This window comes from Hippoglossus stenolepis, chromosome 13 (genome assembly GCF_022539355.2).
Source record: "Hippoglossus stenolepis isolate QCI-W04-F060 chromosome 13, HSTE1.2, whole genome shotgun sequence".
In the NCBI taxonomy this organism is placed as follows: domain Eukaryota; kingdom Metazoa; phylum Chordata; class Actinopteri; order Pleuronectiformes; family Pleuronectidae; genus Hippoglossus; species Hippoglossus stenolepis.
This window is the reverse complement of record NC_061495.1, coordinates 6181120-6325298: the sequence shown is the minus strand read 5'-3', so window position 1 is coordinate 6325298 and position 144179 is coordinate 6181120. Positions and strand designations below refer to the sequence as shown.

General features: G+C 43.1%; 2 protein-coding genes across 8 annotated transcripts in view; both read left to right on the top strand.

Annotated features, from left to right (window-relative positions):
- The window catches only part of pard3bb (par-3 family cell polarity regulator beta b), a 198518-nt gene extending 191170 nt beyond the window's left edge, over positions 1-7348 (top strand). For 3 of the 4 annotated variants that reach the window (XM_035174412.2, XM_035174410.2, XM_035174411.2), the window contains exons 25-27: positions 2286-2504; positions 2616-2726; positions 2923-7348. In XM_035174412.2, coding sequence (XP_035030303.2) covers positions 2286-2504; positions 2616-2726; positions 2923-3043 — 451 coding nt within the window. In that variant the 3' untranslated portion in view covers positions 3044-7348. Of the gene's footprint in view, positions 1-2285; positions 2505-2615; positions 2744-2922 lie in introns of all 4 variants that reach the window. The other variant, XM_035174413.2, reaches the window with a different exon arrangement.
- A 39131-nt stretch (positions 7349-46479) lies between these two features.
- On the top strand, positions 46480-138013 carry LOC118120307 (neuropilin-2). 4 transcript variants are annotated; one of them, XM_035175106.2, is made up of 18 exons: positions 46480-47584; positions 60727-60907; positions 73716-73897; positions 84162-84389; positions 86863-87018; positions 87098-87267; positions 90807-90962; positions 99149-99293; positions 102967-103142; positions 103424-103597; positions 104929-105073; positions 115821-115895; positions 116676-116840; positions 121327-121595; positions 121724-121820; positions 123821-123853; positions 133467-133529; positions 134827-138013. In XM_035175106.2, exons 1-18 carry the CDS (start codon positions 47497-47499, stop codon positions 135153-135155), a joined length of 2832 nt encoding a protein of 943 aa, XP_035030997.1. In that variant the 5' UTR covers positions 46480-47496; the 3' UTR covers positions 135156-138013. The 4 variants fall into 4 exon arrangements, with proteins under 4 accessions (XP_035030997.1, XP_035030999.1, XP_035030998.1 ...); XM_035175108.2 differs by lacking the exon at positions 123821-123853; XM_035175107.2 differs by lacking the exons at positions 133467-133529; positions 134827-138013 and adding an exon at positions 127000-130919 and having other exon boundaries at positions 46481-47584.
- Positions 138014-144179: the final 6166 nt, after the last annotated feature.

Here is a 144179-nt window from a genome sequence, read left to right as displayed (position 1 = left end):
CAAATACACGTTAGGTGCAGTTTCATTAAAAAAAAGGAAAAAGTGAAATCTTGTAGCCTATTTTGGTGAAGTGATTGCAAATATCAATAAATCATGATGTGTTCTAACAGCTCTTATAAAAGCTAATACGTTTATACTTTAATTTATGCGTCCATTTCGCTCCTTTTTGTGTCTTCTTTGCCTCTTTACCTCTTTTCTTATGGTTTGTTTATCTGCATCTCTCCTTGAAACGTCCCCCGACACTCTTCCTCTCCTCTGCCTCTCATCTCTTCCTCTCTGCTCTGCCTTCTTCTCCTCCCCATCACCTCTCCGCCACTCTTATCTCTGCCCTAGTGAAACTGTCGTAGCGACGGGACCAAATGCTGAGTGACAGATAGACCGATATGGGCATTCAGGTATACACAGGCTCCGGGGGGGACGGCAAGTCAGCGAGGCAGATTGTCTGGCAGGCAGGCGGGAGGGCTTGCAGCCATAAAACGCCTAAAAAGGGAGAGAGAGGCAGACGGACACATGGACAGACGGGACAGCTGGCTGACTGACGTGTTGGTGAGGCTCTGTAGCAGAAGAGACGCAGACAAGACGGCTGTGGCTATCAAGACGAGGGACATTTGAGACATGTAGCTGATTCGCTCTGCCCACAATGAGCGCGGCAGAATAAGTCAAAAAGCAGGAGACAGTTGACAGATAGGTTAACGGACGAGTTGACGAGTTACAGACATGTAACGTGCTCACAAACACGCACACACACACACACACACACACTCGCTCTCGTGGCGGACACAGAGACAGGAGGGGCAGAGGCAGACATCCCAAACACGATGGGCATGTAGTTAGTTAGACACTTTCCATTGCTGACCACCCAAACTGCCACACACAGGCGTCAGCCCGGGGGACCACCAGCACACTGTGTGTCTGTGTGTGTCTGTGTGTGTGCAAGTATTTATGTACAAATCAGTGTTAGTGTCAGTCGGCCTGTCTCCATGGTTGCATGAATGTTCAAGTTATGTCCCGGCAACAGGTTAAATGTGTGACTGGTTGGAGGTTGATTGAGCTCCACCTGCTCCACCATGTATATCCATCATAAGTGTCCTGACACTCGCTGAGAGGGACGTGATTCTGCTTCAGCAGCTTAACACACATTTGACTAAATATACTCTGAAAAAAGAAAAGTGTTGTATTAAACTTAAAATACTTCATTTGGAAACATGATGCCAAATGAGAAATGTTTGTTCAAATTGAAAAAACACTGATAATATCAATTTGAAAACGCTTCATTTGTTTGTTACCAATTGAAGCATTATTTTTTTTAGTTGTTTATTTTCAGTGTAGACAGAAATATTTGCGTTACATTTTTTAACACACATTCACAGTAATCTCAGAGATGGACGTGTATAAAGAAGCATAAATAGACTTTTTAAATATTTTAAAAGAAGAGAGTGAAGATGAGGCAGATGGGTAGATAGAGACAGAGTGAGAAACGAATGTCGACCAATGAGAAGAGGCAGAAAGGCCGAGAGATAAAATATAATACCTCGTAATGTTAGCTATGTGGACGACACGTGTTTGTGTACTTGCTTTCCACTGGGCACAAGACATCAATATCTATTAACAGGACTGGACTGGATTACCACAGCTGTGTGTGTGTGTGTGTGTGTGTGTGTGTGTGTGTGTGTGTGTGTGTGTGTGTGTGTGTGTGTGTGTGCGTTGTGTGCATGTTAACTGAGCCCTAGCCTACTTAAAACTGCCACATGTCACTTACGTTCTGTTGCTATGTGATCTTTGGCTGGGATAGGCTGTTGGCTCTGTGTGTGTGTGTGTGTGTGTGTGTGTGTGTGTGTGTGTGTGTGTGTGTGTGTGTGTGTGTGTGTGTGTGTGTGTGTGTGTGTGTGTGTGACAGTCCCTCACTCACTCTTCTCCAGTCTGAAGCAAATAGTTTGTGGCAGATTTTCATGAATATTTCAGCCATTTCTTTGACAGTACTAAATGGGGTATTAAAATTTACTGATATTTGCCTTATTAAAAAACATGGTGTTTGCAGTGGCAGCAGTTGGTTGATGATTTGTTTTGTTGTGAGTGATTTCAGGCGGAGCGAGAGGTAAACACCACATCAGTTCTGTGGTGACATGCGGCGAATGGAGCTCGACTGACACACACAACGTTTTATGTATTTTTTCAAAGCAAAGTCTGAATAAAAGTTTTATTTTCCTAAGTTTAAATATGTTCAGTTCTGTTCAACTTTTCTTCCATTGTAATTCATTTAATATTTGTTCTGCTCTCTTCCTCAGACGGGGTCCGTTGGATCCGGCTGAATACCCCATGCAGCCCTGGTCAGGTCACTACCCCGGACCTCCCCAGCCCCCACAGGGTTACCCTCAGCCCATGTCCTACCCTAACCCCAACTCCCAGCCTGCTCCATCTTACTCCGGCTACCCACCTCCGGGCCAGCCGTACCCACGTCCAGGGGACCCACGGGGCGTTGACCCTGGCTACTACCCCCACCCAAGGTAAGTGAATGCAGAGATGTTAGTATGCATGTATACAACAGGATATTAGAGCTCTGATTTATGTTGTAGTCTAAAATAAAAATTTGACCAGACTCTGTTTTATTCTGCTAGCTCTCAGCAGAGAGGGCCCCTGCGGCAGGACGTGCCACCGTCCCCCACCCCTCCACTTCGCGGACTACGGTACGACACGATGATGCGTGGAACTGGGGGTGGAGGCTACAGGTAGGGGCACTTCCAAGGTAAATTCTGAGATCTTACATTTTCTATTTAACTCAGTTATTAAACTTTCAAACAACTGAAGTTCTGTGATTATTAAAGCAGTACGGTTCCAATATGGAAAATAAAGCTTGAAAGCATGTTTCTCTCTTTGATAAAAAAAGCATTTTAACAAACCTGCGAACACGTCTGATTGGTGCAGGCACCTGGTGGATCCTGGTCCGGACCAATATAGCTACACTGGGGAGGTAGGAAGACAGCAACAGCAACAGCAACAGCAAACCAACCCAAGACAGAAGAATGCCATGACTGCAGCTGTGTAGACCAATCACGTCCAGAGATGGAAAAATGAACAGAATGCTGATCGCTCTCGATTGTGCGGCTCCTCTGCTTCCACTGCTCTAATGAAACAGAGTCCAAACCCCTAATGGTGCGAATCACCATCATTATCAGACATTGTCTAGTCTGTTGAAAAGTATATGGTTCTACACAGACGAGCGAAGGTAAAGGAGGTTAATTATAGAGGAGCTGGCGTGATGCATAATGTCTTGTTTGAAGTCATTTAAATTGCTTGGAGTCTTCCCGGAGTGTAAAATTAGCGGGGCTTTTTTGCTTTTCACTATACTGTGATTAATTTGTCTCTTTCGAGAAGCAGTCAGAGGCTCAGGTAATTGGATCCATTTAAATTAAGCCACCAAAGGCATAAATACAGCTCTGCACTCTCATATTGTAGCTGTCACTTTCACTACCGCCCGCTCCAACAACAAGGCAAAAGATAAAATACCCTTAAAACGAGCAGGCAGTAACACACTAACCTCAGTTTCGTGGCCGTTCACATGCTTAAGCGACAACTTCCAGTGATAAACCCAAATTTATCATCAGGACTAAAGCAGTTCATGTTTACAAAAAAAACGTGAATGTGGGTCTTTTAGTCTTTTCCCCCTGAGGCCAAGTTGAGATGAGGACGAGAGTCGAAATGACCCCGTGTTCCCAAACAGTGTGGGCAGCCACAAATTAGTGTGAAGATGTCATTCTTTACTGTGTTGGTAATAGCTGCTGAAACAGAAGCGTTGTGCAGAAAGTCGGTTTATCCCTCCGAGCCAAATCACTAACAGAAGCTCTACAGAGCATCAAGAGACGATGGTTCCTCTGCTGAATGAAGTGCTGCTTTTGACGCCGTTTTTTTAATTGTTGAAGTGCACCATAGCACAGTAGAGCACTTGTATGAATGATTATTTCTGTGTAATTTCGTGCTTTTAATAATGATATGATTGCATTTTATTCTTATCCAACGTATTTCTCTTAGATATGAGTTTAAATACATTCACAACCTAGTCCCGAGTCTGAAACCATTCCGGCTCACAGCACTAATGAACCATCCCAGAATATTACTATTTCAGACCACATTACATTTCATTGATGAATCTCATCTGTATGTTTTTTTTATTCCAGGAATTATATGACTGAAGGTTTTTTTATGGACAATTAACTTTATTTAAAAATGAGCCCTACTTGAATGTATGAAAACAAAAGGTGTAATTTCCATCTAGTTCACGTAGTCAACCACAGACTGTAGATAAAGATGGACGACGCGTCTCCACTTCCTCCCACTCTCCAGAAATGAAGCTAAAGCATCCAGGATACGAGCGCTGCCATCTTGAGCTGATGACGTGTCAGCTGTCAATCATCACGTTTCACCCCAATTTTTATAGCTTCAAATTAAACTTTCTGGAAAATATGAGCACTTGAACAAACATTGTGTGATAAGAACTACTCTAATTTACAGAAACAGCCTTTGAGAAAATGTTATTTGACGTGTAGGCTACTCTGAGATTTTATTTTGGTCTATGACCCATTAACTATCATGTAGGAGGTGGGATTCATGCCCTATACTGCAGCCAGCCACCAGAGGGCGATCAAGATGCTTTGGCTTTACTTTCGGGGAGCCGCCATGTCGTCCATCTTTATTTACATTGTAAACTTCTGTGTATTGAATCATTTCACAATGATCTGCCGAATTTTGGGTTTTCTATCCGACATATGATTGACAAAGTTTGATCTGAATAATAATATCAACCTATAACCTTTGACGTAACAGAAGAAGCTCTGCTCAGAGCAAGATGATATGTCAATGGAGACGATACACAAACCAAAGTTTTGTAATGCTGCCTTGTCCTTCACTTGGATTAACAGTTCACAATTCATTTATTAGTGACAACAGTGCTAGAACTTACTAGACAGCAATTTAGGAGAAGCAGGCGAATGAAGCACGTGAGAAAAATGATTGTCGAAGCGTTTTATTCTGTGTAAACCAGGCTTTTGGGGCAGGTGTTAAACTGACCAGCTGTCCAGCTCACTTTCACTCAGCGTTACTCAACAGCCTCTTCCTCCCGGTGTTTTCCGTGTATGACATGTACAGCTCGCCCCAGTTGGGCTGTGAAGGATGCTCATTGCACATCTCTATGACCCGGTGGTGTAGGCGTCACCGTGCGCTGAAGTGCACGCAAGTCTCGTTGAAACACGAATTGGGCATCGGAGTGCTCATCTCACCGCTGCACCGTGGAGTATATCCATTTAGCCACTTACTGAACCATCAGTTAAGTGTAACGGAGATTTAACATTTCTGTTTGTTCCATTCCACAAAGCCCCGCAGTATTAACTTCAATGTTTTAAATGTCATTTCCAGATTTGATGAATTGCGTCTATGTTATTAAGAATGAGGATGAAATACCACTAAAGGATGAATGTTGAGAGTAATTTGACTGAAACCCACGTGAAAGAATGTGAAGTAGAGGACTGAAAACGCTGCTGTTTGCTTGTTTGTTAGAGAAACATGGATGATTGAGTAGAACGAAGGATGTAGATTGAAATAATTAGTAGGGAAAATAGGGAACGGTGGAAAGAAAGAAACAGAAGTGAGGATAGGTCGAGAGGTGACGAAGGAAAAATGAAACTAATGGTCTCAGAAAGAAAAGAGGGATGGTGGTGAAGAGGAAATAGAGAAATAGATTGAAGGCGTTGATGGAGGCAGGGGAGAGAAATGGTAAAAACAGATGCTGTGCAAGACCCCAATGACGAAGAGGAGAGGAAATGAACAGAGGAAAGAGTGAAAGATCGTAAATTTATCGGCGGTGCTAGCTCTTCAGTTGAAGGGTGGGGGGGCCTATGTGCTCGTATTGACTGAATGTAGTGACTTTGGAATTTACTTAAAAATATTTGTCTTTTTCACGCTATTGTCACTTTTGAATTCTTCCTCAGTAAGTCCAAGTGTCCAGGTATTTACTGAACGTACAATAATGAAACACATTTGAAAGAGACTGGGGGTCAACTCATCCGTCAAGTATAGAAAACTGACACCAAAATAATTCACATGCCCGTCATGATGCTGACGTAGCATAAAGAAGGTTTGTAATCCAACCTCCACATCGCTGAGTGGTAGAGTCCGGGGGTGAACCATGACCTCAAAGTTTAAATGTGTGACTCTGACGCCATTATACCAAAAAGGTTAGTGTTGTTACTTCTTTAGATATTAATAGTCTCGTATGTGTTACAGTATGTTAAAGGGATGGTTCACTGAAAAATTATCATTATCCACTCACCACTATACCGATGGAGGGGAGGTGAAGTGTTTGAGTCCACAAAAACACTTCTGGAGTTTCAGGCTTAAACTTTGTTGCAGGAGAATCCAATACAATTGAAGTAACTGGTAAATCCTCCTTCAGACGTGATGAAACAGGGTTAGGGTTAGACGTGGTGCTCGGGTGGAGCAGTGGAGGTTATTCCAAAACACGAGCTCGACCAATCGTGAGTCAGTCTCAGCTGAACATGCTCCAGTGTGAGTAGAACTACCTGAAATGACAGAAACCATCTTTGAGAATAATGTATTTGACTTTTCAGTTTTGGTCCATGTCACAGTCAGTCATGTCGTTCATCTTGATTCACATTCTACGGTTTGAAACAGAATGAAGAGAAAGCTTTTGTAACTGCGTCTGAATGCTGGGTGAACAGTCCACTGTGAACATTGCATGAAGGTGTTTTACTGTTACTCCTCTAATATTACTACACATTTCACATATATGTCATATATAACATATTCTTTTTTAATGACAGTTGGTGTTGTTGGTTGCGTTTACCGGAGCCACGTGATGTTTGGTTGCTGTAACCATGCTACTGTAAGAAAGATCCAATCTCTCCTCTTCACAGATTCATGTTAGGTTTTTCCTGTTTGAAAATTACCTGGAAATGTAAATCTTAATATTTCAAAATTGGGTAAAACAAACAAGACATTGTGGTGTAGCATGGTTAAAGGTACTGAGCATCTGGAGTGTGTCGCTCTCTGGTTTTTGTCAGTACGGGATGAGTTGCACAAGATGAAGGTACGAACCAGAACCCTCTTTTTACAGAGTGCTGGTACTCCTGGTTCTCCTTGTACAGAGACCAGGGACTGAAGGAACCGACTAAATAACCTCTCTGTCCTACAAGTATAACATTTTTATTACACTGATTGTATCCCAAAAAAATGCTTTTTATAATGTTGTAACAATAGCAATGATTTCTATTCCTGTTTTCCTGCATTTTATATTTATGTATATAACATCCTCTTTTGCATTAAAATATTCATTTTAAAACACGGTTTCCCAAAGATGTCGTACTTTAAGTGTTAAAACATGTCCTTCACTTCTTTACGCTGCAACGCGTCCCCAGCACATCTGCTAAGGTTAATTAAATACGAGTCAGGAGAAATTATTTCCCTCATGTCCCCCGTACCCTGCAAGGTGAATCATTAACATTGCCAACTCAATTTAGTCCATCATTTAAGCAGCTGATAAATGGTACCTTTTGTGATAAGAGATAGATGTTGGCCCCAAATTAATGCAAGACTAATTATCAATTAGAAACAGGAGATAAGGTACTCTGATTGCTGCGCAAACTTTTTTGAGTTTTTCTGGCACAGTGCCATCACACTGCCGGGTCATATCCCTCCGATTAATAAGCGTTTAGTCACAGTCTGTGGCTGAAAGGTGCTTTTTTTTAATTTAGCAGACACGGTGGGTGCCGGACTTGGGCTGCAATCAGAGAAGTTGGAAGTAATGAGACGCTGAGGCCAAGGGAATGTTTTATCAGTCAAGGCTTAATTAGCATATCCCCGACCTGCAGCCAATGGGGAGCGGGAGAGGGAAGTAATTAAATTCTCCTGAGTCACTGCCAAGGTTCATTTTGTGCACAGTGTTCAGTATGGATTGACTGTGTGTGTGTGTGTGTGTGTGTGTGTGTGTGTGTGTGTGTGTCATCAACATTCAATGCACTGATTGTAACATTTATTTAAGTCCTGCTGTTTGTGCGACTGCATGTCAGACATTAGTTACAGAGATTAATTGCAGTGTACTTCAGGACCCTTCACACAGTCGGAATCAAACATGTTGCAGAAATGGAGCAAATGAAAGTAGTGAGGAAGAACTGGTCTGTTTACCTGACTGATAAACTTTTGACATTTCGTTTTTTTTTCTCCTGTAGATGTTAGCTCACTAACTCACTGTGAAATGAAAGCTTTGGGTTTCGCCATCACTCTGAAAGACCCGTGAGGATAAAAGGTGGCTGCTCCTGTTGATCTCATCGAGAATCCTCTTCACACTTTGCAGATCTCAGCAGCGTTGAGCTTAATGTACAGTATCAGTTGGCTTCACCCTCTTGCAGGGGGATGGGTAGCATCTGGTCCCTGGGCTGTACCTGACCCACCAGACTTTGATATGATCAGAAATACTGTAGTTGTTACATGTCATCAGGGATAAGCATCACAGCAATCCTCAAGAAAAGAGATGTAATAGCAGAATGTTGCACTTTCCAAGAGAAACGTCCTTCACTTGAGTTTTCCTCTATGTCCTGCAGGAAAACAACAGACATAACAGATTCAAGGGGAATCAGCCATTATTTATGTGGGAAATGTTCCATTTTGAGGGAGGACTCACAGTTCTTGAAAGCCATGTATTGGGATTTGTTTGACCAAGTTGTTTTGGCTAACATCTGTATGTAGCATCACTACCATCTGACATCAGATGCTTCACCAACGAGAAGCTGTGACAGCCATTGCTAATTGAAATGGCCCGAAAGAAAAGTTTCCTAAAATGTCATCTTTTAAAAAAAGAGAAAGTGCAAGTAAACAAGTGACAGATGAAGGAAGTCGAGCATCCAGCAGTCTAAAACTGTTAACATGATTATGTCGTTCCATTGCAGTGGTTCATTAGCTGCTCCCGGCTTAATGAAACGGCTACAATTAGCTGACCCATGGGCTTTTCCCCCAAACTAAAGAATTGCTGCAGACGACCGCATTCCCGTGGCCTGCGTTCATTCCAGACCATCTTGGCTGAACGCTCCTGTGATGAGTGTGAGCATCAGCACTGGATGGAGGTCTGGCACAAGACCAAGAAGAAGGCTCTCACCAAATGGTGAAAGTTGTATTTGAGCCTGGGGATAAAACTTTATCAGCCAAAAGGGAAATAGCCTGAGAAGGAAGAAGAGCATATTTTTCAGAATTCTTTAATCAAGTTCTCTCTCAAGTGTCCCCTAACTTTCAGAATTTGCCATTTTCATTATGGGAAGAACTTCATGAGAACGTGAATCAGGGTTTCTGTGAAACTTCTCATGGTCACAATCACTTAACACTTTGACATGTAATCTGTTCAGACTATGAGTAACTCTACACACACTCCCTGATTTACTGGCTGAAATAGTTGACTGATGCTGTGTTAAACTGGCTGGTGGGTTCACTGACTGACTGTATGAGCCAGTCACTGACTGACTGGCTGTGTAATTGCTTTGACCTCCCCCCCACAGCAGGTTTGGCATGCTGTAATTATTAGCAGTTATTATTAGTAGTTTTAATAAGCATGGGAAGCCATTGTAATTAGAATTTCCTATATGAGCGGCTGCCAGTGTGTGGACGTGTGAGTGATTGTTTGTGTGTGTCTACTTGGCAAAGTATTGTTCAGTCGGAGCTATTATTGGCAGCCGGCTTTCTGTTCCCATGACTTCTGATTGTTTTTCATGTACACACTGTGTTTGAAGGCCGTCCTTGGAACTGCCAGGCCTCCCGAAAATCCTCATTAATTATTGTCAATTTATGATCTTGTTTGCTCTCTTTTTTTTTATCTTTGGTTTTTTTTTTTTATTATTATTTTTTTTAGAGACAGTCACACACACATCTCACTCATCTTAATATAAATGTACCACAGTGTTGGTGTTTGCTGCCGCTGCCTCATTAAATCATCACCGACTGAAAGTGACGGTGCGGCTCAGCGCTGCATGAATCATCGTTGATATGCAGAAGTGATAGACAAGGCCAAATGTCAGTTTTCCATTAAGTCATCACATTGGAGCGTCCCACTCAGCACTTTGTGGACACTTCAGGTGAATATTAAAAATACTATACATGCACTGGGGGAGGTTGTTTGCAGACCAGATCCAGAGCTCTGCTGTTCCATCTGGACCTGGACCTGTATCAGATAAACTGTTGAGCCTTCACATCACTGGTTTAGCAGGAAACTCTCAGACCAGTTGCTTGTGTTGTAAATAATCTCACGTGATGAGATGAGAGAACCAAGAATAGACAATGAGAAGTCAGAGAAATGAAAGAAAAGTAACTTTACATTGTGCACTTTAAAATTGGGAAAAGTAGAGAGAGAAAAATGTTTTTTAAATCAGGACTAGACGGACTTTAAAATCCTTTAGCTCACTTCTCAAGAAAAGTGATGGTGGGATAAGAGAGGGAAAGAAAGAAAGAGAAAAGCAGTTAAAGCGGTCTAGTCGTTAAGATTGGTTGAAATTGTTAGAATTCAGTTGAGACTGTTAAACTCGATCCACACGCTTTATTGATCTTTTCTCTTAAAGTCAAGCACTTTATTTTAAAAGCATTTTTTTTCAAATCCCTCCAGTACATTGTGAAAACTGACGATAAATATTGTTGAAATATTATTGCATTACTCTTAATTTGAGTGCCACTTGTTGACAACATACAGTCGTTGATACATTTAGTATTTAGATGGACACTTTGATGCTCTGAACCTTTGCTGGAGGAAATGATCTCTATCTGGACCTCTCTTCATTTTAATTGAATTCCCCTGTTTTAAAGGTTTTTCTGATCTTGCCAGAAAAGCTAATTCGAGTCTCTATCGTGGCCTGAATAGGAAAAGATGTTCCTGTTGTGCAAACAAAAAAAACAATGAAATGAAATATGTAGCCTACATTACAAGTGTTTTCCACTTTCTAGTTGTTTGGACATCTCACAGTTCTCCCGGGGTCACGACACCCAGGAACCACTGTTCTCATGCAAATGAACCCTTTGAAATGTAGATGCAGCTTCACCCCAACAGTGGGAACATCTGACCAATGCTGGGACCACAGGCTACAAGTAGAGAGCAGAAGTGGAAGTGTTCATTACAGCGAATTCTGCTTGTGTGTGTGTGAGACTTTCAGTTGTAAGATTCACATCCTGACAGGGTCATGGACAGTGAGTGTGTCCTATGAAGTGTTTGTGTGTAAAACTTACATTTCCTCTGTCCCATGTGCACAGTGATGACTTCCATGAGTCCACTGGCAGCTGTTTCCTTCCCTTCTTCCCATCACACACACACACACACACAGACACACACACACACAGTGGTAACCTTGAGGCATCTTGCTGGATCCTCCAGGCCTGTCCACATCACTTTAGCCATTTTCAGACATGACCTGCAGATAAAGATCCAGAGAATTGGATCCGGACTTTACCTGCATTTTGCCTTTCACACATACCAGAGCACCTGGTGAATCCAGCGCCGGACCCCCTGCTGTGTTCTCATATAGACTTCTCCTGGATGTCTACTGACATTATACAAGAGGCCAGGAGGAGAGAATACGGAGGAAGTGCGGAGTTCAGTGCATCTCTGAAAGCAGCTCGAGTGAGGAAACAGCAAAGTTACCAACTATCAAATAAAATGTAATCTTTTTAATAATGAATTAATATAATTCTTGAAAAAAATGATTCTCTTGTCTCTTTAATTTATATTTTTCCATCGCCCTGTTTTCACTCAAGCATCTTTGTACGTTTTTTAAGTTACGTAATGAAGATTAAACAGAAAATGTGTGATTATCTTTTCCTTTTGCTTCTGTAATCATTTCAAGAAATGTAGAAGGGGGGGGGGCCCTAAGTTTACATGAAGGCTAATAACTCAAATAAGTTTCCAGTGCAGTGTGAGTCGATGGTCAGGACACAATCAGGAAATGTCTATTAGAGAGAGAAAGTGAGAGGCTGTCACTCAGCAGCTGTCACAGCACTGGCTTTGTTTCATCACTTCACTCTCTTCTTTGTGAGTAATATTTAGTTTTCTATTAATATCCACAACCCAATAAGCTGGAAAGAAAAGTAATTAATAGAGAAACAACCGACCTCGCTAATTACACAAGTGACCTGTCAAGTCAATTTATTTATAGAGCAAATAAAAAAAAAGAAAGAAGAAGAATGTCTTATTACAGAGAGACGATTATTACAGTCACATTAAAACACAAGAATTAAGGAAGTGATAATGAAACACAACAGAAATGTGGAGGAGTAAAAAGAACCTGAAGCCTCGATGTTTAGATTTTACATGTTTCTGTTTTTGACTTAAAGGGATAGTTCACAGAGTTCATAGTTTGCCTTAATAAGAGGCCATGGTTACAATTATAAAGGTTGTGAACTGGACATTGGTTTGACACTGGAAACCAACAACCAGTCTCCTGTGTGAGTGTCCTGTTTGGTCAAACTATCCCTCCACCCCAGCCTCCTCCTAGTGTAAGTCAATTCAGGGACCGCGTACTTTGGAGGACGCAGTCTGTGTGTTTGGCCTTCGCAGTCTGTGGCCTGAGAAGGTTGCCTCCTTCGTGGGCCTCAGACCGTGAAGGCCAAACACAGACTGAGATGGTCTGGTCTATGGAGGAGTTCCTCTTTGCACCACCAGCTCTGATTTCTAATTTCCAACAGGACAGTCTCCATTTGTTTGTTTGAATCTCCAAACAAGGTTTTCGGAACATGTGGCCCTAAACTTACCTTCTACGGTGACGCTTACTACGAAACAGGAAACAGACGCAAAGAAGGTGAGACGCAAAGTAAAACTTTTCAGATCCTGCTGGAAAATATCAAACCCGAGAGTTTTAATCCATTGACATGTTAACAGACTCTTACTTTGAAACCATGTGGACGAATAAGAAGAAAAACATGAAGTGGTAAAAACATGTTTATATACTTTTTTAAAGTTTACAGCTCCACTGTTCCTCTATCTCACACACTTCACAAACACACACTCTTCCATACAGCCATGGGGCGCTATATATACACACACACACACACACACACTCAGTTCGAGTCAGTCACAGGGATGGGACCAGCATGACATGAGCAATTATAATCTTCCAAAAATACATCTCCCTCTTTACACAGTCCCTGTCCAGCCTAATAGACTCTGTGGTTGAGGATTTGTGTTCAAATCGCTGGAGGGAAGGAAGCAGGAGGAGGGACAGTGAAAGAGAGAGTGTAAACTTACATGCACAAAATATACTGTACGCCTGTTTAGCTTCTAATCCTGAGCTGGTGATTTGCAGCGAACACGAAATAGTCACAGAGTCTCGGTTCCTCAGCTGTTTATCTCTCCCTCTTTCTGTGTCAAGTGGAAATTGTTGAGTTAATTTCTGTGCAGGGAGGTTAGAAAAACAACGACACCAGCAGCCATGTTGTCACGGTGCGTTTTCACCACAAGACAAAAATACTGGAGAGTAGAAAAAATAACCGAAGCGGAGAAATGTGCGTGAAACTGGCAAAAAAATATTATTTCCAAACGTTTCACCACAAAACACCCAAGAGAGGCAGAGGGGAGACTTCGGGGGGGAAAGAAGGGATGAGGGCTGAAAGAGGACGATAGAGAGAGGGATATTTATCCCAGCGGAGGGGCACTCAAGGACAGAGAGCATGACAGGAGAATGAAAGATGAAGATAAGTGGCGAGAAAGGGATATTGCACATTTGTTTATGTTCCTGTGTCGTGTGCAGTTCCACCGACGATCTATCATCTCCTCCGCTCTTATTACTTTGATTTAAAAATTCATGCAACAAGAAGTAATTAATCACAACAGATTTCATTTGATGCCGATTCTGAAATTAGGAGCTATGAGTGGCTCTTAATCTCAATCCAGAAAGGATTTTACTTTCGTTGCACAGTTTTTTCATTTATGAACAAACAACATTAGCTGTACTGAGAATATGTTGTTGTTATTTTATCCTTTTTTAGCTTCTAGTGTGTATTCTATTCTATAGTCAATCAAATCAATATAAGTTATAAATAATTAAGCGTAAACTTTCAAGAGGAGTTTATAGTTAGAACTCGGTGCTGTAATCAGACAGAGAAATGAATGTTGCTCAACAAAGGTGCCCAGTGGGACACCAACCAGGGACATTGTGGTTCATGGTTGGTGCGTTGGCGCAGAAGCAGGCAAAGACGTGTGGAATTGACACTCGAATCGTTTTTTGGTTGGAGAAGTTTGAAATATATCCATCCATCCACCTATTGTCCTTCGCTTATTCAGGCTTGGGTCATGGAAGTTGGCCAAGCAGGGTATCCTGTACGTCCCTCTCCCCAGCCATGCTTCCCTGCTCTTCCCTGCTCTTCCCTGCTCTTCCTGGGAGATGTCTAGGTGATCCAAGACCAGGTGTGATATGAAGCCCCTCCAGCAGGTTGTAGATCCCCTGACATCTCCTCCAGGTTGAGGATGCCCGGTAAACCTCCAGCGCTTAAACTCCGATCTCCTTCAGGACTTCAGAACTCCGAGCCCTATCCTTGAGGCTGAGCTCAGCCTCCTGGTGGAGAAAAACTATTTTGACCACTTATATGTTTGATCTCATTCTTTCAGTCACTACCCAGAAGATCAGGGTCAGAACACACTGCACATCGACCTGTCATTTAAAAGCTACGTCTCAGTTCCTTCTTCACCACAACTGTCCAGTATCTGCATTACTACTGCAGCACTGGACAGTTGTGGTGAGAGTTTGAAATATAGTTCTGCCAGCCCTTTCTTTAAATAAGCTTTAATATCAATGCAGATGCACATAGAGGACATTTGCACACAATATTTCAATCTCCATCCTTTGCCCCCTATATAGCCACAATATTATTATTCCATTGATGGTGGTTTTACAGAACTCATGGTGGATGTGTAAAGGAAAAGACACAACTCTCACTTCCTGCCCTGGAACCAAACCCGGTTCAGCACAGAGTTTGTTAAACCTGCATTCTTGAACAGGCCCTCATACCATCACCCCCCCCCCCGCTTCCCGTACTCCAGATGGCCAGTCCGGCTGTACTTACAACACTCACTTGATACCAGTTTGTTGCCAGTGCCATAAGTTGATCTCTTCAGGACTGAGCGCCATGTGCTGGCATGGAGGACCGGTGCACTGAGTCTTTCCTAAAGTCTGTTTTATCCTCTGGAAGGCAGCGACGGAGCAGGAGAGGCAAAGAGGAGGAGGAGAGAGGATGGAGACGATGAGAGAGAGAGAGAAAGAGAGAGAGGGGTTTAGCAGGTCAGGACCGTCCAAATGTCCCCCGCTGTCCTCTCTCCATCTGTGTCACTCTTCTCTCTTCTCAACTCTTCTGTCTCTCAGCCTCAGTTCAGTTCGCTCCAAACAGAACAGAAGAGTTTCTGCAAAACGCATTTGAAGAGTAGATCCAAGCAAACAAGTAGCAGTTGAGGCAGTTTTGGAGGCACTCGGCTAATCCGCTGTGTATCCAGCTTTACTGAGGGTCACATGATCAGTGTATCTGGATTGTTGTCCGGGGGAGTGTTTGCAGAGCGAGCGAGGGATGAGAGGAAGAGTTAAACATGGATAAAGGAGTTAAAAAGGATGAGGATTGCAACAGGATGAGGATTAGCAGTCGTCTTCTCCACGGACGATTTGGTTTGTTCCCGGACTTTGTGTTTGTTGGTTTGTTTGTTTGTTTGTTGGCCTTTAGGAGACTGGATGTTTTTTCCGGAAAGCCGTAAAATGATTCATCCGTGGAAGTACAAGTCACGGCAAGAATGTTTCGTACGGTTTTGTTTTAAAATTTCCACGATGAGTAACTAACAGTGGTCACAATAACCAGACGTGGGCTTATTCTTACCTCTGCTGCCTTCCTTAGCTCTGCTGTCAGACCTTTGTGCTGACTCACGCACACACACTCACACAGACACACACACACACCGCTGTACTCTTGGCAGCCTCAATTTCCTCCTTTTGTGTTTTTTTTTTGTATTACAGCGTTTTCTCAGAAACATGGAAACACCTTGATGACTCTTAGGACCTCATGAAACCTCTTTATTTGATGTAGTTTGTTTTACTAAAGCTGTTATTTTTCCATTTGTAATGACCACGGAGAAAATCTGAGGAATGTTCATCTAATGCTTAACAGCTAAACACCAAACACAAAGCAAATTGTCACATCACGTTACACATGAACAAGTACCAGTGGCCGGACTGATGGATCGGTACCAGGACCTGAGTCTCGTGGGTTTAATTCTCGACTCTGATTGGCTTTCACAACGTTGCATCTTGAGAATTTTTCGCTTAAAAAATATTTAAACTGAAGCGAATCTCGCAAAGTTTGCTTCTATCGCATCACGTCATTTGCGCTGTTTACAAAATTCTCATTCCTGTCTTTGCATTGAAATTTACTTCACGTTTAATGTGAACGCACCAACAGACCATTCCACTTCCGTCTTCAGTCTGACGTGTGTGCCTGTCGTTGTCTGTTGTTTGTCTGTATTGAGACTCAAAGTAGGACAAGGTGAATCTCGTGTGATGTCAGTACTCCCATTACAGAGCGGCTCATAGATGTTCAATTAAGAAGGAAATTAGAGCATGCAGGCTCCTTGTGTTCCTTTGTGAAACTCTGTGAAGGACATGTTCTGTAAACAGGACTTGAAATATCTTCACCTGAAAACCAGAGCTTTCAGTTTTTTGAGCCTTTCTTCCAGTTGATATCATTTTTAAAGTAGACTGGCGCCCGGTAGAGCACATACCTCCACCAAGGCCCAACAGTTCCCCCTCAAATCAACCGGGCTGCACCAAATTTCACACAACAAATGTAAATATCAGCCACATACATTTTTTTCCATCAAGATCAATAAATTATTTCTCTGAGAAATTGAGGAAAATGTTATAAAACGTCCTATCTCACAATTTTACATTGAACGTGAAAAAACTATTCTTGAACAGCACCATGATCCACATCTGCTCCTACATACCTCCACATCCTTCTACCAAGTTTAGAGGAAATACTTTTTCTGTGTAATCTTGCTTAAAAACTAAGAACATTAACTATTTAGTGGAGGTGATAAAAAGTATAAAAGAGGAAAGTTTCCCAATGTTCACACTAAAACTTCCATATCAATAGTTTTCATTTAAAGTTGTCAGTAGATGAATTTTGAATCCATCTTTTTTTCATGAGTAGAAACAATGAAATATTTTTACACTTTGTCGAGCTGGAGAAAGTTGGTGTGTACATTTAACTTGTGATTTAAACCATCACTGAAGCTTCTGCTCCACTGAGGAGACGACACCCATCCGGTCTGTGGGGAGTTGAAGAAACTGTTCATCAGTTCTTTGATTTGAGGTTTGACAGCTGATCTCCTGACTGAATCTTGTTGTTGTTGCAGCCTCCTCCTCTGCCTGCTTCGCTTCACAAACCAACTCCTAATATTTGATGGAAACATGTGATAATTTGTATTTTCTTGTGCAGAATTTCTTGAAATTCTCTTAAAGGTTGTGTCCGACTTGGATGGAAACCCGCAAAATGCTCATCGAGTTCATACTGATGGCGTGAAATCCCAATTTTGTTCTCCTGTAACCCACGAGACAGACGGGATGACTGTGGTGAAATACTCCCAGGAATTGAGAGAAGTAGCAAACTGGATTAGTTTGCTGTTGAAGATCAAGAGAGACTGATGCACGTGCTGGAACATTGAAGTACGACAGAGACAGAAAGAAACAAGAAGAACAACTCGATTGTAGGCTGATGATCAGAGTGTTGTTTGAGGTTAGGATCTCTTCTTTCTTCCTCGTGGATCAACTCTAAGCTCTGAGTGTGTGCTTTGGTATGAAAAGATGATGTGATGGGGGGGGGGTTGGGTAAATTTTGGTAAGACCGGTGACAAAGCCTCTTGGTTTGTGCCAAACCACGTATTTTGGTGTGTGCTACGATGAAAGGCCAGTGACGGTGCCCGCAACTCATGGAAACTGATATGAAACTAATCCACGGAGCCTAAAAACATTTGGAACTCAAGAAAGCATTTTGAGTAATAACCAACAGGATTCAGACAACACACACACACACACACACACACACACACACACACACACACACACACACACACACACACACACACACACACACACACACACACACACACACACACAATGGAAAACATTTCAGTCATGAGAGAATAGGGCTACATTTGAAACAAGCTTTTAAGAGCTCGGACAATACTGAGAAACATTGTTTTGGTCGACAGGGAATTGTTCTTTTTGTGGCGTCCTTCTGTGAGCGTACTGTGCAATGCATGAAGGCCAATGAGCAACATGTGACAATATTCCCTGTGTCACTTCAGTTCTGTACGCTCTGTAGCAGTTATGATTCGTTCATTATTAATTTGAATGAATGTTGTAAATGGATAAAGGTCAAACTGACAGATACTCAATGAGTAGTTCATTTTAATTGTCTTGTCAAGTATTATATTCGGACTATAACGTGTGAAAACTTCCTATATGTCTCATACATGAACTCTGGATGTGTATGTCCACATTTGTACACGTGTCTTGGTTTTGTCTTGTCTTCATATTTTGCTGCCTCGAGCAAAAATTGTTTATGGATCGTGCAAACAGAAAAATTACAGTGTGTGTTAGATGTCTGAAATCTGGGATTTTGGAGTTAGTGGAAGTTAGATGTCGTTGACACACAACGAAATTAAATATTAACTATCCAATAACTTTTACCATCTGTCTCTATAACATGACTTTGTACAGAAGAATTCCGTGTTCACTCTGACATTTTGCTGATGTACATTTAATGGATGATTTCAACAGGGGGCTCTGCTCTGTGTTAAACCATAAAACAAACCAGAATCAGTTTCTATCCACACACCTCCACACAGGCCAGTTAGACACGAACACACATAAACAGAACATGGGCGTGTATATATTCATACGCAGGTAGAAAATACACATGTGAGGAGACAGACACTCACACACACACCCAGAGATCCGTCTGCGTTCTCTCACATCTAAACACCAAAGCGTGAGAAGTGGTTTTCACCTGGCGTGGATACAGTTTCATCCTCTCAGCCATGGGAGTTTATTAGCTGCTTAAAACATTAGAGCGGAGGGAGTTTCCCTGTTCTCAGAAGTGCTGCATTCCTCACAGCACACACACACACACACACACACACACACACACACACACACACACACACACACACACACACTCAGGGGAAACCAGACCTTCACTCTCCAACTCTCTATATCTCCATCAAGCCATCTCTCTCTTTCCCTCTATTACACCAGCGTACGCACTCACCGCCTCTTCCTCTCTTCTCTCCCCCTTTTCCGCCTCTCTCACTCATCCCCTCTCTCGCACTTTGCAGACACCCACACACTCCTGTAGGTGTAACGTTACGACGACGCGGCCTGTTAACATTCCCGGGGCCGGCCACTTGAAGCTTTCCAGATTGTTCTGTTTAGACAAACGCCGCCACAGACGAGCGGCAGGGACGCAGGAGCTGAGGGATGGAGGGCCGAGGCAGGACGGCAGGAATATGAATAAACACATGTGCGAGTGTGCACGAGCTGACATGTAAAAGAAAGACACGTACATCCTTTGAAGCAAATTGAGTAACACACATAAGTCTTTGTGTTTTCATGAAAACGCACGCACACACACACACTGACCCCCGGTTTACGTGCATCCTGCAGAAGGACCCTGAGATTTCCGTATCTCATTATGCTGTTGAAATGTCAGCCTCGTTAAAGTGGCCAATTTGACTTAATTGAGAAGCAGAGTGTAAATAAAGGCTTTAGTCCAGCTCGTTTTCACTTCTTTCTCCAGCACTCCGCTCTCATTCCAAACCAATTCATCAAATAACCCGTCGCTCTCTAAGGCTTTCTTCACTTCTCTCCCCCTCTCTTTCTCTCCATCTTTGGCCTTCACTCTTTATTTCCATTTTCACCTTTTCCTCTTCACTCTCAATCTGCTACGTCTTCTCTATTCCTGAGGACAAAAGTCAGAATATTAAAGCACCAGTCAAAATGCATTCTGCCCTGAATATTTCACTGGTAAATGGTTCTAATGTGGAAATGTCTCAGCGCCCTTAATTTTCATTTTAATAACCGTCTTCTCAAACTTTACATTTTGACTTTGACGCCGACGCGAATCATCCATAAAATGTCAAAAGGGCAAAGTTGCACGAGACCTGAAATAGCTATGAAAGCAACCCACTCACAACCTCTTAGCAGAGGAGAATCAGGCGAAGCGTTTAGCTGCTTCTCAGAGCTGTCTTTGTTTGGTTAAATGACCTGATTTATACCATTCAACAATAGTTTACTATGCAGGAGACATTATATATATATATATTGTGTTTCTTCTAAAACTGAAGTAATGACCTGCTGTGTGTGAGCAGAATAGTCAACTCATGTGGTTTGGGTTGGGGTTAGTGGTGAAGGCTGAGAACATATGATTGAAAAACGAATGCAGTGAGAAGCTCTCGTTGTTACTGATAGAAAAAGACTCGTTTATTCACCTCTTTACTTGTCGTGCTGCAGAAAAACAGGAGGTAATAAAATCCTTTGAATCAAAGTCATTTTTCATACTTTAAGAACAACAATGTCGCAGCAAAATCATAGATTTTCATCGGGCCTTTACTTAATTGTTAAAATGGATTATTATTAGAAGGAAATGTTACGTTAATTCCCTACTTAACCTAATCTTGTTCAATTTCAGCTCATTTCAACTGATCGCTGATCCATTAAAATCCCATTTCATTAACTCCCAATCCAGTTTCAGTCTTGAGTAATTCTTTCTGATTAAAGAGATGGTGACGGTTCAAGTCCCAACCATGAACCACAGCATCCTAGTTCAAGTCCTGTCGTCCATCCATCCATTATCCATACAGCTAATTCTTTTGAGGGTCGTGGGGTGAGGGGGGGCTGGAGCCAATCCCAGCTGACATTAGGCAACAACCGAAACCTCGGACTGGTCACCAGCGTATCGCAGGGCCAGTAGAGATAAACAACTATTCACTCTCACCTTCACACTACGGCCAATTTACAGTCTCCAGTTAACAGAACTCCAATCTGCATGTCTTTGGACTGTGGAAGGAAATCAGAATACTCTACTCCACACTGAAAGACGCTGGCCAAATGGGGATTTGAACCATAAACCTTCTTGCTGCGAACATTCTTCTTTCTTTTTACTTCATGTGATCTGTCATCTCTACTGTCAGCCATCTGACTAAAGCCCCTTTTATCCCAAAATGATAACAAAAAAGTATATCGATTTTTTACTGTGAAATTGGTGAAAATGTCAAAAAAATAAAATAAAAAAAAATAAAGATCTGAAGCTGCATCAAAATTGAATTGGTTCTTTCTCGACCCGTTAAACATCCTTCCACCAAGTTCTGTGTTACCTTTCTAGTGGTTTTTGTTTAATCCTGAGGAATATCCAACAAACAAACAAACGCAGATAAAAACATAACCTCCTTGGTAGAGCTGCCTTCACCTTGTTTGGGTCCAGCTCCCCTCCTTCTCTTTCTAACTCCATCTACGTTTCCTCCCTCTTCCTCCCTCTCATCCTTCCCTTTCATCCACCCTCGTACCTCAGCCTCCTCCACCTACTAGAGTTACTCCCTCTGACCCACACTGAACCTCCTCTGTCCGACACAAACACTCGCAGTGAAGCAAAGAGGCAGCAGTGAATGCTCCATTACTCGCTCATGCTACACACACACACAGACCAACCCGTTGACCCACACAACCTCACAGACTGACAGGGAAGCACACACACAAACCGCGGAGCCGCACACACTCTTAGATGCAGGCGCACATGTCACACTCCAAATCCTCTCATTTCCTCTTTCCTGTAGCTGGTCAGTCAGGCGTGTGTGACACTCGGAGAGTATCAATAGCAGGGGCAGGTTTTGCTGGCCCTCTGAGACACACACACACACACACACACACACACACACACACACACACACACACACACACTCACTCAGTCACACACACACGATTAAGGCCACAAAGCACATATACATTAGTGAGCTTGAAAAAATATGCACATAAGCCCACACACTTTACACCCTTGAGGTCACTAGAGATGTGGTTCAAGTCCTGCCCAGTAACCCTTAACTTACACCAGTACCTGGAAAAAACTGTGTGTGTGTGTCTGTGTGTGTGTCTGTGTGTCTACTTGGGTGGTTAAGAGCATATATCAGAGCCAGGTGATAATGAGGTCCTAGTTGACTGCACTACCTTGTCTCTCTATGTGTGTGTGTGCTCGCATGGGTGTGTGTGTGTCTGTGTGTGTGTGTGTGTGTGTGTCCAGACAGGTCATGGACTGCTGCTCTCCACTGAACCCTGTGCTGCTCCTCAGGCAGTCCTCACCTGTGGAGGCTCTGTCTCCCTCTGTTGTTTTGCCCTCGCTCAGCTCAGTGTGTCCGTGTCTGAACATGTGTTTGTACTCTTTAGCAGTACTTGTATTTATAACCTGTTGTGTATTATTATGATACTGTGAGATACTTTGAAAGCAGAGTACAAAGTTGTAATATGGGTGATGTGAAAGTCGGTGTGATAGAAACATCCGACACAGTATAATCTGCAGACAGCAGGACAAACAACAGTTACATCACTAAACCAATAATCATGTGTATACTAAAGTGACTAATGTGTCTCCAAACTGTCGCACTACAATGACCTACTTCCTGCTCGCTGCCTCCTGTCATGAACACACACATGTAAAACAAACAACACACAGTAAGACACAGAATGCATATGTACATCTTGAAACTGGATTGTTTTTTGTCTATAAAAGAAATGAGGGTATGTTGTTGATTTATTTATTATGCCTTGAAAGTTGTGTTTATGTTCATACCAAACTCTTCACTGACAACGTATCTGCTGTCCAGTATTCTTGCATTGTGACCACAGGATTATGAACTTTTAACTTTTAAGTTTAAAGTCTCGCAGCACTTGATTAAGGTCAGGAAAAGATTGTGATCACAGTGACCTCAGACACAACCTGCTGATTTACATTTAATTTTAATAAAGCCATGATCTTTCCCCCTTCTTAACCAAAGAGCTTTTGTTGCCGGCACCATGCGACCGACTGTCATGTGGATGTGACCTCTGCCCTCTGGAGTAACAGTCCTTGCTCCAACTCGTCCATTAATCCACGTTAATGCATTTCCAACAAAGCATATTCGCCGTAGCAGTTTAGGAGCAAACGTTTCCAAAGACTGATTTGTGTATTTACACCTACGTTGTGGCTCATGTGAGTTTGTGGATGAGTACATTTAAAAAACACGTGCACAGTATCGATTGCTTTATCAACATATTGACCAGAATAACCTTGTTGTCTTTGCCACACATGCACACACAGTGTAGATGCATGTTGCTTTCAAACACAAACACCTACACTTGGCTGCAGGCGAACACACACGAGCACGGACGTAGAGTAGGAACATCTTTATTTTCACACTCACAAATACTCATACATATATATATAGAAATCTTTAATGCATAATTTAAATGACTTTCCATCTTTACAATATTCAGATAAGAAGCTTGTTGTTAAAGACACACTGGATATGAAACTAAACACATCCACAGACATATCTCTTCTAAAAACGTATCTATAGAGGCAGCTCCAGACACAGTCACATGGGCCATTTGAGAGGGAACTGTCTAACAACCTTATTTTTACCATCTCTGTATTAGGACTTTTTTTTCTTGCAGTGTCTTTATGTCTTTACATAAACCTAATGTTCCTTTTTCCACAGGATGGATTTTAAATATCTTCAGTGGTAAAGTATATTTCCCCTTCATTCCAGGGAAGGTTTACATTTAGGAGACACATGGTTCTCACTGAACTGTGATGTTACGCAGAAGCAAACAGACGGACATTAACCAAACAGCACGTCTAATTTATTACAGAGGTACAGCTCAGAACTGTGAGAGAGTGTGTGTGTGTGTGTGTGTGTGTGTGTGTGTGTGTGTGTGTGTTTCCTTCTTTGTGTGATGTGAACATCCAAATCTTTCAAAAGTAACCATACCTGTTTGTTGCTTTTTCAATTTTTTTGATATTGACATCGGAAAATGTCCAGAAAATTTGGTACCTTGGTGTCTTTCCAATTGACAACTTCTTTGGCGCATTCTACGTGTACAACTCCTCTTTTTCATCCTGAGACATTTGTATTTTTTTTCAGTTCTACATGCATCGTGTGTTAGAAACATCATCAACTCATCAACTCGCTCGCTGTAAATTTTCCGCACATTTTCCCACTGTGGGCTCACTCTTGATATTTTACTAGGGGGGTCTGGCAGGAAAAGATGCGGAGAATGTCCACAACAACTGACTCAGACAATTGCGTTCTCCTTTGTAGCCCCATACAGAAAATGTTGGGGAAAATGTGCGGAGTTCAGTGCAGGTGTGAAAGCAGCTTATCTTTTTCTCTGAGTATCTCTTCAGTCTTTGTTTGAGAAAATCAATAATGCATCATCGCTAGATTGAACTCAGTTTACCTATATGACCTTTACTGTATGTTATAACAGTACCCAGCCCACTCTGAGCACCAGCTCTCACCTGCTGGTGGCTCTGTCAGCGAGCTCTGCCTCGTTTGACCTGCTGCCGCGGCACCCTGACTCTGGATAAGTGGGCAGACAGTGGATGGATGGATGCTCTGTTTTGATTGGTGGCGCAAACACCTGCAGGTCAGTAAAGGAAGGTGCTGTATTAAACGAATCATCACGTGTGCGTCTCTCTCCTGTGGCGGCATCACTCTCCGTTGTTTACCAGTGTTTTAGATGCTTTCGGCCTCGCTGAGCTGTGTAGGCGGAGAGGAAGCCACTTACTGAGCCTGCTACTACAAACTGAATGTTAACATGAGCGAGGGTACGAGGGGTTGTGTGTTTGTGTTCATGCGGCTCGGGGTAGATTACTTATTTGTCTGATTTGCGAGTGTTTGTGTGTTTCGGGTCTCGCTTGCATGCATTTCTGTGTGTGTTTAATAAATGAGGAAGGGCAACAAAGGTTGAGCGCAGCGCTTGCTCCCCAGCTGGCTTGATTGTATCATAGCAACTCCACATGAATAATAATCACAAACACACACACAAACACAGTAATGAGCCATTCTTCTCCAGCTACTCTGGTTAATCCCTGTCAGCTGTTTCTACTCTGCACTCAGATCCAGTTTACAGTACGCATCCATTCACTCTGGATAAATCCTAATGATGATTTAGGTCTGAAATCATTTCTGGCATTTTAGTCCTAACAAGCCGGGTAACAGAGAGATGCTTGGGCTGTCAATACACACACACACACACACAGACACACACACACACAGTCATATACTGCAGATATACTCCTGACATTCTCTGGAGGGGCTGTATGTGAGAATGCCAATATTCAGGTCTGTTCCTGCAGGTATTTTCCAAAGTTTTTCCTGCCCGCTAGTTAAAACTCTGTTGTCCGAGTGAGAGTACAGCAGGATAGTGATGATGTGAGTGACTGGGAGCCTTGATGGCATTTCTAGCAAGCATCTGACAAAGAACCTTAAAACATAAAGAGAATACAAATATCGCAGGATGAAAAAAAGTGCCCCAAACCTAGAAGATGTCAACTTGGAAAGACAATGAGATTTGAGAGTCTATGGTGATAAGGGCCAACGTGGGGGTTAATGTCCTGTAGCACAATTCATCGATACATGCCACTCCTCACCCCGAACGCTCCGGAGAGATTTCTCTCTTGTTGTGAACACGTCTGACTGGAGAATCTCCAGCTGTCTTGTCCGCATGTTAAAGTCAAACTCCAGAAAAAGTCCATTCCCAGATCTACTCTAACCTTAACAATAGCGACAACGTAACCCTAAGTTAAACTAACCTTCAAGCATGTGTTCACAGTGGAACAATAATTCAGGTTTGACTCCATCCCACACTCTTCGTTTTGGAGGCAAACCCACCTAACCCAGCCTCAGCCTCCAGCTCCCCCTTCCTATGCCATCGTTTTATTAAACCACCTCCAACTTGCTCACCTTGTCTCTGTCAGTGCATCAGCGCCTAAGCAACAACAAATTGTGTCCGCCTGCAGACTACAAATCGAAAATGAAATTCTAAGTTACAGACAGCATCTACAAGCAGAGTCTGAGGAAAGGATCATGCACTCGTGCTATTTAGTATTTTTTAGTATTTAGTATTTTAGACCTTGCACTGTAAAAGTGCCTGAAAGTCTTTTACAAACTTTTTTTTGTGTGTAACTTTTAGTTCCTCATTTTATTAAGTCTGTGTTTGTGTTTGAAGAAATGAAAAAAACAATGCAAAGGAGATTAGTTCAAAACAAAGCTCTCTATGTTTGGTTGGGTTTTGTTTTAATTTTAGAGTTGTGTATTTATCTGTAAAATGTCTGAATGACATTTCTTTTGCCAAGATTAGAAAAAAACTTTTCAATTTATATACTGGCAAAGATTTGCTGCAAAACATCAAACTGCCTCAAAGATCTCTACTGTCAACCTAGTATTATGAACCATCATTTCAAATGTGTCTCCCTGCCTGTGTGTTGAAAATGTTTGAGTTTACCTTGTTTTCCCTAATTCCCCTTCACTTGCAGTTTGTACTTATGCTCCAGCATGTGATTCCCTGCATTTACCACAACGTCATATGACAAATGCCCGATAGCATCTTTGATCCCTTTACAGTTCACTGTGGTCGTACGGGTTTAATGCACAAACGAATTCACACACCCTTAAAAATACTGTATATGTTTTCTCACTACTCTGCACTCTGGTCTACAAATACCTAGTCAAGAAATCCTTCTGGCCTTTTCCCTGGATAAAAGGCCCGGCATCAAAATGGAGCCAGACATGTGAGGTACATTACAGGCTTTATAAAATGGAAGTCTGACAAAAGCCAGTGCAGCTGCACTCACACTGTTTACAAATTCAGTCGGTCCAACTCTGGTGAAAATAGCAATTTCACTGTGCTCTTAAAAGTGTGTGTGTGTGTGTGTGTGTGTGTGTGTGTGTGTGTGTGTGTGTGTGTGTGTGTGTGTGTGTGTGTGTGTGTGTGTTGGAAGGAACATGGTATTTGAGTGAAAAGGTTTCTTTTATTGACCCCGCTGCCTATCTGTTTGGTTTTCTGCCAGCGCCTGTAAACACACTTTAAAGAAGCCAAAATGTGAAAGAATTAGCTATTCCAGAAGTTCAGCCCAGCAGCTGCAGTTGTAAACCTCAGCTATCGTCCTGTTGCTGCCAGAACAAATACAACCAAAAAACTGTGGATGATTCTTATCGTTTAATGTTTTTAAATGGGAAGATTGTTACTGGTAATTTTCTGTAAAAATATGTTGAATACCACAAATTGCAAATTGTGTTTTGGCTGGATTGTTTTTTTTCGATCCTCCCGTTCCCCACTTCCCCAGTGACGACTCTCTGCCTCCTTGTTAATTTGTTTATTCTCAATGTGAAGCTCAGTAATATGTCATTTTGATTGGGTTCGTGTCGTACCTTCCTAAGGCAACATCCAAACATACGATTTCGTTTGAAGACACATTAACCCTGCAACGGTAACTCCAACAGTTTATTTATTGTAAACTTATGCAGTTTACAATATTATGATGATGCTGACATGCAAAGGAGATAAGCTATTATTCACATGCTCGGTGTATGTGAGTGGTCGTATGTGTTTTCAGGCGTGTTAGAATGGACGGGGATTAGAACTGATATAGAAAAAAAGGTTGTGTGAACAAGGCCCTTTTTTCAAAGTAAACATGTGGACGTCGCTTTGGCCTTATGTTCAACTGGTTGTGTTTGTGTGTGTTAGTCAGACAAGAGCTGCTGCACCAGTCAGCATGACAGAGGAAAGAAAACAAACTGTTTCTTAGGGAAGTTAGGAAATAAAGGGAGAGAACAGCGATTGCTTTTCTCTCACACACACACACACACACACACACACACACACACACACACACACACACACACACACACACACACACACACACACACACACACACTTCCTTCTGCTTTTAAATACTTGACCTCTGCTCGTCCATCTTTTCATCTGCTGCTCCTTCCGACAGTCTTCTCTTCCTCCCCTCTGTCATTTTGACACCCAACTGACTTTCCACACCTCCGCTCTCCATCACTCTTTTCCTTTCCTCCCACTCTGCATCAGGATGCCATACACTCACACAAGCATGCGCACAGAGTCTGACCCTGTTTAATAAACAAGCAACAGAGGGTGTGAGAATAAGGAAGCTTTTAGTGGCGCCTCTTATCTTGCTTCCTCTCAAAACACACACACACACACACACACACACACACACACACACACACACACACACACACACACACACACACACAAAAGAACACTGAACTGTCTGAAAAGTCTGAATGGAGTCTTTCACCCTCTTGACACCACACACACACACACAACCACACACACACACACACACACACACACACACACACACACACACACACACACACACACACACACACAGCCGTATTCTTTCCCTCTCAGTTACTCTCTCCATCCACCAACGTGGACCGGCTGTTCTGTGAAGTGTCTTAATGAAAGAACACTCACAGTCTTGTTGGCTCCGTCAACACACACACACACATACATGCACACAATCTGTCTTTACATCAAGGTGTGTAGTGGAATTGTGTGTTATTATTACATTAATGAGTCAGTGTGTTTCAAGTTGAAAAGTTGAAGGGCTGATCAGCCCAGACCTGAGTTAGGTCAGATCCAAGTTATATTCAGTCTCACTGGGTCTGTGTTGGACCCTGTTCTGTATTCCTGGGGGTCTTGGGACTAGGTGTCAATAACTCAAACATTTAGATGGAGCTTTGATTTGTGTTTTGCTATTCTGCTGCCATCGGTTTTCTCTCTGTCGGCACATTTACATGAATTTTAAAATGCATCTGTTTTTTTTTTTTAGCCTTCCATCATCACTTACATTGTTTGATCCTTGTTTGGTTGGTCCGGACCCTCTGACTTTTCATTTCACTTGAAACCAAACTAACAGGTGTGAAATGTGCCTCAGACAACGGACCGGACCAATGGACCAAAAGAGGTCCGACCAAAAGAGGTCTTCTCAGTCTGGATCGAACTGAACCATGGTTTAGATCATTTGCAGTGTTTTAGATAGTTCAGAAGTTGGGACCAATTCCAGGCTGTTGAGACAACATTAAACAATAGAAGAAAAAGTAGTGGAATTGCTTGTGATCTGCGAGTTTGTAATGTTTGAATGACGAGGACGTTCATTTCTGTTCACGAGGACCAAGTTATGTTGGTTTTGAGATGTATTCAGGGCACATCTGGGTGCGTTCATACCTGTAGGCTGTCCACCAGACAACTGGGTCTTTTGTTGTTGTGTATTTCCCAGTATGAGGACACAGTGAAAGTGATCTCACAGAGCAGGAGGGGACAGAGCAGAGTATTAAGAGGCTGACGCTCAGCAGAGCGACCAGGCTGTGTCTCTCCCACCCCCTCCCAGATGTTGCATATTGAAACATCAGTTTGAAAATGAATAAGGCTTTGTGTGGAGAAGGTTTCATGTAGATGTAACCGGTGACGTCTGTGCAGAAGGTAACACTTGGAAGTGGTTATCTGTCTGTGCAGATTCAGATGCAGCTAAACAATGATGTGTTGTCATGGAAATTGCTCCTGTCTCCTGTGGTTGTGTGTGTGTGTCTGTTTGTTCATCGAGCTAATTTTAGGTGAATCCGTTGCTTTGAATTCAGACGTGGACACTGAGAGAGAAGGTCGGTCACAGAAAACCAAACCAGAGAGAAGATATGAGGATCACTGAAATCAAAAGCAAATACAAAGAGAGAAAAGATGCTTTATTACTGTCGTTCTCATCATTACCTACGACAAGGAGGTTGTGTTTTCATCTCTGTTTGTTTGTTTGTTAGCAGGATTATGCTAAAACTACTGGATGAATAAACAGGCATGTTTAGTGTTATATTTTGTATTCATGAGTCTGTGCAACTTGGTGAAAATCATAAAAAAAACTCTGTGACTAGTGAATTTAAATGTGGTTTCATGAGGGGACAGCTGGGCCCTGGCAGAGGTGCATGTTCGATTAGTGCCATAGTGTCAATTGCGTTTGTTTGTTTGTTTGTTTGTTTGTTAGTTTGTTTGTTAGTTAGCAGAATTACTAAGCTACTGGACTGATTACCAGGAGTAAGGATGTGATATAAGTCAGGAAAGAACCCACTGAATTTTTGTGCAAATCCAGATCACGGATTTCACTTTCTTTAACATTTCGTACATTTTCTATAATTTCCCAGAGAATCATTCATAAATCAGATGAAACTAAAATCAGACACATTTTGGGTATAGATATTTATGAGTGTGTGAGATTTTGTGCGTCTTACATTTAAGGGGATTGCTTTAACGTCGGTGGGGGTATATGCTCTTTACTATGTGCCATATTCTAGTTCTAATGGTTTTCTCATGATTACTTCTTGCTTGTTGAATTGGCTGACATCAGCACCGAGAGGGTCCAGGATAATGCTTGATGTTTGCAGCTGCAACATTTTATCAAGAGACTTTATTATATCCAAAATGTTGCGTCATTCTCTTGTTGAGTAGCTGCAGATAGTGATCAACTCTCTCAGTGAACACTGGTCATCTGAGTTTCGTATTGAGACAAACCTGAAAAAGTCTGATGTCCTACCACTTGTTTCATCCTCCTGCTTTTCTCTGTACTTTAGTTTTGTTTCTGCTGCTTTGTGTGTGTTTCTGTTTCTCTAATTCAGTTTCCTCTTTCTCTTTTCTATCATTAACTCTCTTTCTCTCCTTGCCAATTCCCCCTCTCGGGACAAAAGTTAGATAAATCCCTCAGTTCATGAGCAAAGATCTCAGCTGCTTTTATAATACATTCATTTATTGGGCTGTAAACTATCAGTGCCGCCCAGTCATCTCTCTCCTGCTGCCTGGGTCCGTGTGCATGCATGTGGACGTATGTGAAGACGGATTCTCTGAGGGAGAGAACAATGATCTTTGAAACTGAGCTAAAAACTTCTTCTTTTGTCTTGTGCTCTTTTGAACTGACTCTGATTGCTCCTGCTTTCCTTTCCGCTTCCTTCCCTCGGCCTCTGCTGCCTGTCTTTATACACACCACACACACACATACACACTCATTTGTAAGAAGAGATAAGATAAACCTTTATTCGTCCCACTATGGGGAAAATTGCAGTGTTACAGCAGCAAAGGGGAGAGAGATAATAGACACATCAGTAAAAGTAATGAATAAGTAAATATGCAATATAAACACAAGGAAATAAAATAATATATACAATCTAAAGGCAATATGTATAGTGTAACTGGATTGCATATATATATGAAACTGAAATTGCACACATATATGATTGCACAGTTGAATACTTTACAACCCGAGTAAGATATATAAGGTGCATGTGTTCTACTGGGAGCAGAGCTGGTTGCACAGTCTAAGCTGGAAGAAGGAACTACATGTATACCTCTCGTCCCCAATGCTGTGATGGTGTCCTGCAGCGGGTGGGACTGGTTTTCCAACAGAGGTGACAGCTTCACTCTCATTCTCCTCTGTCCCACCACCTCCTCTGTTAAGATGTGGTTTTTGTGATCAGATCCCAAGTGGACAGCTCAGGGTGTGTTCGTTCACACCTGGCAATAAAAAGTGTCCCCACATGTCCCGTGAATGTCCTCTGATATCTTCCTACGAGGTGTATTCATCTAGAATATGTTCATGAGGAATATATCAAAGAAATTATCAAAAGATTGACATACACACAGTTGTCTGTTTATTAGGTACACCTCGCTAACACAGATGCTTCTTATTATAACAAATCCTCCCTCTGTGGAGGTAATAATGTTCAGGTTTTACATTTCAGCAGCTGAATCAGCAGCTCTTTAACACAGCTTCAACAAAAACTGAGGACTGAAACTGTCATGAGGGTTCGATTTACTGCAGGACTGTTGTATTCGACAGCATTAGTTTCAACAAGAGTTCTTTATAAACTGACAACTGTATCATAGATTCAAATATTCTGCATGAACTTGTTTTAGGACGTCTAGATTGACAGAAATCAAACCCGTGCCTCATTGTGCATCATGCCATGAACACAAACTATCTAGAGTGTAATTTGAGTGTTTCAGTTCACGTTTTTCTCTTAATGACTCATACACCCCCACTCACACACACACACACACAAGTACGTCCACCGCTGGTTTACTCAACTGCAGTATATATCATATGGTCGCCCATGTTGCCGCAGCCCTGTAGTTGCCTGGCAATGCCCGAGCTGTGTTCCAGAAATAAACACAATGACCAGAGAGTAGATGTGGAAAAGTACGTATTTGTTCTAATTCTCATCCATATACAGAACATGTTGACTTAATATTAAAACGTTAAGGATAGGAAATAAATGGTAGGGATATTTAGGAATAAATCCAATTGGATGTTTTTTTACAGTGTAATACTGATAAATTACTAGTGTCTTTATGAATATTGACTTTTTGCTTATTTACTTACATTGCATATATTATGGTCTGCATGGGCTGTTTGTTTTGTGTGCACAGAAACAGAAAAACTAAGATTTATTCATAAACACATTAAAGTTGCATGTGACAGTTTTAATTGATGCGTCATGTACATACAGCCTATGCTCTGCCTGTTTGTGCGTCTGATTCAAACACATCAAATCTTACCCATCTATAAATGTGTGTGGGTGTGTGTGTGTGTGTGTGTGTGTGTGTGTGTGTGTGTTGTTGGTAAGTGGGTGTTAATTGATGCAGTCTCTCCTTTTGTCTGTTTAATGGAAAAGCACTTCTCATTAAACTGTCACTCACAAATCTGTGTTCATGTGTGTGTGTGTGTGTGTGTGTGTGTGTGTGTGTGTGTGTGTGTGTGTGTGTGCAACAAGAGAAAGAAAGAGAAAGATTGGAGCAGGTCATTATAATACAGTGTGAAAGGAGGAGAGTGAGGGAGAGAGAGAGCAGAGGTGCAGAAGAACAGGCCATTACAACAATTAGTGTGCCATTTGAAAAGCTTCCCTTCACAGCCGTTTGATATTGAAATGAAACAATGCGTCTCTGCAGGAGGCTATTGTGGAAATTAGCCTAACAGTACATTAAATTACACACACACACACACACACACACACACACACACACGCTCCTCATCACCTGTGGGGGGCTTATTTCACCCCCCTCTCACCCGATTCAGTCATTTCATTTAAATTAATGCAAATTCAATTCAAATTCGGTTATGTTAAATACCTTTCTCCTCACCTCAGGTAAATGTGGTCTAGTCAGTGCAGTCAACACTCCTGACAAAACACAAACACTTTCATTTTAGATTTAACCATTCTGCCTTAATTTGTGTGTATTGAAGTTTTCTTGAGGAAGAGACATTTCTTGCCAGCAACGCTCCGCAGTGGATCCTCTCTCCACCTGATCTCCTAGTATGATGTCCTTAGAAATCCAGGAAATGTCTGAACACAGCAGGGGATCCTCAGTGAGTGATTGGGGGGTTGATGACATTTTTAATGCTCTTTTAGCAAAAAGAAGACAAATATCTCGTGGTTGACAAGCGTCGAAGACACAGACGAAGATGTCAAGATAGTTTCTGAAGATAAGAGCTGATGACAGTGTCTGGGTGCTGTAGACAAAATCACGTGATCTACGCAGGCTGAGTTGAAACCTCACTTCCCGTCTGAGGATTTGATGCTGATGTGAACGCGTCTGTGCAGAGAACCTCCCGCTGTGTTGTGCATGTGTGAAAGGAAAACTCTGGGTCAACTCTGTAGCCAATTCTCCGGATTTTAGCCGCAGGTCATGTCTGAAACTGGCTAAATATTCCTGAGACAGACAGATAGGCTGAGTGTGTTAGTGTTTTCTCGCCGTAATCGCATGCTTGTGTGTACTTAAGAGCCACAACCCATTAGTGTTGATGCAGTGAGGCAGCAGCAGGGGGTCACACCGATCGACCCATTAGGTTTAACAGGAGTGTAGTCATTGTTTTACCAGGAGAAGAATGGCTCTTTGTGTGACTTTGTTGTGTTGTTAAAACTCCTCCACAGACTAAAAAGTTTGAAAAGGTGTTTCTGAAGGTGCAGTCGTGTTTATCTGCACTAGACCTTCTATCCACAGTCACTGGACTGAGTTACGACACTGACCCTCTGGCCACCTGGTTCAGACACTGACTGTATGCTCATCTTATTGACCGACTAACTGACCAGCTGAATGACTAAGTGACTACTAAACGCTCCTCACAAGGGCACTTCTTCACTGACCATTTGTCTTTTGTCTGTTTTATTACGGCACCATAAAACTCCTGGGTGAGAGAAGAACCCTAAAAAGATGGAGCTGTAAATAGAGAAGCTTTCCGTGTGAGTGTGTGTGTGTGTGAGTGTGTCTGAGGGAGACGGGGAGATGCTTCATTAATTCCTTTGTATTTCACCCTGTGCCTTGTTCAGCACTATAAAGATGAGAGAGGCAGATGGAAAAGAAGAAAACATAAAAGACTGAGTTACAGTGGTCTGTTCCATTCTCATACTCTTCCATCTTCGCCTTCCCATCTCCACCCCCTTTTGTCTCGTCAATAAATCTGCAAAATGTACCCTTATCTCAGACAGGGAAAAAAAAGAGCTGAGGATTGAAAGTGGGAGAAAGAACCTCAGAGAATTAACGACGAGGGCTAAGTTTGGTCTTACAATGAAACTGTGTGCACAGTTTCTCTGGTTAACTTCTCTCCAATAATGAGTATGAGCCTTGGTACATTTCACACAGCCCCAAACAGGAAAGCAGGATAACTCATGGCAGGAATCAGAATGTAATATATGTAGGAAATGAAGTAGTCATGTTCTGCAGGAGTTTGCCATTCACACAACAGTGAAATGTCTGATTAGAGCGCGCAGGAGGTGGCGTAAAAGGTACAAATTCTCCTGCGGAATTTGTTTTGTTTTCCAGCACATTAACTCCACTGTCGGCCCGTGTCACCAAAAGTTCTCCAATCTCGCCGTCTTTCCAGGTTTACACATCTTCATCTGCATCTTCTTCATACACGGCTCCTCTTTTTCATCCTGAGATATAGTGTTGTTCCTCACACATAAAACAAACATTCAGAAATGACAACATACAACAACAAATGTGCATTTATTATAATTTTCTATTTCCCCTTTTCCAGCCTCTGGCCTCTGCTCCTTAATTTTAAAAATAAACCAGATTTTTCAACAACATTAGTGTTGATTTCACGTATGTTCTCATTGCTCAGTCACGGTCCCTCTGGCACTCAGCAATATTTCATGATCTTTGAGTCTTTGACCCAGATCTCAGCTTGATGGATTGATGATCTGACACGATTACTCATGTTCCCAGTTAGCAACGCAAAGGTGACCTGACACAGCGCATGTTACACTCCCACGGTCCGCTATGTGTGTGTGTGTGTGTGTGTGTGTGTGTGTGTGTGTGCGTGTGCCTGTGTGTCTGTGTGTCTGTGTTAATTTGCACATGCATGATTTTCTTTTTCTATGCATTCAGAGACAGCCCGCGTGTCCTCCTTCATTTGCTCAGTCAAGCTTGAGTGATAGCATTATGAGAGTTTGTGTGCGTCGTGTACATACGTGTGTGTGTGTGTGTGTGTGTGTGTGTGTGTGTGTGTGTGTGTGTGTGTGTGTGAGTGAGTGTTCTGGTTGTATCTATCTACTTCCTTCCGTGTCATCAAGCCATTTAGAGCCACATGACACCATTATATGCACTTTTATATTTGTGTGTGAGTTTGCGTGCATCCCTATATGCTTGTGTGTGTGTGTGGGGCCTGTTAACACACTTTGTAGGTCTGGGAAATGAAACAGCTGTTGCCCCCCCTTATCTCTTTCCCCATCTCAGACGCTGTCTATCAGCCAACGCTCCTCAATCAATTAGTGTCTACTAATATCTCTGCGTGTGTGTGTGCGTGTGCGTGTGCGTGTGTGTGTGTGTGTGTGTGTGTGTGTGTGTGTGTGTGTGTGTGTGTGTGTGTGTGTGTTGGGGAGGGGAGGGGGGTGAGGGTGGATGCGGTCAACCAATTCATTGAAGCGGCAGCTCCAAATCAAATTTGTGGTCCAGACTCGGAACCCCTGGCTTCCTGTTCTCATCTTTCCTTGCTCAGCATGCGCGAACACACACACACACACACACACACACACACACACACACACACACACACACAACTGTCACAAAAACACAGGAAACATGCTGGATGACGACATAAATAGACATGTACATACACACTTGTGCACTGCAGACTCACAAAGGTGCGCACACACACACACACACACAGTCCCCAGAATCTGGTTATTTCCTCATGGTAGATTATTATGGTAATCTGAAGACTCCAGGTGCTAAACCTACCAGCTGCAGGAAATAGGATTTTACTGGAAGCAATTCCATCCCTCCATCCATCTGCTCATCCATCTGCTCATCCATCCATCCATCCATCCATCCATCCATCCATCCATCCACGTAAAGTCTATTCATCCACCCATCCATACCCAGCACATGATTTCTGTTTCTGGATATTAGTTGACTCTTGCTACACCTTCCATTCATTCCCTTTATCAACATTCATCACTTATTGCTTCATCCATCCATCCATACCCAGTCAATGATTTCTGTCTTTGGATATTAATTTACTTCCAAAACTCCTGCATTCCATTCATTCCCTTTATCTGCATTCATCAATTATTAATCCATCCATCAATCCAACCATTCCGCTGCACAGAAAATAGGATTTTCTCCAGAAAGCAGCTGTGTATTCCTTCCTTTCCCTTACTCCTCCTCTATCTCTGCCTGACTGCCAAAGTAGGATTTTTTTTACTGGAAGTAACTCCACTTATTAAATCACTCCCTTGCCCCTGGTTCCCAATCCTTGTTTCCTATGAATAGATCCGTAACTACAACTATACATTTGTTCGTTGGTAACTCTTAATTCACGTCATCTTTAATCCACAACCTTATTTTTTAAATTTTGCTTTCTGTAGGCAGATTTGTTTTGGTGCCTTACTCCTTTGCTTACTTCCAAATTCATTTCAGACCAAACTCACAACTTCATGTATATTACTTGGACATTCTCACTTACAGCCCTTCTGAAAAGATTTCAGGCAAATGTACGGAGTTCAGTGTATGTTTAAAAGAAGCTTCAGTCAAATGCACGTAAAGACATGTCCCTGGTAAATAACTTTGTTACATACACTGCATTTGATTATTGACCTTTCTGATTATTGGCAAACTGAGTAAAATGATTGTGGCCCAGTTTTATAAAATGCTCATAATATAATAAACAATGCTGCAGGAATCTCAACTCAAACTCATCTTACCAGTTTGTCATTCATTTTCTGCTTGTAGCAACGTGCCACCATCACCATCACCAGCCCCTCGTGTACGGTGGACTTGACACTGCCTCATCCTGCCTGCGCTGCCTGCTTTACCCTTCTAAAATGTCTGTGTTGAGATGCGACGGCCGAGCCTTTTCTTCATCCCTCTGTTCTGCCGCCCTTCCAACCCCTGTCTCACTCCTCCCGCCGTCAATCCGTCCCTCCAATCCCCCTCCAATCCAATAAGTATGGTTACATAAAGGTCAGAATATTTTCCATTTCAGTCCCCTATAGGAGACGGAAATGTCACCAGCGCTGTTCACGAGCTTTAGAAAAGCTCTGATGCAACTAATAGACCCCAGGTAAATGAAACAGCCCCAAAACTATTGGGATGAATTATCTTTGTCAAGTTGTGTGTGTGTGTGTGTGTGTGTGTGTGTGTGTGTGTGTGTGTGTGTGTGTGTGTGTGTGTGTGTGTGTGTGTGTGTGCGTGTGTCTAATTGAGTATTGTTTCCCTTAATTATGAGCTAAGAAACAGCGAGATCACCTCAAGATGTTTACAGTCAACATTAGCATACAGAGGGCATTGAGGAGGGGGAAGGAAGGAAGGGAGGAAGGAAGGAAGGAAGAAACAAAGGCCCAGGGTCTAAGAGGTCACTTTTCCTCCTGTAAGAAGATAGGGTAAGTTGGAAAGGAGGATTTTCGAGGAAAAGAAAGCAAAGCGGAGATGAATGGAGGAAGGAAAAAAAGAAGAAAGGGGAGCGAGGCCGCAAATGTTTTTGTAACATGACACACCCGCTCTGATACAATCCACGTAATCAGCCGTTAAGGGGTTAGGGGCCACGTTATCAGTGTTGGTTTCCTGACCCACCGTCTTATCACGATCAGGGGCCGCTCCGTCTCTGCATGTGTGTGAGTTGTGTGTGTCGGTGTCGTCTGTGTTCATGATTAAGCCGTTACTGATAATCCTATCAGCTTGTGTCATCTAAGACAACAAGGGATTCTTCCCACTGCAAAGAAAAAACACTGTTACTGTGCTTTTCTGCAGCCCGAGGGATCCACTCCTGGAAAAACACTCACTCACACTCCTCCCCCAAGGCTGTTGTTATTGATAATGTCATTAGATAGAGAAGGATGTGAAGATGTTCTGCCGCCTGTTGTTGAAATCACTAGTGCGGGGGCCCATTCGAAAGCTGCCTGTTCGGCCTGTGGTCCGTCAGAATTATTCCTTGTCCTTAGTGAGTCGTCCTCAAACAGCTACTGTCACTTCTTATAGTTTGTGTGCTCGACGTTGTGTTTAGAGCTTTTTTATAATTGGATTTGCTTTATTACTGTACACGTGTGTGGCTTATATATAATTTTCAATGATTTACTTAACTGGTGTTATTTTTTTTTTATACATTGCAATGCCGGCTACTTCCGAGGTTTGTTAATCAACCGACACAATCTTTAGACCCAAAAATCTTCCAAATAAAAGCTCTTTAATTCAGCTCGATAGAAAGTATGAGAGCAACAGAACGAATGTTGTGCTTTTACTTTGAAGACAAATTGCAAAAGAGAAAGTGATTCTGTGAATGTTGTTACCATGATCAGCACGAGGACGTCGAGGAAGACTTGTTCAACTCGGTCTTCTACTGGCTGTTAGCAAGCTGCCCCCCCACTGACTGCTACAGCCTGTTTATTCAGTTTTCAGTTTTTATATTTCAATTAAACATATCACGTGTCCAAATCGCAACAATCTTGGAAATGCACTTCCTCTGGCAGTTTACAATACACAAGCCAAGTCTGAAGCCGATTAGATGAACGGACACATACAGACAGACAGATGTTTGTGAAATTAGTAGGTAGTGTGTGTGTGTGTGTGTGTGTGTGTGTGTGTGTGTGTGTGCGTGCGTGTGCGTGTGTGTGTGTGCGTGCGTGGTGACCAGTCTGTATTCACAGTGTTACAGTTGAGTAACTTGCCTATAAACGGGTCGGCCTTTTGTTTTTCTTCAACAATACCACCACACATGTCTGTACTGTCTGTAATTGGAAGGTAGTGAATTGTGAAACTCTGTGTGCGTGTGTGTGTGTGTGTGTGCACGTGTGCGGCGTGAAAGTACAGTTAGTTCCAGTTACTGATTTTCTATTGGCGGCGCCTTAAATAGAGTAGAATGGGGCGACCGATGAACTGATGTGAAGTTAGAATAATAAAAGAGTGAAGAAAACAATAGGGGCAGATGAAAGGGGGCAGAGAGCTGGATGGGTTGTGTGAAAGGAGGGGTGGAGAGGGGGGTTCCTCTCCTCTCCCCAGTTTTCGCGGCACTGTAGCTGCCTTGCCACACACTGACTGATTGATGGTGCTAAACGCGGTACCTCCGCTGTCACACCCAAACCACGTCACTGTCAGATGTCAGCTTGAGACCAACGAGGAGGAATAAATCTTAGTGATCACACCGATGCCCTGGCTGACTTGTCTTGTACTTGTGTGTTGTATTTTTGCTCTGCTAGGATCATAAAACCCATAAATAATTAAAGCTGTGCCCAGTTCCTGAAAGCTCTGTGTTTGTTTGCTGCTCGCCATCTTACGCTAAGCACCCTCTGTTCAGTTAAGGAGGTCACACCCCCGGAAAATAAACTGCATCTCCCAGCGTGTAAAAACAACCAGCTGGATCAGTTCAGTTCAAGAAACCTGGAGTGGTGAAGTGGAGAGAATCCATCTATCTGTTTATACGGTAGCTTTTATCCAGAACTTGAATTTGACTCCCATCTCCCCTTTGAATGCACCACATCTCGGCTCGCCACCTACACGGAGGTGATGAGTGCGGCTCAGCAGTCGCTTGACAATCTTTTCATTGCTTTCACGCAGTCTGAAAATATTGTGTCAATGAGGCCTGACATGGTCACAGATACTGAAAAAGATCTTTATGGAAGGGAAGTGCCAAAACAACCTTAGTGGCAGCTTATATGTTAAAAAATAAAAACACAGTCATGTTCATTTGTAGCTCAACATCTATCTTATCTTAAAGATAACTTACACTTAAATGATGAGCCCCAAATCCTTGCAGTCCATATTCTCACATGGGCTCACTCTGACATTCTCCAGAGTTTTTACAAGGGAACTGCAGGAGAAACTCTGCAGATTGTCTGGCCCAACGGACTCGGACAGTTGCAGCCCCTCCGGATGATTTCAGGAGAATACCCGGAGTTCAGTGCATGTCTGAAAGCAGCCTAAATCATTTGACGTCTTTGCAGCCATGTATCATTTCAACACTCAGTAACACAAAGCTATGCCTGCTGCAGCTTTTTGATCGTCCAGAGAGGACATCCTCATTTATAACCACAGAGAACAACAGGGAAGCAACAGAGGCAGGGAAAGGGAAGTATATAGAAGAGAGAGCAGGAAATGACAGAGTCAGACATAAGGGAGGTATGCCAATGGTGAGCAGAGAGAGAGAGAGAGAGAACACAGGAGGGGAACACACACACGCAGAGTTAAAGGTTTGGAAACAGTCTAGAAAAGATAGTTCAAATCAATGGTGGAGAGAATAATCAAGTTATTAGAAAGGCAGCAGACATTTTCTCACTGACTCCGCTCGGCTCTGACAACCCACTGTGATCCCTGGACACTGCCCCTGTGTGTTTGTGTGTGTGTCTGTGTTGTCAGTGAACGTCTGTGCTCGTGTGTGTGGGTGCAGTTGTGTATATATTTGTCTCCCTCTATCACCTCCGTGTCCTTGCTAATAGCTGAGTGGACTCCCTGCAGTCTCCACAGGCTGTACTGTGATTATCACCACTTAGCTGTGCGCCCACACAGAGACACACACAGGCACACATGGACAACGCACTATGCAGACACCAAATCATGCACACATTTGTATACATGCAACACACACACACACGAGGACACACATGCAGTTCCCCACAGAGAAGTGTAAATATGATATAGAGAACCAAATAATCTGTGAATGTGAACACGCGTGTGCACGTTCATATTGTCAACTCCATGTGTGCATGTTCGCCTCTCTTTACACGTCCGTCTACATGGGTGTGTGTCTGTGTAAGTGTCCATCTCTGCATGTGTGTAAATCTTCACATGTTCTCTGTCTCTATATCTGTACTCCACAATGTGTGTGTGTGTGTGTGTGTGTGTGTGTGTGTGTGTGTGTGTGTGTGTGTGCTCCATGTCAGTGCAGCCCGTGTTAACTGTTGACACACTAATTTACTGTGACTTCCCGTAAGACCTGCCCAGTAATATGGCTTATTGACGAGGCCACGGGGAGCGTGTACGCGTACGTGCATTGTGTGTTGTTTGTGTTTGCACCACTGAGTGTTTTCTGTGCTGGAGATTACATATCTGCTGCATTACAGATAAATATGGTCAGGCCATGGATGATGTATGCACACATAAATGTTTACTCTCTGTGAGTGAGTGTGTGTGTGTGTGTGTGTTTGTGAGACACTTTGATAGTTTTATGGGTCATTTTTGTTTGTGTCGAATCTGCATTTTTCTAATGATCCAACGTTTCTGCCTCTGCATGTGCACAAGATTTATGTTTCCTGGAGAGAAGGAGAGGAGAGGAGAGGAGAGGAGAGGAGAGGAGAGGAGAGAAGCAGAGAGGAGTAACGTGATCCATGGGAGAGAGCGCCAACAGGAAATTTCATTTTGGACAGTGGTGAAAAACTGGACAAAATGCAGCCACTGCAGCGTCCCCGGAGTCCGAGAGGTGCCAACAGGTTGACACTACACACACTCACACACAGATTTAAAAAAAACACGACTCATACACTGAAGAGAGTTTCCAACTATGCACTCAGAGCAACATCTTTTAACTCTCTGACATGCAGGCACACACACACACACACACACACACACACACACACACACACACACACACACACACACACACACACACACACACACCCACACACATATGCACAGAAGTGAGGAGAGGTTGATGGACACGGAGCTTCTGGTCCCTCTGAGATCACCACATTCTCCATGTGCCATTAACCTCAAAGATGGATGGGGGGAGGGAGGCGGTGGCAGAGTGGTGATCAGGAAGATCGAGAGAAATCTCAGCGGGCCGGTAACATTTTGGGGTGATTACTCTGGATGTACTAACGTTACTGAGACTCACGACCGACTAAACCAAAACAGTATAAATGGTAAATATGACTGTTTTAAAAAAAATATAAAGATAAAGCATCTTCACGTGTCAAAGCAACAAGGAAGTCTGTCAATTGCTTTTCAACTCCTGGGCAACATTTGTATCCCACTTTGATTCAGAGGAGAAGAAAGGAGTAAAATAGAATGGACATGTTTTTTCGGAAAAAGGGAAGGAACAGGTTGAACGAAGAATACAAAGAAAGAAAGACCAATAAATCAAGTCAATAAATCAAGCTGCACCAAATATATATCACTTTCAACGATATGTCTTTGTGAAAATGTTGAAAAATGCCCAATCATACAATCTTAAAGAAAGTGACACAAACATTTGAAATTGAATGGGTTCTTCCCTGACCCATAATGCATCCTTCCACCAAGTTCCATGCAAATCCATTCAGTTAATTTTGTGTAATCTTGCCTCCTAACAAACAAGAAAACAGAGAAAAACATAACTTCCTTGTTGGAGTTAAACAAGGACAGAAAACTTTACAAATGTGCAGGTGGCAAAAACGACATATAAACCGAGAAACAGCTCCAGAATCCCAAACTTAGAACGTAGTGAGGTGAAATGAATAAATTCGATCATATATAATCAATCAACTCAAGCGGACGAGAACGAGCGGCGGTGGACGTGTTGGCGAGGTGAGGACAGGGCCAGTAGAGCTTGTCGACAGGCCAGCAGACAAGTTCTTCCCCTGACGCAGAGCAAGGATCAGTTTACCCTCTACTGGTTTCACAGCTCTGTTGCAACACACACACACACCAGAATGTTTTGTTTTTTTTAAATAAATTGCCTTGGTGTTTTTACTTAGTCTCCATACAGTGACTGAACTCAGTAGTGTCAGGTTATTAAAATCCACTCTGGCACACACACACACACACACACACACACACACACACACACACACACAGCGGCTTCATGCACCACGTCAACGTACTTTCAGATTGCAAATGTTGCCCCCACAGCCTGCACTGTTTCCAAGGTAAATACAAGGCTGCAAGAAGAGTAGCAACGACGAGGAGGGAGGGGGTGAGAGCGTGTTGCAGCAATGCAACAACTATATATGGTAAGTTCAAGGTAAATAGGTAATACTATAACTATTTGTTATAATAACTAAACTGAGCAACGTGTGCTCTATCAGGAACTAGAATGGCACTTGGAGCACAAACCTCCGCCGAGGCCCAACAGTTTAAAAAACAACTTTAAATTCAGAAGATTTATATTTGGATCTGCATCACATCTCACACACTGATAAATATCTGTCCCATTTTCATCAAGATCCATGAATTATTCTCTAAGAAATAAACAAAAGTGTTGAAAGACTCCCTGTCTTGCAATGCTAATGAAAGTGCCAAAAAACCTGGATCTGGATCCACAACAAATTTTGTATTTCTTCTTCCTAGTGTCAGACCCAACCCCTCCACAGAATTTCATGGAAATTATTTTTTTGCGTAATCTGCTAACAAACAAACAAGAAGAAGAACTTATGCCCTATATCGCCATGTTCAAGAAAGTGAAAAGACAATCCTGAATCTGTCCACTTCAGAATCGTATGGGCTCTTCCATGGGTCCTGCGCCACCCCTCCACAAAAGTTCATGGAAATTGGTTTGGTAGTTCTCACAAACAAATGCCTATGAAAGTAAATCCTTCCTGATGTAGTTATAGTTGTAACTATTGATGACATTATAACACACGATGAAAAGTTTTTGCTTTTTGACAAGACTGACAAGCCGACCGTTGCGTTGATATAAGATCTCTTCAGCGTTTCCCATCCATTGGCCTAAAACGGATTCCCTCCCTGTGATGTCGGCGGTGACTTCTGGGAAACCCGGTCCACTGCTTGGCAAGCAGAAAAGGTGTCATGATGGCATATCCTCGTTTCACAACATACTGTTGAGACTTATACCAAAGAATGCGTGAAGGGAAAGTCCAGCAGGCTCGGGTCCATGTGGTGCGTTGGTGTGAGTTTAGAACGATTCGCAGAGGTTAGTGCGTAATTTCCCCGTCCATAGTCTCCCTGTGGACTCGTGCCAACAAAGATATAGGATACTTTTTTTTATTCACACTCAGCGAACTCTGCTGCCATGTGAAACAAAAAGTTGAACTACTGTTTCACACTACGTTTCAACTGAAGAAGAGGAAGAAGAAGAACGCAACTCCCTGCTGTGAAATGCAAAAAAAAAAAGTAGAAATTGTCATATTTGAGCACAGCTGGAAGAGACACAAGTTGGAGTTAACAAGTTTTCCATCGCCTCTAATAAAAAAAAAATCCCAAAGTGTGGCTCTGACAGCTCGGAGGAACGTTAGAGCGATATTAGCATGTGATTGCTCGCTGCTCTCATCACTTGACAGATTCCAGTGGGCCGGGGCGGCTTCAGTTACAGCAGAGAGAGACAGGATGAGGGAGGCAGGAGGGGAGAGAGAGAGAGAGCGACAGGTTACAGAGGTCGTACCACTAGAGGGACACACGGAATGAGAGGGGTGACAGTTAGTACCTCTCTCTCTCTCTCTCTCTTGTCACACACACACACACACACACACACACACACACACACACACACACACACACACTCACAAACCTGTCATGGAAAATGAACTTAATACCTTCAGACCTCCCGAGATGTGAGGAAACTGAGTTGAAACGGAGATCAGTGATTCACCTGTTTACCAGTAATGGCGAGGTATAAATCCTGAAACCTGCCATGATTGGTGAAAATATGTAACCAAATATCGCTGTGTATGTTTGCATCTTCTAAGAAAATTCTCACGTCAGAAAAGTCCAAGAGGCTATAAATATTTGTCACAAAAACATCTGCCCCTGTGTGATTTTCTTCTCAACCATTAAAGGAATAGAGGTTTAAAGGGGTTTCAGTCCCCGCAAGATAACTGAGTTGTGTCATTATGGCCAGTTTGTGTGTGTATCTGTGTGTCAGCGTGCGATGGGTGTGTCCTGGGAAGACGACATGAGAGCCAACATTTGGTTAGGTTTTCAGACCACGAGCTTTGGTGTCACTGCGGGCCCTAAAACACACCTCCCACTGCAGGGAGGGAGTGGGCCAGCAAAAAGGAAAGTGAGTGCTTGTGTGTGTGTGTGTGTCTGTGAGTGTGTGTGTGTATCCAGAAGCTCACTGCCTTGATGGCTGCTCTGCATCACATGTAAATCTGTTCCTTTAGCATAGAACTTCATTTTCATAGTATAGGCTCTATAGGCTCTATTTGGGTAGGAATGTTAGTGACATGGCAATGTATTTTTGTTAATTGATTCTAATTGATTATTGCTTATCATCCTTTCCATTTTGATGAACACACGCACACACACACACACTCATTCACACACACACACACACACACACACACACACACACACACACACACACACACACACACACACACACACACACACACACACACACACACACACACACACACACACACAGAGTTCCAGTTGTAAATCTGCACCAGGTCCCTTTTAAAGCTCCCAGCACAGCTACAAAGCTCATGGAGCTGTGCTGTGGGCTCTCTCTCTCTCTCTCTCTCTCTCTCTCTCTCTCTCTCTCTCTCTCTCTCTCTCTCGCTCTCTCTTACTCTGTTTTGTGCTTTTCCTTTTTCCACCTCCCTCTGTTCTCTCCACTACCAGAGAGAGGACAGGATAAATGCATGAATAAAAGGAGAGAGAGTTGGTAAGGGAATAAATGTGGGAGGGAGAGACAGGCAGGGAGAAATTTGGTAAAAATCAAAGAGAGGGAGTGAGTGGGGAAAGAGATGTAGATGTGGTAGGAGAGGGTGAGGCAAAATAAAGAGAGAGAGAGAGAGAAAGAGGGTGAGTGAAACCGCTCTCTAATCAGTGAGGGGCTATATGGAGGCGGGCAGAGGTGCCTACTGTAATCCGATACACGTGCGCGCGCGGCGTGCATGCGCTCCGAGACAGGGGACTGAGTGAGCAGTCCAACACGCTGCCACTAACCCGGCGGAGATCGGAGAGGAAGGAGCGGAGCGCACTGCCGGAGCTGCTGGGAGAGAGGGGGAGAGAGGGAGAGAGAGAGAAGAGAAAGAGAGAGAGAGAGAGGGAGAGAGAGAGACATTCGTTCAGCACAGAGAGAGAAAGAGAGAGAGAGAGAGGGGGGAGACAGAGACGCGTGTTGGAGCAGAGAAAAGCTCAGTTTGGATGAGGAGCAGAGCGGAGAGGCTGCACGTTCATTTCCTCCCGATCAGCTTTTACGCACGCACACCGGTGCTGCTGCCGCCGCCTCCTCCGAGACACCTCAGCCTGCGTCCCTGGCGCAAGAAACGGAACCGTTCCCCATCCGGACAGTGTCCTCACAGGACAATCGATGGGACGACATTTGGTGTTTATTTTAATCACAGGTGCTTTTACCAAGTAGACGCGCCACTTGGAGATTGAGCCACAGGAGAAGATCTGGGAATATTTACATCGAAACAAACAGGGAAAGACGCGTGGGACTTTTCTCCCCCCCCCTTATTTGCCAAACTTATTTTTTTTTTGCCGGTAGATTCTTCTGATGGTTCCCGGTGAATCCAACAAGTGATTTTTTTTTTTTTACTTTGTTTGAATTTTGTAATTTCCCTCTCAGCCGTGTCAGGTCTGTATCCCCACGCGCGTCTTGCCTGACACACGGACCCGGTGCTGTCGACCCTGAGCACCGACATGGATTTCGCGACTTTAAAAACGTGTTTACCGGACGAACTGCGCTGATTTCAGGCCAGTTTCCTCGACAGAAGACGTGGTGCCACACACACTGACACAGCCTAAACGAACATTACAGTTTTTTCCACTTTGATATTGTTGGAGAGGAGAGCACACGCATTTGTGGAGGAGTTTGGGCACCGGTCGTGTTGCGCACTAGAGAAATAGAAAACTGTGGAAAAGGAGACTGTGGGAAAGGAGACTGTTGGATCACAAACTTCTCACATATTAAAACCACAGAAGAAGATAAGAAGTGACTTTTCCCCCACACATGAGAGGAGAGAAGATGGATTTACTCATATGGCTCTGTGGATGTTTACTGGCTTTTCTTTCGCCTCCAGTCAGAGCAGAAGAAGGAGGTAGGTTTTGACACTTTCCCTGCATGCCCGCTTTAATCCGTGTCACTTGTAGGTGCTAAATGGAAGTTAAACCGCTTCTTTTTCCCCAAAGAGAGACACCTCTCACACCCACAGCACCACTACGAGCATGTAAGACTCAGCAGAGACGTTTGTTTCTGAGAAGAAAATATATTTCCCCTTCAAACCAAAATGCGTAATGAGCGTAAAAAATAACATCCTGGAGAAATAACCATTACGAATTTTCTTATTACATGCACCCCCCCTTACATATATTTCCCTTTTAAATAAAATAATGATACATAAAGTGCGGAGGGACACTAATAATGAAGCTTTAGGACATTCGGGAGGGAGACCCCGGCTATAAAGGGCCATTCTCAGAATTTACCCATCTCGCTCGATTGGCGTTAACACCAGAGGTGACGAAGTAAAAATAGAAAAAGTAATAAACTTCTAATGATCGAACTAAATCCTTTAATTGTCCCACAACACCGAGTTTTTATGTATTTGGTGCCACATGTTTCTTTACGCAGCAAACTTTCAAACAGTGCGATCTTTACAAATCAAGTATCAGTGTCCCACCCTGCTGCTGCTGCTGCTGCTGGCGTCAGGAAACATCTTTATCATAATCTGTGGATTTTAATCTGCTGCTTGATCAACGACTGGTCTCCGGAGAGCTATTCAATAATGAAAAATCACTATAATGCTCCTGTTATATTCCTACCGAGGGACTAACTACCGCTGTCAGCTGGTGCGTAAGGTTCAGACTCGGGAGTTCATATGTGACCTTATCGCGCTTGTTCAATCTCAATATGTGTCACTGTATGATTTACTCCTACTTCAGAGTTTTTATTGAAAAGCCTGGCAGCTACTTGAATTTGGTCACGCGGGGCTTGTGGGGTTAGTGCGCAGAGCTGGTGGCGGGGAATCGGACCGAGTCCCCGGCTACCGGAGGCTTGCAGCGGCGGCGGCGGCGCTCCAGTCTCACGGAGGTCCGGTTCCAGCGGCTGCATGCGGAGGTCTGTCACTCCGCGAGTCCGCGTGAGCGATGCGGGGCAGGCTGTCCGGTGCATTAACACCTATCAGCAGGTCCACCTCCGCGCACATGACGTGAGAAACGATCCGCGCTTTGCACTCTATTAAATGTGGCACGACAGAAAACGGCAAACGCTCGTCGCTCACCGGTCCAATGCGTCTTCGTGCGTATCCAAACAATCTTTACGCACAGGGAGGAAACTGCTCGAGCTTCTCCGCGCAGCACAGACGCGTTTTTAGCTCGCTCGGTTAAACACTCATGTCTGTGGTGGTCGAGGCGTCCGTACTTAAATCCACTGTTATGTTACAGGTGGGTATTTATAGGGAACTTGTCTCAGCCAATCCGATCTGAGAACGTGGACTAGTTTTAACCGAATTGTTGTTAATAAAATACAAATTATAACTCATTTTACAGTGGAAATCCCTTTTATGCATTTTCAAAGAGACTGGCTGACATCCGGGTTCATTATAAGTAGTAATAATCTGCACAGTCTCACTGCTGCTGTTGGTTTATCATAGAAAAGAGACTGAAGACTTGGCTAAACCCTTTTTTATTACTCCTCAAGAGCCACATTCTGCTCTGAGATACATGTGTGTGTGTGTGTGCTAAGGTGCAAAAAGAGGCGACTGAAAAAGTGCATGTGTGGAGAAGCTGTTTTTTTGTTTTGATTTAAGGCTTATTCTGGAGGTGAGCCGTGGGGCTTTTTGTAGATCTCATGACTTGGATTGAGTGGCCCGTCTGCCAAATGTTGTTTTGGAGAAACACAGCGTGCAGCGAGAGAGAGAGAGAGAGAGAGAGAGAGAGAGAGAGAGAGAGAGAGAGAGAGAGAGAGAGAGAGAGCACAGTGGAGGCATATACTCTGCATCACATTTCACCTTGAATGTGAGAAGATATGTACCATGGAGCAGATTGGTCTGTGTGGATATTTCCATGTCAACCCGAGACCTGGCAGTCAGAGCAGGCCTGTGTGAATAAAACCCGCTGGAGCCATGTACCACCTCTGAATGTGGAGGTTTTTCTCTACTAACTGATAACTGCTGCCACTGTATATAAAATGTGCAGCCACTCCTGAGCCTGGTATCTTGTCATTTGATCAACAGTGTAAAGTGACCCATGTTAACAGCCAGTGTCAAAGCTGAGATTCTTACAATGCAGTGAAATTCACATTGGAAACTGGTTTTCAGGGTGAAATGACAAAGTGTTTAAATGTGGTTTCTGTTCCGTCTCCATTAGTCACCATTGTTTTTCGAGCACAATCTTAATTTAACCTAAACCAAGTAGTTCTTCTTCTAATCATGACATCACCAGTTCCATAAAATAATCTAGTAAAGCCATTGAATAATGTGTTCAGGTATGACAACCTGTTGCTATGTTTTGTTTTTTACTTGACAAAAAAAAAGGTTAACCATAGATTAACCTTAACTTTACCGGGGGGCCTCGATCAAGCTCTCCTCGACATCTCCCCCTGCTACACTGAGATCTACTGGAACACACACACACACACACACACACACACACACACACACACACACACACACACACACACACACATGCAGACACACACATGCTCAGCAGCAGGCTATGCACAGGATTGAAGCTTCCTCAGCAGTAAACTTTTAGCAGATGCCTCCGCTCGGGTTGTCTCCGGAGAGATGAGCAAGGAAAGCATCGTCAGACTTAAAAAAAAAAAGTGTATATATATATAGCAAGAGACAGGAGGGAGGGATGGAAGCACAGTGGGGAGGAAGTGGAGGGGACAGGCGGAGGGAGAGCTGCGAAGAAGAAGAAGAAGAAGAAGTGAAGCAAACGGAAGACCGATTTTTTAGCCTCGCTGTTTGATCCTGTTTCTTCATTCTGTTTGATCACAGCTGTGCCTGGAAGGGAGATAAACGGACGTAATTGGCCACTCAAGACCAGCTGTCGGCCTCCATAGTGTCTCCTCTGAAATATGCAGCTTGATGAAACAGGCTCGCTGCGATGCTTGCTGAAGTAGGAAGCCAGCAGTAGGATAAATTGCCCCACAGGTATACACGAGGGCTGCTTTATGAGACTGTTTTTTATTCATGGCTCCCACCAGCCTGGTTTAGAAAGTCTGAAACTGAAGGGGAGGGAATTTCTTTCCCGCATTTTGGGGTGAGAAAGTCACCACCCACTTATGATACAGGTTTCATCAATTCTGAATGTGATTGCACTTCAGTTATTTGTGCTTCAGGCTGCAGCGTTTTTTTTAATCGTCGGGTCATTGTTGTGCAGAATTTAAAGACATTTTACGAACTTACCAGTGTGAGCGTGATTGGGTTTCTAATGAATTTGTTATTTTTCTAGCCTCCAGCTTTTCTAGTCTCACAGAACCAGGTGCTGTGATGCCCCGTGGGGGGTCAGCGCCTTGTAATAATTAAATGTTGCATTGGACCAGGTCATGATGGCATCAATAAAGCAAACCATCCATGTCCTTTGTTCAGAAAAAGAAGAATATATTCACACCCAGATTCAGCTCACTACATAATAAACCGACTCTGACACAATTGCACAACGTAATCACTTTGTGTCGGGAAAAGAAAATCAATTATGAGCGTGAAATATTACAGACATTAAATCCTATAAAACATGCATTTAGCTGCATTTCTTTCCGCCACTGTAATTTGGGGTTTCCATGTGTAATTACTCAGTGCATATGGAGAAAGAAAAAGGGTAAAAATACAGCAGTATATTATGGCAAGTCAAATAAACTGTAAAAAAAGAGTGAGTGAGTGAATGTTCAATATTAGCAGCAAAGTATATGAGCGGCCTATAAAAAGAAAGGACAATTAGTGAGTCTGGAATCAGCTTAGTCTTGTATGTTTTTCTCTGCATTTCCCCATCATTTCATTCTAATTGTTTCAATTCCCATTTTCCCTTCGCTCTTTCTTCTGCGTTCGGATAATGACGGCAGGAAATTATAATCTAAAGTCTGTTTGTGATGCTTCCACGCGACCTGTGAACTCCCGTCCCGGCGGCAAAAGCACCTCGAGAAACAACAAAGCAATAAACAGAGAAAAAAATGGAGCAGAGGCGGAGGACGGAGGGCGAGAGAAGAAGAAACAATAAAAGATGGAGGGAGTAAAGAATCTTAAATGAGTTTTGGAGCACAGAGGAAAGAAAGGAAAGAAACAGAGAGAGCAGGAGAGAGGGCAATAGTGAAGTAAGAGGAGAGCAGCAGAGTGTGAAGCAGTTGAGTGGAGCCACCTGCAGTAAAGCAACCCAGACGTATTCCTCTGCTCTATCAGGCACAGGAGGTCTTCTGGCTTAAATGTAGTATATTATCAAGACACACACTGGTTTTATACGTCACCATTTTGGAAACATGGATGGCAACAGTTTTCCACAAAGTGTCCATAAATATCCTCTCCATCTCAAACGAAAACAGTCTTTTTACTGTCCTGATTAGACTGAAATGTCTGTGCGCGAGACAGCCGAGCGAGTGTGAGTCTGACAGGTGACACGCTGCCGCCACACACTTTCTACAAAACTGATTTCTTTTTAATCATCTCGCAGGCAGCAGGTGTTTTCCGGCAGGTTCTCATGATTAAGGCTCATTCTTTTTTTCAATCTCGTGATTCAGATGGCTGACATCTTTTTTCTTTTTTACCTTTTCCTTTTCTTTAAAGCACATCTGAGTAGAAGGAAAATCCATGAAAATCCAGATTTAATTAGCCATGCAACCTAAAAAAATCAACGGAATAAATAAATAAATAAATTTGGGCATCAAATGAGAGGACATTGTTGTTTTCTTTTCAATTATAACAGTAATGGAGGCCTAACAGCGGGGCCGGTCCACTGATATCAACAACCTACATTAGACAATTAACCCTCTGCGCACTCTCTTCCTTCTCTTTATGTCTCTTTCTCGTCTGTAAAAGCGAAAGGACAATTACTGGGTCCAGCAGGATGTTCTAATTACAGTTATCATGTCATTAGTAAACTGCTAGTATTCTAGTGTCTTCACTGGCCATTGGTAATGACTGGAGTAATTAGGGAGGATGGGGAGATGTGAGGTGTGTGTGTGTGTGTGTGTGTGTGTGTGTGTGTGTGTGTGTGTGTGTGTGTGTGTGTGTGTGTGTGGTGTGTGTGTGTGTGTGTGTGTGTGTGTGTGTGTGTGTGTGAGAGCAGAACAAAGGTCCTCAGAGGAAAAGGGGAGATCGTGGAAATCCTTCGAATGAGACTATTTGCCTGTCCACACTTCTCTTAAAACCTGTGTGTGTGTGTGTGTGTGTGTGTACCAGCTAAGCCTTCTGTGTCCTCTGTAGTCCCTCCAGAGCAGTGCCGTGCGAGGCCACACGTTGTTTTCCCTTTCTCTCTCTCTCCCTTCACGCTGAATCACCCTGTTGTTCCTCTCTTTTCATGGCGCCTCACCTCTCCTTTATTGGCGCACTCTGTCTCTTTCTCCACACCTCCCCGTGTCAGTGTTTTCCCTCGCTCCGATTAAGAAACCTCGCTCACCTTCTGTTTGGTCTCACTTTCGCAGCGGTGGGAAATCTCTTTTACTGTTTCACTCCCTTGTTGTTGTTGTTTCCCCTCAATCCTTGCTTTCTCAGCCTGGAAGAGAATAAGGCTCAATTATGGAAGTCTAGACAAAAAGACGAACAACCTACTTTGTGTTGTTTGAACCTTTATTTCTGTAGAATTGATTGGCCGATTGGAGGATACGTGTTCTTACAAAACAACAGGAACAGACAGTTGTAAACCAAACTCAACAAGAAGTCCTGGTTGTGTCATCTGAATTATCTTCAGGTTTATCAGAGCACTTGACCCGATGTCCGTTGGTTTAAATAAAAATGTAGAAATAGAAATGCAGAAATAACACAATATCAAGTTAAGTGGGCCTGATAGAAACATATAGAGCGTCAAAAACAGGCAGTAATAGAGGGGTCTTTAATATATATTTGTTGTGTTGTGTTTGTCTGTGTGGAGAGGCTGGGGTAGACTTCACCTGTTGGCACATTATCCAGCTGTTCTTATATTTGTGACAGTTTTAGAAGATATAGACAAATGATATCGCATCAGAAAAACCCTAATATGTGTTGTTCCAGAGAGAATGGACACACTAGGTGTTATGATGTTTTACTTTTGAAGACTTGTTGAATATGATAGAGAAACAAACTTGGCTGTTGGTTGAGAGGAAATAGTTTTAATGTACTTTGTAAGAAAGTGTTTACGGGACTGATATTAATGAGCGTGTTAATTTGGTGCAGATCCAGAATTATAAATCTGGATCTAGTGAATTTAAAAGTGGTTTCCTAAGGGGACCGCTGGCAGAGGTACGGAAAGTGCTACTCTAGTTTAACCTGAGACTCTTTCTCTCCAGTCATTTCCGAACATCATTTTTTACCTCCTTTCCTTTACACTCTGTTGCTCGTCCTCTCTCTCACACACACACACCGTTCTGCTTCAGTTATCTTTTCAGTTTATCCGCTGCCGCTCTCTCTCTGTCAAAGATCTTTCGTTTCTCTCTCTACCTTCCTGTACTCCGTCCTATTATCTCTCTCTCCTTTCTAAATCTCCGTAGGTCACCTAAGGTCTCTGCTCTCAAGCGGAGCAGCTTGTTCTCTTGTCAGTTCTTTTTCTGTATCACACACTCATCCTTTATTTTTTTTTTCGAGTCCTCATCTCTCTGCTCTCCAGTTTCCCATCATTCTTTGTGTTTCTCAGAGCCTTTGTAGTCCTCCGCCATTCCCTTTCTCTATTTTAACACACACTCCAACAAACACACACCGTTCTCTCTGTAATTTTCCACTGTGGCTTAATGCAGGTCACCTGGAGAAAAGCACAACCCCACCTGTTTGTGTGTGTGTGTGTGTGTGTGTGTGTGTGTGTGTGTGAGTTGTATTTTTTGTCCAGTGAGCTGTTCTGAGCTGCTGACTTTCTCTTTTCAGATGATGAGAGACAGATGTTCTGGCGTTGCTCTCTCCCCTTTCGCCCTGCTCTGCCTCCTTCTCCCTTTCTTTCTCTCCCTCTCTCTGTCCATTCCTGAGGTTTGTCGGGTCTCGGTGACTAAAAAGCTCCTTGGTTTTGATCCAAAGAAGACATCTCGGGCTGTTATTTTCAGTGTTTTGTCGGAGTCATACAAAAGCTTTTAAAACTCCAAATGTGTGTGTATTTCCTCCGTTTAAGGTAACGGTGCCTGAAGCATTTTGTGAGTGCTTCGAGATGCCGGAGCCAAAAACCATCCTCCTGAAAACGCACCGCAAATTGTAAAAATGCCAAGAAATCAATGGAAGAATTAGCATTTCTTTCCCCCTCGGGCTTTGATGCAGATGTTCAGAGTCTATTGATTGGATTGTTGGATTCCGGGACCTGTTTCCTACGAGGTCAAAATGATGTGACTCACTCTACTGTTTTGAGTATTGGGACCAGTGTTGGTGGATAATGAGCTCTCTGGTTAGCTGGTCAGCTTCCTCACTTTCATACAGGAACACTAAAAACACCAATGCTCTTCTTACTGGCCCGCACCAGTTGAAATGAGCAAGGGTTATGCAAAGTTCCCCCGGATGAAGAAAATCGATCTGGATTTCGAAAAGTGTCTCTTCAGGGTCAAGTCAGACTCGGAGGGAAAATGAATATGTAAGAGAGCTTAGAAACAAGGTCAGAGAATTTGCATCCGGGTCTAACAAACAAGGATAGTTCCATTTTGCAAAGCAGCTCCACGTTGAAGCGTGTAACGCTTGTGACTTTGTGCGATTGTTTTGTGTGCCCCCTCTGCTGTGCATGCATTTCCGTACACGTTTTGATTTCCACCGTATGGGTGGATCTGTGTGTGTCTGTGTTGAGGTATGTGCATGTGAAGGGAAAAAGTTGCTGAATAGGTGTTATCAGGAGGCAACACTGAACGTGGCGTAGAGCCATAAATAATGCAGCGACCTGTCTCATATCCCTGCTTGACTGCTTAGCATCGTTTACTGCTGCTTATCCTGGGTGTGTGTCTCTACGTGGGTATGTGTGTGTGTGTGGTCTGAACCCATTGATGCCTCAGCCAGAGGGGGATAAGCGATGTTCAGCGGTTTGTGTTTGTGCATTTTGTTGTGAATATGTGGTCTAAATACAACCTCTCCCTGAAGATCACACACGCCGATGTGGTTGAGAGAGAAGCTGCGTTGTGTGAAGTCCGGGGTCAAGAGCAGGGAAGGGTTGTCGTCACTGAGCGACAGACAAACAGAGACGGAGTAAAGAAAATTGTGGTGTTTTAGATGTGTTGTTTTTTGTTTCATCTCGTAAAAGTACCAACTCACTACAGACTTAAACACAGTCTGTGGTGGACTGAAGCAAGAACCTGAGCTGAGCCTGGGTATTGTGCTTCAGTGCAGTTTTACTCATTCTCAACTTGAGTCATTCCATGTTGTGTTGTTCATACCTATTCGTTTGTCAAAAGCAAAGTTCTTATGCTTTTAAGATACTTTTGGGCACTATGGCTTTTACTGATAGGACAGAATGTAGGTTTGAGAGAGAGAGAGAGAGAGAGAGAGAGAGAGAGAGAGAGAGAGAGACTCCACCCATGCCCCCCTCTGTAATTACTTTCACATTATAATAATTATAATAATAATACTGTGTATGTATACAACATTTTTTCATAATAATGTGTATGTGTAATATCTACAACAACTTGCCAGCATATAACTTTTTTACAAATCAAACTACACAAAAGTTCATGAATTAGGTAACAGTAGAACTGCGACATAAACATGAATACAATGAGACACTTACACTCTACTATGTCGTGTCCAAGTACATTTTGCTGATACTACTGTAGAACTTATAGTTGTGAGTGTATTTTAACATTGTAGTGCTTCTGCTTTTACTTGAGTAAATGGTCTGAATAATTTAGGTAGGCGGCCACCTACGTATGCAGCTGCTTGAAGCAGAGAATCGTACAACTATACTAAAGTTAACTTCTCAGATCACATTTTTATAGCTTTTGTCATAATATAAAGAAGTTGTGAGGACATTTTACTCACAGAGGATTCCTTTAGGCCTGGGCTCAATGCAACATTGCTAAAAAGAATAAAATCAAGTGGGGTAAATTATCCTTAAAGGCTTGAGGCAACTGCAACCCCTTTATTCTCTCCTTCCTCCTCTTTTCTCAACCCTGCAATCATCTGCATTAAGGCCGCTTCAGTTCATCTTCTGTCACTCTCCGTCTCTCTTAGGTTTACCTGTTTGATAATTCTTGACATGAATTCAGGCATTTTCCCAACTCAGCATCTCCACTGTCCTCCAACTCGCCCACTGCACTTTCTCCGCAGCGTACAGGTCAGGCTGCCGGAGAGTGGAATACAAATGAGCAGCTATAGATTCAGTTTTGGATGGATGTTGCATTCAGACAGTTTCTTGGTTTTAGAAATAAAGACAGCAGTTAGCTGTTCTACCCAAAAGAAAAATGTTTGGTGTAGGAACATAAAATAATTGATAATCTGCACCTCAGCATCATATTATTGTATGTATACATCTATAAGTGTGTATGTGTGCACCAATTGAACAAACAATGTCACATTCACTTAAAATTCAAAAGATGTTTGTGACACCCTTTGCCTTGTTTGGATGTGATAAATGAATTACTTTGTGTGTGTGTGTGTGTGATGAGTCCAGAGATTAATGGACCCTTGAAGCGGAGTAGACACAATACTTCACACACACACACACACACAGAGCATCTGCCTCTCTGTCACACCGACCATGTTCATTTGACGCTTGGAGGTGCTGTCGTCATCGGCTGCATGCCAGAGGTGAGAGGAGAGGAGGAGGAGAAGAAGAAGATGAGGGGGAGTCTGAAAAAATTAGAAAAGTGGAAGAAAAGACGAGAGTGATACAGACACAAACCTGCTCAAGTAAAAAGTTGTAGAGTGATAATAGATAAATGGACAATAATCTCGAATATAGTCTCAAAAAGAGTGTTGTATCTTGTTAGTTAACTAATCCAGCCACTGCATATGCGCCAGTTGGCAGTTTGAGTCAGATATAGGCAGAAGTAAAGTAAAGAGTGAAGTAGAAAAAGAAGAACAACACTCCACTGCCTGTACCAGAGTCTTGTGCAGGGACTGAATCTTATAAAATCATGTTTTGGCTCTTATAGTTCTCAACCCACCCCGATAACAACCAAGCTGCAGAGCATTAAGTTATTAGTTTGTTAGATTTATCGAACAATCTTTAGTTTCTCCCCCTTGCGCCGCCTCTCTGCATATCCCAGATTTTTCCGGCGGATACAGTTTGCAAAGCGCTGTGCTAAAAGTGGTGTTTGGCTGATGCTGCTGTGAGATTCCAGAGTGGTTAAGCACTAATCCAGGTGGTGCTGAGATGAAATGCGTCTGGCCGGGTTACATAGGCCCTGTAACTCTATTCCTGTTTTACTGAATGTCACCAAGGAGATTGGAAACAGATAGGAGGAGACAGACAGGACTAGTTGGCTCACAGCATGAGGGGGGGGGGAGACAGACGGAGATAGAGAGATAGAGATAGAGGTAGAGATAGATAGATAGAGAGAGATATAGAGGGGTGATCACTAATTATTTGCAGACAGGGTGAGGTAGATAACAGATAAAGCTGCCCCAGTGTCTGACTGACCCACACCTCCCTCTTCTCCAGCCGACTCTGAAGTGCATGAGTAAATATCAATCAGTCCACGTGCCTGCGTACAGTAGCTGCAGCCACGACACAACAAAATGTGATCGTCAGCGTTTCCTGGTGTATTTGTTTGTCTATTTGAATTTGTTTACGAAGACTGCATCTGATAAAGTGTTTATGCCGTGCGTGCATGCGTGTGTGTGTGTTAATGTTGAATGTGTACAGTTACTCCCTTTAGGAGGATAGGTTTACAGTAGCCGCTCTATTAATAACATTCAAACATGTTGTATTCTGCTGAGTAGTTTGACTTGGCTATGTCACCCCACTCAGCACAGTGGCAATAAATAATAAATACAGTGGCTGGTTTTTTTATCAGGTTGGTGTTTGTAGAGGCACACTGAGTCTGAACTGACAGAGGAATGATTGTTCGAATGCAGAACGGGGGACAAATGAAACAAAACGCTGTAAATTGAGTGAGGGAAACAGGACGACAACAGGCAGGAGAGGTCATGGAAAGGTTTGACGAAATGAATCATGGCCTTCGCAGTCACCACATCTCAAACCAGTTGAACGCCAAAGGGAGACTTGGGCAAAGACCAGTTGGACAGCTCTTTCCTCCACCACCACCGTTTAGTTTTTTATCTCTCCATTAGATTTCAGAGAATTGTAGAATCAATACCAAGGTGGACTGAAACTGTTTTGGCAGCTCACTGGGGCCCGGCACCTTACCTCGTGTGTTTTATCCTCTTTCTGTGCTTCCCAGCGAGCAGCAGACAAACATGCTGCTTTTATTTGAGTGACCATCATGTCCGAACTCCGAGACTCTATATAAAGATGGACGACATGACTGCTCCTTAAAAGTGAAGCCAAAGTGTCTCAATTGCCCCCTGATGGCGGAAGTATAAGTCATTAACCCCTTGGTGGTGGATGGGACATTGACATCATATTTGTCATTTTGGGTAGTTCTTATCATACTGATGTTTGTTCGAGTGCTCCTTTGGAAAGTTTGGTTTTAATTAGTGATTTGATGTCATAAAAACAGGGTGAAATGTCGTGATTGACAGCTGAGACTGACCCATGATTGGTCAAACATATATCAGTGGACATGGGTACCACAGGTTCATCCCCCACTACTGTGCACACTGCCTGCTTTCGTATCTTGGATATTTTGGTATCAGTTCTGGATAGTGGAAAGATGGATATACACTCTAAAGCCCAAATGTACTAATGCAATCACTGTACCATGCAGACATATCCCCTGGGTATTGTAGTTCTTTCAAAAGTAACAAACATTTAAGATACATATATTTCTAAAATAAGTCATTTGTCTGCAAGTGTTGAAAGACCAGACATTATATCTTCCGACGTGTTATTTTGTGGATGTTAAATGAGCAAAGTGAAAAACAGTCTCCTCCAGCAGATAGAGGCTCAGATGCTGCCATTATGTTAGAAGTGCTTGGCCTTAACAAAGACGGATGTCATCGTATGTCCACCAGTATGGTTTAGGTTAAGGTTTTTTTCCGGATCTTAAACAATGACAGGAGTTCAGCTCATGAAATTGGCTGAGTAGTCAATCAAACCGAGCAGCCAGCGTGGTGCACAATAGAGGCCATACAGTGTAATACAGTGGGGTTGTGTGTGTTATGTCGGTGGGTGTCACAGATATATATGAGTTACCCGTCCATGTGGGGCTACATCTGCAGCACTGAATGAGTGGCATTGTTGATGACATGACACAGATGTATGACCGCTGACAAGTGGATCCGCTCGCAGACAGTAACGGTGGCATCTGGTCAGCTCTGTGTGTGTGTGTGTGTGTGTGTGTGTGTGTGTGTGTGTGTGCATCAGTCTTGGGTCAGAATGGAGTCATTGTACGTCATGATGCTACATTGACCTTGACTCCAAATTCACAGAGACATCTACACACACACACACACACACACATCTGTGTTCCTCACATCCTGTCTCTGCAAACACAACTCTTATCTGCATTTTATCTGTTTTGCCTCTTTTCCTCCTGTGTCAAATCATGAATAATGAAAAATATGTATTCGATTTGATTTGAATGACTTCATAGAGCGCGTTGACGTCCACCTGGTCAGTCTCGATAAGAAAACAACGTTGACCCTGTTGATGCTCTAGACTTTTATCTGCTGTTGTGAGGGAAGTTATTATAGCGCCATGTTGATATTGGTGGCTTATCTGATTGGTCCTCCTTTGTTTTTGCCAGAAAGTTTTCTCTTTGAATGGTCACTTCTTGCCCTTTAGCCCCCCCCCCCTCCGATGTTCTCAACGTCTCCTGTCTTAGTTGTTTTTCATCACATTTTTAAACACTAATCAGTGACCTTATTCAGTATGTGAACCACCTGAATGTTATCACTTTAACCCTATTATAAAGATTTCCATATTTTACCCAAGGTGATGTCGTGGACAAAAGCAAAACAAAAACATGTTTGTGCGTCTGCTTGACTTTCTGAATCATCTAATAACTTCCTCCTTCTCTTTCCCCCTCACGCAGCGTCTGAGCCATGCGGCGGCTTTTTAGATGCCAGCGATGCCGGATACATCACCACACCTGGCTACCCGCTGGAGTACCCGCCCCACCAGAACTGCCGCTGGGTCATCACGGCCCCCGAGCCTTCGCAACGCATTGTCCTCAACTTCAACCCGCACTTTGAGATAGAGAAGCTGGACTGCAGGTAAGGAGACGTGTGCTGGAATGGATGGATCGATTTTAGATGAAAGACAAGAGATGAATGGAAAAACAGAGAAAAATAAAAGTATGGATTAAGAGATGTGAAGTTGCTCGGAGGTTGGGTCGAGGAAGTGTTCTTTTACTTCGGTCTCTGCGGAGTTTCTGTCTCCACCAGCTTGTCTCTGCATGTGTGAGAGTTGTTGGGTGCATTTGGTGAACTTCAGCCCACTCTCCTCCTGTTTTTCTGGCTTTTGCTATCCCATAATAATCACTCTGGGACCTCCCTCGGTCCCTCGCCTCTAATTATCAACGTCTAATTACAACACATTTACTGTTCCGGGATGGTTTTCACACTTCAAAAAGAATTAAACACAGATTAGAGGATTTGTTGTCCAGCATTGTGTTTGGGCTGTTTGGCTTTTGTTGCATGGTGAGACTGAGAGAGCGGCAGGCGATGAGGCAGACAGAAAAACAAACAGCCACACTGAGGGAAGGTTACACAGGCAACAAGCTGTCAGAAAGTTTAGAACAACACACATCTTAATAATAGCACAGCACCATTGAAAACATGGCTATATGATGCATCAGAGAGGAATTTGACGGAATATTAAAACAACAAAAAAGGATTAAATGATAACAAATATATGATTAGAGGGATTATGGAGCATGTGAAATGGTTCCTGGCCCAGCTCACATAATCCCCTTTAAACACAGACTCACAGGTTATGGGCTCAACGTTTAATAAAAATAAGTCTGCTATGATTTTCAATAGCCGCCATACAGGAATCAAAATGTTGTAACCATGAAACACAGTTATTAGTAACCAGGATGCTTGTATTTGTCCTGAATACATAGATTTGAATAACCATATCCTGAATATGACCAATACCAGGATCAGCCTCATAACTGGGATACTAGTGGCCCAGTCACTAACCCACTCTGAGAGACTGTCAATCCATCCTTCACATCAGAGGCACCACTATTTCTCTGGAATCTAATGGGCACTATGAATGTATGGGGCTGCAGACACAAACCCACTGTCACAGGCAGGAGGGTAAACACTCAAATCACACACACACACACACACACACACACACACACACACACACACACACACACTTTTACCCTATCTCCCGAAACGTCCCTGTTCCGGTGCTTTCCCATCAAGTTATTAACATTTCAGGCGTATCAATTATAGATCGTCAAATTCCCCCACTCAGATGTACCAAAATCATTCGGACATTTCTTTGTTGGAATCTAAGCATCAATATTTCACCGGCTGGCTGTTTGTTGAAAGGCTGAACCGTTGGAAAGGCCCACTGTGCTTTGCTCTGTTTTGTCTCCTTCTGTCTCCATGTCCTTGTCATGTACGCTTTACAGTTCTAATGCATGAATCAGTTTGATGCATTAGATCCTCTCTCTCTCTTTCTGGCTGCATCCTTCGCCCTCAGTCGTCCATGTTTTCTTGTTACATCTATTTAAAGGCCAGTCGGTTCCCAGGGGCAGAGAATCTGGTTGAACCCCCAGAAACAACAGGCTCTGATTTATGAATTATGCACATACTGTATTTGTGCCTTTATGTTTATGGTCTCTTACTTTTTCTTAGCTTTTATTCCCGTAATGACGAGTCACATTTTTTAGAGAAGCGATTCTTCAAACTTGTGTGTGTGAGAGTGAGATATTCTCAGTGTTGGTGGCAACATCTCCAGCCTAATAGACTGTTATTTACAAGTGACCCACAGCACAGAGCTATTTAGGTCTTCAGGCGCCCAACGCTGCGAGTGAGTTAGTGTGTGTGTGTGTGTGTGTGTGTGTGTGTGTGTGTGTGTGTGTGTGTGTGTGTGTGTTGTGTGTCGAGGGGTATGCTGAAATTGAGCTGTTAGGTTTCGGAGGGCAGAGAGGCCAAAGAGAAGACGCTGACTGAGTGTGTGTGTGTTGGGGACGTGGGTGGGTGGGTGGGGGGGCAGACATACATACAGTATGTGGTCACCCAGTGATTGTCAGCAACAACCCTGACACACATGCGTAGGAACGCACACACGTATACACCAGCGTCTCCGTCTACGTCTCCTGCTGTCAAATATCGTCTTTCTCTGGTCTGTCTCTAATTGTTAACCCATTAATATCTGGCCTTTTCTCAGGCCCCATAATTAAGAGTGTATACCTCTGCAACTACAGGGTCTATATGAATAATCATGTCAACAGTCTATAAAGTTAACACCTGTGAGATTTCTGCAGAGGTGTAAGCATCAGTAAATGAAGATTGAACACAAAATGAAAAGTCCGCCTCAGAGATTCAACATTTTAAAAGTGAATATCCACTGTGAAATAATGCAGTTGTAGCTCAAAAACCTCTTGTAATCCATCGCACAACATGTGAGCATTATCTGGGCCACGACAGAGGTTTCAATCAACAATCATTCCGAATCATCAAATCGATGTAATGTGGTCATTAGTTCACATGCTCATTTTTCAAGCTACACACGGGCACACACTCATCTTATTGGGACGGATGAGTCATCTATACAATGACTTCGTCTGCTTCCGCTGTGTCTCTGTTCATCTCATCAAAAACTCAGGAAACAGTTTAACACAACAATCATATCAACGCATCGGCTCACACACTCTTGCACTTGCACAAACACCACTGCCCCTCAGACGAGAGTTGCTTTATTACCGCAGGTCGCGATAGTTGAGGCCATCTCATCTATTACGGCCCTGATTGGAATTTAAAATGGTAATCTGTAATCTATAATGCATCACATTTTGTCAAGCGCTCCTCTGGCTCTGCGGGCGAAATCGATGGAGAGGTGGTCACAGAGAGAGAGAGAGAGAGAGAGAGATGTTTTCATTAAGATTCATATACAGTGGCCATTAAAGTGCAGGGAGACAGCTGAGGGAGGGGGGGCGAGGCGGAGGGCATGTTGGTGCCCCTGCTGAAATGAACATCTCCACGGCTCATCATTAGTCACCATGACTTCCCTTTGCCCATCACATGTCACGGCTCCACATCCGTCCATCACTGGAGACAGGGCTCACTTATCAGCCGTATCTCCTGTTCTTGTGTGTCTCAAAACCACATGATGGACGGATACAGAGATAGAGTGACATTTCTATGGCTATGGTCAAATGTGTATGAGTGTGTGCTTGGCCTTTTGGGACAGATGAAAGGAAGAGGTGGAAATATGATATTGTCGTTCATTATTATTGGACTGTTGCTTTGAAGAGATAATTATTATGCTGGCATGTTATTGGAAGTGGGAAAGGTGATAGTTCATGTTTATTTGTATTAGTACATTACAGAGCAATGGGTCACATGTTTGTTGTCGAGGTGATACTTACTGCTTCTGTCATAATGGCTGTTTACAATTATGAATGCTGGTTATGATTCATATATTGATATTGAGACTTGAACTAGAGTGTGAAGGGTGCAAGCTATTTTAAGGAACTGTCACAGGAACAGTCTCTGATATTAACAAACAAAAAACAGTGGATTGACAAAACACAGAGACCGGAAACAGACTTCAAACACGACTGACAAGTAAAAACACTCATTTATTTTTAAATTATTTTTTTTTTTTTTTAAATGCTTGTGAATTATCAGCTGCCAATTTAAGTTTGTAAAGTTACATTTTGCCATTTAGCTTGTTGTGTATCTTGTGTACTTTCATTTGTGGTTATTACAGTCGATGTCCCTTAGCTCCTCACCGAAACTAGAGTAGATAGTAACTTAACCACAAGTTGGTTAAGTTGGTTATATTTTGTACCCATTGGCCTACACATCTGTTATGGTTCAGGACTGTGACACACACAGTACATGAGAACAGTCAATCCAGTGCTCTAACCATGCAAATGACATATCGAATTCCTAAACTCTGCACAGTCCAGTTCTTTGACAGTATTTTTACAGTGCTTAAGTACTTTTTGGTATTCACAGAAAAGAAGCGAAGCAATGCTCTTTCCTGAATTTAAATCTCTTTTATGCAGAGTCATCTAACAGAAAGTGATTCTCCATGTGGTAAAATTCTAACATGGTTAAGATCAGAGAACTATGACAGAATAGTTTTTTTAAGTGTGTGAAGCCTTTAAAGGCTGCGGTTGGTTGTCTACTTCACATTTTCCTCTTAGCTCACTGCCCTGCTCTGTCTCTGAGAGCAAGATCTCTATTTGGACTGTCTGGAAAGAACGTGTGTGTGTATATACACTCACTCACACACACACACACACACACACACACACACACACACGGCAGCTCAGGGAAAAGTGCAGCGTCAGGGTCCGTTGAGGGCAGGCTCAAATCATCCTGACAGCTACCTCCTCTCGCTCTCCTCTCCTCTTTCCTCCTGGCTCTCTCCCACTCCTCACCCTCTCTCGCCTTTTACTCCTCTCTTCCAATCCTCACCCCTCCCGTCCCCCTCACCACTGCCCAACGGACCCCATCTATCATCTTTCATCTGCTCCTGCGGCCTTCCCCCTGTCCCACCCTCTGTTCCCTCCTCCTCCCTTATTCATCACCTCAACTCTCCCTCCGTCCCTCCTCCTCTCTCTGGTTCTCTCCTTCCCTTCCCTCCTCGCCCTCTTAGCTCCGCAGTGTGCCAATCTCTGACAGCCTAGGCTAAATCATTATTCAGCATTGCATATGAGAATTCACCGGCAGCGAGCCAAATGCCACACTCTCCTCCCCGTTTGCCCTCTCCCTCTTTAAAATGCACCTATTCTTCTCTCTTTACCATTTATAGACGTTTCCTCCGCCTCCATCCATCTTCATCTTCTTTTATCCCCCAGTCCGTGTCCATCCATCACTTAAATTCCTTTTCTATATGTCTATCACTTTTTCCTCATCCCCTCTTCATTCTCCACCCTCTCCAGTTCAAGTCAAGTCAGATGCTTTCTGTAATAGCGATATGAGAAGCATATCTGAAACGTAAGCGTGCTCAAACAGGTGTAGAAATGCACACACAGGTGCCAGCGTTTTTTTTCTGACCTCTAAAATAAACTCGTACACAGTGGCCATGTGACTGTGGAGGCAGACAGGCAGTTTCACGGTGATGTGGCTCACACAATAAGTGGAGTAAAGCAGTGAGTTAAGAAGTGATTTATATGACAGAGAAGCTGCAGTCAACGATAATGGTTTCACTAATGATTTAGACCTTGTCTTTGTATTCTGCCTCAATCAATCACTTAACTTCACGCTATAATCTTCTCTCCTCTGCTCTCCTCTCGTCTCCTCTTCTCTCCTCTCCTCTCGTTTTCTCTCCTCTCCTCTTCTCTTCTCTTCTCTTCTCTTCTCTTCTCTTCTCTTCTCTTCTCTTCTCTTCTCTCCTCTCCTCTTCTCCTTTCCTCCCCGCACACCTGACTAGCAGGTGAGTGTCCTGTGAGGACACGACAAAGGGAAGGGCAGCGGGGAAAAGTGATGTGATGTGACACTGGCCCGAGGGCAGGAGGGAGGAAATAAAAGATGGAGGTAGAGATGAGGAAAGTATATGACAGAGGGACGAGCAGCATGTGGAGTGACAGTGGATGTTCAGTTGCCGGCTGTGGGCATTTAGCAGCTGCTGCATGTTTGAATTAGCATCATAGTGAGTGTATCAGCAGGGGAGTCATACGTCCAGACAAACATTTCCTCATGCAGACTGTTACCAAAAACAGCACAGGAGCCACATTCAAGCCATCAGCTGAATAAATGTATTATAGTAAAAACATTCACCTGAATAAAGCTTATGGTCCCCCAACTGTTCATTTGTAAGTAATACCTCATTTACCAAAATTAGAAGGTATACCCAGTTTTTTAAAACATATTCCCATCACAAGTAGTGGAGTTTAACTTTTTTCCCCCTGGTGCGTCATGTGCGACCTCACGCACTGACCCAGGTGACACGTTTCCATCACTGCTGATCAGAGCCGGAGCCGATAAAAACCAGTGTCTACTGCAGAGTCATTTGACCCTGGTGTGAATGCAGATTGAATCCATTCCCAATGTGGACAAAAGCCAGGTGCTGGTGGGTGTCAGGGGGGTTTTTGACCCAGGGAAGGGGGTTAGGTCAATAGCTGTTGACTGGATTCAAAAAACCAAAAACGTTAAGAGGTCATGTCAGAGTTGCTTGCTTTTTTCAAATCAGGTTGTAGATTGTCTGAGTTCCCAAGAAATGTGAAATTTTTTTAATTGTTCAATGGCAAGATAGTTTAAGAGCCCCCCCCCCCGGCTCTCTCTCTTGCTCTCTCTCTCACACACAGACACACTCATGTAATAATGATAATATCAGTGCTCTGATTTACAGACGCTCCCTGAGGCCCAGGCCGTCCTAATCAATGTTTGTAACTGTAATGACAGTAAGTGTGTGTGTGTGTGTGTGTGTGTGTGTGTGTGTGTGTGTGTGTGTGTGTGTGGCCGGGTGGGATGGTTGGCTGTGTTTGTCTGTGAAGGACTGACCCTGATCAATGTGTGTTAAAGCCATAATGAGGAATCGATTGGTTCTCCTGGAGACTGCTGCTGCACACACACACACACACACACACACACGCACACGCACACACACGCACACAGACACACACACACACACACACACACACACCCACACACACTGTCCGGCAGTAATAGGCCTATTACTTGATAACAGTTAAGTCAGTCATCCTCCTCTCTACACTCTTTATTAACTACTTCAGTGACAGACTGGCCGTGGCTGCTCGGTGTGAATGTTGGTATTTTATCCAATATTAATGGTCTTCTGTATTAATTGAATAAAAATGTGGCAGCGGCTTTGACAGCATTGATTAGGTGTTGATGTGAATATAAAGAACACTATTTAAGACATTAGCTTTCTTATATTGTGTGATAGTAACTCACGAGAGAAGCCAAGGTGGTTATGTTTTTGTCTGCAATTGTTTGTCAGGTAGTCAAAATTAAAATGTGGTTTCATAAGGGGACCGGCAGGGATATGTGCTCTAGTGAGCACCATTCTACTTTTAAAGTCCTTTATCTCCAGGGATATGTTCAGGAACAAGAAGTAGGAGTAAGTGATAAAGACTAGAAACAATCCCTGATCTACAGCCTGTCGTGCCTTGTGGGGATTATCAGTGCTGCTCGAAGCATCTTAGTCAGAGGGCTTGGCTGAATCCACCACCTCTATAATTGTTCTTGTCCTGACAGACCAACTTTACTTCCCTGGAAACCACCATAAATACCTTTTATGGGAATTTAGCTTGAATCACGTTGTGTCATTAGTTGACTGGCGCAGGAGAGAGTTGGTGCATGTGTAATTTCTTGTAAACGGTTTCAGTTCCTATAAAAATGTTTGTGTGGGGCCACCCATGATTTCACTTCCCTCGCAGCGAGAAGTACACGAGATGATGGCATGGTGGGAAAAAGAAAAACAATTAAACACAGGGAATGTTGTCCCTATAAATAAATACAAAAAACACTGTTGGAAATTTAGTATAGTTTCAATTCAGTTCAGTTCAAATTATGATTAGACTTTCCCTGCTTTCGCCACACAAACTTGATCATTGAGAAAGACGACATAACACGTCCAAGGAATTCAAATTTGGATGAATTAACAACTTTTGTCCTTTATGTTTGAAGAGACTTTAATCCTCTCTCTCTGGTTTTCACATTGTGCCAAACGCTCACACATTACTGCGAGTCTGGCCTGCTGTCAGCTTTCTTTAGTGTGTGTTTGTGTTTCCGTGTGTGTGTTTGTGTGTCTACAGTGCAGACGCTCTGTCTGCGGCTCAGGGCACCCCCGATGTTTGAAAGAAATGTGCAGGTGTAAGAACACAACTCCTCTCTGACCTAAAGGGAGAGAGAACGTGTGAAAGGCAATTAAGACCCAGGCAGAGAGGAGTGTCCGTATCTCAGCCGCTCTCTTGGTTCCCATCAGAAAAAAAGACTTTGGAGAGCCACCCACCCCCAAAGCACACAAACATAAATCTCACATCATGTCAGTTCTTTGACATCCACATGTTTGCTAGTCTACAGTTCCACTTTCACAACTCAACACAAACCATGAACGCTCAATCCTTCTGTACGACCTTAACTTCCCGTGTTGCAGGCTTTGGAACAACTATTTTATTTTATCATCATTTCCCTTCATGCGAGCAAGGAAAAATAAAAACCCAGTACACAGCTTGTTAACAAGCGTATTTCGGGGAAAAGTGTGGGAGAAACAGGTTCAGGGTTTTTGTACCTCCCCGTGGCAAGCCTCGGCAAATCACTGATTGGCTGCAGTGAAATATATTGGGGGAGCGGAGAGAGAGAGACAGATGATGGGATTAAACAGTTTGTTAGGAGCTGTGTTCCTCCTACACAGCGACAGATTGGGAGCCTCAAACCCTCCTATAGATCCATCTGAGTCCATGGCCGCAGGCTCCGTGTGTGCATCAGTGTAGTTTACATGAGAGACGGATGGTGTGTGTGTTTGTTTGTGCAGGTGTCTTGTGTGTGTGAGTGTGTGAGTGTGTGTGCTGACTTAGAACAAGCAGCAGGGCTGTGGGGAGCGATGGAGGGACACCTGTCTCTGTCTGTCTGAGGGGAGGTGTTGGCAGAGGCGAGTGCAGTGTCATGTTCTCCCTGTGACGGCATCAACCCTGTGATCGTTTTTGGCTTCGTTTTGTCTTCACCTGACGAACGAGCACTTTTTCTCAAACGCTCTCCAAAGTGGATAAAAGCTGCCAGGTCGGGGTTTTTAACAGTGGACGTGTCAGGCTGCACTGACACTGACTCACGAGCTGCGTAACTGTGTAAAGTGCAGCAGCCAAATTTCCCTTGGCTCTAACCCGCTCTATGATCAGTCACTTTTAATGCTAACAAGGCCAATCCCGCTGCACAGCTGCTGCTGTTAGCCCGTCTCTATGTTTATTGTGTTTGCTGATTTGTGATCATACAATAATTATATGATTGATGTCAGCACTCTGAGAATAAGGCTACAGCCACACTACTATGCTTTAGTTTAAAAATAGCGTTCTGTTTACTCCAGAGTTTTGGCTCCGTACAAGTTTAATTCCTCTTACATACTAACAAGCCTGAAAATACATATCACATGACCATTTAAATACACTGGGCGTGAGTGTGCTGGTGTAAAGTCATGTGCGTCCTGCTGGACATGGGAACTGTCGCCAATTTCTCAAATAACATCTCGTCTCCTACACACGCAGGATGTTGTATTATTGTAAAATACAGAATTTTACTGCACATCAGCTGTTGGCAAAGACAACAGGGTCAGCAACACTTATAATTGATTATCCATGTTGCGTTCTACAGTTGTGGCCGAGGCTGGTTGTTTTCTTATGTGACAGGAGCCTGATGAATAAAACAAAAGCTACGTCGTGACCGTAAAGTCTGTTGCTGCCTGTCCAAACTAAAACACAACAGAGTTTTCAAACTAAAACAGGGGCCAGCAGCGTTTTCCCAATGAAAAGGTAATAGTATGCATGTAGCCTAACTGTCTGCCTGGTTAACAGGTAGCAGTGTGAGCTCTGATCAAATCACAAAATGAAATACAGCAAACACTATGATTAGAGCTGGAACCGTTTCAAATGTGTTTAGAATGGATCTCTCTCTGTAGCCTGTCTGTCTTTCCTTCTCCCATCAGCGCTGTTAATACAACACAGTTTTTAAACTCAAATATTCACAAATTCAAAAATTCTCTCCCCCCCAACCTCCTCCTCTGTGTCTCCCACTCACTGGCTCCTGGCCACTGGTTATGTGCCCGACAGCACATTAGAGAGAGAGCTACAGATGGAAAGGGGGCAGAGGGAGAAAGAGAGAGAGAGAGAGAGAGAGAGATCGGTAGGAAGACAAAGAATGGTTGGGGAAAAAAAGGGGAAAGTGATGAGAAGTGAAACACTGAGAAATAATTATAGGAGGAGTGAGCCAGGAGGAGGAAAATCTTGTCCGGATACCAAAAAGCCGTTAAACAAAGTTGTCATTTCGGAAAGGAGGAGGAGGAGGAATCTGTCGCTGGGACGAGGCGGCGTTCTCATGGGAAAATATGACAAGTACACGCGCACACACTCACACACACACACACACACACACGCACGCACACATGCTCGCAGCACTGTGACAGCTTGGGTCGTAATTGTAGTGATAGTTTCCACGCAAAGCAGACAGAAAACATGATGGGAGAGCTGGTGTCGTACAACCCTCATTATGTCGGGAGCGTTCTCACCTGTCAGAGTAAAACACACCCGCTGTTATGAAGACACTAACAGACTCATCTGTGTACTTGGCAGCAGTTTGTGAAGCTAGTACTGGGCTCAGTAGTCATCCAATACACTCCTGTTGTCTGCGTTTTTACGGCGCACAAGACAAGATGTATAAGATCTGGGCCGAACGTAATTTAACCCCTAACAATCTGATCGTAGCTGACATTTCTATACTAACACCAACACTGCAAATCAGATAGGTAACACCTGAGGAAGGGGGTTTGTGTAGAACTTCTCCTTGGCAGTGCAAATACACTTTTTTCTTAAAATACAGTTGATATGGATTCTTGGCGTCTACAGGAGGAAATAACGTTGTTTCACAATCTCGTAGCTTGTGGTGAGTCTACCTTGGATGGTTAAAATCATCATGGCTGATAATCAAAATCTCTGTTCAGAAAATGAACGAGATTTTCACTTGTGTAACCGCACTGCTGAGCTCTATTCATGAGAACAAATAGCTGGTCCCCACTTGTCAAACCACTAACTCTAGGGTTCTGACTTGTTTTGTTTGTTCCAAGATTAACGGCTGGGGTTGAGCACGTCTCCATGACATGAACACAAGCCAATGTGATTTCCCCGTAAGTGAAAAAAAAAACCTGCGTATCGTGTGTGTGTGTATTTTGGCTTCTGGGTTCCGCATAACTCTGGACGCGTGCGGACAAATAGTGAAAAGATTAACACCCCTTTTATATGTTCATGTATCTTTAATGTGAGCAATACCCTGTGCTTCACTTTTATCACCTCGCGGTACATGATACCTTCATCTGTTGACGCACCGGGAGGTCCTCTGTCACTGGCTTATTATATATGATGTATTTTTAAAAAAGTATATTAATGTTGCACCCAAAGCACACTTCTGTATGGAAGAGACAAAATACTCTGAGTTGTTTTTGCGTAATTATCTGATTACTTTAGAGAAATGTAGAAAGCTCAGTATCAGAGCAATTCACAGTTCTGTGACCAGAAGTGATCGATTCAGAGTCCGTCGATAGTTTGTTGCTTTGCTCCCTAGTTGAAATTGAACTCATTTAACTTGGAATCAAACGTCTTGTCCTCCTTGCTGCTCAAGGAATTTATTCCTAGGAAGCTATTTTAGAGGCAGGCAGGTGGGTCTTTGGTATCCAGACACAGAGGCAACACTCCTGCTGTGGCTCTGGAGATAGGTCCAAACATTTGGGGTCAGAAAACATGAAAGAAACAGGAATAAAACAGGAATAAAAATAGACTGAAGTCTGTTCCTTCCTTTTAAAGAACAAAACAGTCGCTGGTTGACTTTTTGTTACTAAGGTTTGATGTTTAGCAATAGTAATATATGTGTAATGACGTATATATAAGTAAGCAGATTTATTTGTATAGCGTATTATCATACACAGAGGTCATTAAATGTGCTTTATAGAAAAAACATTCAAAACATTTAAAGAAAAGTCTGATTAAAGTGCGGTAATAAGTGTTTAATATAAGTGATATATACTTATATATATGGACAAGTGACATATATGATCATTTAGATTTGGACTTACTGAGGTCTATACCTTCCTTTAATGATCATGTTTATCATGAATTAAGGATTATGGAATAACACAGTTTCTTTCTAAGAAACATGGAACCAGGAAATGGCAGAACCATCTTAAATCCATTTTAAAATGTGTGAAGATGTGAATCCCAGGCTGAGTTACAGACATTGTCGATATAGACCAGAGCAAACATGAAAACTAGAATAATTCGTTCCACATCACAAGTTTGAGGGTTCATCCCTAGTTCAAACAGCTCCATTAGATATGGTGTATTGACTTAGACCCTATAGTAGAAGATATACAAGATTTTCTCGTTTCTACATCTATTTTCTTGCACAAGTCTTGTCAAGCTGATCTTTTTTTTAAAGCAATGCATTCTGTTGCTTTACAGATATGATCCAACTTGTGATTTACTATTAGAATAAAAGGTAGATAATGAGGCGGCGTAGTTGTGTGAGAGTGTGAATCGTTTTTCTTTGGCTCTTTTACACTGCTGCACATGTGACACCACTTTTTTCTCATGCAAGCTGAAAGGGAGCATGTCATCTCACATTCGCAGCAGTGTAATCCATAAACTGGTGTTCTGTGGGCCGTGAAAGCTTATTGCAGCTCGAGTATATAATCACTCAATTACAGTGCATTTACAGAACTTTACAAAAAGAGGGTTTCACTTTCCATGCTGCCTTCTGCAGGTGGTTCTTGTCCTCCTACGCCATCTGTACACTGTCGATGAGGCTGCCGCGACTCATTTGAATTGTAATGACACCCGTGCCTCTGCTGATAGGAACTCTGCTTTCAGTAGTCCCTCGAGACACTGATAGATGCAAACAATTTGCTCATTGCTTCCCTTTTTGTAGCCAAATCCAGTGCAATGTCTGCCAGGTGGAAAAGAAAACAAATAAAGAAAAAGACGAATAACATCAGAATCAAAGCAGCTGGAGAGGATTTAACAATTTCAAAAACTCAAATTAGAATTTCCTGGTTTTTTAAGAATGTTTATAGTGCAGGTGTTGAATTTCAGTCTGATCTATTTAATCGTTCTCGATATGTAGCTAAGAAAGACGTCATTCTTAAATGTTTGTTTTTCTTCTGCAGGTATGACTACGTAGAGATCCACGATGGAAACTCAGAGTCCGCCGACCTACTGGGGAAGCACTGCAGCAACATCGCCCCCGCACCAATCATATCGTCGGGCCCCTCGCTCCACATCAAGTTCGTATCGGACTACGCCCACCAGGGGGCAGGCTTCTCGCTGCGATACGAAATCTTCAAAACCGGTAAATGGATGCTACTTGTGCTGTTCTTCATGTTTTCCCTTGAGCTTTGGAAATGGTATTAGAGTTGAGATACTTGCTGCACAGGTTAACACTGTTAAAAAAATATAGGAATATCACATTTCATCTAGTTTCATCTAAAAAAGGATTTTAAAGGACCACATGTAGGATTTTAATTAATGTTACTGCCAAAGATGGACATTTTGGCTTTGAATTTGAATATTTCACCTGACAACAAGAGAGGCACTGGAACACGAAGAAGTAGATAAATAAAGTAAATAATTATATAATATATATTATATATAATAATAGTTCAATTTGCAACCCCTCGTCCCTGTTGTTTGTTTGTTGGTTTGTTAGTTTGTAAGCAAGATTTCACAATAACCTTTAACATTTCACCGATTTCTTAGGGAATCTTTTTTGTTCCTTGATGAAAAAAATCTGGCATATTTAGCGGACTAATATCTATGAGTGTTTTAAATTTCGTGCAACTATTTTTAAGGAATTGAAGGGGCACTGTTTGGCCTCTAACCCCAAAGCAGAGTTATGTGCTCTACTGGGTGTCGTTCTAGTTTCGGTTGATTTTGCCTTCATGTGATACTTAGCAGTGACGAGTCAGACAGGAAACGTGGGGAGAGAGAAAATGCAACAAAGGTGCACAATCAGAATCAAACCGTGCACGTTTGCAGTGATGTAGCACACGCTGTAACCATTCAGCCGCCAGTGGGCTCTGTGCCATTGTTTTCACTCAGTGTGATACTCCACTACAGGGTCTATATTTTCCACGACTCTCAAGAGGCACATTATCTCTGTAAATGACTCTTACACGTGGACAGATTTTCAAAATGAACGGGGCATGATTTTAGCAGAGTTTCACCTTTACAAATGGGTTATTAGGAACTGTATTACAAGCTACTCACAGACAAGTCAGCATGCTTCATTAGGTGACCAAGCCCCATTTATCTCCCTGGTGTCATGGGAGACACAGAGAGAGCGACACGAGACACAGCTGAGGACCCTTGAGAGCCCCTTAGACTGTCCAGGCGAGACATCTCTCCCCTTCATGGCACTTTGTGTGCGTGTAGATGTGTGTGTGTGGCTGACATGGCTCCCCTTCACGCTGCCATGGGTCAGCCAAAGCGAGACCAATTGAGATCAAGGGCGAGGGAGACAGAGGGGCGCACAGTGTTGGCCCCACAGCCATCTTGTCCCGTTCCCCCTGAAAGCATTCCACACATGCCTGCTTAATTGAGTCCTGAGCCCTGTTCCCCTGTGTGAGACACACACACACACACTCACACACACACAGGGCTGAGGTTACTAACACAACACGTGCGGTTGTCAGTGTTTCTCACTTGCTGGCACAGGCCTTTTGGGATTTTGTGTGTGTGTGTGTGTCCGTCGTTTGCGCTTAACACCCGCCGGACCATAAAACAACAACAGTGTCAGTGCTCACATCCTGGTAGCCTGGGATAGAGAGAGGGCAGGGAGAGAGATTTGGTAAATTGATGAATTGATTTTGTAGTTTTTTGACATTTGAAAACCCACCAAATAATCAAACATGAAACTCTGTGAGTCAGTTAATATGAAGCATTTCAGTGTGTTTTGTCTCTATAGTTCCCTGAAAGACCTCTTGAATAAAGATGGAAAAAAGCTCCATATTGGGACAGGAAACATTCATGTGGGGAGACAAAATCTCAACCCGTCTAATTTTCTGATAACATTCTTAAAAACATAAATACTATGTGATAGTGGCGTATTTCAGTCAGCTTCAGTGTCCAGTGTTTCTGGTGTTTTCATATTTGATGATGCTTTTTCTTTTCTTGTCTCGGCTCCTTTTTCCCCTTGACTGAATATTTTGGGGGCGGTCCCTGACCCATTCCCGCCTGTTACTTGGGTCTGTGTTTTCGAGAGAAGAGAGAAGGTTTGCGTGTGTGTGTGTGTGTGTGTGTGTGTGTGTGTGTGTGTGTGTGTGTGTGCATGTTGGAGGAGACTGCCCCCCTCCACTCACTGGGTGTCCTAATTACTCGACCCCTCAAAGATTAACAGTCTAATCAGTCTGGAAACACGCACATGCAGATACAGAAACACATATTTACCATGGCATACAATCCTAAAACACAGCAGCATGTATATATATCTCCTATATGTTTTACACACAAACATGTACGGATTATAATTAAAAAAAGAATATCAAATACTGAATATAGTAAATATAGAATATACTTTGATCCGCCCACACATGAACACAAACTCATGTGTATGTATAACACCCATCATTATTTGTGGGTTGGCTGCACAAACAAACAAACAAACAAAAACTAGGCCCTTCACATGCAAAGCACTTGATTCTGTTTACAGCTCTTTTACTATGGATACTGTAGTAATATCTCAGCCAATACGAACACAGCCGCAAGAATATGACGGCCAATCGCATTTTACTGTCTGGGCAGTGAGCCCCCAGCTGTTATTGTGACCCAGAACTCACCAGACACACACACACGCACGCACACACACACTAACACACACACACACACATATATGAATGCACTGATGCAGGCTGATTGGTTACTCATAAATGCAGGGGAGCTGGCATGTCTGCTCGGAAACATTAACTCACACGCACACACGCATACTCACTTGCATTGACTTGAATTAATTCCCTGGAGACTTTTCTGACTTCTCCTTACCTAAACCTTAACATAAAATCTTAACCCCATGTTTGAAGTTTTTCGTACCCTGTGAGGACCAATTCTTTTTAATTACATGGGAAGTGAGTCCCAAAGTGAAAGTGTGTGAACAGATTTTTATTGAGTAACGCACACACACACTCCTCAGGCGGTGTAATGTGGAAGTGATTGTGACAATTCTTCTAATAACTGCTGTTGTTTACATTCTGCCCAGCGCCTGCAGGCATTTCCTCTCTGCCTCTGTTCGACTGCACATCAAGTCAGTTTATTACACAAGTCCAACCAATCACAGCGCTCGCTCCTCCCTCCTCTGGCTTTCATTGAGCTAAGAGGATCCAGATCTGGCCCAGCGATGATTGGAAGGTGCTCATTGGGAAGATGTAAAGTCACAAATACTGGAGGAATGATGGACAAATGCACACTAAACCTAAGCATGAGGCAGAGGTGTATTGGACTTCTGCAGTGCAGCACATTGAGCCCTTTTGAAACATCTTCACTCAAATAGTGCTTTGTTTACATTGTGGTTTATAGGACGTTATTTTTCACACTGCTGATGGAGATTTTACGAAAGGCATACGTGATTAGTGTACTTCTTTTCCTTCTTGCGTTGAGTTGTTTTCTATGTATGTCACTAAAGATGACAGTGTTTTGAGGTACGACAAACTGAAAATGTTCCAAGATTAAAATTTTATTCAGATGTCAAAGTCAAGGGAGAAATTTGAAAACACAAGTTGATTTTGTACTTGATGGATAACCTGCCTTGGATCAGAATGAGGAAGTAATAAAAAAAAGGTACAAAACGTATAAACGGAGCACAGCTCAAGGTCTTCAGATGATTCTCACTCCCTGGAGAGTTCAAATCACACAATCTTCAGTCGTACTTGGACCCTTCCTCCTTATCCTCTTCCTCTTTTTGCCCTGTACACAAAGACAAACATGTCAGACTGTGATATCAGCTGCAGTGACCGTGTTGCATCATTGAGTGTAAAATGATATGAGCATGTATGAGTTGTATGTGAGCATAGTGCACAGTACATACGTAATTGTCACGGTTTGACCACTCAGGGAAAAGCTGTAAATGAATCTGCATCTCCCTCTCTGCATATTCATAGTATATTGCCTGCTCCTCTTTGGACATCGACTTCCACTGTGGACACAACACAAGCACAAGCATAAGTGCACACAGAATTATAGTTAGAGGAACGATTCAACATTTTAGAAGTGTTGTCTTTGACAGTGCTCGACGGCTTTTAAATCTTTTATTAAACTCTGGTGAAGTTTGTGTGACACCAAGAGTTCCAAACATACAGAGCAAAGACACCTACTCTCTGTCCGATGACTTTGTTGACACTTGCACCTTCAGCGTTTCGGAGCTCTGCCTCAACGAGTGGCCTCTGTTCCATGCGGAATAGCAGGAAAGCGTTTGGGGGCCTCTTGACATACGGCTTGCTCTCGTCGTGAGGCTTTGTGTAACACTTTTTCTTTCTATGGGAAAACAGCAAAACAGAGGGAGAGCATGAATTTCCGTTTTGTAAAACTCTGAGGAAAGAAACAAGGATAAAGGTACATAGATAGATAATAAATATAAGACACATGAGGTGACTGTGATTTAATTTTGAGTGGGGCTTTGTTGTGGTCAGCCACAGATGATGAATCAGCCAGGTGGACTTACTGTGGCGCGTTGGAGTTAATTACAAAGACATCAGAAGCGACAGGAGGAGCTGAATAGCCCGTAATCGCATAACAGATCTCTCCATTTCTGTATAGACACAATCAGGCAGACACATTAGACGACAGAAGAAGAGAGTTTGAAGATACAGACAGAGGCTCACAGGTGTGTGTTCGTTTGCATTTATGTGTGAGATACATACATGTATCCTATAGGAGTCCCGTCCACTCCCCTGCCCTGAGGGAGACTCACAACTGGCCCGTTGTTGACCTGGAGACACAAACACAAAGTTTCAGTAACTGCTTGAATGAGCTGCTGTGGACTAAAAACACAGCCTGTACATACTTATACCCAAACCAGTATTAATAATCCCTGTCCTGATGACAAACCAACGATTTCTAATGTGTCATAGTTGCTCTGTGGTATATCCCAGAACTCAGTCAAGATCACTACTCTCCATGAATTATTGGTTAATAAGTGAATAAGAAGAATTTTTTTTGTCATACAGGTATTGATAAAGTTTCTTATCAATACTTTACCTGGCTGTGGTGAAAAGGAGCTCCCTGGCAGTACATGTAGTTTTGCTGCAAGACAGTTGGTGGCTGGTACATGGGAGGAGCCTGTCCAGGGGCAGGCATGACTGGGTGCTGCAGACTGAACGGTGCTGCTCCCAGAGGCATGTAGCTGTCTGTCTGAGGCTGCTGGGGGCCAAACCTTTCCTCAGCTGGGGCATAATAAGGAGGAAGAGGAGGTAAGCCGGTCTGTGCAGCATGAAATCCAGTGGCAGGCATGACTGGATGCTGCAGGATGAACGGTGCTGCTCCCAGACTCATGTACCACTCGGTCTGAGGCTGCTGGGGGCCAAACCCTCCCTCAGCAGGTGCATCATAAAGAGGAAGAAGAGGAAAGTCGGTCTGGGCAGCATGATATCCAGGCGCAGGCAGGACTGGCTGCTCCAGGCTGAGCGGTGCTGCACCCAGAGGCATGTAGCACTCGGTCTGAGGCTGCTGGGGGCCAAACCCTACCTCAGCAAGCGCATCAGAAAGAGGAAGAAGAGGAAAGTCGGTCTGTGCAGCAAGAAATCCAGGCGCAGGCAGGACTGGCTGCTCCAGGCTGAGCGGTTCTCCTCCCAGAGGCATGAGGCACTCTGTCTGAGGCTGCTGGGGGCCCCACTCCTCAGCAGGGGTATCATTAGGAGGAAGAGAAGAGTCGATACTGTTTGACTGACAAATTTCCATTAGCAAGTCAAAGTCAAAAGGACTGAAGATCATGGCCTCCATCTCCTCTAAGTCAATCATTGGGTTTTGGTCCATCTTTGAAGATAAAATCTAAAATACTTGCAAAGCAAAATAAAGTCGAAATGTCCAGGTCTGCTCTGCAGGTGTCTCCCTTAGGTGTACAGGTAAGGAAATGAGCAAATATCTTAATTGTGTGCAATATATACATGGTTGAACATTCTAAAAAGCCTTTGATGTAGATCAAAGTTGCTACATTGTAACAAAGTCATGTTAGAGATCATAGCCAATCTGGACACACTGCTTCAAGGTTAAGTGTACAGAATTTAGTGACATCTAGTGGTGAAGTTGCATATTGCAGCTGAATGCCCCTCACCTCACCCTCCCCTTCCAAACGTGAAAGAGAACCTGTGGTACCTTCAGTTGTCATAAAACCACAAAAGGTGTTTAGTTTGTCCAGTCTGGGCTACTGTAAAAAACATGGCGGCCTCCGTAGAGAGGACCTGCTCCCGATGTAAATATAAAGTATTTAAATATTACGGGCCCATTCTAGGTTAAAGAAAACAATTGGTACAATTTCGATGATTTCAAACCTGTAAAAACCTCACCAGACTTTTTTCACCTAAATCTTACACACTGAACCCTTAATTACGCTCTTTTGAAGCGTAACGTTTTATTCCCATTTACAGTATATTATTTTCATATGTATACAATCACAAATGACATGATTCATAAGATACATCTGTATTAATACAGAACACATATGAGCATTTTTGAGGGATTAAAAATGATAACTGTGTGGTTGACTTGATGAAAGACATGAATACAAGGACTTTTTTCAGCAATCAAATAATCCGAATTCTCTGCTCACTTACTATTGAAGGGGAAATTTTCTATTCGTATTTACAGTATATTATATGCATTATTAATACAAACGTTGTGGTCTTACAGAATATGACTCTCTGTATGTTGTTGTTCCATGAGATCAGTACCCGCTGCCCCTGTGCCTGTGTTTCGGTCCCATATGGTGAAATGAAAACAAACAAATCATCAAATTGATCTGGTGCCGATTTTTGACACAAGGTTTGACCCAGTTACCCACCGTTGCTGTGGTTTAGAAGAAGGTTTGACTGGGTCTGTGGACCGACTGTTACAACACGCTGCACCCCCACCCCCCAACACAACTCTCACACACACCGACCACTGATTGCTTGTTTATTCAATTTGTTTATTAATATTGAACGTATCGTGTGTCCAAATCGCACCAAACTCAGCACTGCCCTTCCCATGACCACTATGAACACACATTCAGTGTGAATTCGATAAATTGTGGAATTAGTAGGTAGATTTCCCTCATGCACACGGTTGTGGCAGCTTTTAGCAAATTGCAGTTGGGTAGCTAAAGGGGTGATTTTCTTGTGACAACTTAATTTCATGTGTCAGCAGTAATTCGGCTGAATGGGGACTTTGTCATTAAGTGAAATCCCTGCTGTGTTTCTGTTGCAAGGGCTGAAAATGTTGCTTCCCACTCCTACGACACTGAGGTGGAATCGAAGTTTTGTAAAGTGTGTGTGTTAGAGATTGGTGGAGGGAGGTAGGGGAGTAATTCTGGGTTTGATTCAACAAATAGCCCATTGGCATTGACAGGTCTGAGGGAAGAAGACGTCTGCATGCCAGCTCACCAGACACACATGATACAGCACATGCACACATACATATTCATATAGGAAGTACTCACAACCTAGATGAATGAAAGCGTTTGCATGCCAGCTCATGCCATCCAAATACACACACACACACACACACACACACACACACACACACACACACACACTCTAACCCCCACCTACAGTGAAACACGTGTTTCTTTCACACCCGCCCAATTCAAATAGATGGGAAGTGAGCAGAAAAGAAAAGGAAATGAGACAGGGAGGGGAAAGGAATGATGGAGTCGTGAAAGATGATAAGATGCATGAGAGGTTGATAAAGAAAGAACAGCAGGAGAGAGAGGGGAGCAAGATATGAAGTGAAGTCGGGGGTTTACACATAACTTTGAAAAGGAGGGAGAGTAATGGTGAGGCACAAAAGAGAGATCAATAAACAGTGTGTATGTGGAACACATTGCAAGCAGTTTGGAATATTTCCAGCAAATCTCAGAAAATGTTTTTTGTTTTTGGAAAAAATATCAGGACAGGGTCGAGATGGGCTTTGCTCTGAGGGAGGAGACACAGGAGACGGGGCGGAGGAGCGGAAAAGAGGGCACGAGTGTTTTTGTGATGTTCATGAACATGAAGTAATGAGAAGGGAATAAAAACGCTGCCGGCGACAGAACTGGTCAGGCATTCACTCCACACAGACACATACACGCACACACATGCTCATAGTCACACACATCCGCGCTATCTAGCAACACACTCCGCAGGGGGGCCAGACGCGAGGGGAACCCCCATGAGAGACAATGTGTGTGAGTGTGTGTGTGTCTACGTCGGAGGTCATGACAGTGAGGGAGAAGGTTATGATAACAACTAAATCAGATTAGAAAGTGGGACATAAAAACAGACAGGGAGATACAAGAAAGAGAGATAACCTCTATAATGCCAAGTATAGATGTTGTAGGGGAAAATGCACGATCACATGCACATGGCATTCATGTAGATCAGTGTGAATCAAAGAAATGGTGGAAAAACTACAATTCAATAGAATCAGGGTGTAGCTACTACTGCAGGGTGGGTTTACTGAAATTCCAGAAGTAAGAGAAAAGGAAGGGGTGGAGACAGGAAATAACAAAATCACTATCTTCAGATTCCCCTAGAGAAGTTTATTTAATTTATCAAACACTTAGAAGCAACACAGGTACATATGCATCTGTTTGTTTGATTTCTGACTGAGGCCGTGCTCATTTTTGTTTTTTTATTCCGACCTTTATTCAAGAGTGTGTGAGAGCAGGACTTATTTTTAACGCTTTCACTCAAAACCCTGTGCTAATCAACTCAACTCATTTCACACACCCAGTGTGTGTGAAATGTCTGCTCCTGGATTTTTTTCGTCTTGGCCTTGATTCTTTTGTGCAACAAGTTTGTCCAAAAACAAAGCTGTGGAGGGGTGTGAATGCATGAACGCAGTTAAAGTGCGGGACTCGTGAAGAGGTAAATCTAACACCCCCACAACTAGAGCGGGACTGTTTCATTTGTGCGAGCCCGAGGAGAAGAGCTGAAGTTGGAGGGCAGGAAACCTGTCCCAGAAACGAGTGCGATCACACAGTTTGAGCACAAGCAGAACAAATCTAACCACAAGCAGGGGTTGTTTCAAAATCTGAACTTGAAATCAATAAGTCCTGCTTTCAAACTGAAACACCACGCTCTGGAATAATGAGCTGAGAACGCCAATGGAAGTAAGTGTAGGCTGCGGAGTTACCAATGGATGATAGCAACTGTATTGATTGAAACTGATGTGTGTCTGTTCCGTCAGTTGCACACACTGAAAAACGCAGCTGAAAGACGTGGACAGGTTGTTTCATGGACGCAAACACACACATTCTTACTTTGTCTTCATTTACTCATGCAAGCACGCGAGCACAATAGCAGACACCCAAACAGACTGTGGAGAAATGGGTTATCGTAAGAGGCTCAGACTGTGTGTGTGTGTGTGTGTGTGTGTGTGTGTGTGTGTGTGTCTGCTGTGTGGTCATACATGGCTCGCTGGACTGGAATAATGGCACAGTTGGTGCGACCACATTCACTACATAATGTGTGTGAGTATTAGTGTAGAGGGTATTACAGTAATTTAGAAATGAAGATCCCCAGATTACCCCCAGATCACTGTGTGCGCATATGTGTGTGCAGTAGTGTGTGTGTGTATGTGTACACGTGCGTGTGCATGTATGATATATAAAGCTCATCATAACAGCCAGACAGCAATCTGTCAACAGTCTGCGTCTGTCTTTCTCCCTCCAATTTTTTGTGTTTCTCTTACACCGTCTCTTCTCACCTATGTCTGTGAATTTATTTTAAAGTTTAGAGTTGGGTTTGAGGCCTTGATTATTATTATGTTGGAATACAGCCTCTTGCTCTTAATATAAATGCATATGGACATGGAAACTCAAACTTTATCTTTCTTTCTCTGTGTTCTTTCTTTTTTTTTACTTGCTGTCTCATATTTTTCTGTATCTTGACTTTACACATTGTGGATTATAAATCACAATAGTTGTTGTATATCAGATAATCTTATTTCCAATCTTTTTTAATGCACACACCAAAGATTAAGTAGAACTAGCTGTGCATGTCTCAACTTTTCTATAACAACAAATCTTCATTAAAATGTCTAAAAACAACTAGACCTAGTTATATATTGCATGTTTGAAATACACAGTGTGGAGTCAGTTAATCTCTCCAATCCATTTAGCAAAGACAACTGACATAACATCACATAGTGAGTTTGGCATCCATTTCAAAGCAACCTCCTCTAAAAAACAGCTCATCTGAATGTCCAGAATAAAACCATTAGTTTGAGTTATGATGATAGTCTGAGGCGTCTACGTCCTTTTTCCAAACAAACTGTGTGCTTAGAGTTTTCATTTTTTAGAGTCAAGGTCACGACCTCAAGCTTTTAATTTACATTCTCTATTTGACGTATGTTGTGTTAAATGTGTTGTGTCTCTGCGTTTTTCCTCCCAGGTTCAGACTGTTCCCGTAACTTCACCAGCCCCTCGGGTCTCATCGAGTCTCCGGGCTTCCCCGACAAATACCCGCACAACCTGGAGTGCTCCTTCATCATTGTTGTCCCTCCCAGCATGGACGTCACCCTCAGCTTCCTCACCTTTGACCTGGAGAACGACCCCCTGCCAGGTGGAGAGGGGGACTGCAAATACGACTGGCTTGAGGTCTGGGATGGGCTCCCTGGAGGTGAGACGCAGATCAAATGTGTTGGTGGGAAAATGTCGGTGTTGGTGATAGTGATGATCTTTGTAGGGACGTTAAACAACATTTCAACCATTTCATGAGTCAATATACAGAGCCAAGTGAAAACGGTGCGTACTCTGCCCCGCCTACATCATTATTGACTGAGGTGGAGCGGCAACTATTTTAGTAGTTGTGCGTTGGTAGATGAAAGCAAAGCTCCCAGGCAGGATGTTGGCACCTACTCTGGAGAAACAGCATAACTTTTCAAGGGGAAAATAGCTGAGAGCAGGGAGAAGAGAGGGGCGGTGAGAGGAGGAATGGTAGAGGGCTCGGGATATTTCTGGTCTCGCTGCTTGGGAGGACTGGATGAGTTTAGAAGGACACATCTGAAGGCACAACGAGCTTGGATCTAGTTTCAAGAAATGGAAGAGGTAGAGAGAAAGAGAAGAGCATTTGGAAAGGGCAGCGAAAAAGTCCTCCACTGCTGGGAATACTGGAACAAAGAGAGACAATGCTGAGATGAATAAATGAAGGCCAGGAGAGTTCTGGTCTGCCTCCGAGAAGAGGACTGGAAAAAAGAGAGAGATGGGAAGGTGGTGATGGAGAAGAGTGAAGAAATAGTCTTAGTCTTCATCAGTGTATTTGTTGCATGCTAACAAAAAAGCAAAGAAGAGAAAGCCATGGTGCTTTTCTCTCTGTGAATAACTTTACAGTAAATATGACTTAAGCCTGAGGGGTTAAGAAAGGTCAGGAAAGCGGTTAAAGGAAAATGTGAAATAAAGAAGAATAGCGAAAAGCCACGGCATCGTCAGTCCTTTCTTTTTCCGAGGATTTAAAAGTAGACAAGGGAGGATAAGCAAAGTTAAAGGCTGAAAACGAAGACGAGGAGAAAGAGAGGATGAAAGGTCCCCTGCTCTGAGTGATTGAGAGAGAAGGATGGCCGGATGGAAGCAGAGGAAGGAAAGTGAAACGAAGTGGGAGGAGGGTTGAAAGGTGAGGAAATGTACAGACTGAGATGCAGAGGTGAAGGACTTGTGTTGGGGGGTGCAGGAAGGGAAACAGGAAGAGAAGACAAGGAGGAAGGAAAGCAGGAAAGAGAAGCAGCGTGTGCGTATCTCGTAGGGTTAAAGGTGTGGGAGGAAGGGAGGAGATGTTTGAGAGGAGGGCTGACCTCAAGATCTATTTATTCAAAGGAGAGGGGAGAAGAGGATCAGACGATAAAGAGTGGGAGACGTCAGTTTTGAGTTGATTAGAGAGAGAAACACACAACAAGGAGAGTTTGTGGTTGTCGTGTATGAGCCTGTGGTTTAGCCTTTACCTCTTTGTTTGTACACGAGTATGTTTCTGATGTGGCACGGCTGAAATTGTTGTAATTGAGGGAGTATAGAGATTCTCAGAGGGCTCCTGGAGAGAGAGTACAGATACTGTTGGAACAGATGAGACGTTCTGTAGGAAACAAGCCGGATAAAAAACTGTTCCGTTTGGGTTATTCTTTGCCTTTTCCTGGTGGAGTTATAGATATGGTTTTGGTTAGGTTGTCCACAATAAATGGAAGTTATTAAATGAATGTGAGAGTTTGTGCCTGCACACAGTAAAACAAACATTTTTAGCTGTAAGGTAAAGATACTAAATCATAAATCCAAGAAAGTATTACCAACAGCTGTAAACTTAATACAAACATTTCTGTGAATTCTGTTCTTCTCTTCTCTGTTCTTCTCTTCTCTTCTCTTCTCTTCTCTTCTCTTCTCTTCTCTTCTCTTCTCATTACCGTGATTTGCTCAAAAGCCCCATTTCAAATATCCACCCATTCAAAAAGGGAAGGAACAAAAATAAATCAATAACTCTGATAGATTGTCAGCTGTTTGCTTGTCTTCCACCTGCTCCTCCCTCTCCTCGTGTGTGTATGTGTGTGTCAAAGGGGAGTTAGGGAGCAGCAGGATGGATCTACTGTGCTCCCACCCCTACACACACACACACACACACACACACACACACACACACAGCACACACCCTAGGGCTCCAAAGCACACTCATCGGTTTGTGGTGACATGTACAAGTTGTGGTATTAGAGATGAAGACAGTACAGGAATCACTTAAATCCTCGGATTTACACCCAGACACACACACACACACACACACACACACACACACACACACACACACACACACACACACACACCTACATACACACTGTAAAACCATGTCCAGTCCTGAGATAGAGTTGATGATAGGGAAGAGAGGTGCTGACATCAGTAGGCGGAGCGATGAGCAAATGTCAGTGGCTCGAAGGAGTGACAGAGCTAATGGAGGAGAATGTAAGTTATACATGATATAGACAGAGGAGAGGATTTAGAGATGAAGGGATTGATAAAGTATTGAAATCCCTTCATCCTTATATATGACATGTGCTGTAGAAGTTGCTGGCAGAGCTTGAACAGACTGGAGGATAAACAAATCATTCTTGTTTGATCGGCAGTGGGCCCTCTGATTGGCCGTTACTGTGGGACCAGGGTGCCTCCCGAGATCCAATCATCTACCGGGATTCTCTCGCTGTCCTTCCACACGGACATGGCTGTGGCTAAAGATGGCTTCTCGGCCCGATACAACATGACGCACAAGGAAGTCAGTGAGAGTAAGTATAAGACTCGACAAACTTTGTGTTGTTTTAAAACGTAAAGAGGTAGAATCATTAAAATCCCTTCTCCCTTCAGATTTCCACTGTAGTAATGCCTTCGGTATGGAGTCGGGAAAGATCACCGACGACCAGATCACGGCCTCATCAAGTTTCTATGATGAGCACTGGCTGCCGCGACAGGCCCGACTCAACTACCACGACAATGGATGGACGCCCAATGAAGACAGCAACAGGGAGTACATCCAGGTACAGTTATATACTCAACTGTACTTTGAAACACGAAGCTGCTGATCAGGGGGAATCAGTTTGACCTTTTACTTTACTTTAGATTGAATTTCTGGGAATGACTGAATCCCAGTCCAGGCACATGGTTCCAGTCTTAAACCACCATTAAGTCCTGTTAGTAGCTCACATGCTATACGGCCACATTTTAAACTCTACATTAAAAGATAAAGGCTGAGGAGATCTGTATACCTCCATTTACCTAACAAGACAAACTTCATTTGAATATCTTTATGATTAATAAAAGGGAAAAAAACATCAAAGACTATTCTCTCTTATATTTTTTATTTCTTATTATTTTTAGAGTTTTCTAAGATGGAGTAATAGGAAAAAAAGAGATTTCAAAAATAAAGTCAAGATGTTACGAGAATAAAGTCTTGATATAGCAAATTATGTTATGAGAATGTTTTCATTAATTTTCCTGATACTTAACATAATGACTTTATTCTTGTAATTGTACGACTTTTTTCTCAATATCTAGGATATTTTTTTCCTAACACCCTGTTGTAGTTTCCTACTTTCCTCTCCTGTTAATCTCCTGCTAATCTCCCACATTTAGACTGCCTCCCCTCAGTGGGGTCCTACAATGCAGATTGAGGCCTAACGGTCCAAGCTATTAGTAGCTCGCTGACTGGTCTGGCTTTCAGCTGCAGGACTCAGTAATACTTAGTTTTCCAAACTGAATTTACAGCCACACTGCAGATAACCTGGCCAGATTCAGGTTTTCTTGGCCGGGCTGAGGTCTTCATCCCCTTTGAGGGCTCAGATGACACCTGTAAGATATTTGTAGAAATGTTTTGTTAACAGAGAATGAGCCACGAGGGAAACAGTGTTTTACTCACAGAGAACATTGCGTTTGTTGGTCGGCTCCAGAGATGAAAACAGACTTTCCTGTTGGAGGCAGCTTCTCTCATTTTGATTCGTGCACGGACAGCACCTCCTCTGTCAGCGTAAAGGGAGAATGTCACGATCACAGTTAGCTATAGATGTCAAATAAAAGCAGTTGTACTGGTTGTCAGAGCTCCACTGTACCCAGTATCTAGGCCAGAATAATAAAGAACGGGACTGTGGCCAAGAGGCAGCACGAGGCCAACAAAAGGTCCATCAGTCTCACACCTCCTTCCTGTCTTACTTCCACTGAAGCCGAAGACTGTCTCTCTTCAACACGCCCCAAATCCTGTGAGGAACTTGTAAAACATTAATCATTTACAAGAAGAATAATTTTTTCATGAATGTTATTTTTTCCCGACATTGGGATGGCCCATATAACCATGTGGTGGCAAGGAAAAGCCACTGATTTAGATTTTTATTGTTCATGACACATACGATCTTTGCGTGAAATTGGTTTGACAGTTTGCCGGACATGCAGCGTCTGTCTCTCCTATGCTGACTCTGTGGTCACCGGTGTTGTGGTCTGGTCGCTGCGTTCCACAGAGGCCCTCAGCTGTTCCACTGCGTTAACACGTAGCAGAGACCAAAGCCCTGTGTGTGTGTGTGTGTGTGTGGGTGGGTGTATGTGTGTGTGTGTGCAACAGCTCCTGTCTTGACAAGCAGCTGTCATAAATGCCAATGTGCCTCACCTTCTTGCATCTTGCACCCCGTGGTCTGCCTGTGTGTGTGTGTGTGTGTGTGTGTGTGTGTGTGTGTGTGTGTGTGTGTGTGTGTGTGTGTGTGTGTGTGTGTGTGCGCGCCCATGAAGCTTTGGCATGCATGTGTTTCCATCATGTTGGCTCAGGAGCCACGTGTGGGTTTACATTTCTCTCCACGCCACTTTCTCTGTTGCAACTTCTGTTTTTGATCTATTCCATTCTTTTCTATTCTGGCCTGGTCCAGTGAGGTGTGCTGCAGATTGATGATGTGAGCACTCGTGGCTCCATTATTCTAACAGCTCTGTGATTGATGAGGAACCTTTCCTGGGAAGCCTCACTTTGCATCTCTCTCTCTCTCTCTCTCTCTCTCTCTCTCTCTCTCTCTCTCTCTCTCTCCCTCATTTGTTATTCACCTCTTCTTTCTTTCTTTCCCTCCCTTTCTCACTTACTCCTCTCCCCTCCATCTCTACTCATCTGTTTCTCTCCTTGGTTCCGGACTATCGATTGTTGTCTGGCCCTAAGCATGTGGCCCTGTGTGTGTGTGTGTGTGTGTGTGTGTGTGTGTGTGTGTGTGTGTGTGTGTGTGTGTGTGTGTGTGTGTGTGTGTGTGTGTGTGTGTGTGTGTGTGTGTGTGTGTGTGTGTGTGTGTGTGTGTGTGTGTGTTGTGTGTTGGATGTAATCTAAAACACCTGTCTCTCTGACAGATAACAAACGCAGCATTTACCTCCCCTAGTGTTTTGTACTACACCCCAGTGGGACACACAGCACACACACACACACACACCATGCACACAGACAACAGGCTCTGATTAATCTACAGGTTTCAACAGCCACGACGGAGGAGAATAAATGTTTTAACCCGGAGTAGAACCTTTCTCATTCTCTGCTCTTTATTTGTCTGCAGCCTGGCTCTGTCTTAAAATCTTGTTTTGTTAAGTACATGCAATGATCTCCAGTCACAGTCCCAACATGCTAATAATGTGTCATTCATTTGAGAACTGAAAGACATGAAATACAAATGCAGTAAATAATGTTTTTCTGATTTGTCTAATACTGATAATGATTCATACTTTTTGATTTTATATTCAAATCAAAAATCAAAAATCAAAAAAGGACCATGGGCTGAACTTGATTTTGACAATTAATTTGTCTGATTAGTTTGAAACGGAAGTCACTCAATTTAGCCTTTTTGGATTCTCACCAAAGGAACAATGGAATTCTAATGTTTAACTTTAAGTATATTTTAAACCTGCAGATTTTTAATTTAATTTCAATTATTAATAGTATCAAATCACATTCCTATGGAAACAATGAGCTTGAGTTGCTTTATGTTTCTTTACAATCATCTATCTACTTAAAGGGGCCTTGAAATAAAAGGGGTATGAAGCCCACGTCTGGCACAAAGCGCTGTGCACGTTTATTGCAACACAGCGAGCAGCATGCAAGACACGTAGCATAGCTTCCACAATCAGGATGGGGAGGTGATTATTGCTATTGTATGGGAGGAAATTGAAATGAGCCCCGGGTCATTACTATCGATCTGCCAGGAGAAAGACACAGAGAGGAGAGAAACAGAAAGAGAGAGGGAGATGAGGGGGAGGAGCGGAAAAGGGGGATGAAGGTGAGAGGTGGAGGCTGATAGGTCCAGGTGTATATTTGTGAGTTTATGTCTGTTTTTAACCTATTGAATGTTTGTTTCATCCTGGGGTGTGAGACTTAAATCAGAATGGATACGGAATTTCTTCTGTGTTTCCCCCCATTTATATTCTAATATTAGGATGTGAGGCTTTTATTTTGAAATTTAATACACCAGCGGACTGATCAGTTTTCACCTTGTTTCTGTTCTTTACTGTTTTGTTTTTATGATTTATTTAAAATTTTGATTAAAACATACTCGCTCTTCCTGGTCAACAGGTGGATCTCCACACTCTGAAGGTGCTGACCGGCATCGCCACGCAGGGCGCCATTTCGAAGGAAACTGAAAAGGCGTACCATGTCACCACCTTTAAGCTCGAGGTCAGCACCAACGGAGAGGACTGGATGGTCTACAGACATGGCAAGAATCACAAGGTACGTTCAGTGCACATACACGTACACACATTGCCTTTCGGAGGGCTTGAGAAAGAAGTCAGGGCAATTAAAGAGGGTCTGGATGCTCTTAGGTGACACGCATGCCTCAACATGTACCCGCATGGAAGTGGCGCAGCGAAATCTGAGATGGAATATATGCAGCAAGAGTTGACCACACGCCCGAAATTCAACCGGTGTCTGCAATTACAGCCTTTCCACCGCTCCTCAGCTGGCTTCACTTAATGCTTTTACGACCCAAGCCAGAATCGGCACACGTCTCGGAGTGATTCCTTACATCATTGTACGCAACTGCATCTACGCCACAGCCTGCTTTTCACATCCCATCTGGTTTCTGTTACTTTACGCTGGTCAGAGCTCTGCCGAATGCTGACCTGGTTGGACGGGGTTTCCGAGCTGTTTGTCCCAGAGGTGTTAAGGCATGATGTGTCATCGCTGCAGTCCAGGGTGCAGGGTTGAAAAGAAGCAGACGGTTCTGAGAGTCTTTTAAAATGGTTGCAACTCCAATTAAAGTAAAGGAGCATTCCAGTGGCTAAGGTTGAGGTTGTTTTTTTTTCCATCCCAGTCGTTCTCCCCCTGCTGCAGTGGTCGCATATGTTTGTCCTGCGGTCTAATGCCACGTCTAGCTACGTGCTATAAACTCTTATTCCATCATGCACACGCTCGCAGATGCACATTCTAATACGCCTGTTGCTGCAAGAGGGAAACAGGAGATGCAGGCGAACCATCTGGGGTTCCTCTGTGGACTGCCGATCCCATAAGGCTTATAACCGAGGCCAACTCCCACAGAAATGATTGATGAAACATTGGGAAACTGTGGAGAAAAGTAGTCAGGATAATTAAGTAGAGGTACGATGGCAAAAAGAGGATAAAAAAATTGTTTAATTACGATGGTTAAATTCAATTGAATAGGTGCATTGTGGAGTAAAGTAGCAGTTGTGAGTTCTGATCTGTCTTGTAAATGCACACATGCACACATGCACACACAACCTCGAGCCAATGGCAACTGTCTTATGAGCCATTTGGCCTCGGGGTGCAATAATAATATGAATGGTTCAGCTCCGGGTTATCAGTTGTTTCTTTTCATCCACGACTTTGTCTAGTTGGTATATGATGGATATTAATCAGATATGTGTTCATAGTCTATACAGTCTTGCAAATGGATCTTTATGTTATGGTGCTTCCTCTGATTAAAGAGGAGGCAGAGAGGAGCTAAAAAAAAAATAGAGAAAGAGAAAAACAATGGTGTCTGCATCTCTGCGTTTGATGTCACTTCTCAGCTGACACACCTCTGACAGGCCAGTACGCAGCAACCTTGTCACCTTGGCCGTCTCTATCATCTGTTGGTGTGTGTGTGTGTGTGTGTGTGTGTGTGTGTGTGTGTGTGTGTGTGTGTGTGTGTGTGTGTGTGTGTGTGTGTGTGTGTGTGTGTGTGTGTGTGTGTGTGTGTGTGTGTGTGTGTGTGTGTGTGTGTGTGTGTGTTTTTTGTTAGAAAGACACATAAATCACTCAGCAGCTCCGGCCAAGAGGATCTTTTGGCAGTGTTTTATAGGTCAGGTGTCTGAAATGCTGTGTCAGCATTCACAAGATAATTCACAGAAATAGTTTTTATAATTGGGAGCAGATGGTGGATCACTAGCAGGGATATGCACGACAGCCTTATATTAAAAGCATATATAAAATATTATACAAATGGTAAATGGACTGTATTTATATAACACTTTTCCAGTCTTTTCGACCACTCAAAGCGATTTTCAGAACAAGCCACATTCACCAATTTAAACCCACATTCATACAGCGCTACTATATAACTGCCCTACTATAAACTATAAAATATATATATACTATACCTGCACAGCCGATAGAGGCAATTTTAGGTTCAGTATCTTGCCTAAGAACCCTTTAGCATGCAGACTGGAGAAGCCAGGGATCGAACCACCGACCCTCTGTTTGGTGGACAAACCACCTGTGTAACCATACATGCAGTAGCTCCACTCCCTGTGTTGAACCTGCTCTGAACTGTGCATCTATCCATCCGTCTCTTTTTCCTTTTTCATCCACTCAACCTTTTGCATCCTCCGCTCATTCACTCTCTCCACATCTTCATTCATCTTACTCCTCATGTCTTTGCTCTCCGCTCCATCTCTCCTGTCAATCATTCGTTCTCCCTCCTCCCACACGTTGCTGAGAAAGTCATCAGGAAATAGGCAGGTAAAATTTATACTGTTTAAACAAATGATTTTTTTTTTGTGCTTGTCCACCGTTATGGTTTGGCGTGGGTGTGTGTGTGTGCGTGTGCGTGCGCGTGCGTGTGTTCTTTATGTGCTTGTCAATGTAGAATAATTGCTGAAATATTATTTTATGACCAAGAGGAATTAAAGTAGGGAAAAAAATGAATGGGAGCCATATGGACTGAACGAAAAGAAGTAGAAGTATGAACTCAGCATATACCTGCCCGTGCTCATGCAAACTCACAACATAGTTCTGCGTGTACACAAAAATAACACATACGTGACAAATGTTGTGTTTAAATGTTTGTCATGGATGAGTAGCTCTTAATAAAGCAGCCAATCACACACCCACACACACACACATTGGTTTTTAACATCTGGCAGCGAGCCCATAGGGGCGGCGCCTCTGTCACGACGTCCTCCTGAGTTGTGTGATCTGTAATGTATTTGATAATGTCATTAAAGGCCTGTGGTGAACCCAGATGGGACATATGGAATACATGTTAACTTGCAGAAACTTTTCAGGGCAAGAGAAAGTAATATTCACTGACAGGCTCACAAATGACACTGACTCGAGACACATGCACCAGAGTAAGTGGTTGAGTCTTCGCCAACTTTTTACTTTCTTTCTCTTACTTCTTTTTACCCATGAATAATTCTGCATTTCTTTATCAGCGTCTCTGCTTTTTTTTACTGTGCAGCAGCCGTTTCTTACATCCTCTCTTGATGATCGGGTCATGTCGGATCACTTTTACTGCGAATGTTCTAAAAGAATGGAAAAAAAAGAAAAGATAATGGCACTATCTGTAATACTCACACAGTCCTATGACTCAGTGAGTGGAATTGGCTGTGGGCCGGGTTCGGGGAGGTTGCCCACATGACAAGTAAAAAATGAGCGATTTCCAGTGACCTGAGCCCTCGGGTGGAGAAATGATGTTGTCTCAGTTTGAGCCGCTGTCAGGAGGAGTTTGAGACCTTCTGCTAGTTGTGGTGCATTTAAGCTCGATGTGCTATAAATGTAATTACGCAGCCCTCCTGAATTGCTGCAGGCGGAACTGTCTGCGGCCATTACAAACACTGGACCTCAGCCAAGACCAAAACCTCCTATTCCCACCTTAATCTGTGGGAGGGAGGATGGATGGATGGAGAGAGGAGGATGGCGGAGGGAGGAGGGAGGCAGATCGTGATGAGAGGAAAGTGTAGGAAAGTTTTGGGAAAAAAACTGTAAAGAAAGAAAGGCAGAAAAACAAAAGCAAAAGGTCAAGCAGTCAAGCATTGAGCTGATGGAGAGAGGAGGAAGCGAGCGGTGCAAAGGGAGGACGAGAGGTGGGAACCGGAGGGAGAGAAGCGAGGTTCATAGGGGAAAAAGTGAGTGAAGGAAGGAGGCAGGAGGGGGGGGGAAAGAAGTGTTCACAGGGGAACCGCCGAGCGAGAGAAAGGGATGGACGGATGAACGAAGTGGAGGAGGAGAGGGAGAATAATGAGAAAAGCAGACAAGGGTGTTGACCAGAAGTCCCTGTGGATAGATCAGAGGTCTCGGCAACGCAGCCTGAAGAGGATGTCAGGAGAGGGGGATAGAAAAGAAAATGACAGAGGAGAGGGAGGGAGGCTGGGGGGTGAAGGGAAGGCAGGAGGCAGGGGGAGGTCAGAGGAGAGTGGGAGGAAAGAGTTGGTGACAAATGAAGAAAGAAAAACTGGGAGTGAAAGAGAGGAAAGGGACAAAGGGGGATATTACCGGGGTGCCATGTGCCGCTTGGTTTGTGAGTCTTGTTCACTACTGTCAAACACACACACACACACACACACACACACACACACACACACACACACACACACACACACACACACCACAGATTTACACACACGATTTAGCTGTCAGAGACACATTACTCGAAATGATGAAATGAGAGGAGATGGCTCTTGTTTTACTATTTTATAACTCTGTCTACACACACACACACACACACACACACACACACACACACACACACACACACACACACAATACACCGCACGGACATTTGAATAATTCAGCAAGTCTGTCCTGGTCCTTGCTGGCTGACTGACTGTGGCCCTGCAGGCTAACGGCACGACCACACACAGACACACACACACACACACACACACCTCACACACCTGTTCTTTCCTTTCCCTTGAGGTGAACATATCCCTCGCCATGCTCTTTTTTTCTGTCCTGTAGTTACACGCTAGACCTGGTTAGTCGCCTCTTGTCTACTGCACACTATTGTTATTCTGTACCGTCGTGCAGTTTGTGTAAGCGAAGGAGAAAAAATCACTCCCTTCATGTCTGAGAAGGGAGAAAGAACGTATAATTTGAATAAGAAATATTCTTCCTGTGTGTGTGAGAGAGAGAGAGAGAGACGGAGGGAGCGACAGCAGAAGAGGTGTAGAGTCAAGCGTCTGTTCACCCTGCCGCCATCTTCCCGTGTCTCTTAACACAGGTGGAACCAACCTGCACAGAACAACACACACACACACACACCTTAACGTGAGCTGGGTTTCAGGTGAAGTCCAGATTGTTGCTGAAGCCTTTTAGACTGAGACTGTTCAGAGTGAATTTAGGGGTTTAAGACCTCAGGGTATCATCTGTCAGCTCCTCACTGTGGATCCTCACTGCACAGACACAACATGGAGGGGGCGTTTGTTCAATCTGGGAAAAATAGTTTTGTTGACACATGCAAAAGGAGGCTGCATATTTCTCTCTGACCTGAGGTTAGAAGAGTAGTAACCCAGCCCGACTCATTCTTGTACTGGTCCGACTGCAACGTTGAGGTCAGGCATTTTCCATGCATACATCTGTTGTGTACATCTATTGTCATTGCATATGTATGTTTGTTGAGATTATACAATCATTATTTCAGCACAACAGAGCAGCAATGGCTTGGATGTGAAAGAAACCGTACATATGGGAAACAGCTTCACTTGATGAGGGAACTGCTTGTGTTCAAATATTGTACATGTGAGCACAGAGAGTAGGAGAGAAGCAAAGAGATAAAGATAATAAACTCGCTGACACCAGGCAAAATGCATATATTACATGACAGATATCAAATGATAATTTTGATTATCGGTGGTTAGCACTGTCGCCTCACGGCAAGAAGGTTCTCTGCTGGCGACCTGTCCAGGGCGAACCCCGGCCTCTGCTGCGATTGGCTCCAGCTCCTCCTGCGACCCTCAAGAGGAGAGGCGGTATAGATAATGGATGGATAGATGGATTCTCTCACATTAACTGTTAATGTAAGCCGATGTAAGCGGAAGCACCGAGTTTGTGTCCCTCTGTCGCCCCGTTGTTGTTCCCATGGTGACAGCTTGTCTGTCTACATGGATTACACATGTGTGTGGGCCCCTTGTGAATGGCTGTCAAGAGCCTTTGTTTTAAACAGGCTGGAGGTAGATTGTTTTTTAAAAGTGAAATGTTTGCTGCCTTTTGTTCGGCTGATGGGACTAAAATCCAAACCGAGCACAAACATCACTTCCTCCCTTTCGAACAAAGCCTCGGTTGTAAGATTATTTGTTTAATTATGATAAGTGGAGGTTTTAGAAACAGTCATCACTTAGTTAAACAACTCAATCCACTATTGTAAATTTAAACTCACTGGTTGACATTATTGTGACACTATGCACAGTGATCCAAATCTTCCTCCACCTTTCACTGCATGACCAAACAAATGATGAACTACAAAAAGAGCGATGGGTTGAAAAGCCCCGTAACCGGAAGGTTGAATCTCCTGTTAAAGTCTCACCTCAGTGTAAATTATGCCCCATGTGCTGTATAGCATCGAGACAGAATATTATAGAGAGTATTTTTTCGCCCCGTGCTTATGAAGATAATGTTCGTGTGTGGCCGTGTGGGACGACGGAACAGCAGTTATAACAGCGAGAGTGTAACAGTACATCAAGCAGCAGCTGAAACAGAGTCTGTTTGGTGACACTAAACAAAACAAAGGACGCCAGATTTATGTCCATAGACAGTATGTAAACAGTTCTCAGACGTCCCAGCTAAACACACACACACACACACAACACACACACATACACATATATACATGTACACAAATAGAAACAAATTTAAAAACACGTAAAACGGCAGCAACAAGATTAGACTTTCACACACTCTTATATAGGCGACACATACAGTGCTTAAAATATGTGAGTGTGTGTGTGTGTGTGTGTGTGTACATGTGCTGAAGGAATGTTACAGTGTGCACCAAGGGAAATCAGAAAACACCCGCCAGCTCCCAAATCCAGAGAGTGAGACTGCATAATTACACTTTTACACACAGACACACACATGCTCACACACACTTGTAATTACACTCTGATACCACAATCCCATTAAGTCTTTCGGGGCCTTTGGGCATTTTCCCATCATTTAACTGGTCACAGTTTCTGGTATTAAGGCTATTGTGAGGGCACGGGTTCACTGGGTCTGACTTTATGTCGTACACCCAGGGGGGGTCACAGGTTCGATTCCCCGCTGGCCCAGTGGCCTTCTTGTTTCTGCAAGTCGGAAACACCCTTCACCCATATTCCCTCGCCCCTGACGGGTCCTGTGGTTTAATGGATCGAGAACAGGAGGAAAGTAGTGAATTTACACACACAGACACACATACACACCAAAACAAAGCTAACATCTATAAACGAGTACCCAAGCAAGTAATTGCAAGGCCTTTTGGCTCTGCTGAATGAGGTTTACTGCTCCCTGTAATAGACACACTATGTGGTGTTTTCAGCACTGATGTAACATAATAGAAAGAGTGTTAGAGGCACAGAGGGAAAACAGCCTTTGAGGTCCTGTAATGGATTTTTTCCCCCCTTAAATTTATAGCAGTATATCATCATGGCAGGGAGAGAGAGAAAGAGAGAGAGAAGGAGAGAGAGAGAGGAGGAGAGAGATGTCGAAGAGACAGACAGAGCGGAGGGAAGAAAGTGAAATAATAGGGGAAAGAGCAAGAGGCTCCAGCTGCGTTTTCCTGCGGTGAGCCTGACGGAGATGACACTGGGGCTGATAGACAGAGATATGAAGTCTTGTTGTCAGGAGACAAAAACAGTTCTTCTGGCCATGTGTGCGCTCGCATTCAATTTCCTTTCATCTGGATTTGTGTGTGTTTTCCGAGGAAATCATTGTGTGCGTGTGTGTGTGTAACTGCACACACAGTGGGGAGAAGCTGGCAGGGCACTGTGTGAGGTGGTGAAAGGTAGATTGTGTGTCTCTGTCTGCGTCTGCATATGCATATGTGTGTGTGTGTGTGTGTGTACGTCTGAAAGGGAAACGGAAAGAGGACTGCACTGAGAAAACGACTTTCCCGCACACATATGATTTATTACACAGTGCGCACAGTGTGTGTGTGTATGCACGTGCACATAAATAAACCTCCTTACTTCTGTTGTGCACAGGCAAAGTGTTTATATTGTGTGTGCACATGTACAGTGTGTGTGCACTTGAAGTCCCCTGGCCTCTTTGACTGGTGTTCAATTATTATGCTGTCTAAACTTTCTAAACTGTTGTTAGAGTTCGTCATGTTTCTCCTCCTAAATCCCTCCTGTTGTTTTTACATCTCCGTGTATACGAGGGTTAAATAAACAAGACACCCTGTGTGAGTGAGTCAGCTCCAGAGACGAGAGCCTGGTCGCCGCTTGCCCCCACGACACGTCACGTCTGTGGGCTAAACACAATCTGACTCCAGCTCCATATTTAACCTGCGGACATGAGGCTGATAGACTAGCAAAACAAAATGATAATGATGTACGACCCAGTGATATCAGGGCTCTGCTCCTTTGTCGTATCGAGGATGTGTGTTCAATCTCCTGTGTCATCGTTAAGACGACCCTGAAACTGAGCTCCTGTTGCATCCCCCCCTCTGCTCAGGAAAACAGTGAAGTAAATGGCCTCCTCTCCTCTCTCTCTCTTCGTAGGTTTTCCATGCCAACGTGGACGCCACAGAGGTGGTCCTCAATCGGATCCCGCTGCCGGTCCTGGCCCGCTTCGTGCGAGTCCGACCTCAGACCTGGAAGAACGGCATCGCGCTGCGCTTCGAGCTGTACGGCTGTCAGATTACGGGTAAGGAAGATGAAATATCTTTTTTTTCCCTCCTGCCTCCTCGTGGGACTCGCTTCTGTGAAAACACATGTATTCGTCTTGCCAAGTTTTACACCGGTGATATACTGGCTTTTACAACAGGTCAGAAGGTGGGTCAGAGCGAAAAATAACTCCCTTAGAAAACATTTCCTGGAGAAGAAGAGGAACACTTGAAAGGGTCTTTTCCAGCGTCTTTATTCAAATAATCAAATATTGAATAATTCAGTAATTTGTCCACCTATTAATCCATCCAACGCTCCTATTCACACTTTAATCTACTTTCTCCAAACGGTTTCTCTCCCTTCACACACACACACACACATCACAAGTGCACTCACACTCTTGCCCTCGCTCTTTCATGTACATATCCTCCCTCTATGTCTCCCACTCGCACAACGCACACTAAAACACACACACACACACACACACGCACGCACACAAAAAGAAACACTCACAGTCCTAATAGAATAATACTAGAGTGTGATGTGTGGGTGATAACATCAGAGAGTAACAGGCTCTCAGCTTTCATCTGCAGCCCTGGCAAACAAACACGATTTCAACCAGCATAATCAGCTCAATACTATAAATAGATAAAACTTAATTAGACTGTCTCTGTGTGTGTGTGTGTGTGTGTGTGTGTGTGTGTGTGTGTGTGTGTGTGTGTGTGGGGGCTACTTGTACTTCTATCTTTGTGAGGACAACATTAAGAGTGGGAACGTTTTGTCTCCAAAACTTCAAACAGCGGTTCAAAGGTCAGAGGTTTAGGTAACGTTCGGGGTGGGGGGTTGAGATTAGGCATTCAGTTGTAATACTTGAGGGTATAGGGTGAGGGGCAATGGGAAATGTAATGTGTCCTCTCAAAGATAGAAGTATATGTTTCTCTGTGTGTGTGTGTGTGTGTGTGTGTGTGTGTGTGTGTGTGTGTGTGTGTGTGTGTGTGTGTGTGTGTGTGTGTGTGTGTGTGTGTGTGTGTGTGTGTGTGTGTGTGTGTGTCCCAGCTCCCCTGTATCATTATTGGGTTAGAGCCTCTCTCTGCTGCCATCGTGGTGGCCATTGAGAGGGACAGATATGCTCTTATCTAGGAGGGCTATTTCAGCACCCACACAAATCACAATCACACCATAACAATATGATACTGTGCGTGTGTGTGTGTGTGTGTATAAGTGTCTGTGTGTGTGTGAGAGGCAGAGTGATACAGCAGGTAAAGTAGACGGACGTGGCATATATCAGGTACCCTAACCTGTGTTCTTTTCCACAAATTGCCCTTTTTTTTTTTACCCCATTTTAACACCTGAAATTGCATTATACATCACCCTACTTTCCTCACTACTCTCAGCCCTGAGAATCCATTCAACACATCTTTTTGGCCAACTCCGTTCCCCTGGATATTGCCCATTTCTGCCACCGCGTAATGTCAGCAATCCATCATGAGCCCCGAGGAAAACACTGACTTTTTATGCAAACTCTTGACACCTTCAGACTAGTTTGTCCTCTGTTGAAGGGGGAGGACTGAGTCGGTTACTTCAGAGCCAAACAAACACTTTCCCTGAAATATGTTTATAACCTGCAGAGAGAACCTCATGAGGAAAACATATCTGCTATTAGCCGTGCCGTATCTTTTCTTTTCCCCCGCCCTGCACTCAGACGTATTGGCGAGCACACACATTCGCACACTGCCAGGGGGTGTGTGATAATGCCCCACACAGGCCTATAAAGGAGGTCATAAAGCAGTCAGTCAGTGACATGTCATTAACTTAAATCACACTTTTATGTCCCTCACTCGACTTTTTCCTCACTTTCTGCCGATCCCTCTTCACTGTCACTCTGTTTTTTCTTTCCTTCTCGTTCTGCCTTTTTCCTCCGTCCTTCCATCACCTTTGTGGAAAGCCTCCGTTCCCAATCCCCCCCTCCCTCAATCGATCCCACCCTTAAATGTTCCCTATCCCTGCCTCATTCAGCTCCGCCTCACTCCATCCTTTCTTCTCTCCCACTGTAATCTTTTTTTATTCGGCCCTGCGGCACCTATCATTCATTTATTTTTAGCTCCTTTGTTTTTTTTTTCTCACTGGGCTCATGTAGTGTGTACATTTGTATCAAGATAAATGTATATCGGCGTGATAGAGGCGTCGGTGAGTACTATGTAGGGGTCTTTAGTAAGACCCTGTTATCTGGAAAAAGCACAGTGTGTGTGCGAACATGCGTGGGCTGGATATCAGAGCGTGAGTGAGAAAAAGTGTGTTTCAACCTGTGAGAGAGACCTTGACTCTCCAACCACTACGTGCTGGTGGATGTATTGCTTTGTGTAAGTGTGTGTGTCTATGTGTGTGTGTGTGTGAGCTTTAAGGGCTCTCCTGCTGTCGTGTCATATCTGGCTATTTCTGTTCCTGCGATCTCCAGAGATGATATTCTCCCACTATCGACTCCCACTGCACTCCTGCATTAAAACGCCTGCTGGTGTCCAGTAGCCGCTGAAACAACCAGATGCGGGGAGAACCGTTGAATAAACAAAACAATAACATCATTTTCTTTTCGGCTAATCGGTTCTGAAGCTTGCGTTGGCTCATCTTGCAATGGCCATTGCTGCTGCTGCCGTTGTTGTTGTTGTTGTTGTTTATTCTTCATCCATTATTCACCAAAGTGAGGCGCAGTTGCAAACGTCACAACATTAAACTTTCATCTCCTCGAAGACCCGTAGAATGTCACCATCAATCACCGTCACCCTTCACTGTCAGTCCGCTCTCCTCCTCCTCCTCCTCCTCCTCCTCCCTTTATCTTTCACACCCCTTCCTCTCCACCCGCTCTCTTTTCAGTCCATCTCTGCTTGACCTTTTGCCTCTCTCTTTATCTCCCCCTTGTCCTTAAACTCCTCATCCTCACCCTCTATCTCGCTGCTTTATTCCTCCTTCTGTTTCCTTCCCTCACATCTTCATCCCTTCATCTCTCTTCCACTGCCATAATGTCTGAGTCCTCTTCATTTTTAAATACAAATGGTCACTTTGTTTGGTTCCCTTTGTGCTTTTTTGTGTGGGGCTTTTTTCATGGCAACACCATATTTTAATTCTTGTTAGACTAAAGCACATTAAACAGTATCACTTTGATCTGCAGCTTGCTTTCATTTAGTTCTTCTGTTTTCAGGCTCAATTCCCTGTGAAGAATCCCCTTCGGTAGCTCAGTTAAAGTTATGCAGCAACTTTGCAGCATGAAGCAGGAAGGAAAAATAATGAAATGGGTTGATAGAGAGCAGCTCCGAGGGGCTGTGGAGCACAACACAACCCGTTGTGGTTGTTTTTGTCAACCTGTGAGAGCATGTACCAAGATGATATCAAACGGAAACACCAAATTATTCTTGACCTTAAAGTCAATACCAATCAGGAAGATCTTTTCGACAACAAAAAATCATTAAACCAGGGTGTAGCAAAATCCAACAGTCATTCAAGAATAATGATAATAGTATGTATCAGCCTGCCAACCTTCAAATTACCTTAAATCATCACTATAACCATTTCCAAAGCTTTTCAATGTAATATCTCACTTCCTGGCAGCTTCTAATTTAACTTCACATTTTATTTGACAAACTTCCGATGTAGAATTTATCAAATGCCCAGTGGAGATGTAAAAATAAACTTATTTTATTTTTCTCTGTGTGCTGTGTTAGATGCTCCCTGCTCAGAACTACAGGGCATGTTGTCTGGGCTGCTGCCCGACTCCCAGATCTCTGCATCCTCCATGAGGGACATCCACGGCTCCATGGGTGCAGCCCGACTGGTGGCCAGTCGGTCCGGCTGGTTCCCCAACCCGACGCAGCCTATAGCTGGAGAAGAGTGGCTACAGGTGAGTGACTTTTATCACAGCACTACATGTTAAGATGTTCAATAATGATTTAAACGATTTTTGGAAAATTTAAGATGAAGCATTTTAAAATGTTTGAAAAATATAATGTTTAAAAATGAAAACTAAAGATGTAACGCTAAGTAATCACTTAAAACATTTCCAATTCTTAATGGAAAACAATCATTGACCATATGGGAAAGTCAAAGTAGGCCGGGGATCTGGAAATTGATCGGCTTCTATGTTGAAAACAGGGAGCTAACAATAATAACTCTGTGTTATAGGTGGACCTGGGTGTGCCCAAGATGGTGCGAGGCATTATTACCCAGGGTGCAAGAGGGCTGGAGGGCAGCACCAGCGCCGAGAACAGGGCATTTGTCAGGAAGTACAAACTGGCGCACAGCTTGACCGGCAAAGACTGGACGTCCATCACTGACAGCAAGACTGGGTTCGCCAAGGTAAGCACACACACACACACATACACGTATACACACACACACACACACACACACACACACACACACACACACACACACACACACACACACACACACACACACACACACACTGACATGTACCCTCATCTCCGATTGTCACTGTCAGTTCTTCCTCATTTGTAGTTTATTTATAGCTGTCTTTCAAAGAAATCCCTCTTCACTCTCTCTCTTTCTCTCCCTCCCTCTTTGTCTCTTTCTCTAACTCAGCCTCGTCATTTTCAGTCAAAAAAAAAAGAAAAAGAAATCCATTTTATTACAGCCAAAGCTCTGATAATAATTCAATTTAATTACCTCACTCTTCATTCTCCCTGCCTCTTCCTTTGTGTCCCTCTAACTCCTCTGTACTCTCCCTCTCTGCTTCTTCTCCGTCTCTCCATCCTCTCGCTCGCTCACCCTCTATTTGTCTCTCATGGGTGTTAATTAAAAATGTCTTTCCTGCATCACCACCCAACACTGCCGGCAGTCTTAACACACAGTGAGACAGGGCACTTTAAACTCTGTTCTCCTTCCTGAGACTCAGTCTTAAAACCCTTTAATAGCACTACTGAGTGCCTGGCTTCTTCTCCTGCTGCTTCAAATCCCACTTCCTCTCATCTGCCTGTCGTTTTTAAACGGGCATCCTGGGAAATCCATCATATGTTTTTATATATATATTCCTAGAATGGGGGGAGACAGAAGATCCAATTCAATTAATGAAACCAATATTATAACTTTCACCAACCCAGTAAATGTGTGGCGCAGTCTAGTCAGTTCTCAGCTTGTAATAAATCTTTTTCTTTTTGCCAGAGGCTGTTGCAAGCTGCCTCGAAAAAACTGATTCAGAAATCAAAAGAAACACACTCTCTGTTGTTATTTATATGGCACATGTCACACTGTGTTGGGAAACAATGCTGATTAGTGCTGTTGTATGACAAGCGTATCATTTTCCTATTGTCTCACAATGAGACTTAAACAGTGGAGAAATTAAATAACTCATCTTTATTGATTTCCTCCGGGTTTCTCTATTGCTTCAGAGAACTCTGCTGTCTCTATCACATTCTGACACATTTCACACAGGTCAAAGCTTGTCACTCACAGTTTTGTGTCTCACCCTTTAAAGCTCCTACCTTGCAGGCATCAGTCATTTGCCTTTAGACCGATTTTCCTTGTGAGTTCACGAACTGAGCTCACGTATGTGAAACCTGGCAGGAAAACATGCTTTACACTGGAGCAAAGGAATGTTTTACTCTCTAATATCTCTCTGAAGTCTTGTAACATCCACTCTCCTCATGACTTTGCTTCCCTCCTCTTAGATTTTCGAAGGCAACGGCCACTACGACACTCCAGAGGTGCGGAGGTTCGAGGAGATAGTCGCCCAGTACATCAGAGTGTTTCCGGAGCGGTGGTCGCCTGCTGGGATCGGCATGAGGATGGAGGTGCTCGGCTGTGACCTGCCAGGTAAAGAGCACTCTCTTGCTTATGTGAGATAAGAGGAGGTTACACACATTTCAAATCACTGTGCACACAGATGGACTCACAACTTTGAGCTTGCAGGAATGTGCACTTGTGCACGGACATAGAAATTCACACAGATAAGCAGACTAATACACAGTGTCAATACCCACACGTAAAACAAATGCTCTATTAAAACACATTACCCACCTACTGTGATCAATATCAATCTTTTCCAAATCTTAAACAGTATATCACCATAATTATTGTGATATGTATACATATATATATGAATTGTCACAAACTAAACATTAGTAACTGAAATGTGCTGTGTAAATCATCCAATTAATCCTCGTCATCTGCCATGAGTACATGTCTGGTTGTGTGCTTGTGAACGCACAATATGTGTGTGTTTTTTATCCGTCATACTTCTCTGTGTCTCTGTATACAAATATATGTACAGTATTTGAATATGTGTGTATGCATATGCCTATATAAAGTACACACTCACGTGCATACGGCAAAGCGGTGGTTTAAGTAATCATGTTGCTCTATAGGAGATTTGGTACCATGTCTGGACAGGGATTAACATGTCTAGGTCACGGGACTTTTACTAATAGTGCCCAGCTGTGTAGTTGTTCTGTATTGTGCTCACAGCCTATTGTGTTAATAACATGTTGTCTGGCTTGTGTTTAGTGAACGGTGATGTGCATGTTGTGCTTTGATTTTGGTTTCCATCATCAGTCATGATTCTGTTAGAGAAAATATAATTTTTGGTTTTTCAGCTGACACCAGCTGACATGAAGCAGGCTGGTCGTGTGTGTGTGTGTGTGTGTGTGTGTGTGTGTGTGTGTGTGTGTGTGTGTGTGTGTGTGTGTGTGTGTGTGTGTGTGTGTGTGTGTGTGTTTGTGTGTCTTTATTAATGGGGACACAATACATCCTTGATGTGTCGGGAGCAGGCAGGAGACTGGTGATAATTGGGAGACACACACAGGTTACGTTGCGGTTTCAAACTTAGTCTCAAAGCTCATGAGAAAACATGAAAGGTGGCAGGTTTCAACCACTGTGACTGTTTTCGGTATTAAATAGTCATAATATTATGTTTTTATTCTCATTAAATTAAGACTTTATTCAGAATTTGTTTTTCTTCCACGTGGCCCTAATACTCTATCTTACATTTGGATTGTATAGAAACATAATTCTCAGAAGAAGAGGTTGCTTACTTAGATGATATTCTTCCTTATTTTCATTTTGAGTTTTATTTGAGTGGCAGCGCAGAGAATCTAAAATATCAACTCATCGGCGTGAAACCCTGCTGGCACAATAAAGTAATAGTGAAACATTGACCTTGTCGGTCGTATTCCACGAATGAAGCCAAATCATTTCCCTTTAATGGAGATACATTTTTCATCATATGCCCAATCATGCTGACAGTAACCTCTGTGACTGCACTGCCAGTGGTTGACTCTGTCTGCTCGTTATTGAACAGAACAACATCATTCACATCGTATCTGCAGCCAATCGCGATCGCAGCGCTGATCAACCCCTTGGCTCTCGGGCTGCGTGATTGTCTGCCGGTCGGCCTCGTCTGTGTCTGCGTGCCAGATGTTTGCCCTCTGGATGTAATCCGTGCATTAGACATGATAACAGTTCATTCCCACTTCACATGATCACCGCGGCGACTGCCCCAGCTACCACCCTTAACACCACCGCACACAGCCACACACGGAGATAATTCTGCATCCCAGTGGCTTAGAGCAGTTTGATTTTGTTCAATTTCACTGTGTCTGGTTTTTAATTGTCTCCACACAAGGGGAAGTGAGGATAACAGTGAAAAACGCATGATCTCACTAGATATGCAGTCACAATCCGTCTGCTAGAGCTATAACGGAAAACAATAAAACAGGAAAGCACATTAAACAACTACTGAGCGTGCTGTGCGTAATGTTTGTGTGTAGGTGTGTGCGCGTGTGTGTGTGTGTGTGTAGGTGATGTGCATACGTGTGTGTTTGTGAGCAAGTGTTGAGTTGCAACGGAAGATAAAATATTCAACAGAGTGCATCAGCTTCAGTCCACTGAACAAAGCTGTTTGCACATAAGTCACATGCACAAGAAAACGCGGACACATTTAAATCTTATAACTACAACATTTACACACACACACACAAAAGATACAAAGTCATCCAGGGAAAAAAAACCTCTCTCCACATGAAATCCTATGAGGTTGTTTTTCCCTCCTCTATCTAAAAACTTTCCATTCGTCTCAACAGGCAGCTTTAACAACAGCTCGAGCCCTGATTATTATTATTTATTTTACCAAGCAGGATATGAGGCTACCCCACATTTATGACGCACCCTTGATCCTCTATAAAACCGTGGAAGTTCCCCTTTTTCCGCCCCCAGCGCCTCGAGCTACATCCCCACCTGTCTCAGCACCGCCCGCAAACTGAAGGAGGGAATGAATGAAGTGATGAATAAATGAGAAGAGACACTGTGAGGCGATCACATGTTCACTGACACACACACACACACACACTCACACACACACACACACACACAGTGCGGTGGATGAAGCAATCAGAGTAGCCCTTCTATTATTCAGTGGTTTGTTTCTCTACCTATTTTTCTTAAGACCCAGAGAGAACACGGACCTCTGCTGGTGACCAGAGTCCAGAGACCTTCTTTTCTTTTTATAAATAATAAAATGAGATGAGGCTTTGTAAGAACATTTTATTTTCAACAAAAGAAATCTTGATCACGATAGGTTTGTGGATTTCTTTGGGCCATAGAGTGAAATTATGCTCAAACTCCATACCTGGTCCACTACAGGTGGTCGACATGTGGTTAATGGCAGTGCTGCACACATCAGTAGATACCCCGTGGTTTTGTAATGTGTGATAATATAGGACGGCTTTCAGGTTTTTTCCGTCATTGTTAAAAGTGGCACTGAGTAGAAAACCTCTACCAAGAGCCAACAGTCCACTTAAACTCAGTCAGGCTGCACACACTAATAGAAATCACTCCTCTACGTGTGTCTAATAGTTTACATCCAGACCCATTTATTATTCCCTGAGAAATTGGTGAAAACTTCAAAAAAAATCCGCTATCAAAAGAAAGTGATAACATTTGGCTGGATCGTCCCCAAAAGTTAATGGTTTCTGTCTTGTTCCATGAGCCATCCTTCCATCAAGTTTCAATAAAACCGGTTGTGTAGTTTTTGTGTAATCCTGCAAAGAGACAGACACACAGCAATGAAAATGTAACCTCCTTGGCAGAAGTAATGAAAATGTTCCGTTGACTCTTCCCCGGCTGGTGACAGCCATGGTCATGCTTGTGTTGCATTTTATTAATCCTTAATTCGAAGAAAAATGCTTGTACCCAAGTTGGCTTCCTGTCAGCTGTTGTCATAAATAACAAACCTGCATCATCTGAAATGTTTGGCATCGTAACATGATGGATATGATATAATTCACATTAATATCTAGCCATGAAAATGACTGGTCGACAGTAATACAGTAGTAACTGGGATAAGAAAACAAGCCTCCTCTTCTTTTCATTCATGTCTGCAAACCAGTGCTGCTGTATTTAGATTTAAGCAGCATTTAGTGTTGCTTAGGCATCATTTATTCATCAATCAAAAGTATATAGAGACAAAGACAATATGATACGATGTCAGTCAAAAAACCTTATATCACTTAAACACCAGCTTTAACAAACTCGCAGAAAACATTGCTTTTCCATTACCGCTGCTGTATTGTTTTCATATTTCACAATGAAGCGCACTGACCTGGCCTTGGGGCTGTAAAACAATTTCCCCACATGGGAGAGACAATCTCTGCACCCAATTACAATGAAGAAATCCGAAATTACGGATACGGGGGTTCTCAGAGGGGGCACACAATAATATAGTTTAGCATCTCATTACCGCGCCAAACCCTCGGTGCGAAAACAGACACAAATCCAGGGTATTATTGCGGGACTCATTCTAATCATTCATGCCAGCTACGGAGGCAACGTGTAATTTGGGTCTCGACTTTTGGATGTGAGCAGAGAGCTGCCGGGCTGCCAGATTGGTTCATGTTCTAAATGACTGAGCTATCAGAACATCTGCTATGCACTCATCTCCCTCGCTCAACACCCAGTGGTTAGCAGGCAGACACACACACACACACACACACACACACACACACACACACACACACACACACACACACACACACTAGGGCTGCAACTTACAATTTTTTTTGATAATCGATTAATCTGTCTATTATTTTTTAAGATTTATTGATTAATCAGATAAAAAGCCAAAAAGACATTCTTCGTTTGCGTTTATTCCTGAGAGCCACACTTTGTGCCAGGTATAATAACAGACCAGACTAATCGATGACTAAATTAGTTGCCTACAATTTTTATAATCGATTAATTTGATTAGTTGTTTCAGCCCTAACACACACACCACCTGTTTGGCATGAAGACAGGGGTTTGTTATCAGTTGTATGTCACTACACACATAGTTCCTCGTCTCCATTGAAAACTATAGTGTTGGGTGGGGAACTTGAGGAAAATAACAGCCACTGACGAACACAGACAGGGGCCAGCAGCTTTGTGTCCAGAGTCACAGCTTTATTCATCTGCAGCTGCTCTTTGAATCAGGGATCTTCACTTGCCATGGGTTCTTACACACTGCCAAGCAGATTCTGATTACAGTTCTTACCCCCTGATTTCCGACAAAACCACAGTGAGTTAACCCAGTAGGGGTGCTACGGTTGGAACACCATATCATGGCTGATGGCGTGTGTTTCTGATGCCTTTTCAATAAAAGATTTGATGTTAGAAAAGACGGAAAGAAACCTGCGCAGACCAGTCGATTCAAAGGTTAGCCTCAACTGGTGTGTGGACATTTCTTCTTTCTTTCTTCGTCTTCTGGTTTTCGTCGCTTCAGCCCTTATCAAGTTTGGATGTTCGTTCTTTTATATACTTTTCTATTTATAGACATTGGCCAGTGACTGGGTGAGTGTCCGATCCTCTGGACAGCCTGTGGATATACCAGCTACTGTCAAGGAATCTTTTACTAAAATACAAAGGAGGTCAATCTGAGAAAAGACAAAGTTGCATGTGAGAAAGTGTAGATTTCTATGAATGTGAAGCAGTTTGTTGTTGGGAAATCCATTCAGGGTCACATTTTCATGTAGGAAGCAACAAGTAAGTTAATGAGGTTCCATCAATCACATGTTGATGATGCTGGACACGGAAAACACGCACACACACACACTCAAAAACACCTCCATAGTTACTACGACTCCCTGCAGGGAATATTGTTGTTTAGAGGTCTTGTTCCAGAGGTGTTCTGCTGTTCTAGGTTTCCAGCCAATTGTTCAGGTTATGCCAAGTGTGTGTGTGTGTGTGTGTGTATGCGTGTGTGTGTGTGTGTGTGTCCAACATTGCTGATCGCTTTCACGTGTGTGCCGTGGCTCCTGTCCAGGCGCTTCCATGTGATTGGTATCATGTGTCCTCAGTCCCTCCTCTCTCTCTCTCTCTCTCTCTCTCTCTCTCTCTCTCTCTCTCTCTGCTGCTCCTACTCCTGTCTTCTCTCACTCCTCCGTAGAGATCAATGTGATTATATAAACACAACATTCACCAACAGCGACAGCAACCAGATTGCAGGATTTTTTTTTTTATTCAATGAATGCATAACAAATTCATCCCGACAAATAGTTATAGAGAAAGCTCTGAGTAGACAAACAACATTATTAAATCATTATTATTAATTGGTTAACTTTTGATCAATGCTGCAACCAAAGCCAGACTAATAGAACCTATAACAAATAGCTGGGTAGTAATAGAGTAGATTGCTGTAAGAAACAAAAAGCTGCCTGCAGCTGCTTCTGTTCTTTAATTTAACAAAGTTACAGATCTGACCCTGAACTTTTATACCAACGGGTACAAACCCATTAGCAGGAACAGAAAATAATGTTAGACAGGGTGGCGGTGCTTGTGGCTACTGCTCTCTGCCCATTTGACTTCCCTCCCATCAGAGGAATGTAATCACTCCCCTCCGTTTCACATCTCAATAAACACAATAGGCCTGAAAATCAAGCACCAGTCATTTTAAACCATATACAATCATGTTGGTTTCACTTCAGTAGGACGGTTCAGTTTATCTTTTCCTTCTGCTTCTCCTTGAGTTATCGCACATTGAAACACTTAGGACTGGGCGAAGGTTCAGTGCTGGTGCCGGAGTGTTTATATGTGTGTCTGTGTTCAAAAAACGCTTGGGTTTAAATATTTGGGTCTGACTCGCCTTGTCTCTGCTGACGTGCCTGTCTCTGTTTTTCTCTCCTTTATCGGTCATTCATCCATCCTTCCATCCATCCATCCATCCATCCATCCATCCATCCATCCATCCATCCTTCCATCCATCCATCCATCCATCCATCTATCCATTATCTCAAGGCACTTTAAATAGTAAGGTCGAGACCGTACAATACTATCGATGAACCCAAAAGTTCCCACAATGAGCAACACTCAAGTAAAAGTCAACATTAGGGTCGTAGATCCACTTTGGTTTGTAGTCTACCAGACAAAACTCAACCTGCTGCCATTCTCAAGATGATTTTTATTTGTTTTACAAGTAAATTAACAGTCTACAATAATTTATATTATTTGTGTTTTCATGCTCACATCTCCTGCTGTTCATTAACGTCTGTTACGCGGCAAACCACGGGGATAAGAGACTTTTATATATTTCCAGTGATGTTCAGAGAAAAACAAGACATGTACATTTTTAATACATGACCCAAAATGCAATATCCCTACAGTTTAATATTGCCAAAAAACTACTGATTGGACCGTGGAAGCCGTTAAAAAAATATATCCTTGTTCACATCGCTTTGTGATCTAGAAAGTTGTCCCTCTCTTCTCCAGAGGATTTAATGGCCCACTTGCTTAATGGCTCTCGCTTCACATCAGCGCATGTCCTTTGTAGCTGACTGCGGTTCAATGCCAGCAGCTTCTCTTTTTATCATCTCAGTTGTTGTCGTACTCAGCTTGACACTTAAGGCTGTAATTACAATCGCGTACCTTGCAGAGCTTTGTTGCACAGTGGACTAATGAGCAATTCCCTGTCAGTAGTTTTCCTGACATAAAGAGCGACTTCGCCTCTTCTGTCTCAGCTGTTGAGCTCACGGCTCATGCCTTGTAGCTACGCTCTGTAATCGGACGGCCCCTTTTTTAACCACAGTCATGCGCTTTAGTCATCTGCCTCCAATAGATTTTTGCCAGGTTCCATAAACTGGCCTTCCACCGTCTACTAGGCATTAAAACTTGTGGTCCAGTGCTGCACTTAACCATAAAACCAGATATTAGCTGGCTGTACAATGGGCTAATTAGGCATTTAGTCTGGAATGGGTTTCCTGCTGTAAAGAACTCCTTTTCCCTCCCACTCATCTTCAGAAGAGGGAGCCATAATTAGTCGAGCACTTTAAGCGACATACAAATCAATCCAGCACTTTTGGTTTTTAAGTACAGTTTGTCTGATTTGCCATTTAGGTCCGTGGCAGGATTTCAATCCCAAAACACTCATGTTTTCCGCCAGTTCTTCTCATTTGATGTCATAGTTAACATTTTACTTCATAATCTCAGCTTTTTAATGCTGGTATCCAAGTTTCCTTTCACTTGGAACTCGGTCTCTCTCAGCCAGCTTTTTGATGCATTGCAGACAGCAAGCGATGCACAAACATGTACTAGTTACAGCAAAGGAGTTTAAGTGAGAAAGATACGATGTGTTTTCAACAGAAATTCTACTTACAGTAAATAAATACCTGCAGCGAACTACTTAGCCAGTGGTAACACAGCCAGTCGCAGTCATTAAATATCAGTGGAGTCCTTGTTACGGTGCACAGTAAAGAGGAGGGTATCTCGTATATGCACAGTCTGCCACTCAGTCTGCCAGTCAATCACATAGTCATTAGGTAAAGACCCCCACCACACACACCCCCACACACACACACACACAGACCCACCATGTCACCAATAATTTGAGTAGTGATGACGTTCTCTCTCTCTCTCTCCCCCTCTCTCTCCCCCACACACACACTCACACACACTCACACACTTTGTCAGTAGTCATTATTTAAGCTGACAGAGGTAGATTTATACCCAGAGCTCTTTCCATAATTGAACAGTTTTTCGTCTCTCTGTTTCCGCCTCACTCTGCTCAGTCAGCAGATTTACAATGGGTGTGTATGTGCACACGCACGTGTGTGTGTGTTTGACTAAACTAAACACCTCCTGTTTCTCCATTTGTGGTGTGTGTGTGTGTTTGTGTTTGTCTGAGATTCATGGCAGGTTGCTGTAACTCAGTGGCGACCCACTGCAGTATACAGATGTAATGATTATTATATGTTTCACGTTCCAGTTTGAATCCCCCTGTTCTGAACAGACAAATGATATTAAACAATCCTTATAAGGCAATTTGTTGAAATTATTTGTACTGACCTTTACTTGCTACAGAGATCATCCTCGTGGATGGAAAGAGGAGTGGGACGGTGAGGAGGAGGAGGAGGAGGGAGGACAGGCAGAAAGCGAAACTGGATTAGATAAGTGTAGAGGAGATGGAGATCGACACTGGAGGCTGACAGGAGCTGTGTGTGGTCACTAATTAGGAAAACGGTGGTGAGAGGTGGAAAGGGTTGGGTTCCCTGCTTCGTGCCTCTCCCCCTCTGTCGCGCTCTCATATCCCGCCCCCCTCCATATAGGGGGCTAATTACAGTGGTAAAGGGCACCAAATTAAAACAGCTTAATGTCAGCAGCTGGGAGCTACTTATCCAATGTTAATATCTAATTCTGTGTGTGTGTGTGCGTGTGTGTGCTTGTGTGTTGAGACAGCAATATGAAGCCACTCTGTTTGGGCTTATATAATAATCCTGCATACTTTCACTGTAAACAGACTGTGTAAACAACTCAATAAAGTTATGAACACACACACACACACACACACACATTAGAGGAATGGCTGAACCTAGACACTTGAACTCAACGCCATTAGTGAAGGTGAAGAGTTCACGCTAAACACATGACACAAATACACAGAGAGAGAGAGAGGGAGGGAGAGAGAGCGAGAGAGAGAAAGAGAGAGGGAGAACGATCAGCGAGTGAGTCATGGAAACATCTTGAACAACCAAACAAGCAGTAAATCTACAATGGTGGTCTCACATTCACTGAGCATGGTGGTTGGGACAGATACGAAATGACACCAGACACAGGGAATCCTGAGAAGGTTGAGAGGAGAGCGAACGGCTGCATGAAAAGAGCGAAAGAAAGAGACACAGTCACAACAAAGAGAGAGAGAAAGAGCTGCGGGCGGACAAAAGCGAGGGACGGGTGGAAATCAAAACACGCCTCTGGGGGAGATGACAGAAAGAGAACGAGAGAAAGAGTTATGTGGAAGAAAATTGCGGTTGTGGTAAAAAGAGAAACAACACTAGATAGGGTTTCACTTCTATGCCGGAGAGGCATAAGTGTGTGTGTGTGTGTGTGTGTGTGTGTGTGTGTGTGTGTGTGTGTGTGTGTGTGTGTGTGTGTGTGTGTGTGTGTGTGTGTGTGTGTGTGTGTGTGTGTGTGTGTGTGTGTGTGTGTGTGTGTGTGTGTGGAAAGAGTCGGGAGCTCTGTGGTAGCGATGGTGGTTTTGCAAAGCAGAACAGAACCTGGACAGATTTATTGTGACAAATGCAGGGAGAAGATAGAAAGACGGAGGGGATTTACAGAGCAGAGGGGTGGATGAGAAAAAAGAAAGACAGACCTTAAAACGACTGGCAGAGAATCAGAGAGAGGACGAAGTGGCTTCTGAGAATCATTTGGGGAAAGGTTTGGGGTTGTCAGGCTTGTGCCACGCAAGCCATTCTACTGTTCCCCTTACGTCAATATATAGACCCCGCGCGTGCTTACACCGCGTGTGTGTGTGTGTGTGTGTGTGTGTGTGTGTGTGTGTGTGTGTGTGTGTGTGTGTGTGTGTGTGTGTGTGTGCGTGCTGCTTAAGCAGTCAGGGACATTCAAGGAATCTTAACTAACTGTAGAAAACTGCTTATTAAGACCAGAAGGTCTTGGGGTTACACTGACATATCCCTCTGCTGACGTAGGCTTGTGTGTGTGTGTGTGTGTGTGTGTGTGTGTGTGCACACCTCTGATTTATCTATCATACACTGGTTGCTGCTGTGCACCAAGGTCAGTTTGAGTGCAGCATCTATCATCGTAGCGTCGAGTGTGTGTGTGTGTGTGTGTGTGTGTGTGTGTGTGTGTGTGTGTGTGTGTGTGTGTGTGTGTGTGTGTGTGTGTGTGTGTGTGTGTGTGTGTGTGTGTGTGCACGCGTGTGTGCGTGCCTGCCAACCTGCAGTGGATAAACTGAGTGGTGAGGCGCAGTGTTGAGCCGAGTGCCAGCTCACTGCCTCGGCTCACTCTGTCACTGCCTGGCTCGTGACAAACTTCAGCTCTAATTCACAGTCTGTACAAACATCATTAGTTACTGTGTAATATCTCAATCTCCCTTTGCTCAGAAGTCACAGCTGCTCGGTTAAGATATTACTACTTTCAGTGCTCGCTGGAGCGGCGATAGAACAAACTGGGAAAGTTTGAAAAGGAGAGTTCAGATCTGATTAGTCTAAGTCCAGTAATGTCTCTGCTTACTAGACTGCATTGGAATAAGATGAGTTCATTCTAATTGTATTCTAACCCTTATTCTAACCTCTTCTGTCGACAGAATCCACCACTGTACCTGACACAATGACCCCCACTGTGCCCAGAGTGGAAATGACCACTGCTGCAATGAGACCTGGTAAACAAACGCACACACACACACTCATATCTCCATGATTTCAGAGGTCATTATATTAAAAACCTCAACTTAAAACACGTCTTCACCTTAAAAAGTTATGATTTATGTTATGATGACTGGTTCTGTGTCCCCATGAGGAAGACAAGCCATAATGTCACTATGTAAACCACTTTGGAAGAGTAATACCTGGACCACACACACACACAGACACACACATTTCTTGGAAGTGCACATGCTGACATATTTTCTTCTCATCCACACACACTTACACACACTCTCACACTCTCGAGGTCAAACTCATGATGTCATCGTACACCTCGGGGCCGCTGGACTTTGAAGTCTGTTGGATTCACGAGTCCCACAGGAGTCTGTGTTTGAGAGAAAATCAGCTCTCACAGTCAGAGGATTTTGCCTCCTCACACACACACACACACACACACACACACACACACACACACACACACACACACACACGCTGGGAACATCATTTCACAGCTTTAGGTCAGCGACTGTCAGACAAGCAGCCTCACTGCTGGACAGTAGTTTAAAGGGGCTGTATGTTAGTTTATGCTTTTGTCGCACATTCAATGTGAGCATCAAATTTCATTCCTGTAATTGACACAGCAGCATCTTTAAATATGTCTTCGATGATCATTGATGACTTTGGCTGGCTGAGGTGCTAAAGGACTAAAAACACAACAGGTGACTTTAAGCCAAAACACCTAAACTATCAAATGTCTTTATTCACAATCTGTGCTTTTTCGTTTTCTCGTCCCACAGCCACCACTCCATCCCTGTCAGCCGTCTGTGACTTTGAGCAGAGCTTGTGCGGCTGGTCGGCTGATCCTCAGTCAGGTGTGAGCTGGTCCCTGCACACAGCCGGCAGCAGTTCAACAGGACACGACACACATGAGACCCGGCAGGATCTGGCACTGGGATCAGACAGTGAGTACTGATTGGAGTATTTATATATATATATATATATATATATATCCAGCATTATATATAACCTCTCATACTGTGACTCTGTGGTAATGCTGGTTGCAGGTTTTTAATATTGAACATATCGCATGTCCAAATTGCACCATATTCAACACTGCACTTCCATGGCCCCCTGAGCAATACACATGCCGATAAGATGAATGAGTCCAAGATATGCCAGGTCATGTTCTAACAACATCAAGCAGTGTGATGCACCAACTCAATGGTCCTTACCCACACACAGTGACTGCTTAACTCCCCAAAAAGTGTGTTATTATTAACACAATTGTCGCAGTGTGGTCCCTAAAAGTCTGCTTGGGAAAGGAGACTCTGACCAGAGCCTGCATCGGGCTAATTAAGAGCCGAGCAGATCCCAGCGCTGCGAGGAACCACTGACAGCAACTATGATGCAAGGATTTCACTCTAATCTGCTCACAGGGGCACGGCGACTTAATTGGAGTTTTTTTTTTAAATATTAGCTTTAACAGTTTCCCTTCCCCTAACCTAGTTTGTTACTTTATTATCTCCTCCTTTTACTCTTGTCCAGTCTCCTCTCTTTCTTTCAGCTTTTTTTATTCACAACTTTCTGTCTGTTCTTGGAGTGTTACTTCTCCTCAGTTCTCTTCACTTCACCTCTGTTTTTTCTTCATTCCTGTACTTTGATCACTTTACTTCATTCTCCTTGTTTGCTGCTCCTCTTTCTTCTTTTTCCTCTATTCTATCCCACATTGTATTTGCCTCCAATGCCCTACAGTCGTCTCCCTGCTGTCAGTCTTCATCTTCTCATCTCTCCTTGTTGAGAAAGTTCGTACTTTAACAGGGTTTAACATTCCATCTTTCTTATCCCCATTTCTTTCCCACATCAGTAAATTATTTCTGTATTTTCACGTCCTTGTCCTCCTCCATCCTCTCACCCCGTCACCGTGATCACCTCGTTCCCTCCTCATTGACCTCTCGTTTCCTTCGGAGGTGCTTTTTCCACATCTGTCCATCTTTAATAAGACAGCGGAAGGCTGTTTTATCCATTACACACACCTTCCTTTGCACTATGCTCTCTCTCTCTCTCTCTCTCTCTCCCACACACACACACACACACACACACACACACACACACACACACACACACACACACACACACACACACACACACACACACACTCTCTTACTGTATTCAACTTACACACCCATAAGGCACACACACGTAGCCCAGAGCGGTCAGATATGTCAGATGATGGCTTTGACAGAAGTGCTGCCTTAGCTCTTAAGCTCTCCCCGAGGCTCCACACACAGACACACACACACACACACACACCTACGCACATCCCTCAAGGTGGGACTGTCCGTGTATTAAACACACACACACATATTTGACCTTGCCATCCACCAAGGTTTTCTCTGTATCTCTTGATGCCTTCCAGTTTATGGTTGACTGAGCAGCTCCTTCATAAACTGTGACATAAGGCGAGGCTCGACTTCACACTGCTGCACAGAGTGTGTGACGTGTGTGTGTGTGTGTACGCGTGGCCGTGTGCATGCCTGCAAACACATTCATATATGCAAGTGCGTGTGTGAGTGTGTGTAATTGACTTAGCAGCGTTCCTGTCTGAGCGTCAGACAGCAACATGACGTTAAGTCTTGTTCTACAGCAACATTAGTGCGGCACCCTGTCAGCTGTCTCCAAATGCAAATCAAATCCCCAGCCCTCATTACTGAAAGCCCCCTATTTTCAGAAGAGAAAATAAGACCCAAACACAGCTCGTAAGTTATTCTTTTGATCTCAGGGAGGGCAGGACTGAAATTCTTTACCCTGTGGAGATTTCTATCGAAGGAAACTCCAGTCTAGTCTACTTACTTGTTGTTGTTAGGAATAGTTTAACATTTAAAAGTTAACATTCAATCATGTAAAACTGTATCAACAGTGTGGTTGTGAATGCTGTCGTTCACCACGTTGAAGCATCTGGCAAAGCTTCGTCTCTTTGTCCGACTTTCAAGTCAACTTTTAGATGTGAATCCAAATTTGTCACCACACACTAACACAGTCAATATTTGATTTTAAGCTATTTATGTAATATTTTCTCAGTCTGTGTTCTGATTGTGGGAAGTGACACTTAGCATCTGCATATCATTATCTCCATGGTCATGTGGTAACCATGCCAACATGTACGCATGTGTATTTTTATCTCTAGCAGTAGCCTGGAGATTTATTGATAACTAACCACCTCTGTCTCCTATAGCGAAATATATATCTACAAAAATCTATGCATCCATCCATTATCTCTTCTGCTTATACTATGAGGGTAGCAGGGGAAGCTGGAGCCAATCCCAGCTGCCATTGGGCGAGGGGTGGGGTACATCCTGGACAGGGCACCAGCCAATCACAGGGCCAACATACAGATATATACAATACAATATAATGTGTTTATAGCAGCCTAAACACAACCACTCACAGAACTGAGGATACAAAGAGTCTTGTGCAGTGAACTTAAAAACTCAGACAGGAATTGGTTTTCTATATAAATGTACTTAGGAGAAATGTCACAGCTTTTATCTTATGGACGCATTATTAAGATGTAATTGAAGTGAATGCAACATAAAGGCAACTCAGTTCAACGTGGCTTATCTTTGAAATTACGGGACCCTGTTTGCTTTTTTTGTGTAGAAGTTACGAATGAAGACTTTCAGGAATCAGTGTGACACATGACAAACAAAGACTTTGTTGATTGCATAAAGACACAGTGTTTACCGCTATAATCAAAATTGGAAAGAATGCACACAAAGAAATGAAGAAAGTGCACATGAATAAAAACAAAAAAAAAGTGAATTTGTACATAATCACACAGAATGACTGACAGATAAACCCAGACACTCATGCGGATATAAACATAAACAAAGATGCCTACAAACGAATTAACACTCATGCAAACAGACTGGAACACACACACACACACACACACTCGCACACATACACAGACGTACACACACTTTCCCTCCCTCCCTCAGAGCCAATTCTACATCCCTGCCTTTCCCTCCCATGGAGAGTTGTTAATTAATTCCCTCCCTTTGTACATTCGCCAAGATCAAACGCGGAGAGACAGAAAAACACTGCAACTTTCTCTAACTGTACTTAATGAGCAACGGTAATTTAGGTCCCCGTTTGCATTGCCTCCCAGTGAAGAAACAGAGCTACCTCAACCCAAATCCATTATTCATTAAGTGTGATGTGCTGCAAAATCTCTCCAAGGGTTACTCTGTGTTATAGCGCAGGGAGGATGGATAGATAGATAGATAGATAGATAGATAGATAGATAGATAGATAGATAGATAGATAGATAGATAGATAGATAGATAGATAGATAGATAGATAGATAGATAGATAGATAGATAGATAGATAGATAGATAGATATAGAGAGTGAGATAGAGATATTGATAGATTATTAGATATTTATGCATCTCTTCCGTTGTTTTCAGTCTTTACCCTTTCTCCATATTTGCTATTTTTCTCGTTTGCCTCTTCTCTTCTCCTCTTCCCTCCATCCTTCCTCTTTTTTTCCGCTCTCTCCCCTTATGAGGTGTCACAGACAGTGTCTGTCCGTCGATAAAAAGACTATTTGCAGCTCCAGCGAAGCTTTTACTCTCGGGCCGTAATAGACAAACTAGACAAACAGCCAAACACAGCAGCAAGCTAATGATTATGGGCCTGTTTGGGGTGGGGGGGGGGGGTTGGGACATTATAGTGCTGCCCTTCGTTCTCCCTCAACTCTCTCGCTCTCTCTTTCTCTTTTAAGTTATGTTCGCCCCCTTTTTTCACTCACTTCTCTTTACCTCCTTTGCTCTCTGTCCATCTTTCCATCCCTTCTTTAGAGTGAGGGTAGGCCTTGTGCACACAAACACACACAGCTACACAGATACACAACACATGCACTAGCATTGGAACTATTTCTAATGATGGCTGTGCTGACTAAACAGGGAGAGCAACAGAATGAGGTGTCAGCATTCAGACTGGTTCTGGGCTTAAGGGGGTTATATGTTTGTGTGCGTATACGTGTGATCATTTGTATCCACAGCCATTAGCGGCCATGATGAAATGGCAGTCGTGTTTGTGGTTAAGCCTCAAACAACAGAGCGACGGTGCTAATGCCCTAAACTCTGAAGAACCACATCCTGCCTTACTACATCATCTTGTTTATCACAGGAGTCGAACTTTTCATCACACAAAACACAAATTGTGTTACTTTTTGTAGGTGTTTTGGGTCCAGACAAGATTTTTGGGTCCCAAAATCTTGTCCCTCGCCTTCAAATTCTTTACATTCACATATAGAATGTGTTCATAAAGATTAAAAGGCCACTTATTCATGTCTTACAACTAATAAGATTGAAATATATTACTGATCTTACAGTAGCAATAAAATAATGTGACACTAACTCTCTGTCTCTTCTTCTCTGTTCCAGATTTTTCAGGGAACTACCTCCACATGGATGCCGGCGCCCACACCCAGCGCAAGCGAGCGCGGCTGCTGAGCCCCGAGGTGGGCCCCGAGCAAGGCCCGCTCTGCCTCCTCTTCTACTACCAACTCCAGGGGGAGGCGCAGGGGAGCCTGAGGGTCCTGCTGAGGGACAACGACCAGGAGGAGACACTGCTGTGGGCGCTCAAGGGAGACCAGGGGCCACACTGGAGGGAGGGCCGCACCATCCTGCCCCAGAGCCCCAAAGAGTATCAAGTAAGTGTTTTCGTACATTGACTGTATAGTCTTTAGTAAAAATTATTGTAAAGTATGTATTTTAAATGTTAAAATGGTGCTCAGAAGCTAAGTTAATATGTCCACGTGTCTCTCCCTCTCTCGTCAAGGTGGTGTTTGAAGGTTTTTTCGATCACTCCACCAGAGGCCACATCAGAATAGACAACATCCACATGAGCATCAGCATGGAGCTGGAGCAGTGCACACGTAAGTCCCACAACCCTTGTGTTCACCTGTCCGACCATTTATTGATACGTCAGCCAGCCTCCGCCTCTCTGATCCTCTCACTCCTTAACACCAGGCTATTTATGCCCTGTTTTCACCAGAGACCGGATGAGAGAGAGAGAGAGAAGGGGTGGGGGGGGGGGAAACTGCCTCTCGTTTACACACTAAAAAAAAAAGAAGAAAAAATATATTAAAAAAGAAAGTAGGCCACAAACGGCCTTTGGGCATGGATTCTAATCTATCTTTCATTATATCTGCGTCTCTCTATCTCCTTCAGCCTGTTTTCCCCGACACTAACCACCCCACCCTGCAGTTACTTGATTCCCTGCATTTTGTCTCCGTGTCTCTCTCTCATTCTCTCTCACTTACCTCTCAGTCCTCTCTGGATGAGCGAGCAGAGGAAAAGAAGGTGTCGTTCTGTGATTAGTTGCTTGACAGACTCTGTCTCTCTCTCTCTCTCTCTCTCTCTCTCTCTCTCTCTCTCTTGCACTCACATACACACAGATACAAGCTGACCAAAGAGGGAGAAACCACTGGCGTTTCCACTTGTTACCATTATGGTTGTTATTTGAATTAACGTAAAAATGCAGCTTTAAATCTTTTACATTTCCTTGTCTGAACATCATTTTGATTCTGTTTCAGTAGCATAGATAGATATGTAGCATAAAGGCTGGCTGCAGTATAGGCCTCCTAGATACTTTATATAATTTTAGGTAGTTTCTTATCACACTGATATATGTTGGAGTGTTTAATTTTTCTGGGAAATTAGGTTTTAATTATGCTGATGGGTCAAACGCCATGATTGACAGCTGAAACTGTTTGTGTATTATCACTACTGTGTAGACTCCATCTTTATATACTGTCTCTGGTCAATAGCGATAACTAATGACTGTGTTTTATAGGAAACTATCACTATGTTATATGTGACACATCACTGACTTTGTGTGCATTGGGTTCTCAGCGCTTCTCACTATTGCAATATCCTCCATCTTTTCTCAACTCACTGACTCACTGCAACTTTATTTCTTGTGCTGCCATCCTCTTTCTTTTTTAATCTCTTTTTTAATCTCCTCGCACTTCATAATAGATGTCGCATCCTCCGGCACATAATAAACAGCAGTAAATTTCAGTGTCTGCTCCCACGACCCCTTCAACTTAACTCCATCTTTACTTTCTATTCAGTCTACCTCTCTTCACCCTGCCCCTCACTCTTGTCACCCCATCTTTCATCGGTCCCCGTCCTAAAGTTACCTGAGGTGACGACAGAGAGACAATAAGACAGAGAGTCATCACAGGAAAGAAAGGAAGACCCAGTGACAAAGCAGAAAGTGAAGAGGAAGAGAAGATGAGAAATAACAGACAGAATGAGAGAGAGAGAGAGAGAGAGAGATAGAGAGAGATATTCATGAACAACACTCTGCCTCTCTTCAAAACCTGCCAGCCTCCTCTTTTGTCTTCCCAATAACTGTCACCCGGGAAGATTTATGCACCATCAGACTCAACATCCCAGAACTCGACAAATCTTTATCGACACTCTCGACTAACCTTTGAAAAAAAAAGTGCACTGTGCTGCAATTTTGAAATTCATCTGTATTCCAATGTGGTTCTGTTTACACTCGTTACAAATAAACGTTTATCGCGACGCTTTAATTATAGAATCGTGTCACAGTGCACCGAGATTGAGCAAATCCCAGTGATTATATATTTTACACTGTGTTTTATATTACAAATACTCTACTAAGGCCTGGTGCTCAGACCTGATCCTCTTGGTTTAGTAGAGGTCCGTCTGCGACCGATTGAAACTCGTTCTTTTACACTGATTCATCTCGACATTTATCACAGCATGAGTCAATATCATAGTGGTTCTGATAGCGGCTTATGTCCCCTTAAAATCCTTCCAACTGATATGTCATCCCTTGACCATATCTACCAGTTAGTAGCCATCATCAGTAACACTCCTCCTTTTTCCTTCTGTTTTCCAGAGCCTTTCCCTGCCTTAACTCCTGGAATAAACAGTAAGTTCCACTTCCTGTTCCACTTGTGTCTTCTCAATGTCTTTGCTTCCTGCCTGTTGCTAAGCTCAGCTCGCAGCACTGCACCGGCCCTGAGTTCCCTTGTTAGTAACACGTTATCCTCCAATCCTAAATACTACAAACAGCTACAACTACATTTATTCTACTCTTTTATACATCATTGCCAAAAGAAATCTTTATATGGTTTCTTATTATATATATATATATATACATAACACATGTATTTCTGAATGTGTAAGCAGTTAGGGTGTATACTTAAAAACAAGACAAAAACTACAGTGACAACACTGCAACTTGATGGAATGAGTCCTTTGCATTGTTCCAGCATGAGTCCCTGCATGCTGGGCTTGGTTATACAGTTGGATCTTGTATCGTGAGGTGTGCCTATGGTGTGCAGAGACCCACAGCAAACGACTCAAACAGTTTTCATTTCAACATAAGGCGACGTAGGTGACGTCATCACATGTCCTGACAAAGGAATGAAGGGGGAACCTGTGAGGTCGGGGGTTGAATTGCTCAGAGTGAACCAGGTCGTAGTATCTGCTCCTCAGTGAAATAAAAGTAGTTTAGTTGTCATGACCGTTTCAGAGTAGAGAGCAGGACACTTGCTTCCATCCTGATTTGTTGTCAGCATGTGGTGTAAACTCTCCCTCTCTGTCACCATATAAGGAGCTTCTCCTCGTCTGTCTCTTTACTTTTTACTATTCTTCTTCCCTTTCTCTATTAATCTTCACAAAACAGGATATGTTATAGGAGTAGTGAATCTGATTCATTTTTTACATTTTCAGTTGCTTTTTTGTTTTGGAATATTTTGTATTTAGTCATTTGTGCCCATGTCGATGTCAATTGCATTTATTGATTGTTTAAGGATGAAATTGTATGGTTACTGCACTTACATTCACATAGGTGCGGCATATAAAGTTTGCTAAAGGTGTGCTTACAATTGTTTGAAAGTGTATTGGTGTGGATGTGTGTGTGTGTGTGTGTGTCGACGTGTTCCTATTGTGTAAATGGATGAAAGACTCAGAGCAGCACTTGGTTTTGTTCACCACAGTTCAATTCAATAAGTTTGCACGGGAGGCTTTGTTTATGAAAGGAAGGTTTTCGTATCATCGTCATACTTCAGGTTCAGTTGACTGTGAACTTTTTGAACGAGGTGTAAACTCTAAATTAATCTAGACATTCTTTTGATAACTTGATCATTATTTAATGGTACGAGGCCTCACATTGACATAACATGAACCTGTTGGTTTTTTTGTATCCATGGCAACTACGTGAGTATTTGCTTCTGGCGGAAATAAGGTGGCTGCAGAAAGATTGTTCATAATACACACCCACACAGAAAAGAGATCAATTTGGCATAAACTTATCTATAGAGAAAATTCACACTTTTATTCTTTGTTAAAAGAAAAACAGATTTCCGAAGTGAGAGACCTAGAATGGGGAAAAAAATATATTAGGCTAATTCAGTGATTCAAAAAGTCAGACTTTCTTGAAAGCCACACTTTGTTTTTTAAATCTCATTTTAGGAATGGCGGTCTTCACAGGTTTTCCTCCACTTCCCTCCTTTCCTCTCCAGAAAAGCAAAGTGCTTTCTGCAGCCCTGAAAATCGTCTGTTTTAATCCACTGGAAGTCTCTCTGTACTCTGAGTGCAGCTTTACAATCAAAGCTCATTTTAAACCCTGAAAGAGTACATCTTTACTTTAAAAAAAAAAAAACCCCGACAAAATTAAGCTCCCTGCTTTTCTTTGAGGTCTGTATCTCTCTCCCTGCACCTCTCCATCCTCTGTTCTTTCATTATTCTTCTCTTCTCTCTCTCAGTCTCCTTTTCCTCTTTCTTTCTTCCTCACATTCTTCGCTTCATTCCCTCCCTTCTTTCTCCCTGTCTCCGCGTCTTCCGCAACCTGTCTCTCATCGGGTTTCTTTCACAGTGAGTTGACAGAGTATTGAAGTTTCAGACAAACCCCTTTAATGCGGGATTAAAGATATCATGGCAGGATTAGCTCTCTCCCTCCACTCCCCCTCCTACCCGCCCTCTCCCCTCTCTCTTTCCACCACCACTCTCTGTTTCGCTCCAGTCTTTCTTGCAATAATGCCGCCTCTCTTATCCCTTTCTCTACCCCTGTAATTTTCCCTCTTCTCTTTCTCTCTCTCTCTCCATCTCTTCTTCCTCGCCACTCGAGTCCCTTCAATGCGATCTCGCCCTGATAAAATGTAGCTGCGTTCCGCTGAATACAACCACTTAACACTCACCACCCTTTTGTTGGAATCAGCCAGTCACTGCATAATCAAGGCTTTGCATTTCTCTGGTCGAATGTGGACGCATGGCATGAGCCTTTGCGTGTCGGTGTGCAGCTAATGCTTGTGACATTTTGCATCAATCAAGAATACTGTGAGTAGAAAAGTGCTGTAGAATATGTTTAAAGACAGTTACGTAAATCTGGAAGCAGTTTTTTTCTGTTGATACAACAATGTTATTTTAGTTGATGACTCTGATACGAGCAAGGAGATAATTTTATTTCACTGCTCCAGTAATTGATTGCACCGTAGTTACTGTTGCTAAGGCTGTCAAGCTTTTCAATTCTCGCACATCATTATGATTTTTATAACGATGTCAGATTTACCACACAAGTATGTCCCTGATTTTAGACAGATGTCCATCAGGTTTGCACCAACTTCTCCAGGCAGATCTTTCAATTAGGTTAATGTTAGCCAGCAACAATAGGTTTTAAATATATTTTTTTATATATACAGTATACATGCTTACTACTGTATAGGTGCTCAGCCAAACATGCTAACTGTTACCATCAAACAGGTAAATAAACAGTTGGCTTTAGTGCATTTCTTACATGTTTTTTTGTTTTGGAAAGGCAAAAATATTAAACTATCCCCTCCACACTCTTAAAATGTTCAGTATCAGTCTCACTACAGACCCACACACAATTTACCATGTGCAGAAATCTGAAGCTTGACAGACCCGCTGTGCCTAGTCCTGGTCATGATGTGACAATAGCTGCCCGAGGGAAGGGTTTAGTGACAGTTAGACAGTCGACAGCTCTGCTGTGGTCTGCATGCCTGCCTCGCTCGTCCACCGAGCCAACCAGTAATGTGTCCTCCTGCCCTCCAGGGGGTGCCATGTCTGGAATGGAGCCCACAGTAGACTCAGTGGTGGCACAGCCTGTCCCCGCCTACTGGTACTATGTGCTGGCGGGAGTCGGCGCCATCCTGCTGCTGGTCACTGTGACCGTGGTGGTGATTCTGTGCTGCCATCGGTACCACTGGGCAACCAAGAAGACCAGCAGCAGCGGTCATCACCATTCTGTGATGTACCAGAGCGGCCAACATTCGAATCAGCAAGCTCAACAAAACTGCTACCAGAACCAAAACCTCAGCTATAATCTGATCCACTGCCCCGACCAAAGCCACCTGTACCCGGGCACCGGGCCGAGTCCGGACCCCATGCTCACCATCCGACTGGAGAAGGATGACAGCTATGATTCCCAGTGTTGAGACAACTGGACAGTGGGAATGATTCAGATTTATCGGAGCGCTTTTCTCAAACAAAGTGATGAAAGGGTGTGAACCCTCCCTGAAACGAACGATCGACAGCAGTATTCAGTAAATCGCCGCTCTTCGTTGATGTGAAGCTTCACTGAGGAGACACTAGTTCCTGTTGCGTATGACTGGTCTGACTGACGGACCAGGATGTTGCTAAACTTCCTCGTTGGCTGGAACTGGTAGAATAAGAAAAGTGCAATTTCTGATGCTGAACTTTGTGCGTATGGCTCATTGGGGAGAATGGAGGAAATGACTGACTCTGATGAGGGGCTGATAACAACAACAACAACAACAACAACAACAACAACAACACAGCGCAACTTTTCTTTTTGCTTCTTCAGCCGCACCACAACCTGAAAAATGAGCTGGAATATGAGCAGAACAACAAAGTCACACTCAGACTGACACGCAGACTGTGGACAAGACGCAGTGTTCAGTGTCAAATCCGTAACAGCTTATTTTTCCTCCTCTGCACCGCTCGGGTCTGCAGCTTGGACACTTGCCTGCCTCCAAATACCTTGTCTGACAGTGAAGGGATTTACACACAGGTACAGGGAGAGAGAGAGAGAGGAGACGGTGCGCGCTGCATCAAAAGAGAAGGCTATTTCTTTGGGACTGAATGAAGCTGCAGTTTATTTGTTCGCTGGCCCTTTGAGGGACTGCGAGTGACACAGATTAAGGGGAGAAAAGGGAGCGGTAGAGGGAGAATTAGTGGCGTCTGTCCAGCTGTGACTGATAGACAGCTGCACACATCCAGCGTGTGTGTGTGTGCGCGGCTTCTTTGGTGTGCGAGCGAGGAGTCGGCGCTGTGCCTGCGTTAACGCAAAGAGAAAGATAGGATGAGACAAACACTCACAACACTGCATCAAAACATGCAACACACACACACATACCGTACTCCTCAATACTCCCCAAGTCCCACGTGTCATCCTGAGTGTGTTTGTCATTACATCCTGATATGCCTTTTCTTTTTTAAACGTGCTTTAAAAACGATTACCTCCTCACCTCCAGAACGAGGTCGTGCCTCAGGGTGAGATTAAGACGGTGAACGGACTTCACACAGTTTGTTGGATAATCTGATGCCTGTGTCTGTAAATGATCAAATCAAACATCTTAGTATGTCCTGCATACGTTAGACAAACAATAACACAATGATAGATGATGTTGAGTATCTGAAGGCACGGGTATGTTTTCTATAAGTTTTTTTTTGGGGCCCTTAAACTCTGTTGTAGTTTTCCTTGTCTCTGCACGTGCGAGAAAAATATTTATGTGTTGTGCTCATTCATTACATCTTGAGTGTTATTCTGACAGATCCATACTTTTGAGCAGATTGGTCTGGTAACGTATAAAAAACAACTGGTTACCAAATTGCCAGTTTTGCTTCTATTCAACAGGTGAGACCAAACATGCTGTGACAAAAGAGAATCTTACTTATGAAGCTTTTTCAGGAAATAACTCATTCACAGCTCGGTTGTGTTATTGATCACTTTATTCACCACAGTCTGTTAAATACCAGGTTCCATTGCACCAATACTGTCAGACAACTCACGACTTTTCTGATGTGTTTTTATTTTTAAATCACGTGTCGTTCAGATGTTTATATGTTGGCATGAGCCATTGAAAGATTTCACTCCAGTGTAACCTGATGCACTTCTGTCACGTTGTTTTACACATGATTTTTGCAATGTTGAGATTAACATTAGCACTTTTCTTCTTAATGTTCATTTATTGAAGGTTGATTGGTTGACTTGATTATTACGTCATTGAGTATTGTACCAGTGGTGAGTTGAACACCATTTGTTTTTCTTTCTTATCTCAATCACAGTAGGTCTACGTGTATTTTTTGATGTGTAATAGTTCAACTATGTTTATTTTTATACTTACTGACAATTGTTGTAAGGCTGCAGTTTTGTAGATTGTGCTCACTGAGATGATCTTAACAGTTTTTTTGGCTTTTAGTTCGGGGGTTAGATCCTCTCCAGTTGAAGCCATTTTGCAACAGCAAATGTGTGTTTGTCATCTAAAGCATCGTGTTGAATCCATATAGGGCCACAAAGCAAATCAATATGTAAAAAAAACAAATTATTTATTTCCTTTGTTTTGGATTGAGATGACCTGAAACTTTTATTCCGATCCACGCCTGTGAAATAGTCTGTTTGGTTCTTATTTTCCTGACTTCTCAAATCACCATCCTGTGTTTTATGCCACTACCCTCGTATATATATATATATATCATTTTTGTTCATGCCCAAATCCCTCAGCCTTTTTTTTTCCTTTTCATATTGTTCAATCCAAACCCATTGTTTCTATTCTTCTCATACCCTCCGTCGCAATTCTCCGTAGTAAAAAAAACACGAGAGAGAAAAGGAGAGAGCTAAATCCCTCGGAGGAAAAAGGGCCCATTAAGCAAGCCCCCTTTTCCCTCCAAACAATGCGTCCAGAGATGGAATGAGATGAAAGAAAAAGGAGGAAAGAAATGCTCTCTACATACTTTCTAAAGATAGATATTTTTTTTTCTCCCTTTTACTGGGAAGACAAACAGGGAGGCAGGTTGTGAGGTTTTGGAGTGATGGAGGGAGAGGATGGAAGGAGGAGGGCAGGTTGTTTCAAACACAAAAGCAGATGAAAGAGGTCTTTTGGCAGAACAGACTGGGTAATGGAGACACACATAACATGCACTGCACACTTATTTCACACACACACACACACACAAACCTGTGTAAGCAGAGAATCTAGATTTTCCAATGCTTTTGCACACTGTACAGTTTCTCCACACTCACTTACTTTATTATATTGTGTCTCATACAATACTCTGTTTTGTACTTTAGTCAACAGGCACTTTACTTTTTTTTGTGCTTGCATATCCATTTTCCCTCCTCCCTGGCACCCTCTCCCTTCCATTTCAATCGACTTGCGTATGATTTACACATTATGTGACTCATTCCAGCAGCCCTCTGCTGTAACCCAATCAATGTGGGTCTGAAAATTCAAATACAGGAATGATATATGACAGTATTTATGTTGTGCTGCCCGTGCACTTTTTCTTTTCCATCCACCCTCTCTCTCTCTCTCTCTCTCTCTCAAACTTTTTGCAAGATTTGGAAAATGTGCTGGCATCTCCTCATGCGGCACTTTTAAATCAAGCCTTCCCTCCCTTCCCTCTCCCTTCCCCATCATAGACTACTTTGAAGCCTTTTAATATTTCTAATTAGTTAATGGAGCTGATTGCGTTCATAAAACCCTGCAGTAAGCATTTCTAGCCCACAGGCCATCGCGCCTTTTTTTTTTCCTCTTTCCTCCTCCTCCTCCTCCTGTTTCCTTGAGAAATATTACGAGTGAAAGCACTAACAGGTCCTTGGGCCCCGACTGGCGCTGCATATGGTGCCAAAGAGCCGTCCGTGTCTTTGCCCGAATAAAAGAGCCCCCTTTTTATACTCTCCTCTTTACTAATTGGAGAGTGGAGATAAAATGGGGCTACGGGGAGTTTTAATCTACATGATGATTCTTCTCAGGATCCTCGCCTGAGGGCTTCAAGTCGGGATCATTAGAAAGTGGCCAAGCATCTCTCTTTCTCACTTCTTTTTAAAAATGCTGCTTCTTTCTGCTACCTCTCCGCCTGTGATTGAATGTTTAGTCGAGACCTGCAGTGATTTTCTGTTGACTGTGTATAAGGAGTATTTAGAGGGTCTGCAGTGACACTGTATGGAGGACGGAGGAGAAGACAGATTCGATGCCTTCAAGTTTTACATGTTTAGTATATGACCTCTATCCAGTGAGACTACAGGGATCAGCTTTATGTGGTTCAGCAGGTTTTTAATTAGTTACAGGAGAATCTGCCTGAACAGTAAATTCAGAATAACAGTTTTTCTTCTCACTAAACAACAGGACAAGATCAATTCATGCAGTAAAACTGTTCATTAAAGACAACGGCCAACTCTGTTTAAGAACATGGTCGTGATCTGCAGGCCGCTCTGGAGTTCTCCTATTGCATGCTTTGATATGCCTGTCTGTCAGTCTGTCTGTCCTTTTGATCGTCCACGTTGGTAGAGTTGGTACAGAAGTTCGCTGGGTTCGAATCCCGGCCAAATTTTAAATTGTCTGTACGTGTGAATGTGAGGGTGAATGGTTGTTTGTCTCTGCATGTCGGCCCTGTGACCGGTCCAGCCTGAACCCCGCCTCTCAGCCTCTGGCAACCCTCAATAATATAGATACTTGGTACAGATGAATGGATGTGTTTGTTCTCGTCTCTCACTTTTCGTTTTCCTCAGTTTTGTTGATGTGAAATCACAGATCTTATAACTTGGTACTGAATTTTGGGGGGAAATCTACCTTGATGATGTCATTTTTTTAAATCAATTGAATGAACTGTTTTTGCTGTTTTTCTTTGATTTCTTGTTCTTATAATGAAGGTTTTTTTTTTAATTAATCAGAACGATTATTTCTTGTTATGAATGTGTTAAAAGCAAGAAAAGACTGATCATTCTGAAACGTGGCCTCGGCGAGGGATGAACTTGAGTCTGATTTCGTTCAAACTCTACTAGACTATTTTAGTCTCACTCAAACTAAATAAAACCCGGAGTTGAGTGTTTATCTGCTTAAGCCTTCATCCCTGGCTTCAGCCACGTCACTGTTACGTTTAATCGTGTGCACTTTCTCTGCCTGTGTGAAGGAGACGCCTCGACTTAATGATTGTCTTTTTGACTTGCGCTGGATTACAATACTATGCACTTAAAGTAAAAAAATAAATAAGTGGAGAGAAACTCTATCACTGCAGTTGTTGCTTTTTTATTGAAATAAAAAAATAGTCCGTTTGATTTGTTGATCCTATAAAATCATCTTCATTGATTTCAAGGAAGTTACCTCATTTTTAATCAACGTGCAAATATTTCTTATTTCACACGCAGCAGGTGTCATTAAAAGGTATTAATCTGTTGTATTATTCACAGTCTGAAGAGTACTGGAAGTCTCTTTATACACACGGTATAATGTGGTGATGTTAAAATTGTCTCATAGAAAAATGATCCCACCGTACTGAGGAAATGAGTCTCTCTGTATCTTTCTTTCATATCTACCAAATTAGTTTCTCACCTCTTATCTTTTGAATATGGTCTCACTTTATAATGTGTTTTGGGTTCCGTTGCCCCTGCGATAAATGGTTATCAGCTGCCCAGATATTGCTCAGTTCTTTTTTTTCTTTTTTTTCATTTCTGGGGACTGTAATAGCAATTTCCTTGAATAAAACTGAATTGAAGCAGAATTGAGCCTCCCGACCCTTCAAAGCCTTGCACCGTGGCCTGCCTCAGAGATATTAAGAGGTGATTTAGCTTGTTGAATTCCATTGACTTGGAATAAAAAAGAAAATGTGTTGTGTGGGGGGGGGAATGTGAAGGTAATAAAGGTGATATTTTTCTATGAAACTGTCTTTGGTGTGGTCTTGCTTTTCTCTGTGGCTCAGGAGGTGGAGTGGGTTGTTCACTAATCGGATTGCTGATTCCTCCGGTCCATGTGTTGAACCCCCCGAAATTGCCCCCAATATACCATCTGTGTTTGAGTGTGTGTGTGTGTGATAGAGAAGTGCTGTGTGAATGTGTGTGTAAAGCACTTAAAGTGGTGAAAGGCTCAATACAAACGCAGCTATTCTCTCTCTTCCCTCTTGCAGCTCATTCTCTTGACTCTTTTCATTTCTAAGCAACTAAAAAAAAAGAGCATTGATGCTTATCACATAATGAAACTTGCCGGCTTTATGCAGGTGTAGTAGTGTGGCTGAAATGTTTGGTTATTTCCCCTTGATAGACTGAGCACAGAACAAAATGGCTTATAGGAAATCTTTGGCCTGATCTCTTTTTGAAAGCTTCAACCAGATCACTCGCTCTTTGAGCCGTTTGTGTCGTTTGATTTCCATCTACAAATGTAGCTTGTGTGCTGACAACAGAAGAGATGGAGAGATGCTATCGCGGCGCGCGGACTCCGGAAAAGCTCCGGCTTGACTGGATGGTTGAGATTAATTCTGTTGCTCTCTGTCTGTCTTTTCAACAGACCCCAGGCCCATGGATTTCGGAAAAGATCCTGTTTACAACGGCAAGCACCCAATCAATGGCGGTGAGCTCCTCCTCTCCTTTCCTCTTCTCTCCTCTTCTCCTCTCCTCTCCTCTCCTCTAGACTCCTCCCCGCCTGAAGCTATACTGGCTGCTGTACAAGTCTCACCCCGAGTGCAGTGAAAATTGCTCTTTAAGCTGAGGCATGCCTATGGCGCTTCATTTTACTTGTGATTTTGCAGGGAAAAAGCCTGTGGCAACAGTGACAATCTCTGGTGTGTGTGTGTGTGTGTGTGTCTGTGAGCAGAGAGGGCTGAAGAGTGTGCTAGAGAGCATTAAAAAGTGTGGGTCTGTGTGTGTGTGTGCATGTGGGCATGATAGTGTGTGCCTCCTCTCCTCCTCTTTCATGTTCCCTGGCAGACAAAGTGAGACAGACAGCTTCCTCCTGGGCACCTAGAAAAACATCTGTCTGTAACAATCACAGTTTACTTCCTGGGTGTGGGGGTGTATCTGTGTGTGAACGTATGTGTGTGTGTGTGTGTGTGTGTGTGTGTGTGCGCAAGCGTGTGTTACTATCCCTTGTTTCTCCCTACCCCCTGACAGGTACAAGAAAAGTACTCAGCCTTTACCTCGCTAAACAAGACTGTTAACCGTCTGTTTACTGCTTTCCTGCGCGCACACGTGTGTGTGTGTGTGTGTGTGTGTGTGTGTGTGTGTGTGTGTGTGTGTGTGTGTCTGTGTGCGTGTGTTCTCCCATAAAGCAGTCTGAAATGCACTACTTAATTGTTGATTGCTTTGTACATGTGAATACATTCATTAAGTGGATTAACACAACTGCTTACACCAAGTAGATGCACACTCATAACACACACCAGAGAGGACCTTTGCAGTAATTAATTTGATTAGGCCTTTCAAATTTAATGAAGTCAGGAGTAGTCACAGAGTTAACTGTTCTTGAATACATCCGCCATGTCGCACACATTTTTCCCTCTAATACAGCTGATAGGGAGTCAATGTGACTTTTGAAATAAGACCAAATTCTTCTTATTATGTTTGAAATATTATATAAGAGCAAGAAAACACACACGTACTCACTTAAAGGGATTGTTCAACCTAAAAATGACAATTCACTCATTATCTACTCACCACCATGCCGATAGAGGAGTGTCCACAAAACACTTTGTAATCCAATACAGTTAAAGTAACTGGGGTAAAAATAATTTTAAATGCCTCCATCCTGCTCCTTGGACATTCAAATTCAACTTGAAACGGCCTCATGAACCCCATATTTTATACATGAGCTTTAATAAGTATTTCTCATGTATAAACGTGTTTTCTAAAGTTTCCTGTTCTCTCTCCAGAATACCTCTTCCCAGGGTGGCCATCCTCCTTTTCCACCCCCTCCTCCTCTGACATGGACCATCCCTCCGTCACCCTGGTGTCAGACACGGATAAGGACAACGCCTGGCTGTACACGCTGGACCCCATCCTCCTCACCATCATCGTGATGAGCTCCCTGGGCGTCCTGCTGGGCGCCGTTTGTGCCGGGCTGCTCCTCTACTGCACGTGCTCCTACAGCGGGCTCTCCTCGCGCTCCTCCACGACGCTGGAGAACTACAACTTCGAGCTGTACGACGGCATCAAGCATAAAGTCAAGATAAACCAGCAGAGGTGCTGCTCAGAGGCATGAAGAGAGGGAGGAGAACTCTGGAGAAAGATGGGGGAAAGACGTGTTCCATGGTCCCTGTTTAGTTCGCGGTTTGGACTAAGAAAACACAAAAAAGAAGCACTACCTGCTATTTCAATCCCCAGAGTCCCCTATCTTGTTACCTCCTCTCTCTGATGTCTAAAGGGGTAACGTTCAACCCAGAATTCCCCCACCTCCTTGTGTGACAGGGGGGAAACTTGTGATCTTGATTTCCCCCTACATACTATGAGGCCTCAACCAGGGGAACATCTGACCCCAGTCCTCCTCTACTTACAGCACCATATCTCCTACGCCTGCAGGAGAGAGCCTGCTCGATTCTAAAAAGCCTGTGAATGAATGAAGGAATGAATAAATGAATATGAATGAATATAACCCACAAGCCACTGGAATTAAGCTGCGAACGGAGACGGACCAGAGCACCCGTGACAATCTGGACATTTGGACGACAGATGACAGCACAGTCAAGGGTGAAAATATTTGGTGACGCGCTTCTTGATGAATTTTACCCTCGGCTGGTACTCGGCCGAAGGGCAACTCAAATTTTGAGCTTTTGAATGTGTCCAATTAAGACTCAATCAAAAAAACGTTGGCAAAGACTTCAGCACCAGTGGACCGTTTAACATGGGTACTTTTGACTGAAATCAACACATATCAAGTGAATGCCTACCCACCCACCCCCCTAAAGAAGTATAAAAAGATATCAAAACACACAACTCTAATGAATCTAGATTTCTAAAGGTGAAGAAGGAAAAGAGGATGAAAAAGGACATTTTCTTTTGTTTTTCATTTTGGTTTTCCCGAAAAGTTTTCTATATATATATATATGAGTTCTGTGAGTTTCAAACGTCCATTAGCCTGCCGTACGGCACACGCTCGCTCCTTTGTCTGCCCTCGGTCTGCGCTTCGTGAAACCAGTGGCATAGAAGAGTAATGGTGACTGTTTTGTTTTAGACTTGTGTTTGTTTTGGGAGAAAAAAAGGTTCAGAAAAAGTCAGCTTCAGTTCGTAGCCGCCCTGTAGAGCTCTTATGTCATTTTTAGACTTACTTTATCGTTGTGTTGGACTCCATGGTCTTAACTGTTACTTCAGTCCTTTTCTATTTTGGCACATTTTCCATGACAGATTATGAGTCTTTAAGAATAGAGAAAAGGTCAAATAAGGAAGAGGACAGTAAATTAGAGGTTTATCTAAATCTAACATGCTGTTATGGAGTCGTGCTTTAGATTCAGTATTCTAGAGTTTGTCTTTGGTATATATCTATATTTTTTGCTTTCCAGACTGTATGATGCCCAAATGATGGACAGACACTGTGTGAACAAAATGTCAGTGATTGTTTAACTGCAACCTATGGATTGCCAAAGAGCTGTGTATGTGCACAGGGGTCTGAACAAGTGTTAGAAAGAGGCTGGGTGGAAAACAGACTGATCAATCACCCTGCCTTTTATCCACCTCTCTTAATGTCGCCCCGTGAATGAAGGACGCCCCAAAAATGGAAGGAAGGAAGGAAGGAAACAGTGACTAAAGGAGGAGAATGGAAATTGTACCGTCGACTTTCTTGGACACACAATTGAGCCTTAAGCTAACTACAGTATACGCTGTATCGGAGGACAGCCATTGAGGAGGGCCAGTGCTGCTGGAGAGACTGATGAACAGCAGGAGAATCACACAAACACAAACACACACACACACACAGAAATATAGACAGTCAGAAAGAAAGAGAGAGAGAGAGAGAAAGGAAATGGTTACATCCAGGTAAAGATTCATTATTTGTTTAACTAAAACTACCTAAGTTTATACAGTTGCCTGCTGAGGAGAGAGGACCTAAGAAAATATTGAGAGTAAAATATTGCAAGTGAAAAATATTTGGCTACAACTAAAAAAAACTTGGGTGAAAACTTAAAATTCAATTGTGGACTTGTATGGCCGTGTTTAGTCAACTAAAACTTATTTGTAAAGTTCTGGAGAGATCATGTTTCTAATTAAAAAAGAAAAGTCGATATGGCCAACTGATTTAAAGTGAAAACTTCTGGCATTATACGTGATTGCTTTGTGCATCGGGCCATCCGTCCTGACCTGTAGAGTATTTATGCCAAACTCTCTGTGGCTAATTGAATCACAGTTGCAAATTAGCTCTAGTTGAATTAATGGGAGACTTTTGCTTTATGAGCCTTAATGGCAACACAAAACATGGCAACAAAAAAAAGAGTCAAACAGGTCACACTTGTTGTATCTTTGCCTGGAACCCCCTGCTCTTTATTTTTGTCTTTCTCTCATCTTTCCTCTGCCAAGGGCACGTATGGATACAACCAGGAGGCCTATTGAGATCTTGAGAGGAAGTTTAAAAGGTGGTCAGAGGAGAGATGGAGGGAGGGAAACAGGGGAGAGAGAGAGAGAGAGACGGAAGGTTTTCATGTCCATCTAACTGTGTTTTCATTGGACTTTTTTCCAAGTGCCTTGGAGCTCTCTTATTATGTCTCTCTATCTCTCTCTCTCACTGGTTCTCTCTCGACTCGACTCTCTTTTTTAACAGTAAAGGCAGATCAGTGAATACATTGTGAGACACACAATCATCCACATAAAATACACTGCACACATGCACACCTCTCTCTCTCTCTCTCTCTCTCTCTCTCTCTCTCTCTCTCTCTCTCTCTCTCTCGATTTTAACTTAGTATTACCTCTTCTGTCTCGATGGATTCTCACACACACACACACACACACATACATTGAGACATAACTACGGCACTGGCCAGAAAACTCAAACTGTTGTTTGTAGACTTTGTACAGAAGAATTTCTTTTTTAATGTTATTATTATTATTTAATAAAGGCTAAATAACAAATGATGTTTTGGTTGTGGGTGTTCATTTCATTTGAAAATTAAAATGTTGTTGTTAAATTTCACCTCATGGGAGTAGATTGTCTGAGATGTGAAACCAAAGCTCATTATGTGCTCGCACTGTACGGTAGGACTGTCTGAAACCACCTGACTGCTCACAGTGCACGTGGGGTCTGTTCCATTCATTTTGTCTAAGAAGAATAAGTGGAAGTTTGTTTGCTAACGATGCTAACAAGGCCTGCCACGATCATCCTGTGCCGAAATGTCCAAAAAACAAAGGCAAACGTTATGTGCCTGACCGCAAAACTTTCTTTTGAACTTACTCTACCCGTGTCTCAGAGCTTTTTCACTGCTAGCACGCATTAGAGGACAAAGCATGAAGGATCAAAGATCGTCTTCACTTAATGGAGCTGTGAACACGAGCTTCTAATGAACTCGCACACATGAAAACACACAAACCAAAGTGTCCAGGCCTGCTGGAGATTAATTGGCAGATGGAAGCTGTTGCCTATTTAATTATTTCATCTTAAATGTGCGACGGTAATGATGGTTCAAAAATGGTAACTTGCTTATTGTGTGTGTGTGTGTGTGTGTGTGTGTGTGTGTGTGTAAACACTATGACAGCAGCTAATGTGAAATCACAGTAAAAGTGAATTAAGTGAATTATTCCAAGACCCAAATAACCGCAGTACAGACGACACCACTTGCCTTAACCTCTGCTCCACTTTACAGTTTGTCCTAATTGGCTGCAACAGTAAAAAGTAAAATGCTAAAGTTTGGTTCTAGCCCGCTAATTAGCTTAGAGTCAGTGATCTCTCAACATCAGCATTTCTTCACCTCTTTCTTCTTCGTTTTTCTCATCTCTCCTGCCCTCGTTTATTCTCTGCTTCCTCGTCTCAACGTTACACCTCTTCTCAGGAGACTGACCCGGTTCTCACGCTTCCTTTGACACAACAACACCCAGTTATACATGATGGGTGTGCACGCAAGTACAGAGGCATCATTTCTGCGCACGCACGCACACAGCACACACACACACACACACACACACACACACACACACACACACACACACACACACAGACAGCGAAACACACACATGCACTTCAAGCAGGTCTCTTGTGGTTGGCCTTTGCTGAGAGTGTAACCTACTAACACAGATTTTATCTGCTTAGTAGCATAAATCACTGATCATACAAACACACACACACACACACACACACACACACACACACACACACACACACACACACACACGGGTGAAGTCATTAATGAAGCACAGATGAGAAATGTCTAGAATCAACATCACCAGTTCTTGATAGCTTCCTGTCATGTTGACTCTCACTGAGTAAAAAAAAGTAAAATCCGCTCTCTAATGTTGAGAATACACAACCAATGTTTAGTAAAGTTACGTTTTCTCAATGTCTTGAATTTATTTATTTAGATTTTGTCTAAACTTTATGAGAAAACATGAATAACCGTGTTAAGACTGTTGATGAAATGCATGCAGAGTTGGCCTTTTGGTATAAGGTTGGTTCTAAAGGAAGAACAAAGGTTTGTTAAAATGCAAGAGGGTCACATTATGGTAGAAATATGAAAGAAAAAATGAAATGGTTATAAGTAACTTACTCTATCGAGATCCTGAGTGTGACGGAGTTGCAGCTGGCTTTGATCTAATATTATACTGGTAAAGATTCTATTCTGAGGTTCAGAATTCTTTGATGACAGATCAGGAAAAGACAATTACATTTTGCTCCTTAAGGAAAATAAATTGTTTCATTTTCTCTTTTCAAGTTTTGAATGTTAGATATGGTTGTTGTCAAAGTTAAACATTTCACTAACATTTAATACTATACATTTTCTCAGTGTTTACTCAAATGAAGCATTTATTCAATTCAACATTTTAAATTGTTATAAAACATCCAGCAGTCGCACTGGCTCTCTTTCTGACACACACACACACACACACACACACACACACACACACACACACACACACACACACACATCCTTATTAGGCCTTTGCATTCACTTCCATTCATTGTGGACAACCTAACCAAACCCCTTTGCCTCATCTGACCGGGCTTTGGACCCCATGAGGTCTACTGGTCCTGACAGGGTCTGTGGTTATACTGGAAAGCGCACACACACACACAGGCACATGTGGACACACACACTCACGTAGACACACATTTTTTTCTTTTCTGAAAAACGCAGACCCCTGTCGTAGTCTGGAATGGGTTTTAAATGTTTCTTTTATTTAAATTTTGATGAGGTTCAAGTAGCCTAATATCAGTGGATGCTTTGCAGTCGTTCCCCTGCTGTTCCATCCCTCCTCTCTCAGCCTCCCCTCCAATTATGGCTTTTCCATTCCTGCCTCTCTGTCTTCTGGAAAACACACAACCCAAATGCACACAGCTCCCACATAAACCAACAGGCAGCCCCTTGTAAATGTGGTCAGTCTGGTATTTATTGGAAGGCAGTAATACCCAGCAGCAGTGTCGACAGTGAGGTGAACAAAGCCTGTGCTGCCCAAAGCTCTTCCAGCTTTACAGGCTTGTCTTTTGTGTGTTTGTGTGTTTTGTGTGTGTGTGTGTGTGTGTGTGTGTGTGTGTGTGTGTGTGTGTGTGTGTGTGTGTGTGTGTGTGTGTGTGTGTGTGTGTGTGTGTGTGTCCACAATAAACAAACACATGACAATTTGCTTTAAATATTTCCAACATTTAGACTAATTGTTCTCCAATAAATAAAAACAACCTAAGGGGTCATTTGTGCAAGAAGCTTATTACGAAGCACTGTTACATTTTATTGTTGAGCGACCACTGGGAATCATGTGACTCAGCATCAGTCGTTTCAAGTACACAACAAGCTCACATTCAAGTGATGAAGCCACAGTAATAATGAGAGGAGGAAAGGAGGAAGTCAGGCATGAGGCCTCTGTGTGAGTCGCTGTTCACATTCATATGGGTATATATTAATTTGTGTGTGAACCCACTGTAGAATGTATGGTTATGTCATGTTCCAGCAAAGGAGGAGCCGATTGGAGGCAAACAAAAGCTGGTGAAGACAACAACTAAACTCAAGAATCAAATCAAAGGTGGAACTAGGAAACATGACTGAACTGAACCAAACTGAACAGAGGACTTGACAAAGACAAAAGGGAAACACACAGACCATGTACACAAGCGATGGATAAGGTGAAACATTTGTTTCTGAAACATTTTTGATCTTATTTATTATAAACCCAGAATTGCCAACCCTAGCTTTACGTTTTTTGAAGCACATTTGGAAACATAAAAGACTGGAACCCTGTTTTAAAATTCTCCTCCTCACCTACAAGGCTTTTAATAATATGGCACCATCATACCTTAAAGAGCTCATAGTATCATATCACCCCACTGGAGCACTGCACTCTCAGAATCCAGGCCTACTTGTCATCCCTAAGTCTCTAAAAGTAGGAGCCAGAGCTTTCAGCTATCAAGCTCCTCTCCTGTGGAATCATCTCCCAATTTCAGAGGCAGACACCCTTTCTACGTCTTTTTGATAAAAGTTATAAAGCTGGTTCAGGTCTGTCTTGGACCTGCTCCTGCTGCTATAGGTCTAGATTGTTGGGGGACACATGACACATGAAGCTTCTCTTTCCTCTTCTCCCTCTTTATCACATTAATGTCTCATCAGTACAAGTTACTCTCTTTACTTCTTCCCCCGGAGTCCTTGTGCTTTATTGTTTGCAGATCCAGGATCACTGCTTTGACCACAACAGGGTTAAGGACACAGGATGTCGCACCTTGTTAAGCCCTTTGACACAGATTGTGATTTGTGAATATGGGCTTTACAAATAAAATGAGATTGATTGATTGATTCATGATGCGTATTGCACTAGCTCCTCTTTCCCTCTTCAGTAATTCTTCCACCTCCAGCTCTCCAAATTATTGTTTCTGTTCAGAGCAATTTGGTCAATTAGTCGTTGGCACGTGTTCCCCCTTTATTTCTCTGCTTTCTCTTCTCCCAGCTAATTCCATCAAATTGATCTATTTTAATCATCTGAATATCAGAGACGACGGGCCTGGAAAGCACTTTTAAAATAAAGAGCAACAAATTGAATTTGCACGCTACGCAGTCTCTTACTGCTTCTTATTTTCCCGTTTGTAAAAAAAGAAAAGAAAACATAAAGTAAGCTAAGTGCAAAATGTCTCGTCCTTTACAGACTGTATAAAATCCATTATGGGTTGTTTTATCTCCCCCTACTTGGGTGGGCACCAAGGAGAGAGAGTATTCACGGTCTTGGTGGCTTCCAGCACCCTGCTCTCCTAATGTCTCGAACTCACTGGCTGCATGCCGCTAAATCAAATTACATTTCATCAGACAAAAGCATGTTTTCTCACTACACCAGTACAAATAAGATTGTTGTAAATCTAATCACAGCGTAAAGGTTTATTGCTTTATGGTTTCTGGGTTTTCATTTGTTTGGCTGTTTGCCAGGTGCTACAAAAACTGTGCCTGAATATTTTTGCCAAATTGAAAAGTTACACTAAAGCTGAGAGGCCGACCTGAGAAACAACAGTCTGTTTCGTGGAACCTGTTTTTTCTTTCTTTGTTTGTTTCTTTCCTCCACCCATGACTCCTTCCGTTCACCAGTACAACTGGTCCCTGCTTCTCGTTTCTTCTCTCTTCCCCCTCTTCCTTTATGAAACGTTTTTATCACCAGTGACTTCTCTGACTGCTTCTTTATTCTTTTACTTTTCATCCCTCATGATTCATTTGCAAAACATTTCATCCGTCGCAGCCGGGACATTCTGTTATGATGAGATCAGTCTTCTCTGTCCAGTAGCCTCTGGCTTATCTTTAATGGCTGCTCAGCCACAAACACTTGTGCTTTTAGAGGTGGTTGTTGACATTAAGACTCTTAAACTATCCGAGGCTGCGGTTTTCCCCTTCAGTGACTGTGAGGGGGTGCGTGTGTGTGTGTGTGTGTGTGTGTGTGTGTGTGTGTGTGTGTAAGATGTATGGAGATCCAGCCACAGTTTCAATGTTAGACATTTTATAATAAATGTACAAGTACACATCACATACACACACTCTCTTCATATATGGAAACACTTGTAATGCACACACACACACACGCAGACACACACCATACTGTACAGTACACACTGGCATTCCTCCTGCTGACTCCTTGTCCCATAAATAGCAACAATAGTCCTCGACAGGGCCCCAAAGGGAACCACAGAGTCGTCTGCCACGGAGCCAATGCTTTCATCTGTGTAGGTGGCACAGACTGTGTGTGTGTGTGTTTGTGTGTGTGTGTATGTGCATGCTTGTGTGTTGGAAGTTCTGGTTCTTGCTGTCACCAGTAAAAGTGCCTCTGTGTCTGTCCTCACCACCACAGCCGACCTCACCATGCTGCAGAGGCTCGTACCCACACCTGTCAATGTGTGTTGGATCAAACCAGCTTCTCTCTCCCTAGTTCAACTTTAATACTGTTCATTGTACTTACTCACAGTATAAACTGTGTGTTTGGGGCCAAAGTGCCCCCAGTGGAAATAAAGCCTTCTTACTGTCACTTCAAGTAGTAAAACATTAGCAGGTTTGAAACTTAGTAGTTTATATGACGTGTCTACCGAACAATGCTTCCTTAAAAACCAACGGCCTCAACGGAATGAGGGAAAAACACAAAGACAAATTTAATTTAATGAGGGTCGAACCATGTCTGCTGGAATGGGCTGTTTGATTAACCTGTGGTGATGCTGGTTGCAGCTTTCTCTCTGAAACTGTAGCAGTAATTTACCAGTACAGACCAGCTCGGTCATCGGATCAATAAATCTGCACCACGGCTAATAATTAATCAATTGAGGCTCTTCCAGCCGTTATGATGCTGAGAATAAAGCCTCAAGAAACACTTACAAACTGGGGTCAATCTGCATAGACGCTCCATGGTCTTGGAATGACTGCGTTGGTCGTCTTTGTTCTCTGTGCTGCACCATTACAACATTCTCCAGAATAACAAACAGCCTTCTGGCCCTCTGTGATATTTTGTAGTGAAAAATGTCGAATAAAGAAACCAAAGGAAAAAATAAGTAATGATGCGAGTCAGTTCCTTCATCATGAGGTTTCTAATAATGCCTCGCTTTTCCTCTGCGTATGTGAGTGTGTGTGTGTGTGTGTGTGTGTGTGTG

Coding starts and splice junctions, on each gene's coding strand:
- LOC118120307 (XM_035175106.2), top strand. CDS start 47,497: ATGAGAGGAGAGAAGATGGATTTACTCATATGGCTCTGTGGATGTTTA. Junction 99,294..102,966: donor GTACGGCTGTCAGATTACGG/GTAAGGAAGATG, acceptor GTGCTGTGTTAG/ATGCTCCCTGCTCAGAACTA. Junction 133,530..134,826: donor CAAGCACCCAATCAATGGCG/GTGAGCTCCTCC, acceptor TTCTCTCTCCAG/AATACCTCTTCCCAGGGTGG.